The following is a 144,179-nucleotide window of genomic DNA, read 5'->3' on the forward strand; positions in this document are numbered from 1 at the left end:
ACTATTCCCACGGAAGCCAGGAGGAACCTGATTTTGCTTGTCCGCTGCACTCGATTTTTTAGGCAAGCTAACTGGGGGTATCACCGGGGGGACTTGTTCTTGAACTTTGGGAGTGGTCACATTTTTGCGCCGGGGATTCCCTTTGAAAATAAACGGTGTGCGTCCGCTAGCTGTGTCCGCTTCCATTTCATCAACTGGCAACGTGGAAAAGATATTGTGTGTTGAGATTGGTTGTTGTTGTTGTTGGGCCAGTGGAGAAGCGCCCTTTAAAATTTCCGCAAAATTGCGCTTCGAGCGTTCCTTTAAAGAGCGCTTCTGTTTCTCCCAGCGACTCTTGTAAGTTTCACAAGCTGAGAGCGCGTGTGGGGATCCTCCGCAATATGGACACTTATGCTCAGTCGCACTGCAGGATTTCCCCTCATGTTGCTCTCCGCAAGTGGCACAGCGCTCCTTGTTGGCACAATAATCTGAAGTGTGACCAACTGACTTGCATTTGTTGCAAGTCATGGGCTTTGGCACGAAGAGTCGCACAGGTAGTCTCAATTTGTCCACCATAACGTAGTCAGGGAGGGCGGCACCAGCAAAGGTGACTCGAAACGAGTCTGACGGCGTAAATTTAGTTTGGTCCCCATCATGGGAGAGTTTCCCGAGTTGGCGACAGTCCAAGATCTTTACTTCCATTGAGGGAAGCTTCTTGAACTTGCCTTTTCCTTCTTTTTTTATTTGTTCGCTCGTCAGACCCGTTTCAGTTATCACCCCCTCAATTTCTACGTTATGGGAGGGTATAAATGTTCTATATTCGAGAGTGAAGTGTTGGTCAGCAACAATCTCGTTTGCGTGTTTCCGTTCATTCACGACAACCCGCAATTTGTTCGGTCTAACCCTGCGAATTTCAGATACAGAAGTGTATCTGGCCAGATCTTTCATGATCTGAATCACGTTAAGGCTTTTTCCTTTTGGTTTTGGCCGGAGGAAAACAACCCACGGGCCAGTTCCAGGTGCATCTTCTGGATAAACTCTGACACGTGGAGCGGAGACAACAGAGGGAGAAGACGAGGACGAGGACGAGGATTGGGTTGGATCGGAAACATCAGAAGGGGGAAGCGAAATCGATGATGGGAGAGGGGGAGTGGAAGTAACAGTGGGTTCAGTAGGGAGGCTTGCTATTTTCTTAGAGGGGGGCTTGGAAGGATGAGCAGATTCGTCCCCAGAAGAATTATCTTCTTTTTGAGGGACTCGTTTATGTTTTTTCCCAGATCTTGAATGGGATTCATTATCGGAGATCTCCATTTCTGGAGATCCTCCACTATTCTCCATTTTACAAAAATTTTTGTCTTATTTCTAATCTATTATTGATTTTAACAATAATCTCAAAAAAAAAAATAACAAAACAAACAAACAAAAAATTATGATGATAATATTAAGCAATGAACATATGAGTTGAACAATAATATTAATATTAAATATGTGTACCTTAATATAAAAGTTGTTCCGATACTGCGCTCTACTGCCCTAACCAGGGAGAGACAGAGGCTACGCGCTATGGATCAACACAATAGCGCAAGAATAGCTCACACGGTCACGTGATGATAATTCTCGTTAATGACAGCCACACGATGGCGATCCCGTTATGCCAACAGCCGCCAAGGGCTGCAAGCTGCAAGAGCGCTGCTTCCTTTGTTCCACTTCACAAAAGGTCAATTCGAAAGCGGACAGCAATGACCTTCACTCGTACACTATACCAATCGCACAATAGTAAAAGTGGCAACGCACAATAACGACACTGAACTTTACTCGTCAAGAGTTGGATAGCGAATGACCGGCAACTTTGACGTCGGCAAAATAAGTCCAAGAGAATAGTTGACGAGACGGTGACGGTGACGCTGTATGTGTAGCGCACTTTAATCACCACAAATAACCGATTAATCGATTAATCGTCACACTGAGAGAAATAAATAGTTAGACTAATATTTCTCATTTGCTAGAAAGCCATATGGAATCAAAAAAGTGTTCATTCCGCCTGAAAATCAATTATTATCTTTTACGCTTCCCTAAAGTCGTAAACGAAGCTTAATTCGAGTTGACGCCATTGAGCATCGTTTACGAACTTAGGGGAGCATCAAAGATAATTATTGATTTTCAGGATAAAACTACAGCGGCCGTAGGTTTTTTTCTCTCTCTGGGTTTGGATCGATTAATCGACGTAAATTATTCGTTCGTTTCGATTATTGCCCACATTCCGTTTTGCCTGCCAAGATTGGGTCGATAAAATGTCAACAATCGACCTCAAATGCTGCCACCTTGCAATCGATTTATCGACCTTTTATATGCATTCATCGAACAACTTGACGCCACTTTTTTGCCAACATGTGCAAGGCGTCGACCTACTTACAGCGCTGCTTCCAGCACTGCCTGCTTCTTGTTTGCCTTGGTTTGTTATTGAGAAGAAATGAAGCATTAAAAGGAAAATACATTTATGAATAATTTTTGTAATTTTATTATTATCGAAAACGGAAATAAAAATACATGCACACTCAACCATTCTTGAACATACCTCGAAGAAGAATGTGGCCGGACAATACTGCATCGGCACTACGAACATGCGCTAACCACAATTCTCTTTCCTCATGTGGCACTCATTCCGGTAGAGTTTGTTGTTCGATCCACAAACATAGTATGTAAGAATCTTTTCACAATTAGATGTCTTAGCAGTTCCTCGGCAATATCAAAACAACACGAAGTTCGCAGGTCTTTTGCATCAGCTTGCACATGAATCGGTAGGTGTAGCCATCGGAGCCACGGATGGGAGTAGCCAACATCATTTATCCCAAAGGCAGATCTCTATCATCTTGGTGTGATAGTAACGCGTGTTCCCGCACCTAAATAATTGTAATATGATACATCTAAGAGGAACATGTGATATTTATTGGCCTACCGATAATATTCAGATTCTGATCGACAGTTCAGAAAATACGCGCAATATCTGCCACGAACAATCTTCATGCTACGTAATATCTAGAATGAGTATCAAGCGGCAATGAAAGGAAAAATATAGACAATTTTTTATCGTCAAGCTCGCCTATTTTTCAGTCCTTCCCCCATCGTTTTTAAATCCATCGGGTATTTGATATAATTATAATAATCAGGAATTTCAGCCGGTCGGACGGCCGAGAAATATGTTGAGTCTGAAACTGTGGTCTCCAATCAACTTCTTGCAAGCCTGGAATTAATTCGATGGGGATGTTTTTGAGCATTATGAAAATGTGATATACATACTCCTTCTCCGGAAAATATCAATCCAAAATTCACCTTTCGTATTTTCTTCAGGCGCTGACGCTGAAGGGGAATCAATTTTTCGAATAGTGTTCGCAGGCTGGAATTGACTTGCAGCGGATTCTCTTCTGCTTGCAACGATATGTAATAGATAGATAAATTTGCCAAAGACTATCTGAAATATAAATAAATAAATTATAAACTGAAAACATAAATAGTTTTCATACTCACCAGGTGTATGTTCCATTTGTTTTGTATAAGATGACAGTTTACCGTTGAAGAAAAAGCAACTACCAGTGATGCTGATTCGATTCGCTAATCATTCCGTATTTTCGATCAACGAACGATAGACAAGGGGAGGCAAGACGGGAATGTTGTTCCATGTTAGGTCGATGTTATTTACGTCGATTAGATTGTGGGTGGTTGTGCAGTATTCATTCGATTAATAATCGATTTCTGTAGGAACCCACAATCCAATCGACGAAAAAAACATCGACCTAACAACGACCGTAACGCTATTACCTATTTACGATGACGACGATTAGGTATCGACATCTGGATGTATCCTGGATGCATTAGTTCGTATGAGGCAAACTATTCTCGATCATATTAGTCGGCCCGAATCAGTTTATATTTGCTAAAATTTGTATGAAATTTTTTTCTTTGCATATTTTTTTCTACTTAAAGTACGTTGTCATGACCCTAATTTGAATTATTTTCTATAGACGTTCAGATATTCTCAAAAAAAACTTGTCATTATAATATAAAATTATCTCAAAACATATTTTTTATGACGTTTTTTCACCACTTGCAGGCAATGGTGATTTTCACTTACATAGAGTACTAATTTGATTAAGGAAAAATCATGTTCATTCATAATTTTCATTTTAAAAGTGTATTCATTCCCTCTGCAAATCCATACTGTCATGCCTATTCCCCAATATCGCCAACGCGGGTAGTTCGTTAGGCGAAAATACTGAATAATTAAACAAACCAAATGGCATCACTGGTGGTTCTTTTTTCCACTCCGCTAAACTGTCATCTCAAACAAAAACAAATGGATCATACAACTGGTGAGTATGAAATATATTTCGGCTTTTTAATTATTAATTATTTTATCTTGTCTTATCAGCTATGAATACATTCGACTCGTTTGCTTCCATCAATCGGTAAGTGAGAAAGATGATTTCTCCCATCACCACAGTGCGGATTTCCACTTCTATCACAGCAGCCAACAACATCCGTTTTCCTGCAGCAGTAACCTCCAACCCCTGTTGGCAATGCCGGGGGACAGCATTAACAGCAGCAGCAGCAGAATTTGACCATGGTATGGTATTGCGAAGAACTTTCCCCATTAGAGGTTCCGTGCTTCGCGCACATTCAAAAATCCTCTTCAGACACGAAAACTCAACGACAAGGAGGTATTTATCAACTTCTCAGCTTAATTACCACCCGGAGGAACCCGAATGCACTGATTCCGTTGTATAGTAGAATGAAAATAGGCGAGGTAAGCGAACGTAATCGCATGATATTTTAATGTTCGCATTTTTATCCGGATCATACAACTGGTGAGTAGGGAATTCATTTCTGCTTTTCACTTACTAATCATTTTATTTTGTTTCAGCTATGAATACATCCGACTCAATCAATCGGCGAATGAGAAAGATAATTTCCCTCATCACCACATTGCTTATTTCCACTTCTGTCACACCAGCCAACAGCATCAGCTTTCCCGCAGCAGTATCTTGGGTGCTATTCCGGGGAACAGCATCAACAGCAACAGCAGCAGGACCTGGCCATCGATAGTATTTCGAGCAATTTTCCCCATCGGAGATCCCGTGCTTCACACACATTGAAGAATCCTCCTCAGCCACATATCTGTGTCATCTAGGGCAAGGAGGTATTCATCAATGTACTCAGTCGGATTTGAATCGTCAATCCAGACAACCCGGATGCACCGATTCCATTATATACCTTATTTTTATTATACATAGATTTTTATTATTTTTTTTCAATAAAATGATTAAAATCGATCAATGTATTTCCTTTTCATTTTCAATAACAACCCACAATCCAATCGACGAAAAAAACATCGACCTAACAACGACCGTAACGCTGTTACCTATTCACGATGACGACGATGAGGTATCGACATCTGGATACGGCATTAGTTTGTATGAGGCAAACTATTCTCTATCATATTAGTCAGCCCGAATCAGTTTATATTTGCTAAAATTTGCATGAAATTTTTTTCTTGGCATAATTTTTTCTACTTAAAGTACGTTGTCATGACCCTAATTTGAATTATTTTCTATAGACGTTCAGATATTCTCAAAAAAACTTGTCATTATAATATAAAATTATCTCAAAACATATTTTTTATGACGTTTTTTACCACTTGCAGGCAATGGTGATTTTCACTTACATAGAGTACTAATTTGATTAAGTAAAAATCATGTTCATTCATAATTTTCATTTTAAAAGTGTATTCATTCCTTCTGCAAATTCATACTGTCATGCCTATTTCCCAATATCGTCAACGCGGATAGTTCGTTAGTCGAAAATACTGAATAATAAAACAAACCAAATGGCATCACTGGTGGTTCTTTTTTCCACTCCGCTAAACTGTCATCTCAAACAAAAACAAATGGATCATACAACTGGTGAGTATGAAATATATTTCGGCTTTTTAATTATTAATTATTTTATCTTGTCTTATCAGCTATGAATACATTCGACTCGTTTGCTTCCATCAATCGTTAAGTGAGAAAGATGATTTCTCCCATCACCACAGTGCGGATTTCCACTTCTATCACAGCAGCCAACAACATCAATTTTCCTGCAGCAGTAACCTCCAACCCCTGTTGGCAACGCCGGGGGACAGCATCAACAGCAGCAGCAGCAGAATTTGACCATGGTATGGTATTGCGAAGAACTTTCCCCATTAGAGGTTCCGTGCTTCGCGCACATTCAAAAATCCTCTTCAGACACGAAAACTCAACGACAAGGAGGTATTTATCAACTTGCTCAGCTGAATTACCACCCCGGAGGAACCCGAATGCACTGATTCCGTAGTATAGTAGAATGAAAATAGGCGAGGTAAGCGAACGTAATCGCATGAAATTTTAATTTTCGCATTTTTATCCGGATCATACAACTGGTGAGTAGGGAATTCATTTCTGCTTTTCACTTACTAATCATTTTATTTTGTTTCAGCTATGAATACATCCGACTCAATCAATCGGCGAGTGAGAAAGATGATTTCCCTCATCACCACATTGCTTATTTCCTCTTCTGTCACACCAGCCAACAGCATCAGCTTTCCCGCAGCAGTATCCTTTAAGTCCAGGGTGTTATTCCGGGGAACAGCATCAACAGCAACAGCAGCAGGACCTGGCCATCGATAGTATTTCGAGCAATTTTCCCCATCGGAGATCCCGTGCTTCACGCACATTGAAGAATCCTCCTCAGCCACATATCTGTGTCATCAAGGGCAAGGAGGTATTCATCAATGTACTCAGTCGGATTTGAATCGTCAATCCAGACAACCCGGATGCACCGATTCCATTATATACCTTATTTTTATTATACATGGTTTTTTATTATTTTTCTTCAATAAAATGATTAAAAACGATCAATGTATTTCCTTTTCATTTTCAATAACAAACCAATCCAAACAAGCGGCAAGCAGTGCTGGAAGCAGCGCTGCAAGCAGGTCGACGCCTTGCACATGTTGGCGAAAAAGTGGCGTCAAGTTGTTCGATGAATGCATATGAAAGGTCGATAACTCGATTGCAAGGTGGCAGCATTTGAGGTCGATTGTTGACATTTCATCGACCCGATCTTGGCAGGCAAAACGGAATGTGGGAAACCAATACAAACAAGCAGCAAGCAGTGCTGGAAGCAGCGCTGCAAGCAGGTCGACGCCTTGTACATGTTGGCGAAAAAGTGGCGTCAAGTTGTTCGATGAATGCATATGAAAGGTCGATAACTCGATTGCAAGGTGGCAGCATTTGAGGTCGATTGTTGACATTTCATCGACCCGATCTTGGCAGGCAAAACGGAATGTGGGTGGCAGCATTCGAGGTCGATTGTTGACATTTCATCGACCCGATCTTGGCAGGCAAAACGGAATGTGGGTGGTTGTGCAGTATTCGTTCGATTAATAATCGATTTCTGTAGGAAGTATTCGATTAATCGATTAATCGAACGATTATCGGAGATCACTAGTCAAAGCGAACACGTCCTAACGTGTACTTTTAACCTACAAATTGATAGTTTATTTCTAGTAAATGTGTGATTGACCAAAACCATTGTTGTCGGCGGGTTTTCCTCAAACCGCCTGAACAGATAGTGAAGGTGAACCGATCAGTCTCGTCCACAAAACTAAAAAGGTCAAGAGTCTTTCTCCCCTTTGAGTGTGATATAATAAGCTTCACCATATCAATCTTGAGCAGCGATAACATGATCCAACCGCTGTACAATTATAATTGAGTGGATTTGCAAACTGGCACCTATTTATACAGATTTTTGTGATTTCAATACCTTGCTTTCAAAGCCATTTTTGAGCTATTGAAACTAGTTTTTGGATCAATAACTAACACATAAAACGCGTAGACATTCTATCTTTCGAATTAAGCGGTTATCATACCATTTCTATCAACCAACAATGCTCGAAATCCTGTTTCTCTAATGTAACGCTCTCGTTCTTGAAGCTTTGAACTTACACCCCAGTATGTCGGTCGTGAACAGAAGCACTGGATTGGAATATTCTGGGCCCGATTACGAACGTCACTTCACGGTGAAAACGGAATGAAATGCATACAAATTGCATACAATTCGTTTCGTTTTCACCGTGAAGTGACGTTCGTGATTAGGCCCTTTTTCTCAAAGTTTTGTCACTTTCTTTTTTTGCTTGAGCAGCAGTTTTAATGTTTTGTCTATGGGCCCTATTCCAGAAAACGAGACGAGCAGACGAGCGTTCGTCTCGTTTGTTTTCATATTCCAGAAGCCGAGCTCGACTAAAAACAGACGAGTAGCTCGTCTGGCTCGACGACCGTTTGGCCGCGCTCGTCGATGAATCAGTCGAATCGTCTAGATTGTTTGATGTGTTTGTTCACCTTGTTGATTGAAAGCATTTGTATTCTTCTGCTCCGCCTTTATCTTCAAAAATTGTTTCACGGCTAAACTAGTATTGCATAAGCAATGTATGTTTTCAACTGCAACCATCAAATTCAATTCAGTAATTGCAAGATTTTACAGATTTTCAAATGGACCTCCCCCAAACAGCACAACCAAATGTAAACATTGAAATCATATCCAGGGATGCTAGATGACTGTTTAGAATATATGAACACGGCACGAAAAGGGTCTTCACATATTGAACGAAAATGAGTAATTCAAAACAACTACTTTATTGGAAATACGTATATATAGATTTAAAAATTTTCTTGATAAATCGTTGATTGGGTGAACAAACCTTGCCCCCAATAAATCCATATAATAATATAAATAACAAAACGTCTGAGTGATAAAACATATGGCTCGAGGAAAAATATCAATAAAACCAAAAGATATATGAAACTTATTCCTTTTTGTTATGTTTTTTTTAATATTTTGGCACTGAGAAAAGAGTATCGATTGGTCAATTTTAAAACTGTTTGTTTTTCTCAAAACAAAAACATGTCTTCTCATGTGACATTACTGATCATACCGAGAAAAACTGATTGAAGTCTCTCCAGTCTACCAAATAAAACATTTCAATGAAACTCGTGTACTGGAATGGGATATTTTGCTCGTCTCGACAGTGACTGAAGCCGAGACGAGACGAGACGAATTGCTCGTCTCGTTTTCTGCAATAGGGCCCTATATATCCATCATGAAATGACTAAGCGAAAAGCATTTGAAATTGGACATTTTTCACGATGCGATCGATTTTCGTTTATCAATTTGTACCCCTAATATACTTCCGAAAGCCTACGTCAAAAAATGTAAATTACAACTCTTATATGAAGCTATTCTTCATATGTTATGAATGACAATGCAACATGATCATTTTCTAACCTTTTCAGCGGTTTTGAACCCAATAAATTTGAAGAAAAATCCAAACGAATTTCAAACCAAATTCATCATTTCACTCGCTGCATCATCTGGACGTAAATCTAACGTAGATTCGTAAATTTCGACGGCAATAACATGAAGAACCATTTTCTGAACAAATAGTTAGAATATTTTCATATGCAGAACTCTCAAGCAAATGTGTTTGTAATGAAAATATGCAAAAGAAATAAGATGGTAATCGATTGAGCTTGATCTTTCGTTGTGTGTAATTGAATAAACATTTAGCTCATGCTTGTTTATTTCGTTTCGATTTTTCTCTATTGTAATAATGAAGAACAATGCATTTTGTGTAAGATTATATTATTAATTCACATGTTTCAAAATAAGTGATTTTTGGAGCACCGCCCTTCTAGAGATTTTTTCAGTTCAGTTCTAATAACTCAATATATTCTACGATCCCAGTAACATAATCTTTTGGAATAGTATTCTTTTAGCTGTTATTGTCAACTCAACAATCGGGCTCATCCGCGCGCCTGTTGACGATCGCCTCATTTTGACCATCTGTGTTCCTAGTCCTTTGAAGAAATGCCTGATGGAGACGATCATAGATTTGCGACACAAAAACATTATTGTACACACAAATGCCAAACAACAGTGCAGTAAAGCCGAAAATTTGTAGATAGTGAAACTTTTGCCAGCTTAATGCTAACGAAACACCCCAAATAACCACCGTTCGGACAGAGTCGAGCACCATACGAGTGGTTGCGGAGATTTCTTTGGTAACGCTAATCCCTGCAAAGTTGAAAAACGCAATCGACACAATGGTTCCAATAATGGCCAGCTGAAGTAGAGCGTTGTTGCTAATTTGAGCCATTGCGTCGGGAAAATCTTCGAGAACGCCATGAGCATTATTGTTGAATGGTGGAATCACATTGATGTGATACATAGGTAACAGGAGGAGTCCAAGAACACTGAATCCGAAAAAGCCTGGAAATTTGCAGCGTTACATATCAATCTTGACTATTTAGGAATAAAAACTCACCTTCCCAACCAACAGCTTGAAGAGCAGGAATGTCTAGCCCTGCAACATACCGTTCTTCGTAAACCATTTGAACCGCGGAAATAATCTGAGCCAGAATAATCAACAAATCTCCGGTAATTATATTGTTTCTGCTATACGATACACTATCGTTTGATAATATATCAGACAAGCCTACCACGGCGAGGCCACATATGATAAACAGGATGCCGATCCACTCTCTGGTAACTAATCTGCGATTCAGGAATGCTACACTGAGTATACCAACAAAAATGATGACCGATCCTGAAAAAAAATTAAATATATTCGGGTGGGGTTAACAAAGATATTGAATGTTCCCCACCTTTTCACATTATTATTGTTTTTTTTTACAAATTGGCTAAAGTGAAAGGAACATGAAATAACAATACTTACCACGCAACATTTGGAAACTAGAAGGGTATGTAAGATTGAGTCCTACATACATAATAGACGTCGCAGTCATATCACACATCGCTGGAACGAATAGGATGAACGGGCTAAATGTTCTGTTTCCTTTCACAAGGTCATTCCGATCTTCAGCACCGTCCTGCTCATTACAACATTTGTATGAAAAGAAGACTGAAAATATATCAATTACTCACATTCTTGCTTTTGAGGTGATAATATACGCCTTTGAAGGCTAACAAACAAAGGAATTCTCCTAGGAACATTGCACAAGCCTGAACGAAAGGATGATCAAAACTGCGTGTTTGTCCATCGGAACCCTCGGATTCTAGATTATCTGCCCATCTACGGATTTGTAATTTCAACAAATTATTTTATCGTTTGCACTTCTTTTTTTTATCAAGTAATACTTACTTTGTACTGAGTGTATTCAATGATCCACATATTACGAGGGTTAATGCCAGAAGGAATTGATATTTTGTCCAAGCCATTTTGGAATGTTAGCAATAATTCAACATAACAACACACACTACTGGAAATATAGTTGATGTATTACAAAATTTATATAATTTTACTTCTTTGCAGAACTCGGATTTGAAACAAAACAATTCTCAAATGATAACAACAGTGATTCAGACATAAATCTTCAAGCGCAAGAAGCATATATCAAAAGGAAGGCAAACGCGAAATCGACGATTGTATTTGTGAAAACAACACTGAAGTTAAGTTGGTGTCAGACAAGGCACCTAGAAGTATACCTGAGGTGAGGCCGTTTCGTCACTAATAGCGAATTCGTTTTTAAAACTGAGTCAGTGCCAAACTGACTCTGTAATAAAAAAAACGTTTTCAGTTTCACGAATGCTGTGTTTTGTTGGTGTGCGTTATATAGTCTGATTTGTTTATATTCGCGACGATAAATGTACAGTGTCGACGTCTAATGGCGATATTAATGCTTGGGTGGTAAATTATTCTCTATCAGATCAGCAGGGCCAAGTGCAGTGTAAAAATATAAAAGTTTGAATGAATGTTTTCACTTCATATTGTTTTATTACTTAAAACATGTAGTTCTGACACTTACTTAACCATTTGTCGATGCATTTCCTGGTTTTTCCACAAATAATTACTATTATAATATAAAATCATCATTAGCCACAGTTTTCGTTCAATATGTTTCTGTGATATCGAAAAAAAACCTCTCATTTCATCACATGAAATAAATATTCGATACGTTAAAGTAAATTTTCATTCATAATTTTGATTTTGAAAGCAGGTTTATTCCACCTGAATATCCATCATTATTTTCGCCTCCCAATGAAAGCACACGTAGCTTAATGCCGTCTGCTCGAATATACTTTCAAAATCAGAATCCGAATTGGATTACGATTCCAATAATACAAAAGCAAAAGCAGCAGGTTTTTCATCTTCATAGTTTTTATTTTTAGATTTTCCAAAATATACTCGGAACTTGACAGTTCGGTATAGTTGTATTGGTGAACCCGAGTGCCAACCCGTGAAACATCTCAGTACGAAACTAACAGCTTTCGGGGCGAACCAGTGCGACACTGAGTGCGAAACTGACTGAATAAAAAAACGTTTTGACAGCAGTTAGTGCGGCACTGAGGTTGAAACTGAACAAAAACGAATTCGCTATAAGTTGGGTAGGGGAGCGGAATATGAAAACAGTACGGAAGAAAGCAGAAGGGGATTAGCATGAAGCGTGAAAGAGACAGACTGATCACGAGCGAGCTTGGGCAAAAGCGTATTGTGTTTTGTTTACAAACAAAACACAGCAGACTTTCAAGACGGCTGAAGAGTGGTTTTAGCAAGTTGGCCCACCTTAGTATATACTTCTAGGCGCCTTGGTGTCGGAATGACGCATTGGGGATTTAAGGTGGAAACAGAATGCCGCGTTGTGCGTTGCTTCTCATCAGCTGTCATTGCTTGCGTTTTGTACTAAAACATTCGCGCGACGCAGTCTGTTGATTTGCAGTCACAAGGTCACAATCTAGCATTCGCGTCACCACTTTTCATGTAAACAAAAACAAAATAAAATTCGTATGAAAATCTTTTTCTTGTTTTGTCCACGGATCAGATGAATGTTTTTGAAAACAACACATTGATATATCCGCGTTGGCGGCATTGAGCTTCGTTTACTAGTTTAGGAAAGCGTGAAAGAATAGCTGATTTTCAGTCGGAATGAACACGTTTTCAAAATTAAAATTATGAATGAAAATTAGCTTTTCCATATCAAACTAGTATTCTATTTAAATGAAAAACATTTTTGTTTGCAGGTGGTGAAAAAGTTTCATATGAAAATTGTTTATAAAGCCAACTCTATATTATAATGAAAAAATTCAGCAACAATGTTGGAATTGTTTACCCATTTGGTTGAATTAAAGTCACAAACACGTGTTTCAAATAATCAAATTACATGATGTGAATATTTTCATTCAAATTTTAAAAACCGGCTTCGTGTCTTCTAATTTGATGGAGAATACACTAACGAGTTTGGGACCCAAATTATGGCCCTAATTTGAAGTTGCCACCATACATCGACACCATGCCACTGTCATCGCGAACTCGGCGCAAGCAGTTTAGAACAAATGTTAGCGTTTAGTACAACGATGCTAGTGCCGCAACGCATTATTGTGTTCAACTAAATGGAAATACACATATTTAAAATGAAGTGTCAAAACACAATTGTCGCAACGCGACGCATAGAGCGGCATTCTGGTTTCACCTTTATTTTGAATGTATCGTTGTAGGATAGCAATACGCGTCGCAAAGGGTTTGTTATTATTTGCTATGAACTAGAATTATATTGTAACTCTATTGCAAGCATTCAACCGAACAACTTTCGAAAACGAGAATGTTACGCTGGAGCAACAAGATTTTGAGCGTTAATATTACATAGTTACAATAAAGTTACTGGGATATACATTTGAACGAAATGGTATGACATACACTTCATTCGAAAAGTAAAATATCTACGCGTTATACACTTCCCAGCAAACATTAAATCGCATAACAAGCGTATATATATAACATCATATAGCCTAATAATCTCCTAACTGGCATATGCATGCAAAAGTGGAGGCCATATACATACATGGCAAATGCTTACCGAATTTGTTTGGATGAATATGCAACTTTGACCGGCTATAATAGCGATTATGTTGAAATTGAATTGCGATCTAATATATATTCATGAATTGTCAAAGCACCAAATACGGCTTTTGCCATACTCATATACGATTTATTACAGACATAGAAAAAAAAAAACAAATGGCGCAAAATATTTTCGTGAAATGTTTATTATAGCCTCACGAATCGCCATTTTTATATATGAGTATTTATGTTTGTAGAAATAATAATTGTTTGATTGACTTGTGTTGGGAGTGGAATATGAATGTTTAAAATGGCACAGATTGATGTTTGGTGAAAACTGCTCCGCCGTTGGTTTAGATCTCCAGTCGTCTGGATTATCATCCACCAGCTATCTCGCGCGGCTATCTGTAATTTAATTCAACAGCGGTTAAAACTTTCTAGTGCAACAGCATTTAATTGACATTTCAATATGATGTAATATGTTCTTCATTGGGATCTAATATGATTTACTGTTTCATGATTTTCTTCAGCATGCAACACGATTTACTACATCGATTTAAATTATACGCTTATACGACACACAAACTGCATCAGCTTAATATACGCATATGATGCGGATTAAATATATTTTACGACAATGTATATAATAAAATTGATGTTTATTAAACCGAATTGCGACTTAATTTGATAATGGTATATAAAATCGAGTTTTTACATTTTATGCGATTTCAAAGATACACGATACATACTTTGATTGATATTATATGCGATTATGATTTATTCGGATTTCTTGTCTTGGCACGTGCAAAATTATACGATTTAATGTTTGCTGGGATGACTCAGAATATGCCCAGTTATACGATTTAATGTTTGCTGGGTTGTTATTTCCCAGCAAACAATCACCATTTTTATCGCGTAATATGTGTGATACGCATACAGCGTACGTCAAAGTTACCGTTAATGGTGTATATGAGTGCTACCATACAATTTCCATGGGATAATATTTTTCATTTCTTTACGTTGACTTTACAGTCATGGGACGTTGTATTTGTAGCGCATTTAATTCGCCCGACAAAAAATGACTAAGGGCGATTACACATTATCCGGTTTCTGCCGGACCGGTTTCAAAAAGCGCCGCTGGGTTTGGACGGAAAACCGGACAACAATGTGAAAGAGACCTCGCGCAAAACCCGTACCAAGGCGCGTAGAAGTATATCCTAAGGTGGGCCAACTTGCTAAAACCACTCTTCAGCCATCTTGGAAGTCTACTGTGTTTTGTTTGTAAACAAAACACAATACGCTAGCGCCGAAGCTCGCTCCTGATCAGTCTGTCTCTTTCACGTTTAAGGAAATAATTCCCCTTCTGCTTTCTTCCGTACTGTTGTCATATACCGCTCCCCTAACCAACTTAGTGACGAAACTTCCTCACCTAGTACCATAGACCCGTCTTGACCCGTACATCTCTCACAAACACATACATGCATTTATTTATATGTGGATTTGACAGGTAAACATTGCTTCAAATATTCCGGTTCAGGCAGCTGATTGCAGATCGAAAATTTTAAAACCACAGTTGGTGCGGCAACCACGAGCTTTCTCATATTGTGTGGCACATCAGGAGCATGGTCAAAGTGAGAGCAGCCCTAAAGGACATTAGCGCATCCTGGATCATAACGATATTCTTGCCGCACCTATCGTAAATACTTTCGCCCCACTTTAGAATACGATTACGAAAACTAAATTTAGTCCAGTTGCGGTGTACAAATTCAATTATTTTGTTTCTAAACATACACAAATAGCATGATTTTTTTAACGTTCTGTTGCCACATATTGGTTCAACAGTCTCAGAAACACGGTTAGAGAAAAGTGTACAATTTTAAGAACCAATATTAATAACATTCCGTAACAAGCTAGGGGCACTATTTATATGTATAATGTGTTCATTTCCTGTGATTATCTTGGAATTTGTCTACGAGATAATATATACCCATCCATTCATTCTAGAGTGTTTTTTATTTCACCATTACAATCTGTACGATTAAAATAACATCATAATTCCTTCCTAAAAATAACATCATGATTCCTTCAAATGTTATCCCATTGATGCTTCCTCGTCCAGAAACGGGCTCAGCATATGCCGCAATTCCTCGAGCACGTACTTCTGGGGCAGCGGTAGCTACTCGAGCGCATTGCGAATCAACGCACAGCTATTTATACGCGGATCTTGGGCAAAGAATGTCTGACTCAGATATTTTGATTTGAGATTTGGGTGATTTTGTTCTGACAGAACCGATGCTTCGGTGTCGGGCATTTCGATCACCGATCACAGATCGGACATTTTGGGCTTGAGTTCCTCGAGCCGAGCCTCGGCCGTCTCGTCGTCGATCGCGTTCCGAGTCAGGACAAACTGTCTGAAATACCCAACAAGAATATTAGGAGAGAGCTATTTTTGATGTGCTCAAATTAACAAAAACTGACGTCCTCATAAAGTCTCGATAAAGTCGCTCAAAATATGCCCCTTGATGAACCAGTTTGAGATTTGTTTGACATCATCGAACTTGTCTAGTAACGAATCTGTGAACAATACAAAAAAGGAAGTTAATTTAAGAACTCGTTCAATTTGTCGAAAGATACCACCCACCGTTGATAGCACAGTCCACGGCAATATGCTTCATGATCTCGTGCGCCTGCGACCATTGCTTCCCTTCGTGCAGAAACTTGCATCACCGAATTTGTTCCACAACACAGGTCGTTGCAAAAGAAGCGGAATAAAAATTTCGGCATCCATATCACGTGCAAGTTCTGAATTGATTTCAAAATCAACAAACAAACGTCAATAGCACACACATACTAATTCATGGGGCTAAAATATGCCTGAATTGTACTAATACTAACAGGCATGACAAACAACTGTCAATTCGCGTTGATGGCATGGAGTTTCGTGCTCCGCTTTTGGGAAATGATAGTGATAATGGATTTTTAGGTGTAGTAAACACATGTTTTAAAAATAAAAATATGAATGAAAATTAACTTCTTCTTATGAAATATGTTCTTTATGCAATAGAGTAATACGTTCTTTTACAAGTGAGGAAACCGTCCCTGAACAAGAACTGTGTTTGATAGTGACTTTACATTACAATTATGAGTTTTAGTGAAAATGTCAAGAAAATTATACAAAAATGGTTAAGTAAGAATCAGTATTACGGGTTTTACGTGATTAAATAACATGAAGTAAAAATTTTCATTAGAAATTTGAACAACCCAAAACTGTCTAAAGGTCCGATAGTCTTATAGAGAATGATTTGCTTTTCCAAACCGATGTCGCCACCAGACGTCGACACTATTCTACTGTCATCGCGTATAATGCTTGTCCGGTCACCGGACATTGCAGTAGCAGTAGACGGCTGCATCACGGCGCCGTGAAAAGGTTGATACGGTCGAAATTTGCCATTTGGGTTTCAAACCGATCCGGCAGAAACCGGAGATGTGTAATCGGCCTAATAATTGGTAGTATTTATTAAAAGAAACCGTCATATATACAATTTTTCCTGAAAGTGTACGCTTTTCTGACCATTTTTTCGATTTTTTTCAGAGTGCACTTGTTCGACTTTATGCCCTTAGAAAAATCCTCGGTCGAAAACTACTAAATACTTTTGGTAATGCAAAATTAGTAGAATGTACAAATTTTTTGTACATATTGTCAACAAACCCGCATCCCTACCAGAGATTAGTATATTTTACTCGATAACATTATACCATGGACAGACATACAACTGTACTAGCGTTGTACGTGTACAGCGTTGTACAGGTACCACGATAGCATGACACACATACTTTGGTTGTACATTGTACCGCATGTCAAGCTGACAATCATAAATTTGAATATATTGCATTGTATTTTCACCAATATTTGAATGAAAAAGGTTTTTATTTAGCGTCTAAACTATCAAACACAACAAATATGTTTCCAATCTGAGTTATTAACTCAAGAGAAAGTCAATGAAAAGAATGTATACCAAGTGTTTTGATTCGGTTTGTTCATGCTACTCACCACTAACCGTCTATGGCGCTGCGCACAGCACAACTGTAGCCACGTACAGCGGTATAATAGGTCGGTACAGGTACAGCGATTGTACCGAGTTGCTTGCATGGTTCTAGCGCTGTACATGGTGACAGACATACAATTTTCGAAGTACAACGCAAGTACAGCTGTATGTCTGTCATAAGTATTAGTAAGCGTGGATATTGTCATATCTGAAAATTGGTGAGAAAAGCGCGTATTAACCATTTTCATTGTTCCCATAAGGCAATACGGAGGTATAATAAGGATATAATTCTGATACGTGCATTTTCGGCGAGAAAATGTAGCCGATATTGGGCTTCCGAATCATGGTTCTGCTTGACATATGTGTTTATTAGTACGGTCGAAAATGTCTATAGATTGGTAGTATTTACCAAAAAATTCGTTATATTTACTAATTATTTCTCTCAGTGTGGGTAACCTGTAAACGCAGAAGTGATCTGGCATCCTTGTACAACTGTCAAATCATGTTTACTTTTGATTGTGCATGTTTGCAATTTTGCTAACGCGTTTGGCTATGAACCATAATTTGATTTTTTGTACAGTAGAAGTTTAACTTACCTTTATTGTTGAATTGTGGATTCTATTTTAAATATTGAAAACGAAAATGAAGTTTTCATCAACTCATTCAAACCTTATTGAGGTTCTGAAGGATGATTTCAAACTGAATCAAAAACGTGATGAAGTTTGCAAGAGTACGATTGATTTTATTCTATGTTCGATTTAATAAGCATCATATTTTATAGATATCATCAACAATAGCTTGGATATTGCCGTGTTTGTGGAACAGTTAGGACCTGGTCTTACACACGATGAGCGTAGCATTCGGATGAATGCCACTATGCTCCTATCTAAAGTTCTAGGCAAATTACCTCCAGAACAACTGAATCAACAGCAGCTCGAGTTTATAGTCGCTTTTTATTGCGATCGCACCAAAGATCACCATTCCTTAATTCCTGCAATATTGGATGGAGTTTTGGCATTGGCAGCTATGAGAAACATACCCAGCGGGAGTGCATCTAAAGTTCTGAGCTCATTATTTCTGAATATTCCATGTCAAAGCCAGATGAAAACGGAACGCGCCAAGTATCTGCAGATAATTAAAGCATTTGCAAGCGGCAAAAAGGATGAACTATCCGCGATGGGAGCCGACTTCTTATACGGAGTCATTGGCGCAATCGATGGCGAACGAGATCCCCGTAATCTAATTTTTCTGTTTGATTACATGCCAACGTTTCTGCAGCAGTATCCGCTGCTGCAAGCGAGCGAGGAGATGTTCGAGATCTTTGCCTGCTACTTCCCCATTGATTTTCATCCCAATCAAAACGATCCGGAAGCTATCACCAGAGATGTGTTGGCGGAGAAACTGGAAGAATGCCTTTGTGGCTCGAATGAGTTTGCACCGTTCTGCATACCATTGTTGTTGGATAAAATAGAAAGCGATCTGATTGTGGCGAAGCAAGATTCTCTGCGATTATTGGTAAGTGGAAACCTTGGAATTAATTCATTTTTTATGTGGAATCTATTTCAGATCAAATGTGTGAGGAGTTTCAGTTTGAGCGATGTGGATCAACACCTCGACGACATATGGAAAGCTTTGAAGAGCGAGTTGTTACCCGGAACAGCGAATAAAGATATATTCGAGCTTGCTCTTGAAGCTACTAAGCATGTAGTGATCGCAATGTATGCTGACGAGAGAGTTGGAGAAGGATTTCTGACCACAATATTTGCCACAATCATCGGGTTCGTTGCCGATGTTCAATCGAAACGATTCGATAATTGCGTCCGGATAGCATTAACATGTGCAGATACCTGCACTGATGCAGCTATATACGTGTCGAACAAGCTGTTTCCCATAATTCTGCCTCAGATTTTAGTGGAGACTACGACGGAACAGCAAAACATTTGTCTTATCGATGTTCTTAGTCAGACACTTATAATATGTAAAAATAGAAATACACTGTGGCGCATCGAAAGCAGTCTGATTGATGCGTTCCAACGAAAACTTATTCAAGTTCTCTTCCAGATGAGCAACTCAAGTCAGTTGGAAAGAACTGCTCTGAAGAGTGTAACGAGTGCTCCGGAAATCGTATGTGATGAAAACAGACCTATTGTTTACACCACTATTGTTCGTATCCTCTCGGCACCATCGAATGACGATCATTCGAATGTTGAAGATTGTTTGGATCAATTTGCAAGCCATTTCCCGCAAGAAGTTGAGCAGACTGTGGTTGATGTACTGATGTCTAAAACATATGAATCATCAGCCCTTCCCACGGGACGAATCTTCAACGCTTTGGCTCGATTGCTTCCATTTGACACATTCCGAGATAGGATTTTGCAATTTTTCCTGGCCCTCGTTCTCAGTGGGACACCGCCTGAAGATGTGGCTGTATTAGCGTTGAAATCATTGAAAATGACAATCGAAAAATCAAATGGGACCGATTTAGCGGAAGTTCTACAGAAAAGGTATGAAATTGTAGATAAATTTGTTGAAAAGATCCGCGGAGGAGTTCTGTCCGGAAGTGATGATTTAATCTTTATGATGTCGGAGGTAATGAAAGAAATAATTAAACACTTGAATACAGAGCAGCAGCAATCAATACTGAACAAACATATTGGCTCAGTGGACTTGTCAAAAGCAAACGAGTTGTATATACTAGCCGGAGTTCTTGGAACCCTAGACGCAACGATAGACATCGAAGACCACGTAGAAAAGTTTGTTGCCGATTTAGCTCAACTGGCGATGAATACTGACAATGAAAGGGTGAAAGAAGTGAGTCAACATCTGTTGTGCAGTCTGTTTAATCGTTTGCCAGATCGGGTGCACCATCGAGAGCACTTCACGAATTTACTAGGAACGCTTCGCAAAGAACTCAGCAATGGCAACCATAAAGTGATTAGTGTGCTTTCATGGATTTGCAAGGGCTTGCTAGCGAAAGGTCACCCGGTAGCAACGGAGATCGTTGAGGACATAGTTAAACTCCTAGAGCACCCATCGCTAGGTAATGATGCAGTACTTGGATTTGACATCCTATCGGCTGAATGTCCCCAGTTGCATATTCCGTTCATTAAAAACTTGTTCAAACAGAAACTATTTGTATCTGTGATGAAAATGCTCGAGCGAAAAACAGAAGAATATGCCGAGACACATTTAAGGGCTCTGATGTATGTATTCAAAACGGTACCTCATTTGGTGCTAAAAATGAATATTGAAAAGGTAAGCAAAATTTAGGTGTGATTACATTTCGATTCACTATTTAACATTAATTTGTTTCAGGTCGGACCAATTCTGCTTAAGTGCTTATCGATTGGAGATAAATCCGAATTGCAAACAACGTTAGAAATTATCCTCCAATTCCTGAAGGAACGAGATGTTTTTTTCCGCGATCACCTACAAACATTGATCCCGCATTTACTGAAACTCTCTGTATATAAATCATCAATGGTAAGATATTTTTTTGTAATGGCGAAGATTGAAGATCGTTGCGGATTTTATCTAGAAAAAAAAAACTAAATAGTTTTGTGTGAAATCCAGTTTAAATTTATGATACGTCTTAATCAAAGAAAGCGCAATTGATTCTGCAAAAGATAAGTAAAAGTTGCTATCCCAACTGATATTTATTTTCTGCATTATCCGTGACAATAGCAGGAAGTGGCATAACCGCAAGCTGCTATTAATTGCTATTGATGGTACACAGGTTTGTTTGCGAAAGGCCGCCGCTCCCGACGGCGGGTCGGCGGCCGACTCGGATTGCGTCACCTAGACGGCTTGGGGCGCCTCTGTTCCTTATCTTCGATTGATGGGGACTACGTCCCCATTACGTTGACCTCAGAATAAATTTAATTAAGAAAAACCAATTCATAATGAAAATTGCGCTCCGGAGGCGTTTATACTTAAATACCTCAAATCCCAAATACGCATTTTCGTAGCACTAAGAATGACAAAATAGTGTATACAACAAGGCAACAATAATATAAATAATATTTGAATGCCAGTGCGAACAATAAAAATGCTATCTATTGTATTTCGACTCCGGTGACGCTAATACGAAAGTACCGAAAAAAGTTATGAAATTTTGGAAACGAACCTCAATACTGCTTGTGCTATTCATTATTGAATAGTAGTAGGCTTTGAGAGTTACACTTGAGTAATTCCAAATGAAATCGACAAATGACAAAACATGAATTTGTGTTCCGTTTGGGTTGGGCGGAATATGAGTTTCATACAGCAATTGGGAATTTTTCGTATTCAAGTGTAACTTTTGATGTATCGATTTCGATTTTCGCATCGATTTTAGTAAGAGAAATCTTTGTTAAGTTATATCCCAAAAACCAGTCGAAAAACACTTACACATGTCCGCGCGATGTTCAAATTGCATGTTTAAGATGAAGGTGGAAGCTAGCCACAAATGGCTGCCACAATGGCGCTCATTTCTTTCATCTCCCTCCCTCACCTTTCGCCCGAAAATCAATAATTTTGCGAAACAGTGTGAAGAAAATGATCGTTTTCGCACACTTCCCATCAAGTAATATCAATCAAACTCTAATCGATTACTCACAAGATATTAAATTTTCATCTGCTTTCGCACCGTATAGTGAAGAACGTCGGAAAACTCGAGCAAGTGCTCTGAAAGTTAAATTTTCGTTTTTCAATCTTCTGCAATGGTTTTGTTTGTATTGGTGGTAGCATCGTTATTTTTTCGACACTGATGCCAAACAACATCATCGAAACAGCTATAAAAACCACTCAATAAAATGTTATTCCGGGGTCATAGCGTCCCATGTCATGAAAATCAATAGAATAAAATTGTGTTGATATCAATACAATTATTATTTTTACGTTTAATGGGTCTATAATGTAAGTTTTAGCAACTTTAACATTGGGTAAGAAAATTGTATTGCAGAGCTCGGAACACTGCCACGGCTGCCTATGCTTTCAAAAACAGTAAACGGAAAAGTATTAAATTCAATCTAAATTCCTCGGCCAACGAAGAGAAGGGTTAAGGCTTTCCAACGTGAATATGTGAAAACAATACGATCAACGAAGGAAAATATTAAGGAATTATCAACATCGAGTTACTATGCGGAAGAACTTGTTAATACCAAAAGTGCCCCAATTCGCATGTGTTATAAATTTGCTCATGTTACGCTCGCGTATAATCAGAATCATATGCAAATGCACCTTCTATATATATTTATATTTGCAATTGTTCATCGGAACATATCGTTCATACATTTTACTTTAGTATTGAATTGTTATTTGTTTTTTTTTTTTCAAATGTATTCAAAGACTCATGTCAATGGAGCGCCACACAGTCTAATAAGTGAATTGATCTATTTACGTGTGCTTTGCTCTTCTCTCACAAACACTATTACCCCATTTTTACACGAGGGTTTACCTATACTACTACAATGGCTAGCTTCCACCTTCACCTTAAGCACGAACATACTTTTCGCTAGTGTTCCATGTTTATTTCAAACACGCCTAATGATGCACAAACACAAACATGTTTGTATCACACGCGTTTCTCACATCATAAGCAAATCAATACAATGGTTATAAATCAAACACATCATGTTCAAAACATACCACCCGTTGTCGCAGTATTTCATTGCTCTTCGTTTCTTTTCATGCACAAAAAAAAATAAACCCTCCTAAAACATTTCTTTGCAGAATACTTTTTCACAGAAACGAACTAGAAATTTATTTCGTATTGCAAAAAAATCATGAACCCAGAGGCTATGAGTTCATACACATTTTGCACGTATGATTAAATAGTTCATAGCTTTTTCCCGTGAAAAGAAAACATTCTCTGAACAGAAAGAAGCTTTCTATGAGATTTTTTTTCTCCGTTCTTGTTGTCAATTGAAGTCTGGGGAACCGAGTGCACAGCGGGGCGACGTCATACAAATACTGGCCAAATAAATAAATAAATACCCAAAAAATAGTTTCAGATGCATGTTTTCAGGAAAGTTTACACCTATTCTTTTGATGCGGGTAACTAAATATCTCCGCCACGCTCTACTCAATTTTAATACTTATTCAAAAAGTTAATAATAGCAGATGTGGCTTAAATTCAACACAAAATTGATGCGTGCACTAAATAATGATATCTATTGTGGAGTGCTCTGATATCAATTCACGTTCATTTTGTTCAGAACACATAAAGAGGTTTATTTTATTTTCCCAAAATTTTAGATGAAGCACCCATTGTCATTAAAAGGAAGTATTTTTTCCATGAGTGGTGCTGGTGTGGTGTCCAATTCGCTTCTTCTACTCTACGCACTGCCGGTGCTTGGGGTGAAAATGCAAGAGACCATGTACACCATGTCCGAACATTATGTGAAACATCATGATTAAACATCGTATATCCAAACATACTACGAATACACACATGTCACCTTTTAAGCGTAGGTACGAAAAAAACATGTTTGTGTTCAGTGGAGGCGATCTGGCGTAGTGGTAACATCCATGCCTCTCACGCTAAAGGTCACGAGTTCAATTCTCACTCCCGACATTCTTCCAAAAATGGAAGTAAAAGTGACGAACCTGCCTAATGAGTTGAAAATCACTATAATACAGATAAAAAAAAAATGTTTGTGTTCAAACACAAAACCAGTCTTCAGAAAACAAACGCAGCGCTGCGCTTGAGTTGAATTTTCATCAGCGCGCGCTCAAAGGCCACTCGTATTCTCTCTTGGTGCGAAGCGCACAAAATTCATAAGCACGATAGCGCAAAATGTACCCGGCGCAGAACTCAGATACTAAACATTTCTTCTCACTTGTGTGATGCGCGTCTCATTCTATACACACACACACATACACATCAAATTCTAGCGCCCGCTTTGTCTTCTTTCGTTCTAAGCAATATAAATAAAAAAATAAAAAAACGGGAAGTGGGTTATATCTATGGTATAACCGCAAGGGAGACGTAGGACTATCGTTGATTTAGAGATCATTTGTATGAAGTTGAATCTGAATTCATTCTGAATGAATGAATATTTGGAGAACTTCGAAAACGAGAGCGTTACGTTGGAGGCACAAAGTTTTATGCATCCAATATTGGATACGGAAATATGCTACTGATGGGGAAGAATAATCTTCAGAAGCTATCCTGTTGATTGCGATTGATTGAAAAACCCCAAAACCAAATGTATTTGGTCACAGTGTTACATGGATAGAAAACATTCAATTAAACTCTTTCACATGAATATATTTTGAAAATTCCCAAAGGAACTGGCAGATTATTTTCCAGCAATGATTAGATCTTTCCGGAACTTTCTCGATGCGGAATGGCATCCTAACGGAAAGAGTTCTGCGCGTGTATGTGTCGATCCTTCGCCGTCCACCTCCTCCAGCACGTTAGGCAACGATGTTGTCTTGTCGATGTCCTCACGAAAAATGAATGTGTCTCACCACCAGAATATCGCTTAAGTATGCTTTTTGTGTGTGATTGAATCGAGAGAAGGTGTGGTTTACAATGGCAATTTGGAAGGCAAACTAGAGGGGAATGAACTCTCTGAGCTCGGAACTTTCGGCGACTGAGCAATAATCGATTGCGGGCGCATACAATATTGGATACGGAAATATCCTACTGATGGGGAAGAATAATCTTCTGAAGCTATTCTGTTAATTGCGATTGATTGAAAAACCACAAAACCAAATGTATTTGGTCACAGTGTTACATGGATAGAAAACATTCAATTAAACTCTTTCACATGAATATATTTTGAAAATTCCCAAAGGAACTGGCAGATTATTTTCAGTAACGATTAGATATTTCCACATTTTCCTCGATACTGGAAGCCCACCAGTGGTTAATGCCAACTCGATAACCACCTGTTAATAGCACTTGATTGAAACATATTTGGTCACAGTGTTACATGGATAGAAAACATTCAATTAAACTCTTTCACATGAATATATTTTGAAAATTCCCAAAGGAACTGGCAGATTATTTTCAGTAACGATTAGATATTTCCACATTTTCCTCGATACTGGAAGCCCACCAGTGGTTAATGCCAACTCGATAACCACCTGTTAATAGCACTTGATTGAAACATATTTGGTCACAGTGTTACATGGATAGAAAACATTCAATTAAACTCTTTCACATGAATATATTTTGAAAATTCCCAAAGGAACTGGCAGATTATTTTCAGTAACGATTAGATATTTCCACATTTTCCTCGATACTGGAAGCCCACCAGTGGTTAATGCCAACTCGATAACCACCTGTTAATAGCACTTGATTGAAACATATTTGGTCACAGTGTTACATGGATAGAAAACATTAAATTAAACTCTTTCACATGAATATATTTTGAAAATTCCGAAAGGAACTGGCAGATTATTTTCCAGCAATGATTAGATCTTTCCGGAACTTTCTCGATGCTGAATGGCATCCTAACGGAAAGAGTTCTGCGCGTGTATGTGTCGATCCTTCGCCGTCCACCTCCTCCAGCACGTTAGGCAACGATGTTGTCTTGTCGATGTCCTCACGAAAAATGAATGTGTCTCACCACCAGAATATCGCTTAAGTATGCTTTTTGTGTGTGATTGAATCGAGAGAAGGTGTGGTTTACAATGGCAATTTGGAAGGCAAACTAGAGGGGAATGAACTCTCTGAGCTCGGAACTTTCGGCGACTGAGCAATAATCGATTGCAGGCGCATACAATATTGGATACGGAAATATCCTACTGATGGGGAAGAATAATCTTCTGAAGCTATCCTGTTAATTGCGATTGATTGAAAAACCACAAAACCAAATGTATTTGGTCACAGTGTTACATGAATAGAAAACATTCAATTAAACTCTTTCACATGAATATATTTTGAAAATTCCCAAAGGAACTGGCAGATTATTTTCAGAAACGATTAGATATTTCCACATTTTCCTCGATACTGGAAGCCCACCAGTGGTTAATGCCAACTCGATAACCACCTGTTAATAGCACTTGATTGAAACATATTTGGTCACAGTGTTACATGGATAGAAAACATTAAATTAAACTCTTTCACATGAATATATTTTGAAAATTCCCAAAGGAACTGGCAGATTATTTTCCAGCAATGATTAGATCTTTCCGGAACTTTCTCGATGCTGAATGGCATCCTAACGGAAAGAGTTCTGCGCGTGTATGTGTCGATCCTTCGCCGTCCACCTCCTCCAGCACGTTAGGCAACGATGTTGTCTTGTCGATGTCCTCACGAAAAATGAATGTGTCTCACCACCAGAATATCGCTTAAGTATGCTTTTTGTGTGTGATTGAACCGAGAGAAGGTGTGGTTTACGATGGCAATTTGGAAGGCAAACTAGAGGGGAATGAACTCTCTGAGCTCGGAACTTTCGGCGACTGAGCAATAATCGATTGCGGGCGCATACAATATTGGATACGGAAATATCCTACTGATGGGGAAGAATAATCTTCTGAAGCTATCCTGTTAATTGCGATTGATTGAAAAACCACAAAACCAAATGTATTTGGTCACAGTGTTACATGGATAGAAAACATTCAATTAAACTCTTTCACATGAATATATTTTGAAAATTCCCAAAGGAACTGGCAGATTATTTTCAGTAACGATTAGATATTTCCACATTTTCCTCGATACTGGAAGCCCACCAGTGGTTAATGCCAACTCGATAACCACCTGTTAATAGCACTTGATTGAAACATATTTGGTCACAGTGTTACATGGATAGAAAACATTCAATTAAACTCTTTCACATGAATATATTTTGAAAATTCCCAAAGGAACTGGCAGATTATTTTCAGTAACGATTAGATATTTCCACATTTTCCTCGATACTGGAAGCCCACCAGTGGTTAATGCCAACTCGATAACCACCTGTTAATAGCACTTGATTGAAACATATTTGGTCACAGTGTAACATGGATAGAAAACATTCAATTAAACTCTTTCACATGAATATATTTTGAAAATTCCCAAAGGAACTGGCAGATTATTTTCAGTAACGATTAGATATTTCCACATTTTCCTCGATACTGGAAGCCCACCAGTGGTTAATGCCAACTCGATAACCACCTGTTAATAGCCGCGCGTGTATGTGTGTGTAGCGATGTCTTCCCAGGGAACCGTTTGTGGCATCACTCTCCTCCTGATAGATTCCCTTCTGGCCTAGGGTGCACAAACAGGCTCTTGGTGACACCGTTCATCCGCGCTTTCATGATAAATAAAGAGCTTCACCGCAACAGCGACAACATGCTCCAATCGCTGTTCATTTAGAACTGAGTGGATTTCCGAGCGCCGCTCGCTTATATACCGATTGGTGATTTCAATAGCCTGTTTTAAAGCAATTTTAAGACTATTGAAACAAGTTTTTGGATCAAAAAGTAACAAGTATATAACGCGTAGACATTTTATCTTTCGAATGAAGTGTTTATCATACCATTTCGTTCAGTTGTTTAGGAGCTATTAACGCTCAAAATCTCGGTCTCCGGCGTAACGCTTTCGTTTTCGAAACTTTGATTTTACACCCCGGTATAGAAATGAAAGACGTAGTCCTACGTCAAAAAAACCCCCATTTGAACCGTATACGTTTGTGTGAAGAAACATATCTCAACAGAGAGAGCAATCCAGATTCAAGCGCGCAGCACGGCACGAATTTCAGCGTAAAACTTAGCTTAAAACTGGGCTTGCGCCCACGGCGCTGACAACCAAACATTCCATCTGTGTTTCGGAGCGTGCTCATTCGCCATAGCGCGTGTGTGCACAAGGAGTGGGAGCTCAACTGGGTACAAAAATCTTGTTGCACATCAGCACCGAGTTGCATTCTGAAGACTGCACAAAACTGCAAACAGCAGCAGAGTATTGATGTTCAAACGTGAAAAAAATATATACTGAGAAAAAAATTAGTACTCATTTTTTTATTTACAAAAAAGTCATGTAGAAAATTTAAAAAATTAGTCCAAGATGGTAAAAATATTTTTGACGAACTTGTTGTTTTCCATGTTATGTTTAGGAATTTGAACCCATATGTCTTCAAATGTTTTTCAACGTAACTCCCAAACATATATTCTTACTATAAGGACGTATTTTGAAAAGTTGTTGAAAATTATAATCAAATTCATAAAATTTCATGAACATGACGGTATAACACGACAAACATATTGAAAGAGCCAATTTACTATGAAAAAGACAATGAATTAGAACTATTTTTTTTTAAATACAGTGAAAGCTCTCTATAGCGACATCGCAAGGGCCCGTCGTTATAGAGAATTGTCGCTATAGAAGTTTGTCGCTATAGAGAGTTTAAATGGCGCTATAAGGAGAGAAACGCCCAAGCTCACGCAAAACAATAAAATTTTATTAGAAACAAAAACAATTGATGTTCAACCATCTTGAAACAAAAAAACATTAAACAATGAATATAAAATTCAGCCCTTCAGCTCAAGTTATTGCCTGAATTTGATATCAAAAGCCTTATCCATATAACAATTGCGCAAACCATACATTCATTTTTGAATTTATTGCAAATTTAATGCAATTTAATTCTAGGACGGGATTCTTGTACAACATTTCTTCGATTTTATTTGTTTCAATAAGCTTTTTTTCTTTTATGGTTTACATTTCTGTTTTTATAAGTGTCCGAAATTTAAATCAATTGGGGGTGAGCAGATGTTCAAAGTTGATTAAACCTTATAATACATAACATAGACTGTTTACGTTCGTAAGCACTGACATTGACACACACACTATGAGTAGAGTGAAATTGAAAATTGTCGCAATAGAGAATTTATGTTTTAGTAAATAGAAGCGATAATGTGTCGTTATAGAAAAAGCTCGTTATAGTGAAATGTCGCAATAAAAAAAAGAATTTCTATACGATTTTGAAGGGACCTTTAGACATGTCGGTACAGAGAGATTTGTCGCTATAAAGATTGTCGTTAAAGAGAGCTTTGATTGTATCTCAAGAATGGCTGTATTTAGAAGGAGATTGATAATGAGCTTTTTTATTTTAAATCACATCAGGATTCATAATTTGTGGCTAAAAATGATTATCAAAATTCATAAAAACTCGATGTTCCACAAAGTTCGTCAATAATAGTTTTACCATGTTGGACTCATTTTTTAAATTATCTACATGACTTCTATTTTATATGAAAAAGTTTAAAAAATTAAAATATATACATATATGAATTTAAAAAAAATAAATTAAAAAGACAATAAAAGAGAAATGTTTTTTTTTAATATCTCGAGAATGGCTTCATTTAGAAGGAGATTGATAAAGAGCCATTCCATTTTAAATCACATCAGGATTCATAATTTGTGGCTAAAAATCATTATTTGTTAATAATGATGAAAATTCGAAGCTTATAAAATTCATAGAAATTTGATGTTCCACAGAGTTCATCAAAAATAGTTTTACCATCTTGGACTCATTTTTAAATTTTTTTACATGACTTCTACTTTATATGAAAAAATGAAAAAAAAATATGCATATTTTAGATATTGCAAATTGAAGACTTTTTTTTTGTAAATAAAAAAAAAGAGTATCAATTTGTATTTTTTTCACATTTTAACATCAATACTCTATAACTATTTCTAAGACACTATTTCGGTACGGCTCATTGTTTTTGAGATATAAGTTATCAAAGATACCTCTTACTAAAATCGATACGCCCTTTTCAAAAGATACACTTGAGTAAAAAAATTCACAATTGCAGTGAAAAACTCATATTTCCCCCAACCCAAACGGAATACAAACTTTCATTCGAATCAAAAATACATACCGAATGACGCTTGGGACTAGCAAATCATTCTCGTTGTGCAATTTTCGGTGATTCGAGCTTTAAATGGTCAATAACGACGCCGACCACGCCCTTACAGTCACCAGGGGAAGAGAAGGAATGTTAGTATGATATTCGCCGCCCGAAGGCCAGAAGGGTCGCCTTTATAGCATGGTTCCCTAGCGAATATCATGGGAAGGATAGTTGTTAGTGGGATAAGGTAAGAATCAGGATTCACTGTGGTAAGTGATGTGATTATGTAAACACGAACTATCGACCACTCGACAAAATGTAATTCCGTATATCTTCTATGTTACAACACGCGGCAGATTATTTTTAGTCAACCTGAGAAGTTAAACCTGTAAATTAATTGGACCGGCTATATATTGTATTATTTAAGGTACACCGGGGTAAGTGGATACAATAAAATGAAAAGTCCTTCTTCAACTTAGTGTCACATTCTAAAAATTAGTATTTTACCGTCCACTCAACATGAAATAAATCTGAGGGTATTGTAAAGAAGACAGGTATGAAACTAGAATCTTGAGTTTGACTAGAACACTATAGAAGCGAATTGAAAAAAGAATACCAGGTGATCCACTTACCCCTATGTTAAGGGGCAAGTGGATCATGATTGTTCATATGGATAATAATACAGAATCATAGGAGAAAAAAAAAAGGCAAATATATCTTATTAACCTTTATTAGCTCAAATAGTGTATAGATTAAAAAGCAATTGAGAAAAAACACAAAGTGAGTCCATCATTAAAAAAAATATGATCACTTGGCAATTGGAACAGGTGGCTTGTGTGAGGTGGGAGTTTCAAAACCACGACTTGCTTCTCCATAGCTTTTTCAATCAGTTTCAGAATGATAAGCGATGAATGGCCGTCATATATCAGAACAACTGTCCGTGTCTGCGGAATCACTTTCAAAATTGGCGCTCTAAATAATTGGTGAATGGCTCAGTATCATTCCATCCGTTTGGAATAGCTGGGTAAGCTAATACGGCAATATTCTCTTTGGCATGTCCTGCTATTCACGGTGTGCTACTCTCCCTTTCTCTCCAACAACCTTCACACGAATAGGATCAAGGCAGAAACTAGATTCATCTACAGTGTAGATTCGATCAGGAGGAGCTCCATGAGTTACTTCTTCTAGGAATTGAAAATAATTAGCCATTATAAATGGATCGACATTTCTCTTTCGAGCAATCTCAATAGATTGAGTCTTCTTTTGAGATAAACCGTGACGTTTCTTGAAGTGATGAAAATATTCATCTCCGGGCAAAGGATGTTTGACAGGATTGGGATTATGGTTTTCAGTCAGATACCGTGCGATGGCCTGTAGAACCTCGGTCTTGGATAAGCCAAAACCCCATTTATCCATCGTTTCAATGCAAATGCTTCTCTGTCCATTAAATCTCTTTTGTAGAGTAAATCTAGGGATTTCATAGCATCGTGCAGTTTGGGACACTGTCATTCTTTTACCTTCTACAGCTTCAATGGCCGCATCTAAAGAAGATTTAGAATATGTCGGTGCTGACCTTTTCTTCACGTATGTCCAAGCCATTGCTGCTGGAATGATATAAGGAATAAATTGAATTTTCTATTGAACCAACAGGTAGAGGAATAAGTCAACTAATTATGCTGCACTCTAAGTAAACAAAAAAGATCCACTTCCCCCAGTTAAATTAAATAATTGGGGAAGTGTATCATGATGAACATATTAGCTTATAATGCTTGAATCATTTGTTATTCAGTCTAGACTTGTTTAATACTTTGTTATAGTTGCCTGAAAATCAAAAAAAATGTTTTAACCATTCCTTTTAGCACCTACTGAAGCTTACATCCACGTCGCAAACAAGCTTTTTCTAGAGATAAAAAAGACGTTTCGCGTATTGCGCTTCATAAATATGTGCATACACTAGATTTGTTCATAGTATTGGTGCTGGGGTGTTGTTAGGGATCGATTCGTTATAAGACGTTCATTTAGATCGAAACGAATGTACAGTAGATTTCATTAAAATCAATTGATCCACTTACCCCGAAGGTACACTTACCCCGGTGTACCTTATAGAGTGTCATTTTTATCGAACTTCAATCCTTACTTTGGGGAACCCAAGAAGGTAACCAAAACTTTGTTAATCATCGAGCGGACATGTAATCGAACTTCACTCGTGAAGTCGGAGAGATATATTTAGGAGATCTGAAGAAAGGTACCAAAATAATTCCTCTGAAAACAATTAAACTGGCGACATATTGATTTGATTATAGAGAAAACTCTTCATCGACCTCCAATCACGACGTCGGAGAGATATATTTAGGAAACGTAAGAATGCCAACTAGAGAATTCCTCTACAACCGCCACGAATATTATGAAATCGATCTGTGTGAACATTAAACTTTAAAACATCTCCTAATATCTAAAATCAACAAATCTAGGATCATAAATTCATTTAGACACATATACAGAACAACAAAAATGTGCGTGCGGTATGTCGTTTCAGAAGTACAAATTCAAAGATAATGAAAAACAATATGTGACGTATAAACATGAACAACCCTACACGTCTCAGGGAGCGGTGTTGTGCTCAGACAATAGCGCTAATATTCGAGCGGAGAGAACAAATTCACAACAAAACTCTCTCCTCACGCGCAAGCACAACACAAACATAAAGCGAGAAAAAAAAACATAATAAAACAATGACTATGAAGACGAATCGTACGAATGCAGCATGAAATCATGTTTTACTTGCTCTTCTGCATTTCACCTCTTCCACTTACAACCCTCGCTCGTTCTCACTTTATATCTATTTAAAAAAACCTTCACAGCCATAGATGCACCATTATAGCTACGACAATCCCTCTCGCTCTTCTAGCACACTGCTACTAATACTTCATCTTCTTTCCTATTCTATCTTCCATCTCTCTTATGGGAGAATCTATATTAATGGCGGCTTTTCATTTTTGTGCAAATAAAGCGTATAATTTTCCACTGGATGTTCACGACATTTCCCACTTGTACAAAAATAAATTGAATGAATCCAACCGTCACTAAAGCTTCACTTCACAAAATTGCGCAAAAAAAGAAAAAGACGGGTGGGTAATGTCGGGGACATAACCGGAGTGACGTAGGACTATACAAAGGGGACAGCTTTTGTTAAATATATATTTTAAATATATTGTTTTATTTTCTTCTCCTACGTGAATACCTACCTATCTACCTGAAAAATGGATTAGTTTACTGTTTACTCTTTATGAATATGTTGATGGTTCTGAAAAGAACCTTTGGTGTTGTGTTTTTGTTATCACTCGATATTCTCATCTTGTTCGGTTAAACCATCCTGTTTAGCTATTGCGTTTGCCACTCGCCACAGCTTTCACAGTTGGAAAATTTCTTCCCATCCAGCTTGTGACATATTGTTCAGTAAATTACATTTAATGCGACGTGCCGGAGAAACACTTTGCCACTCACTGAAACTAATTGTTGCCTTGATGAGCGCCGAACCGAAGCTGTTCTGTTCTTGATGCGGGTTTTCAAATTGTCGTGAGCAGCTTTGCAAGCCAACTCGAGCACTCCGACGGCCGAAACTCTATAATCCCTGTTAGGTATACTGGTGCTCCGGCACCAATCCGTTCGGCCGTTACCCTTGCGGAGCAATCAGTGAATGCGACCAACAGGGAACTGGACACTTGCACGGTTCGAGTGGGACTTTGCCTTTCCCTTAACTTGTCCTCCTTTGTTACGTCCACGATGCCGATACCGTACAACCACACGGGTTTACGGTTTGAAAGAAAATAAGATATTTTTTTGGGGTCCGCGTGTTTTATACTCTAGCGGTACACACTCACAGGATAGAGACAAATCGGCAGACTCAGCCAGAGGGGCGAGTCCAACGAATGAGCGTTAAAAGGGAGCGATGGCAAAAAAATACATTCATTACCATTTGTTCGCTCGTTGGATTCACATGCAGGCTAAAAAGGGTCCTTTTCAGGATCACAAAATTATCTTCAATCTAAAGAGTTTATTGTTTTGTTATTACTCGATATCCCCATCTTGTTCGGCTAAACCTTTCTGTTTAGCGATTGCATTTGCCACTCGCCACAGCTTTCACAGTTGGAAAATTTCTTCCCATCCAGCTTTGTGACATGTTGTACAATAAATTACATTCAATGCGACGTGCCGAAGCGCCACTCAGTGTCGCATTGGAGGCGATTTTAACCTGTAATTGAACATTTGCGATGACAGTGGTACAGTGTCGACTTTCAATGTGGGGTCATAATTTGGATCTCTATGTTTACAAAAATGTCCAACTAAATAAGTCGCATTACATGTCCGTTCAATTAGCTAAATGTCGAACTAATTGTAAATTACTGTACTTTCAATCTGGAAACAATTTAAGAATTGGTGAAAATTGAATAATCAGGAAAGTCCCCAACTATCAATAAGCTCAGAACAACTGTCAAATTCACATACTCATCTGGCAAACAAATTATGAAAAAATCAATTTGTGTTTTATTATTATTTTGGATAATGTTTTAGAAAGCATTGAACTGTATTTCCTAAACTCTTTTTTGGAAGGTTTAATGGCCCTGAAAAGCGCCTTGTTTTATGGAATGGTTCCAATTTAGAAAACTTTGTACTCGTGGTTTTGAAAAAAAACATTTCGAACGCCCTCGATGCCGCCTTGTTCTGGATTTGCCACCAAAGCAGTTTGTATAAAGAACAAACTTTGTTCTTCTGCTACCTGCTGCCGTTTTGCAATTGCGTTTGCCACTCGCCACTCGCTGCAACTGCCTGTTGTTGTCTTGATGTCCACCGAACTGAATGTGTTCTGTTCCGAATGCGGGTTTTCTTATCGCCGCGAGCAGCTTTGCCAGCTTACTCGATCACTTCGGCGGCTGAAACTATATAGCGCCGGCTAGGTGGACTGGTGTACTGGTACTAACGCGCTCGGCCTAGCTACCCTTGCGAGGAACTCCAGATCAACACGGTTCGAGCGGGATTTTGCCTTTCCCTTCACTTTTCCTCCTTTATCATGTCCAGACATGGCTGCTTGGGTTGGTTTGTTGATGTGTTGTGATGCGAAGCGATGTGGTGTACGGTTTGAATGAGAATGATCGTTACGGCAGCGGAGCGGGGATTTTTAAGCTGACTGGCAGGCTCGAGAATTACGCATGTGTGAGACTGCGACCAATGTTTCGTTCATTGTTTTCTTTTTCCTTTCCAATCGTGCTTCATTCTATTTCGCTGCTGCTCTGGTTGCCCGTTTTTGTCGGTACGATTTGAGGAGCACAAAATGGACCAATCAAAAATGGGCACATAGTGCATTTTGACAATGCTTGATATTTCACAATTATTCAATTATTTATCTCATGAAAAATGAAATGTTATTCGTTATGATAGATGCGTAGATATATTTCCTATCGATTGATGCAAAAACCTTTGCGATCTATTGAGAAATGCTCGAGTTATAAGCGTTCCAAATCTTGCATTTTTTCCTACTTGTTCAGTACCTAGATTTCCATTTCACCCCCTATATCTTCCGGTTAGACGTAGTCCTACGTCAAAACTTTCGAAAACACGCCATTGCAAGAGAAATAAGTAGAAACACGGAACGATCGAAAAACGCGTCCACACACGATGACTGCTCTCTCCTCTCTCCATGAAAACCTCAAAAACCTGTTGAGTACACCAACTCGAATTTCGAAATATAACTTCCCAGTTAGTGTCAATCTATCCCTTCAAGTGTCCGTCTTTCACAACTCTTTCTTTTGTTTTCTAAGATGCCGGACACAAAATTTCTGCCTCAGAAATATTTTTGTTTAACAGAGACTTAGACTATCGGTCGTTCGGTATATGTTTTTTTTTTGTGAAATTCAGGAAAAAAAATCAACTTTTACTTAAGGTGTCCGTTTTTACCGCCCTTCCCTTATTTCAATTCGATGCCTAGGAACATTAAAAGGGCAACCATATTAGCGGATTTTAAACTGCAATGCATTTTACATGTCAAAAATCAAATTTGAATGAATGAGATGTGATCGACATCGTAATTGAAGACATTTGACAAAAAAAAAAATTTAAAACCCTAATTTTCGGCGATTTTTCGGTTTTCATAAAACTCATATTTTAACGTTTGCGACACTAGTTCTTGCGGCGCTCACTGTGCTTCGCGACGCATGAGTGAATCCACTGGTGCAATGACAGACTGGATGGCGGAGAAAAAACTCGAGGGGTTGTATCTGAGACACGACCGCTTAGGACGTAGGACTACGCAATATTTTTTTCGAAATTTCATAAATAACTCTTTAGTAAAAAGTTCCGAGGACCCTGAAAAGGTTTAATGGCTTACGTGGTTTTGTAAAATCATTTCGAGAAGCAACGATTCTTTCTTGCCTTTGCGAGAGCAATACACTAATTAATCATATGTCGCAATTTGTTTCTTTATATCAATGCACGCATTGCACTGAGTATTTAACGAGAGGCATCATCCGTGCATCGCCATTCAACAAGCATCAAACACGTATCTAACAGATACACACAGTTCTAAGTTTCGCGCAACGAAAGCCTCACACACAAAGCCAAACACTTATGGCCAGAAGCGATCTATAATCATTTGCACTCTTCTTTTTTTTCGCCTGCTTTGTCATGGCTCGGATGGTTGTGTTTATTGCCAGATGCACTTCAAGTGAAATATTCGCTATCGTTCAGAGCTCGAGGGTAGAGGTGGGCAAAACGATTCACTTTAATGAACCGTTCAGTGACCAACCGTTCACTTATGTGAACTAGTTCTTTTGAGCAGCTCACTCACTCTTTTGTACAGTGGAGGGATATGCAAGTATAAAAAGTGTGGGATGTTATGTAAGACTGTTCATTCATAAAATGCCGTTTTTATCATTATTCGTCCGATATTGGTTAGAAATAAGTTAACACAATAGAAAATCAAACTTTGATTTTGAAATTTTGATTTTGTTTGAGTCGTTATTCATAATTTTCAGCATAAACTAGCATTATGATGCTTTGCTTACGATGTATTGCAATAAATGCTATAGCAAAACTGTACCCAAACCGCGAACGTCCATCTCAAAATTATCGAGCACAATATGATATAATATAAAACAAGACTGTTTGAATCTTTCCGCTTTCAACTATATTTTCTAAGTGAGGTAGATTTGCATATCAACTTGCTGAAATATTTACCGTGAACTCCAAAATATGAAATTAAAATTTTATTCGATAAATAATTTAAAATTTAACAATCCAATTTAAAACCATCGTATCCTGAAATTTTGCGTTTTTTATGAAAGCGACAATACCGACATATTATTTTTGTTATTTCATGGGGCTATCGTTTGTTTCCATTCGTTATTTTAAGAACTATTTACCTTGCAGCACCATTCATCTATCACTCGTTCGTTTTCTTTCCTCTTATGCACCGCTTACCGTACACAGTTCGTTCTGAACTGCATACACAGTTCAGCCAGCGGTCAGTTCGGTCTGAACTGCATACACAGTTCATTCGGCGGTCATCGCACACAGTTCGTTCTGAACTGCATACGCAATTCGTTCTGAACTGTATACACAGTTCAGTCAGCGGTCAGTTCGTTCTGAACTGTATTATCAGTCCATCGTTCACTGTACACAGTTCGTTCTGAACTGGGTATACAGTTCATATGAACTGTTGCCCAGCAAAAAAGAACGGCAGTTCGTTCACTCTTTTTGGTGAACTAGTTCTTTTGATCAGTTCATGAACGGTTTGCCCATCTCTACTCGAGGGGAAACATGAAACACAAAACGAGCAGAATAAGCGACCTTTGTTGTTTCGGACACAGAAAAATTCTGAGAATTTTACTCAGTGGAGATGCAATACTTATACGCTAGCGACAGATTACTTACTATGCAAAGGTGGATTTTACTTTGCAAATATTTTATTTTCGTTATTCCCCTTCGCTGTTTCTATTCTAGCGGCTGCAGAAGTTGCCCGTTATTGACAGCTCTGTTCGGGAAAGCACACAAATGAACAGAATAAATGTATGGGAAAATGGGAATGCTTCCAATTTTTATCAATTTAAACCATATATAGACTATGGGATCGTAATGTATAGCATATAAAACAAATCTTAGAAAATTTCCGATTCGATTGGTATCCGAATCGTTTAAATCGGTTCGCAGAAAAATAGTTATTAAAGTTAACTTTATTTCATAAAAACGTGACCTGTTTCCTGATTTGGCACCCTTAATGTAAGACGTAGTCCTACGTCAAAAGTGACGTTTGAATTCATGTTTGTGAGAGAATCTTCTCAAGTGGTTGTGTTGAGTTATAAGTTTGAATATTCAAAAATTGCTATAAATAATTGTTTGCCTCCCGTCGTTGTGCACCTGTGGTCGAGTGATTAGCGTCTCACATTATCATGCCGGGTGTTCGGGTTCGATTCTCGTTCTGGCCGGGGGATTTTTCGTCAGAGAAACTTCCTTCGACTTGCACTGTGGTCACGCGTATTCTAGAGCTTGCTCCTCGGGATACATTCAAGGCGTGTTATTTGGCTTAAGATGCATACGTTGAGACGGCAAAAGTTCCACATTGAACGTTAACGCCATTCAAAAAAAAAAAAATTGTTTGCCTCCATCCCTGCAGTAATCGGAATAGGAAACATCTACACATTTTAGTGCTAATCCACTATGATATGTAAGAATCTACTTTTAAAAATTTCCTGCATAATCACTCAATTAACTAATAAAATTACAGCTTTGTAGCTGCTAAGTAGGAAACTAAAAGAGTGTTTTTCTCGCTTCGGATCGCTACTTTGTAACACGAGTAAATGAAGTCAGAATGAGCTAATTGTCCGAGATTCAGGTGCAGGGAAAGATTCTTCTAGAGGAAATAAGATGTCTAGTCGAGTTGACGGTTGAACTATTACTGAAAAATCTTTATTCTCTAGTTTACTTTATTCTCTACAGTGGTAAATACATACCAACGGAACGATGTTGTATATGCGCTGGTTGCCTTGATGCTTCAACACTAATATTCTGCATAGGGTATATTATCGTGCAAATCAACATTTCGCAGCAAGCACGGAATATATAAATCGAGATATATATTTTTATTGGCACCCAAAACCGTACTTCTCGTCTCGTATTCCGAAAAAAAAACTTAGTCCTAGAGTGTCCATTTTTGAAAAAAAAAATTTTTCGAGATGACAGTAGATCTCGATGTTTTATGAAATTTTAAGACAATTGGTACAATTTTTTTTTCGAAAACCCCGATTACCTTTACTCTCCTCTTATGTGATTTTTCGATTTTCATGAAATTTTAAGACATTTGGTATACATTTCTTTTTTCGAAAACCCCGATTTCCTTTACTCTCCCCTTAGGTGAATTTTCGATTTTTCTCAAACTTTGACCGCTTTGTGCCACTCTCCCTTAAGTCCGATTGAGCTGAAATTTTGATTAGGGTGTTTTTTCGAGGTGGTGAACATTTTGTATATGGTAACTTTTTGAAATTTGAAGGTCGTTTTTTTTCTCATACATTCATTGGCACCCTATTGTATGTGCATGTGTATGGAAGAATGAACTGCCATCTTCGTTTCGATGATTATCAAGGATTTTTGTATGATCATAGAAATTAAAAGAAAAAAAAAAGAAACATGGAAAATAGTCTACATAAGTTTGAGCACGCGCGCGTTAATGCAGCCATGAGAAATCTGAATTGTGATAGCGATTGGAACATAATAGAGTTTGTTCTTATTGTGGAATTAGATATGCAAGTCTTGATAAAAAAGGACTCACAGCTATGATTGAGGTTTGGTTGAAGCTCGAGATAGCGAATGTTGTCGAGCGAAGAAGGCCCTTGATCGATTTATGAAGGATCAAGCAGACAACCATCGGAATGAACAGATAGGTTACAATCTGAAATTCATTCAACGGGTCAAATGCAGTCTTCAGAATTCAACTCGGTGCTGATGCGCAACAAGATTTTTGTACCCAGTTGAGCTCCCACTCCGTGTGCGCACTAGCTCTCTGGCAGATGAGCACACGCCGAAACACAGATGAAATGTTTGGCTGTCAGCACCGTTTTTGCGCTGTCCTCGCGCCGTACTTATTTTGAGCTGTAATGTGCACCGGTTTTCGCGCCGAGATTAGCATCGTGTTTCTGCACCTACCTGCTCTACACCACGCTTGAATTTGGTTTGCTTTCTCTGTTGATTCATATTTCTGTACCCAAGCGCATACGGTTGATAATGGCATGGATGCAGCGCTGTTGATTTTTTTTGCTTTGCTTAAGGTGGCCGTACACTGTTTGCCCGGAGGTCAAATATTTGATATATTTTGACAGATAAAGTTTGATTTGATATTTGTACAAACACTATTTTGTTTGTCACTCTTAAATATTCAACAGTGTTAAACAATGTCAAACACCGAACATGGATAAAATCGATGAAATATTCAAGGTAACCTAACCATGTACCGACAGGTTCGAAGAACAGACTAAAAAAGTATTCGAGGCATCCAAAAATTGAATATTTGCTTGTTGTGTTTTGTGTAGCATATATTTGATCAGTACACGTCGACCAAATTTTATCTGTCAAAAAGAGTCAAATATTTGGCTTCGGTCAAACAGTGTATGAGCACTCTTAGGACGACGGAAAGCAAAATGGGGCGCTAGAATTTGATGTGTATGGAATTGAGCGCGCGTTTTAGAATGGGCCCACATTATTTATAATGTTCACTATAAAGGGAAAAATCCATCAAAATAATGTAGTTCTAGTCTCGTTCATGCCACAGGTGGTTTTTTCGTAGGTACTATTATTAATTTTTATTTTATGCCCGATGGATCTAAATGAGCGGATCATAACTAAGTCTCATATTACAAATTAAACAATGAGCCAAAAGAAAATTTAACGTGTTTGTTAAATTTGCTTACGATAGCTGACAAAAAATCACGATTGAAGTTTATGGTATCGTCATATCGTCGGGCATTTCAGACGATATTCACGACTGATGTTTGTTCTTCAATGTGATAGCTGAGAAGCACCGCTCTACGGACACTGCGTAACAGATGCAATTTTTAAATAAATTTCGACACGCGAGACAAATATTCTATATAGCTATAGATATTTTTTGTCGAGTGTTTTTATTCTATTTCATTTTTTAAAAATTTATTGATTTTTATTTAATATTTTAATTTATACAGGAACATATGTTAAAAGTGAGAAATATTTTGATAACATTAAAACCAAATCAACCTGAGGCTCAGAGTAATCCAACATCTCAACAACAGCCAAATATTTCAACAGAGGACGACAGACAGAGGACCCTTGCTCGAAGAAGAATGCCAGAAAGCTTCATCTTCCAAGCTTTATCCTTGGCAGGTAGATCTGAAGTTGAAACTTTTGGAATTGGCTAACACCAAAACACGACTTCCGGTCAATACAGATGTGGTGAAATACTGGGAATCCCAACAATTCGAAGATCCACAATTGTATGAGTTGGCGATGGTTGCTTTATCTGCACCAGCAACGCAAGTGTCAGTTGAGCGATGCTTCTCAGTGATTAAACTTTTATTAGAGCAACATCGGTTACGAATGTCCCCTAATATGCTCGACGATTTGATGATCATCAGCTGCAACCGCGACTTATTGTCAACTGCCGTAAGCAATTTTCAACAAAATTCCTAAACGTTTTTGTTTATTTATGTGATGTAATATTTTTTAATAATTGACGATTTCATAATACAGGACCTTAAACATTTGTTTCTTTTTCATTGCTTGGCAAAATAAAAAAAACCGTACTAAACCATCGAAACAACTGAAAATGAACATACTCCAGGTACATGTACTTTGATATTCAGCGTAGAGGATGGTATAAATCTCGAGTTTGCATTCTAAAGTGCGTGCATAATTTTCCAAATTCATCCATTACATTTTTCAAATGTTAGCGTCCCGTCTGCCCATCAAATTGTGTTTTCAGTCAATCTGAGCAAAGCTTCAGACTGCAAACGTAATGACGAAAAGAAAAAAAACAAAGCGTCCATGGGAAACGCTTGCGCTGGGGCGAAGAAAAAGACAAAACAAAAGAGACACTGACGCTCTCGGATCTACACACGAGTCGCAACGGGCTCAAAATCAGTGCCCTCATGTTCAAAGATTTTGGTGCACTTGGTTCAAAGAGAGAACAGATGTTTTTCATGAACGGCCGCTGATGGTTTTCTGAAGACTGGTCAAATGTTTGATTAATTTGGAGATTAGAGCAGTTTGTCTGATAAATTTGGTAGTCAGGTTACAGTGAGATCAGAAGATGCTATGGAATAGCTAGGCGGGACAGCAAGCGTTTCTCTTGTGACTTGACTAAACTGAAAGATTTGCTGTTTACTTTTTACAGGCATCTCCAATAAAACTTTTGAGTAGATGAAGTTTAGTGAAATGTCGGTGCCATAAAGAGTTAATTTCATTAGATTAAGTAGATTAAATCAGTTCAGTTTTTTTTTGTAAAATTGGTTATGTATTAATTAATTATCAACTAGATAATCAATCAACTCAAACATATGAAGGGGAATGAGGCGGGACCTTCATCATCATTATTATCATTAAGTCGGTTGAAGTATTCTTTGTATATATCCGCTAAATATTTTCAACATTTTTCTTACAGAAAGTACGAATTGATGCGCTTGAATGTTTGCTCCATGTTACCAAATATCCCCCGTTTTTGCTGTTACCTTTGAAAATGGAGGTAGTGTTAAAGTTGCAAGATGCATTGAATGATCACAAACGTTTGGTGAGGAGCGCTGCCGCAACTGCGAGACTCAGATGGTTTCTGATAGGAACCGACGAAACTAGCTCTCAAAATGAGCAAACATAGTTTGATCAGTTACCAGACAATAAGTAAAATCATGTTGTGAAATGCAAACATTTTATCAAATAAACAATCAACGACCAAGAAAAATGAATGTTTTTTTCGACTTTCAGTTTTTTTTATTTGTTCAGTTTCCTTGATCACATTGGGCCCTAGCCATCAGAGCTACTTTTTGAGCGCGTTGTATCACTTCCATGCATCGTTTTTTTCGCATTAATCGGCAATCTTGGAAGAAACCTTCGTTACGTGGAAATCCATGACTCTGATCACTAAATGTAATCAGCCCGAGGCCCCAGATACGCCCTCCGCGGAATTCGCCCTCATACTTCATGCCATCAGATCGCCAAAAAACTCCATGTCCATGGAACCAGCCTTGCATGAATTCTCCTTCGTATCTGTTGATAGTTTTTAAGAATTATATGCTTTATTATGGAAACATGATTTGCATCTCTTACTTGGCACCATCAGGGAAACACTGCAAAGCGAAGAATAAGACCATTGAGCTTAGCAAATAACGAACAGGTTTCATTTTCTTACCATGACTCCCAGTCCCGAGCACACCCCATTGCTGAATGCACCATCGTACCGTGTTCCATCGGAGAACATGATTGATCCCATGCCGTGTTTCTGGCCCCGTTGGTTCCAATCTCCGATATAGCGCGTTCCATCATCGTAACGATATCCGCCGCATTTAACTACTCCACTCTGTACACTTTCCATCATCTGTTAAGGAGAAACACTGAATGTCACACAAATCGCGTTCCAGTGGTACCGAGAGATACTATCGTTCTGGCTGACGACTACCGACGTGATACCGCGGTAGCAACGCGGTGTCAGGTTCTACATTGTACTACCTTTGGGCGGGGAAAGAGATAACTTAATTAGTATCGATCGAGCTTTGCTCTTTAATCAGATTATAAGGATGGCTGTGTTGCTTCCGCGACCGAGTGGTTGGCGTCGATGAAGAAAACTATTCCGAAATGCATTGCTACACGTGTGTCCTTTAATTACAAAAATTTATTTAAATACAAAAAAAAAAAGTAACAATCAGGAGGCTGATCCATCACTCCAATCAAAGATGGAATACTTCTCATTATTTATAGTTGACCAATAGTAGGGGAATTTGTATCTTTAGACACTAATGTTTTCCAAAACTTAAAAGTTCAATATACTGGTTTTCGAAATAATTGGCCAAATTTTTATAAAAAAGTGTTTTTCTATTTTTTTTGCTGAAATTAAAACAAGCCGGAAAGTAGGACATTTTAAACGATGCGGGTATAATGGACATGTAGTGGGGCGAATATGGACAGGTTCGAAAATTACATCCATATGCGGAATCATGTTTAATTTTCGGTTTTTGTTCCCCTATTCCGCTTTCGATCAGTATTTATTGTCATAGGATGGTTTAAATATTACATAATAGCATGTAGAATGAGTTCCCATCAACAGAAATTTGAAATTCATAATGCAACTATACAAATCAACCACCTGTCCATTACACCCCCACTGTCCGTTATACCCGCACCTCTCCTATGTATTCGTTATGCTTGTGTTTTGTAGTACCCGATTGTTTAAGTTGATTAACCTTCCTATACTCGCGCATAGGTCTGACAGACCGAGAATGGATGAGGTGGCTGAATTAAATGACTATTAAGACTGAATGAAGTTAAAGAAAATATATTTTTTCGAATTTTTTCATTTAATTATATCTTTTCCTTCGAGTAAATACCAATAACGCTTAAAAATACTCTGTGAGTACACGAGTTACGATTTTTCGCGCGAGTACATGAGTATTAAGTACGTGTTGTTTATTCGATATACTGTATAATCTTATTTTTCATTTATTATTCATATCAGGGCTTACACATATTTGAGATTGCACCTCTCCTTCGCATATATGAAACAAAGATTCTCCCACGTAGGGTAAATGATGTTGGTTTGTCCGTTTTAGGGTGTTTCCACGCAACTGGTGAGAATGAAAATGATCATCTCGATTTTTCATATGCAACTTCGTGCGAAATGTTGATTTACACGATAAAATACTTAATGCACACTATTAGCTCAATCGGACTTCATTTGCTAATATCGCAGACGTTGAAATTAGAGTTTTTTAAAAACAGAAAAATCATCGGAAATCGGGGTTTTCAATTTTTTTATGTTAAATGTCTTAAAATTACGTGACACGTCGAGATTTACAGATATCTCAAAAAAAAAAATTTTGTCGAAAATCGACTTTTCGTATGGAAAAACAACCATTCGGTTATTCAAAATTTGTATTCGAGATAACAGAAAATATCGACGTTTCAGAAAAAAAGACCCAGAGTGTGGATTTTGTGAAAAAAAAATAAAAATCTTCGAGATGACAGTAGTCTCGACGTTTCATGCAATTTTAAGACATTTGGCATATTTTTTTTTTTCGAAAACCCCGATTTCCTTTACTTTCCCCTTGGGTGATTATTCGATTTTCAAAAAACTCAAACATTGACAGCTTTACGCCACTCGCCCTTAAGTCCAATTGAGCTGATATTTTGCATAGGGTGTTTTTTCGAGGTGGTGGAAATTTATGCGGTTACTTTAAATTCGAGATAAACAGCCCTCAACACATTCGCCTAGCGGCTGCCATAGTAATCATGTGCACAAACCATGATATGAATTGCGATCATTGAGATGCATTAATTACATGATTTAGATATATAAATCTGATACAAATGGTATGCAAGCATGATGTCTACAATATTTGTAAGCGTTATATTGGGTTGTACTTATCGCATCGGGTTATACTATACGGCTATTTTAAGACGACAATCTTTGCTACAAGTGTCGTTTTGACAGTGTTGTGATTGTCCTTCTCAGTCTCAAGTTATAGCGCGTCAAAGATGGAGTCCACCAAGCAAGAAATTCGCCATATTTTACGTTTTTACTACCTGCGAGGTAAAACTACAACGAAGGCGGCCGAAAAAAATCGTGTAGTTTATGGACCCGTTTATGAGCAGCTTGACCGTTTGAAGCAGGCGATTGACCAAAAGCGACCAGAAATGATCAATAGAAATGGTGTTGTTTTCCAGCAGGACAACGCTCGGCCTCACACATCTTTGATGACCCGCCAGAAGCTACGGGAGCTCGGATGGAATGTCCTATTGCTCCCACTGTATAGTCCGGACCTGGCTCCAAATGATTATCATCTCTTCCCTTCCGGTCCATGCAAAACGCTCTTGGTGATACTAAGTTGGCCTGAAAAGAGACTTGCGAAAACTGGCTGTCTGAGTTTTTTGCACATAAGGAGGGGGTGGGGGTTATAAGGTGGGGATAATGAAGTTGCCTTCTAAATGGCAACAAGTTTGCAAACAAAACGGCGCATATTTGACTTAAATTGGATAATTTTAAGCATGTTAAATAAAGCGTCAAATTTCGATCAGAAATACGACATTTCTTTTTCCCCCACCCTGTAATTCAGAAAAGATCTAAGTACGTACCAAATAATCATCTGGTGGTTGATTAAAAGTTAGCTCAAATGAGGGGCGCATTGACATCAATAGCAGGCGGACTTCATACAAATGAAACCCAAATTTCTGCATTACACGAGAATTAATTATGCAAATGAAACCAAATTAGGCATGTGGATATTTTAGGGTGCGATAAATGTTTCTATGGTGGTTAGACACTCCACCCCTCTCTCTAAGGGAGGGCTGCCATACAAATGAAACACAAATTTCTGCATTACTCGAGAATTAATCAAGTAAATGAAACCAAATTAGGCATATGAAGGTTTCAAGATACAATAAATGTTTCAATGGTGGTTAGACACTCCTTCCCCCTCTCTAAGGGGGAGCTGCCGTACAAATAAGAGACAAATTTCTGCATAACTCGAAAACTAATCAAGCAAACGGAGCCAAATTTGACATGCGAAGGTTTTAGGGGAAACGAAACGTTTCTATGGTTAATCTACACTCCTCAACTCTCTCTGAGGACATGGGGCTGCCATACAAATGAAACACAAACTTCTGCATAACTCGAGAACTAATCAAGTAAATGGAGCCAACTTTGGGATGTGAGGGTTTTTGGGTACGAGAATTGTTTCTATGATGGTATGACACCCCTTCCTCCTCTGGAAAGGAGCCAAACATATTCCAGCCAATTGAAAATTTTCGGAAGCTCTGAAAATTTCGGAAAATTCAATTCAATTACATATTGACAAGCGTTTTTAGTCCATTTGATGTTTGTGCTAACGAAATTGATCTTCGTTTGAAAATGGAAATGGATTTTAATGTGATAAAACGTACTCCTATATCATCTTCTATCTATATAAATAAAAATGGATCGCCGAATGTGTTGATAAGAGCAAAACTCGAGAAAAGAATTGTCCGATTTAGGCCTTTCTTCATTCTATCATATCTTCTGTATCAAACATTTATTCCATGTAACGGGGAAAAGTCTGAAAATAATCTGACTCGCAAATAATATGTTTCTCCGTTACATGGAATACATGTTTGATACAAAAAATATAATAAAATAAAACAACTCAAATCGGACGATTCCTTGCTCGAGTTAAGCGTTAAAGAGGGTGAAGAGTGTCGAACCACCATAGAAACATCTTTTGCTCTCTAAAACCTCCACATGTCAAATTCGACTCCATTAGCTTGATTAGTTCTCGAGTTATGAAAGAATGTGTGTTTCATTTGTATGGCAGCCTCTCTTAGAGAGGAAAGAGGATTGTCGAACCACCATAGAAACATTTCTTGCCCTCTGAAACCTCCACATGCCAAATTTGGGTCCATCAGCTTCATTAGTCTCGAGTTGTGTAGAAATTTCTGTTTCAGGAAACAGTTTGGTCGTCGAGGATGAAATAGATTGCTAATCTTTTGTATTGAACATGTGATGATGATGGCTTTAGTGTTTGATTTCCGGTTTGACGCCGGTTTTATGACGAACTGCTTAACCTTCATCTTTTTTCCCGCTGCAACGTGCATCATGACACGGAACGCGGTATGACGAAAAACTGGCGCAGAAGCTCTATCCGTTTTATCCGTCTTATATCGTTGGCTGAATGTGCGTGCGGCATCCATATCCCTTACCTGACCAGTTCCACAAAAATTGTTGCCCCTCGAGTAAACCGCGAGTAATCGGTCGAATCCTAAATCTTGAATTGTGGTTTCGAATAGGCCAGGAGGGAATAAACTTAAGAAATCCGCGATGTACTTCGAAAAGAATTTATTCTATGAAAAACGTGTTTCTACACTTTTGTCTGTTTGTTTATACTAATGATTTGACATTTACGTAGAGACGTAGAAATGTGGGGGCAACCATGGGTACTTTGATTACACTCTTTACACACACCCCTGCTTAACCACGGTAGCCTGCTGCCGCTCCAATCCCAACTTACCGCAAAATCCTCTGAAGGTAGCAACCGGCAAACTCTCTGTCATGATGTCTGCTAGCTGGTCCGACGATCGTACGAAGCAGATATCGATCACTCCTTGCTGCACCAGATCACGTACGAAATGAAATTTTGTGTCCACATGTTTGAGTCTACTATAATCTTTCGAATCTCCGACGATGCGGATGATGGACTGATTGTCCTCGAATACGGGTACCGCTTGCTCTAAACGTTTCCCCAAATCGCTAAGCAATCTTCTCATCCAGACGACGTGACAAGTGACCAAGCAGAGCGCTGCCAGCTTGGCCTCCGTAGATGATAGCGCAACAGTGTGTTGCTTTCGGGTCATCCAACTCACGCTGCACCCATATACCCTACAGACACATTCGCTCACAGAACGCCGATCCACACTGCTGTTCGCACAATCGGCATCTGAAAACACCTCCAGCAATCGAGAGCTCTGCTGCTTCCGATACACAAGCCCTACATCTAGCGTTCCTTGCACGTACCGCAGTACTTTTCAAATAGTTCCATAGTTTAGTGTGTGTTCTTCGCCAGGCCAAGCCTGAAGCTGGCTAAAAAAGTTTATCGCTGCCGACAGATCCGGTCGAGTGATGCGTACATTAGACAGCCTACGAGTTCACGATACGGTTTATCGGTTCTCTGCTTCTCATCCGCCTTACCCAACTTCAGACGATTCTCAATGACTTGTGACTTGTGCGATGTTCGCAATTCAGTCGAACACATCGTCTGTGTTTGCCCAAAGTACGAGAACCTCCGGAACTTACACGGGATCAGCGGGAGCATTCGTGATGTGCTTGGCGACGACCCTTCACGAACTGCTGCACTGCTCCGTTTTTTGAAAGATGCCGATCTGTTTTTTTAAAATTTAAACAAAAACTTATGATCAAATCGAAGATCCTTGTTCCTTTCCCTTCACGATAAGGGGAACAAGAACAGTCGACATCTTCGCGCGGCGCGGATTCCCCACCTGTGGCCTGGGGCCATGGTAAACGGACATTCTCGTTAAACGAAAAGGGAAAAAAAAGCTCAAACGCGTGGAACTTCTCGTGACGAAATCTGTTTTTTGTTTATTGTTTTATTTTTAATTGCTTATCCGTATGTGCATGTAAAATGAATTATAGTAAGCGCACATCGCGGCATGGTTTCGGCCGTTTTTGCTGAGACGAACTAGCCCAGGAGGCTGAAAATCTCTAAAAAACAAGAAGTGGGTTATATCTATGGTATAACCGCAAGAGTGACGTAGGACTATTGTTGATTTAGAGATCATTTGTTTGAAGTTGAATCTGAATTCATTCTGAATGAATGAATATTTGGGGGACTTCGAAAACGAGAGCGTTACGTTGGAGGCACAAGGTTTTATGCATCCAATATTGGATACGGAAATATCCTACTGATGGGGAAGAATAATTTTCAGAAGCTTTCCTGTTAATTGCGATTGATTGAAAAATCACAAAACCAAATGTATTTGATTGCAGTGTTATATGGATAGAAAACATTAGAATAAACTATTTCGCATCAATGTATTTTTCAATTACCAGGGGAACTGGCAGAGTATTTTTCAGCAACGATTAATTCTTTTCAGATTTTCCTCGATACTCGAAGCCCACCAGTGGTTAATACTAACTCGATAACCACCTGTTAGTAACATTTGATTCAAAAATATTTGGTCGCAGTGTAACATGGATAGAAAACATTAAAATAAACTCATTCACATGAATGTATTTTTCGATTCCCAGAGGAACTGGCAGATTATTTTTCAGCAATGATTAGTTCTTTCCAGCTCTCCAGTGGTTATTGCTAACTCGATAACCACCTGTTAATAGCACTTGATTGAAAAATATTTGGTCGCTGTGTTATATGGTTAGTAAACATTAAAATAAACTCTTTCGCATGAATGTATTTGTCAATTCCCAGGGAACTGGCAGATTATTTTTCAGCAACGATTAGATCTTTCCGAAATTTTCTCGATGCTGAATGGCGTCCAAACGAAAATATTCCTTTCAGTTTGTCTGTAAAAAACTTTTCTGAACTCTTATCCATCAAATTTGGAGCCCTGAAAAGGGCAGTTGATTTTATGCTAAGCTAATAGCACGCTCTCCTCGGATACGATGGGCCAGCTGGATGTCCTTGGGCATAATGTGACGCGCTTTGCGTGGATAGCACACAAATTGTTATTTTCGAATAGGCCTCCTGCAGCATCATAACCGCGGAACTTTGGAAGCGCAAATCGGTTTTGAAGTCCTGAGCAATTCCACGAATCAAATGCTGCAAAAATAGATTGCGGATCAGCAATTCGGTCGACTTCTGATAGCGACGAATTTCACGCAAAGTTCCCAGTCGATAGCGATGTGGTCACACTCCCCACGGCTGGTGCACTTATCCGAGCTGCTTTCGTGGTGCCTTACCACCGAAAGACTAACGAGCTGTTAATTGCGATTGATTGAAAACTCGTTTGTGTGGAACCAAGCACACAGCTCGTTAGTCTTTCGGTGGTAAAGCACCACGAAAGCAGCTCGGATAAGTGCACCAGCAGCGGGGAGTGTGACCACATCGCTATCGACCGGGAACTTTGCGTGAAATTCGTCGCTATCAGAAGTCGACCGAATTGCTGATCCGCGGTTATGACGCTGCAGGAGGCCTATTCGAAGATACCAATTTGTGTGCTATCCATGCAAAACGCGTCACATCATGCCCAAGGACATCCAGCTGGCCCATCGTATCCGAGGAGAGCTTAGCATAAAATCAACGGCCCTTTTCAGGGCTCCAAATTTGATGGATAAGAGTTCAGAAAAGTTTTTTGCAGGCCGAACTGAAGAAGCATTTAACGAAAATCGTTGTGTTGATGATAATTCGATACCGATAGGAGCCATGGATATGAATTTGATAATGAAGAATATGAAATACATGACATGATGTAGTGAATGTATCCCCATATCGAAGAAATCACTTTTTTTTAATCCCATTTATTTATTTAAGGCTCATTAGCATTTTAGCTGTAACAGAGCCGAATTTTAATCGTGTACATGTCACATGGTTATCATATCTATAATTAGCACATTACACAGTTGCCGTTCGCCAGTATTCCTTCTATACCATTACATATGGTACATTCACACAGTAGCCATTTAAGCGTAAGAGCATTCTTTCTGTTCTTACATTATCCAGTTGGACCACCGGACAACGGAGACAGTTGATTGATCATTATTGAGTTATTTATAGAACAGCAGCCCGATGTGTCTTGCAGAGCAGAGCAGTTGTATGGATGAATCGATCTTATTTCGACCGTGGATCGATCTCCATCGCTGATGATTGTTGCGTGGACCTAGCTATTCTGTAACAACACAAAGATGGTCAAGTTTTGAACTGAGTTTTGAACTCACGATCGATCGCTTACTAAGAAGAAATCACTTTGATGAAACTGTTGGCCGTTTGTCGTTTTTAATTGTTGGGACGAGGGGATTATTTTTGCTGAGTGAATTCCAAGAAAAAATCCATCCCTTCTTTAAGCGTGATTCATTTTGCTTCGGATCATTTCATACAAATTTCATACAAAAGATAAAGTGTCCAAGAGTTATATGATTGCTAGCTATTGACTTGAAAAATTGTTTCAATAGCTTAATAATAGCTTCGAAAACAGGTTATTGAAATCATTCGTATCCGTATGTAGCGCGCCCTCTTGGAAACCCATTAATCTTATTGGAATGTAAGATGGGGAAGCTCATACTCACGTCTATGCATTATGCTGTACTCTTCCAATTAATTTCGTTTTTGCAGGCCGAACTGAAAAATTTTCAGTCGAGTTAACTCTCTTTTACAGTAATGTTTTTGAATCCGGAAACTTTGCATTACATTCAATATCATACCACAGCCATAACATTTTTTTCATGTTGAATTTATGCGATTAATAGTTACTAATATAGTTACTGATAGTTACTTGATAGTTACTTATCAATCGTATTAATTCAACATGCACAAAATGTTGTGGCTGCAGTATGATATTAAATGTAACGCAAAGTGTCCGGATTCAAATACATTACTGTATACTTACTTCGATGATATTCGTTTCTCTCTCAGGCTAAGCTACGAATATAATAAAGAGGGTGGAGTTTACATTTTATACTTTTATGGTTTATAATATGATGCTTCCTTTGCTTTCGTTCATTTCTTACTCTACTATCGCACCGTGAGGACTCGTTTCATCGGGACCAAGCACACAGCTCGTTAGTCTTTCGGTGGTAAAGGACCACAAAAGCAGCTCGGATAAATGCAGCAGCTGCGGGAAGTGTGACCACATCGCTATCGACCGGGAACTTTGCGTGAAATTCGTCGCTATCAGAAGTCGACCGAATTGCTGATCTGCAATCTACCTTTGCAGCATTTGATTCGTGGAATTGCTCAGGACTTCAAAACCGATTTGCGCTTCCAAAGTTCCGCGGTTATGACACTGCAGGAGGCCTATTCGAAGATACCAATTTGTGTGCTATCCATGCAAAACGCGTCACATCATGCCCAAGGACATCCAGCTGGCCCATCGTATCCGTGGAGAGCGTGCTATATTAGCTTAGCATATAATCAACGGCTCTTTTCAGGGCTCCAAATTTGATGGATAAGAGTTCAGAAAAGTTTTTTACAGGCCGAACTGAAGAAGCATTTAACGAAAATCGTTGTGTCGATGATAATTCGATACCGATAGGAGCCATGGATATGGATTTGATAACGAAGAATATGAAATACATGACATTATGTAATGAATATTTCCCCATATCGAAGAAATAAAATTATTTGTGTACGAATGCCGCAATCGATAGTCGACTCTAATTTGCGCTGGGTAATTTCCTCGGAGGACTCGATTCCTCCTTTGAGCAATAATAATCTCTTTCTGGCAAAACGAAGTGGTATGAATCAAATTATTCGAAAGATAAAATGAAGATGTTTTCTGCCAATTTTCTTCAACCTCCAAACATCTCTTTCTTCCGTTTGTCGTTTTTGCGCTCGCTAATCCTTTCGCACAACACACATTTCTCATTTGAGAAATTGTTGAGTAAACATCGTTTGCCAGTGCGCGTAGAGCGGGAATTCCTCAAGATTCATTGCACCTCTAATAAATTGCCGAAAGACGTGGTCTTACTTTGATTGCACTTGATTGAAAAATCCAAAACGAAAAGTATTTGGTCGCAGCATTATATGAGTAGGAAGCAGATAATTACTCGAAAATTACATGATTTTGGCGATGTGAAAATTTTACCGTTTTTCATGTTATGCATCCAATATTGGATACGAAAATTATCTACTGATGGGGAAAAATAATAGAAGCTTTCCTGTCAATTGCGATTGATTGAAAATCCACAAAACCAAATGTATTTGGTTGCAGTGTTGTATGGATAGAAAACATTAAAATAAACTCTTTCGCATGAATGTATTTTTCAATTCCCAGGGGAACTGATATGCAACGAGAGTTCCGCGCGTGTGTGTGTGTGTGTGGCGGCTGCTCCGAAGTTTCAAGCGGAACCGTGGCATCACTCTCCTCCTGATGGATTCCCTTCTGGCCTAAAGTGTACAAACAGGCTCTTGGTAACACCGTTCATCAGCGCTTTCATGATAAACGAAGTTAGCTTCATCACAACAGCGACAACATACTCCAGTCGCTGTTCAATTATAACTGAGTGGGTTTACGAGCGGCGCTCGCTTATATACAGATTGGTGGTTTCAATAGCCTGTTTTGAAAGCAATTTTAAGGCTATTGAAACAAGTTTTTGTATGAAAATGTAACAAGTATATAACGCGTAGACATTTTATCTTTCGAATAAAGTGTTTATCATACCATTTCGTTCAGTTGTTTAGGAGCTATTAACGCTCAAAATCTCGGTCTGCGGCGTAACGCTTTCGTTTTCGAAACTTTGATTTTACACCCCGGTATAGAAATGAAAGACGTAGTCCTACGTCAATAAAGAATTAAAAAAAATCAATCGTCGTCGACCTCGGTTTGCTCTCGCTCATGTCAAAGCGTTTGAGTAACTCTTCCAGATAGTTGGCTTATTTTCAGCACTCAAGCTTCGAAATCACGCTCGATTCTCATACCCAGGAACTGCTTTACTTCGCCTACATCCGTCATTTCAAACTGCTCCGATAGTCTCCGCTTGTTATCCTGCAGAACTTTCAACGACGGACTTGCTATAAGGGTGTCGTCAGCTTATAGCACTAGGATTACCTGATCCCGATCCAAGCGTGTAGAGATACAGGTCGCTTGCGCTTCGCCGGAATCCCATTCCGCAAACCGATGGAACTTCTCATTCCATGCTCGTAACGCTTGCTTTAGGCTGTACGATGCACGATTCAGCCGGCATACAAGTCCTCTCCCCTGCTTAAACCCGTCTGGTTGAGCCATAAAGATTTCTTCGGCCAGTTCACCGTTCAAAAAGGCGGTTTTGACATCCATTTGATGGATGTGCCTTTAGCTCTGGTTAGCCAACGCTAACACCGTCCGCGGCATCTTCAGCATTGCCGTCTTCAACTTCCTCAGCATCGCATCGATTTGGCCTACCAACTTCCGACGAATCCTTGCCTTCAACAGAGACCACGTCACGCGCTACCATGATCAGCTGCTCCGCCGGATTCCATACTGTGTATGCGTTGTTGCTGTACCCCAAAAAGATGCCGCTCCAGGCTTTCTGATCCAACTTCCGTCTCAATTCACCCGGAACATGAACGAAGAGCCGAACACTCGAACATGAGATACATTCGGCTTCCGAGATTCCCAACGCTCAAACGGAGTTTGCTTCGTATCCAATGCGTTCGTAGGACTACGATTTGTGAGATAAGCTGCCGTCAGCACAGCCTGTCCCCAAAACCGCTTGTCATTGTTTTGGTCTTCCAACATCGCTCTCGCCTTCTAGACAAGCGTCTGATTGAGTCGCTCGCTCTGTCCGTTCTGTTGTGGAGTGTACGGGACGGTCCATTCGACTTGAACTCCCTTACTACGACATAATTTCAGGAACCGCTTGTTCTTATATTCTGTCTCGTTACCGCATCTCAGGCGGTAGATTTTCTGACCGAACTTCGCTGTGACCCAGGCCTCGTACTCTTCGAAATACTACTTTACCCGGTCCTTGGTCTGCATCAGGTAGACGACCGTAAAGTGGCTATAGCCGTCCGTGGAGGTGACGAAATACCTCACTCCAAACAGCCCAACCGGTGTCACAGGTCCACAGACGTCCGTGTGCACGAGTTCCAGTACACGCGACGATCGCTTGGCAACATAAGTGGAGAACGGTTGTCTCGTTTGCTTACTTACGAAGCACGATTCACATACAATAACGTCCCGATTGTCACTTGTGGAGTTCATGTTCATTCCCGACACCATTTCGCACTGCACCAGTTGCTTCAGACTGTTGTCGTTCAGGTGGCCGAAACGTCGGTGCCACAACTCTGAGTTCTTCCTGATCCGGCCACATGACAATAAAGCATCGATAACAACTTTCTTGTTCGAATAAAAGTCCAGGTCATACAGTTTCTCATGTCGAATCGCATTCGCGACGATTTCGGAACCGTGGTACACTTTCGCTTTTCCAGACTCGAACACAACACGCATCCGGCTTTCTCCACCTTCATCACAGAAAATAAGTTGCACCGTTATTTTGTTCCCAAAGCACAAAGCACCTTCGATTGTACAAGTCAATCTTTTTACCGTTCACCATCGATATAATCTTCACAGTGCCGGCGTGTTCCGCCACAATCGTCCTTCGCCACTGCAATCTCAATCGGATTCTTCAATCGATGCAGCTAGCTGAACAATGCCTTGTTCCGCACGAGATGATCCTCCGCGCCGGAATCAATGTACCATCGAGTACGCTGGTCTTTTGGCAGAACCTGGCAGCTTGCTTGTGACCATCCTTCTTGCAGTGAAAACAGATAAACTTTTTCTTCTTCAACTGCTTCGTTCCGCTGAATGTGGCTTCTCCGCTCGGCGAGGGTGACAATTCCATACCTTGCCGCTTGGTTTTGACGTAGGACTACGTTTTTCATTTCTATACCGGGGTGTAAAATCAAAGTTTCGAAAACGAATGCGTTACGCTGGAGACCGAGATTTTGAGCGTTAATAGCTCCCAAACAACTGAAAGAAATGGCATGATAAACACTTCATTTGGAAGATAGAATGTCTACGCGTTATATACATGTTACTTTTTGATCCAAAAACTTGTTGATTTCAAAACAGGCTATTGAAATCACCAATCGGTATATAAGCGAGCGCCGCTCTGAAATACACTCGTTTTCGAGTACCCCCAAATATTCATTTATTCATTCATTCAGAATGGATTCAGATTTAACTTCAAACAAATGATCACCAAATCAACGATATTCCTACGTCAATTTTGCGGTTATACCACAGATATAACCCACCTCCTGTTTTTTCATCCAGTAAGCGACATTTGACGAATTCGAGTGTCAGGTTTTCTTCCGAGATCGTTTCGAGTGCCGTCACGACCCCGGCGTACGCAGTGCCAAGCGTCAGTAGAAGATGGCAAACTACGTCCAGATCGCCCAGATCTGCACCCGTCGAACGATACTCACGTACTAGCTTATCGAAGCGAAGAAAATGTTGCTGTAGGCTTCCCCTTTCGAATCGCAGCTGCAGCATCTCCCGCTTCAAATGCATCCTGCTAGCGATGCTGTGGCGCTCGAATACGCGGTTCAAAGCATCCCAGATGTCCTTGGGAAACTTCTTCCGCTGGATATATTCGAGTGTCGTGTCGTGGATCCTAGAAACCAACAGCGATTTGCACCTGCGATCTTTCTTCATGCGCTTTTCAGTTTCCTCGCCTTCGCAGTTTTCTCCTCGTTCGAGTCGCCCTCCTTCACAATCAACTTCTCCACCGCCTCGGCATATGTCTCGACGCACTCTACGAGCTCGTGCTTTTCCAAGAGTATCTGCTTCCTGAACTTCCAGGCAGCGAAGTTCGAGCCATCGAACAATGGCAACAACACACGATCGAATTTTTCCTCCTTCATTCCGAAAACGCAAAAACGGTACTTCCGACTATTTTTCCGACACAGTGCGACCTGGGCCCATAACCTGAAGTGGTTTCGGATAGGCCAGGAGGAAATAAATAGAAGAAATCCGCGATTTACTTCGAAAAGAATTTAGAATTTGCTGCAATCGATCGTCGTTATTGGGAAGTTGGAATTGTTGGGAAGGGGGTCTTATTTTTGCTGTGGAATTTCGAGGAGGAATCCATTCCTTCTCAAGTGTAAATAATCCTGCTCCGGATCAACGATGATTCTAATTGTCGGGGCTAGGGGAGTGGATACTATTTGCGCTTGGTATTTCCGAGGAGGAATCCATTCCCCCTTTAAGCGTTAATAATTCTTTTCCGGCTAAACGAAGTGGTATGATAATCATTTTATTCGAAAGATGAAATGTCTAAAATTTATATGCTTGTTACTTATTTATTGCTAAGTCAACATTAGCCCTACGTACATCTTGCGGTTATATCAAAGATATAACCCACTTTTAGTTTTTTATTTATTTATTTATTTCATCAAACCAGCGTAGACTAAACATACTGCCCAAAATTACAGTGAAATTTAACTATATCTTATTCTATTCAGATAGTCTTGAAGCATTGACCATGACATGGTGACATCAATTATTTCACTGTTTTCGTTACAGAGGCTCATCATACGTTTAATAAGACTATATTTGGTACAATTCGTTCTTCGGTAATCTATGTAGAAAATGTTAGGGTTACTCAGGTGTCTAATGGGTGCATAAAAATTTAGGTTTCCTAATATTTCTTCTTCTTTCTTCTTCCACTCGTTGTGATATGTTGTCAATAAAAATAGAATCATGGCATAGTTCCGAAGTTCTTTTAAGGTTTACATATTGATTATCACGCAACGTGCCTCATATGGAGGGAGATGATATGAAGACCAGCCTAGTTTACGAAGTGCAAATAATAAAAATTGTTTTTGTACAGATTCAATTCTGTCTTTGTGTGAAGTTATGTAGGGGAACCATACAATACTACAATATTCGAGAATTGATCTGACGTATGTAACGTACAATGTTTTTTTTTGTTTATGCATCCTGGAAATGGTAGCTAAAGCGTTTGATGAAGCTCAACATATTATCGTATTATAATGATCAACGAAGGTTAGTTTCGAATCTAAGACCACGCCTAAGTCTCTTACTCGTTAACATTTATTGATGGGCTATTTGCATGCGGTCAGTCAAATAATATTCTAGCCATTTCAATAGCTTAACTTCTTTCCCTATTTTTTTAAGTTTAAGAAGGAATAAGGGTATATCAACACGATCGAAAGCCTTACTAAAGTCAGTGTATAGAGCTTCAACTTGATTACCATTATCCACTGAATTCAAATTGAATGTGACAAATTCCAGCAAATTTGTTGTTGTTACCGTGTTGCTTATTCGTAATTCGTGTCTTTAGTTGTTGAATTAGTTTTTGGTTTATTATGGCTTCAAAGAGTTTTGGAATGCAAGAAATAATTGCTACTACACGATATTTTCTTACATCGACTCTATTACGCAATTTGAATATTGGTTTTTCCATATTTTTAGTTATCTTTCTGATTCCAATGACTTATTGAAAAGCCATAAAAGTTGATGGGTTAATTCAGATGCCAAATTTAAAAAAAACCGTGGAATTCCGTCAGGACCTGGTCCTTTTGAGACGTCAAGCTTATTCAATACGTCAAAAATTTCAATGTAAGTTAGTTGACTGACGCCAACATCACATGGAAATTCTGTAAGAAATGCAAAGAAATCACAATCTCGGTCCTCCTCTGCTGTTTCAATAGAAACTTCTTGAAAAAATGGGGCAAAGAGATTGCAAAGTTTTACCGGGTCATTTCCCACGGTATCGTCAATTTTCACAGGCTTTTTTAAAGGGTGTGTCACATCAAATTGCATCATGGAAAAAACGCTGTAGAAATTCGCCCAGTAGACCGATCCTTTTGAAAATTTTAGACAGTAAAATAAAAACTATTAAACAACTTTTGGCATTTTCTTTTTATTCATACTTCGAGCCCAAGCCCGTATGCTCGCACCTTCCTCTTTACCCCGTCCATAAGGTTCTGTACAACGTCAGGTTGTAGTTTTTTTTGAACAGAAATCCATTTTCTCTTGAAGTCCGCCTCCGATTTGACAACTTTTGGGTTCTTCCGGAGGGCCTGCTTCATAATCGCCCAATATTTCTCTACTGGGCGAGGCTCTGGCGCGTTGGGCGGGTTCATTTCCTTTGGCACGAAGGTGACCCCGTTGGCTTCGTACCACTCCAACACGTCCTTTGAATAGTGGCACGAAGCGAGATCCGGCCAGAAGATGGTCGGGCCCTCGTGCTGCTTCAATAGTGGTAGTAAGCGCTTCTGTAGGCACCCCTTAAGGTAAACCTGCCCGTTTACCGTGCCGGTCATCACGAAGGCGGCGCTCCGCTTTCCGCAAGAGCAGATCGCTTGCCACACCATGTACTTTTTGGCAAACTTGGATAGTTTCTGCTTGCGAATCTCCTCCCGAACGCTGAATTTGTCCTCTGAGGAGAAGAACAACAGGCCCGGCAGCTGACGAAAGTCCGCTTTGACGTAGTTTTCGTCGTCCATTACCATGCAATGCGGCTTCGTCAGCATTTCGGTGTACAGCTTCCGGGCTCGCGTCTTCCCCACCATGTTTTGACTTTCGTCGCGGTTAGGAGCCTTCTGAACCTTGTATGTACGCAGGCCCTCCAGCTGCTTGGCCCGCTGGACGAATGAACTTGACAAATTCAGCTTATTGGCGACATCCCGGACCGAACTTCTCGGATCACGTCTAAACTGCTTAACTACGCGCTTGTGATCTTTTTCACTGACGGAGAATCCATTTTTGCCGTTCTTCACCTTCCGGTCGATGGTTAGGTTCTCGAAGTATCGTTTTAGTACTCTGCTGACCGTGGATTGGACGATTCCCAACATCTTACCGATGTCCCGATGTGACAACTCCGGATTCTCGAAATGAGTGCACAGGATTAATTCACGACGCTCTTTTTCGTTCGACGACATTTTTCCAAATTTACGAAAAATTGACAGTGAAGCATGGCCAACGTGATCTATACACTCTTATCTGATTATAAGCGAAAGCTGAAGATATAATTCCTAAAAATTAAATTTCTACAGCGTTTTTTCCGTGATGCAATTTGATGTGACACACCCTTTAGCAGTTGAGTTGAGCTGTTCGCAAATGTTCAGATATGTTTCGAGATTAGCGTCAGGTTTGCAGTTTTTATAAATTTCATTTGTCTTCTGTTTTCTTTAGATTCTTTATGTTTTTATTAAACCAATTCGAATATTTTGTGTTTAAGTTTCTCCTTCTTCGTCTTGTTGGTGTCTCCTCCTCTATAATTTTAATGATCATCGAGTAAAAAGTCGTCGCTGCAACTTCAAAGTTTTCTACACTTCTAAATAAATCCTGCCAAGTTAAGCTTACATCGATTTGATTGGTAATTTTCTTCGATGTAATCAGAGACTTCCTCTAATTCATAATCAAATGGTTTTTGGGTGTTATCTATATATATAGAACATTCGATAGCTGTGCTTCATTTTACCAAAAAAAAAGCTTCATTTGACCAAATGTTTCCAAATTTACCTATTATTTATTCTCGAATTCTGCTGCATCTCCCCTGAGGGAGGGGAGGAGTGTCTATCTAACATAGAAATTATATTACACCCATTCCTCGTTATACGGCCGCGCTTTATACAGCATTTCGCTACAACGGCCCTCTTCAATTAGGGCACGTTTTCGATTTACGGCTTAAAATGTTTCGCTATAACGGCAAAAAAAAAAGTTTTCGATGTTGATATATCTAGGTAGGTTTATATTTGAGTCCCAATGAAAATTGCCATCTCGAATTTTCAAACGGAACTTTCCTAAAAACGAATGAAACACAAATTTCTGTATAACTCGAGAATTAGAATTAATCAAGTAAACGAAATCAAATTTGTCATGTGAAGGTTTTAGAGAGCACGATGGGTTTCTATGGTATTTCGAAAACAAAGACTCGAGAACTAATCAAGCAAATGGAACCAAATTTGGCATGTGATGGTGTTTCTATGGTGGTTCGACATTCCGCCCCCTCTCTGAAGTTGAGGGGGCTGCCATACAAATGAAATTCTGAAATTAATTTGATATAACAATGACGAGTTTTGGTAGAATTACTAAGAAATTTATAGTAAAAGAAAATTATAAAGGGTCAAATAGAAGATCAATTGGACCCATGAACGTTCGCTTATCAAGGAAACGTGAATGTTTGAAGGTATTGATAACAAAAAAAAATCCATTTTGGGCGGAACGAAGTTTGCCGGGTCAGCTAATATTGTATGAAAACCGAACATTTCATCTAATTTACCTTCACAAGAAACCTAGATGAACGTATATTTTTTCGATTAGTTGAAAACCATAAGATGAGCTGAATTTCACCGTTTCTTTCTGCTAGAATTCTTACTTTATATCATCGTTAATAGTGTTCACTTTCAGGACCTCAGCATGTTACTTCTCTTTTCATTCCAACCTTCCAAATCCTCTATATCTACTTAACACATCACTTTGTGTTTGGTTTAAAAGCCAATACAAGATAACGTGCCAAAGATACATTATTCGGCAAGATACATTGTATAGCAGTGCAAATCGGAATAATTATCTAGTCGAAGAAATATAAAAGGAAATTCAACCGGAGGCTGATACCACAGTTTGCATTATTATCACTACTAACACCAGAGATCACTAGGTCACTGAAGCCACAGCAATTCACTTACTTCTACTGATAACCAGCTTTGGGTCGTAGTATATTTTCACATATTTTCACAGAAATGGGGCATGCTGGAAGTAATTTTCTGAAAATGGCTCTATCAAACAAGCATTGCCTGTCGACTGACGATGGGCTTATGCAAGCAGGTCGGCTCGATCAAAAGTAATATGCGTTATACAGTGCGAGACGGGGAACTATGTAACATACGCGTGCTACACGTGCATTACATGTCTGACCAGCAAACTATTCAATATTTAACTGGTAGAGAGGGAAAATACGACCCCGGTCGATGTCTATTACACAATCATTGATGGAGAAAGACCCCGTTTGTTAGTTTTGACGTAGGATTACGTCTTTCGGGAACATATTGGGGGTACAAATTGAAAAACGAAAATTGATCGCCTCGTGAAAAATGACTAATCTAAATAATGGATTGATAAGATTTTTGCGTCAATCGATTCCGGCATTCCATAATTTTTTACAATGAAGAAAATAATATATTTCAAGATTGGTTCTGATTGGTCGAAATTGAAGACACAAGCTTCCTCTTGTACTCACAGTTATTACTCAGTCATTTGCTGTCATTTACGAGATTCGCACATTAATCGATTTGGGCACTCCAATGAAGCTGTGGTGACTCTTTTACTCACAATATCATGTCGCATACGTTTGTATAGCTCGGTAGGTATTCCCAAACACAGACTACACAATCGGATACCCTACGATACGTTTTAGAAATCGTGGTGGAGACGAATGAATCGTCAAATTTAATGTCTACGCTGATAAAAATAAAATAAAATAGAGAAAGCAATTTTAAAAATCAAGCGGAGAAAATAATTTATCGTACAATTGTGTATCCCGCTATGTGTTCCCTGAAAATTAGATAACAAAATGGAATTGTTTAGACAACAAGGTGATTCCAGAACAAAGACTATTGTTCAAAAAGAGCATCAATAACGGACAAAAATTATTTCTCTTAAAATCCCAACAGACATGAACTGCTGCTGTTTTTGGTTGTTCGATAAAATTTAACGCGAGTGAATATGTCACAATATAAACGCCGCTCCCGTAAGCGTGCATCGGAGCTGGAACAACTGTCTAATGTGGCCCTTACACTATCAGTAGCATCGACATTATCAGTAATGGCAATACTAGCAAGACACACTCCATTCGGCATCATCATTATTCTTCAACCCTATACGATCATTTTTATTGCTTCGAGGAATGCAGCAACTCTAGCCTTCATAGTCGTGAGAGAAATATACACATTTTCGAAATAAAAACTATCAATGAAAATCAATTTTATTGTATCAAATAAAGATCCACATCAATATTTTGAAAGGTTTTCTTATGTAATTATGTAATAAAGCAACAGGTTTTCTGTAAATGATGAAAAAATCTTGAGCTAAAACTTATTCTGGTGGTAATTTTATTTTATACTAATGAGTTTTAGTAGGGATTTCAGAAAAAAAATAGGAAATTGATCAAGTAAGGTTCAGTGTTACGTGTTTTATGCATTTAAGTAACAGCAAATAATAACTTTCATTAAAATTTTAAGAATTTTAAATTCCTTTGGGCCCACTAATCTGATAGAGAGTGAATTGGCTCACAAACATAGATTTTGACACAAGATGTCGCACAGTATACTAGACACCTCGAATGATAGTGTCCCTGCTTTATTACAGTAATGATGGAGCGAGATCAGAAAATCCGGATTTGCATCATTATTGCCCTTCATATCAATTTTGTCAACCTTACACGATCATTGTTATTGTCATTCTGATGAAGTAATGTCATTATTATTTATCGTGTAAAGGACCCTTAACACTGATGTCGAAAGAACTAAATGTCAACAAGTCTAAGTTGATTAAAACATTTTCATAATCAAAGGATAAAGCGGCCCTTACACGATCAGTAGCATCGACATTATCAGTAATGACAATACTAGCAAGACACACTCCTTTCGTTATCATCATTATTCTTCAACCCTACACGATCATTTTTATTGCTTCGAGGAATGCAGCAACTCTAGCCTTCATAGTGGTAAGAGAAAAATACACATTTTCGAATCGATAACTATCAATGAAAATCAATTTTATTGTATCAAATAAAGATCCACATCAATAATTTGAAAGGTTTTCTGCAAACAATGAAAAAATCTAGAACGAAAGTTGTTCCTAATAATGGTTTCTAATTATGATTTCAACAATTTGACCTGTTAATATAATGTCTTTCAGTGATGGATGAAGAAGATTCAAAACAATATGTTATGAGCATTCGAAAACCATTTTGAATTTTTTTTCATTATTATTATTATTATTATTATTATTTGTTTTATTTCATCCAACGTTATATAGTCTAAATGAAGGGTACTTAATTCTAATTTCTTCGTAGCCTTGTGCGAAACTGAGCTGAGTTCTAGTTAAAATCAAATTGCATTAAAATGACGCATGATTGCTCGTATTGGTTCATTACCACTGTAGTCCTGTCTCCATCGTGGCAGGCAAAAGAATTCGAAGGTCCTAAGTGCGTAGCCAGGAACGTTTATGTCTACTAGTGCCAGGAGGTTAGGAGCGTCGAGTTCGGCGTTCAGCAGCTTAGCGACAAAAACAGCCTTCGCATTCTTCCTCCTTTGTTCTAATGTTTCCAGTCCTAGTAACTGGCATCTGTCCTGGTAGGGCGGCAGATTGGCCGGATCGTTCCACGGCAAGTTGCGAAGGGCAAATCTCACAAATTTACGCTGAATGGCCTCTATGCGATCGGTTACGGTACTGTGAAACGGATCCCAGATTATCGAACCCGTCTCAAGAATGGGACGAACCAGACTGACATACAGCGATTTCAGTGTGTAGGGATCTTTGAACTTCTTCGTTACCTTTCCAATAAAACCAAGCTGTCGTCGTGCCTTCGAAATTACTTCTGAATGATGGTTTTTGAATGTTAAGCTCGAGTCCAAAGTAATTCCGAGATCGCGCACCGTCTGCACGCGCGATAAGGGTGTTCCATTGATAGTGTATTCGAATTGCAGGGGGACTTTCTTACGATGGAAGCTGATAATGTTGCTGAGGGTCATGTTGTTGGCACGGCACCATAATGCAAACTTGTCCAGTATCTCCTGAAGCCGACGACAATCATCTTCGTTATCAACGATCACGAAAATTCGTCAGCGTATATCAGATAGCAAAAGTCGTCAGCGTATATCAGATAGCACCCGTTCTCCAGAAGTAAAGTTGCGTCATTCATGTAGAGCGAGAATAACAGAGGGCCAAGATTGCTTCCCTGAGGCACTCCTGAGAGATTACAGAACCAGTCTGACGTTGATGATCCAACCTTGACCGCAAGAGCTCTATTACAGAGATACGACTCCAGTCATTGAACAAAATTTTCAGACGGGCCCATTTTACACAGTTTACGTAGAAGAATTGAGTGGTCAACCCGATCAAAAGCTGCTTTCAAGTCGGTGTAGATTGTGTCCACTTGTTTGCGCTGACCAATATTTCTGAGACAGATCGAGGTAAACTCAGTAACATTTGTGGTTACACTCCTTCCGGAATAGAAACCATGCTGGTTTGTAGAAATGTGTCCTTTTATTCTGTTAAACATAAAGTTGGAAACAATGATCTCCAGCAATTTTGAACATGCACAAAGAGACGTGATTCCACGGTAGCATCTGACATCCGTTTTGCTTCCCTTCTAGTGGGCAGGAAACATGTAAGATGATTTCCAGTCAGTCGGGAATTTAGCCAACGACATGGACAAGTTGAATATGCGCAGCAGTGGTTTCATAAGTTGGACAGAGCATTTTTTAATAACACATGCTGGTATTCCATCTGGGCCGGGACTATTCGATGATTTTAGTTTCTTTACAGCTTTTACGAATTCTTCAGTTGAGACCTCAAACGTATCCAGCTGAATCACGTCATATGGAGTGAAGTGGAGTGGGTCTGCGGAATCTTCATTCGCTGGCGAACTTCAAAAATAGAGCGGAAGAATTCGGCGAAAAGTTCACACTTCTCAGAACTAGTGTTTGCAACTTTTTGATTCAGAGATAAGGAGATTGGAAGTCCAGTCTCCCTTCGTTATGAATTTACAAAATTCCAGAATGATTTTGGATTTCGTTTAAGGTTCCTTTCGATTGATCTAGAGTATTTGCGGTAGAGTTGGTCGTTCAAATGCCTGTAACGGCGGCTAGCTATATGAAATAAAGGGTGTGTCACATCAAATTGCATCACGGAAAAAACGCTGTAGAAATTTATTTTTAGGAATTATATCTTCAGCTTTCGCTTATAATTAGATAAGAGTGTATAGATCACGTTGGCCATGCTTCAATGTCAATTTTTCGTAAATTTGGAAAAATGTCGTCGAACGAAAAAGAGCGTCGTGAATTAATCCTGCGCACTCATTTCTAGAATCCGGAGTTGTCACATCGGGACATCGGTAAGATGCTGGGAATCGTCCAATCCACGGTCAGCAGAGTACTAAAACGATACTTCGAGAACCTAACCATCGACCGGAAGGTGAAGAACGGCAAAAATGGATACTCCGTCAGTGAAAAAGATCACAAGCGCGTAGTTAAGCAGTTTAGACATGATCCAAGAAGTTCGGTCCGGGATGTCGCCAATAAGCTGAATTTGTCAAGTTCATTCGTCCAGCGGACCAAGTAGCGGGAGGGCCTGCGTAGATACAAGGTTCAGAAGGCTCCTAACCGCGACGAAAGGCAAAACATGATGAGGAAGACGCGAGCCCGGAAGCTGTACACCGAAATGCTGACGAAGCCGCATTGCCTAGTAATGGACGACGAAACCTACGTCAAAGCGGACTTTCGTCAGCTGCCGGGCCTGTTGTTCTTCTCCGCAGAGGACAAATTCAGCGTTCAAGAGGAGATTCGCAAGCAGAAACTATCCAAGTTTGCCAAAAAGTACATGGTGTGGCAAGCGATCTGCTCTTGCGGAAAGTGGAGCGCCCCCTTCGTGATGACCGGCACGGTAAACGGGCAGGTTTACCTTAAGGAGTGCCTACAGAAGCGCTTACTACCACTATTGAAGCAGCACGAGGGCCCGACCATCTTCTGGCCGGATCTCGCTTCGTGCCACTATTCAAAGGACGTGTTGGAGTGGTACGAAGCCAACGGGGTCACCTTCGTGCCAAAGGAAATGAACCCGCCCAACGCGCCGGAGCTTCGCCCAATAGAGAAATATTGGGCGATTATGAAGCAGGCCCTCCGGACGAACCCAAAAGTTGTCAAATCGGAGGCGGACTTCAAGAGAAAATGGATTTCTATTCAAAAAAAAACTACAGCCTGACGTTGTACAGAACCTTATGGACGGGGTAAAGAGGAAGGTGCGAGCATACGGGCTTGGGCTCAAAGTATGAATAAAAAGAAAATGCCAAAAGTTGTTTAATAGTTTTTATTTTACTGTCTAAAATTTTCAAAAGGATCGGTCTACTGGGCGAATTTCTACAGCGTTTTTTCCATGATGCAATTTGATGTGACACACCCTTTACAATTTTATTTGGAAGAGAGCGAGATCTGCGGAAGGTCCTATGAGCGAGTTTACTGCGTCTCTTCATTCTACGTAGTTCTTCGTTCGACCACGGCGGTTTCTGGGGTGGCCGGTTCAACGGAACACATTGAGCAATTGCTAGCCGAACAGATGTGGTGAATGTGTGGACCGCAGTATCAATATCGAGGCAGTTCAGGACAGAGGACCAGTCGATTTGATTTAATATGATAGACAACTGTGTGAAATCGGTTTTTGCGAAGTTATACTCCTGAAGGTCGAAGACATCATTAGTATAACGCGTGGGAGAGCTGCAGTTTAAGGTGACCATGAACGACGGGTGGCATTCATCGATTGCAATGAGAGCATTCATCGATTGCAATTACTTCACTGACTAGTGAAAGGTCCAAAATGTTTCCGTATCGGTTAGGAAGACTATTAATTTGCCGCATATTGCAAGAATTAATACCATCGAGTAGCACTGCTCCTGATCGACTAATTATCGAGATAGCAACGTCTAGTGTGCAAAATGCGAACTGATCCATTTTAACCTCTTATAGTCACCAAAAACAATTATTATATCGTCTGCGATAGTCCTGGATGCGACTGACTCCAAACAATCAGTATGATGCCTCATAACCTGCACGTCGCTCGATTTATCCGGGGGGATGTATATGACACCAACAACAATTTTGCGATTTCCTGTGGAAATACAAACCCACGCATGTTCAAGTAGAAGTTCGTTTACCGCGAAGGATGATGAAGGAATGTTCTTCCTGACTGCGATGAGAGTTCCACCGTGTTGTGTCCACTTTGGATACAGTGTGTACAAACGCTTAACGTTAAACGTCATTAATAGAGTGACATTAAGAAACGCTTGATAACGCATAGGAGGTGTTTTATAAATAAACATTGAACGAGTCAGACAGAACGTTCTCGACCATAGTGATAACAACTAGTGTTTTCTCTCCATCTACTCTGTGTCCTTTTTCATACAAGTTCGTTGACCCGAGCCAGAGTTCAGTGAACTCTTTTTATAGAACATAGTCCGAACATTGTATATTTTAGTGGCGACGAGGAAAAAGAAGAGCCACTACGCGAGTGCAAAAGTGCTAGTGGTAATAAAAAAGCATAGTGTTGTATGCTGTGTGCATTGTGCGAGCCTCTGATAGCTTGCTAATCTGTGCCGAAACAAGGAGTTTTTTTTCTCCGGCGGTGGTAGTTTCGCTATTGTTGTGGCCGCTTTAAGTGCGATTCACATACAACATACACGTCACGTTCACGTCCCGTCACGTCACGATACGTCAATGATTCTACCATGCAATTCTCATGAAAACATTCACATACACCAGCAACGTAACGACCCGTCAGCATACGTTCAACGAAAACGACCGGCAGGGTTTGTAGAAAAGAATAATTGACGGTGACGGACGGCTCGTTTGGTTTTTGTCTGGGCTTTGTGTCTCGGCTTTTGTTTTGATTTGGTTGTACAGTAATTTACATCTACATCGACATTAGGCTGATTGAACAGATCTGTGATGCAACACGTTTAATTAGACATTTTTACCTCTAGTTGGACATTTTTGTAAACATTGAGTTCGAGACCCAAATTATGGCCCCACATTGAAAGTCGCCACCAGTCGCAAATGTCCAATTACTGGTCAAAACCGACTCCAATGCGACACTGAGTGGTGCCTCAGCATATCGCTTTATAAGCAACTTACTGTACTTTTCATGCCAACATATCTCTTAGCTCCAAATTTCGGAGTGAAAATCATTCGCGACTAGTTGAAAGAATTATTCTATTTATTATTATTGTTGCATGAGGGTCGGACTACGGGGTTTAAGCATTAAAATAATTGAATTCAATGATTCTCATTGATTTTTTCAAAATTTAGAACTGATTCTAGGCATGCTGATTTGAAAGAGGACATTGCAATTTAAAATTGTTGTAGGTGGCGACACCATGAATAAAATTAAATAAATCATTCGTTTGGCATTTGACGGGACGGTGCTGGTGGAAGCATTGACTGCATGTGTGAATTGGTGGAGACGTTGACGGAACGTAGACGTTCTTCTCCGTAACGTGCTATGTGAATCGCACATTAGTTGTTTCGTCGGCGGGACGCGTCCATACATTCCGTGACGCTGTCATTTGCAATCGCTGAGGGAGGACATTTTTCCTGGTGAATTTTCCTCGCTGGCGCGGAGGCCAAAGCGAATCGGTCTATGCTGGTACGCTGGGAGCTCCTGAATCCGCATTAATACCGTCGAACGTGTATAGCACGTTGATTGGACGTAAAGGGTGAGCAGTTGAACAGTTCTGGTAAGCCCATTTTAGCTATTCCTTTTTTTTTGGTAAATTGATTGTGCGAAAATATATTGTCATTTTTTTCCTTGTTACATTTTCATTATTTCTTGATTGGATAATACATAAGAATCCATAGTAGTTTTTTACAAAATGGCTCAAGCGCAAAATACAATGGCCGCAACAATTGAACCTTATAAAAGGAACAAATCCTTTTCAAATTGGGTGGAGCGCCTTGGATATTATTTCACGGTGAGCAGCATCCCGGAAGACTCAAAAAAAGCCTTTTTGATCACGCTCGGTGGAGATGATATCTTCAACGAGTTAAAGCTTCTCTATCCAAACGGGGCTTTATCAACGGTTGCGTTTGGAGACATGGTAAAAAAGCTGAAAGGTAGATTTGAAAAAACTGAATCAGATATGATTCAGCGTTTCAAATTCAACAATCGGGTTCAACAACCTGATGAGTCTGTCGAGGATTTTGTTCTCAGTGTTAAACTTCAAGCAGAGTTTTGTGGATTTGAAAATTTCAAGGAAATGGCAATACGTGACCGCATTGTAGCGGGTGTCAGGGATCCTGCTTTGCAGCAACGCTTCCTGAATGAGGAAAATATTTCACTGGAGGTTGTTGAGAAGATTGTGGCCACATGGGAGCTCGCTAGAGCTAGTGCCAGATCATTAGGAGTATCGACTGCCGGAAATACCTTTCATAGATTACCTTCGAGCTTTGAGTTGGCGAATGTCAGTCAAGGTTTCGGTCAAATTGCTGCAGTTCGTGGGCCAGTGAAAAATCGTTTAGGCTTTCAGCCCTATGATAAGAATCATCAAAAGAAAAATGGCAGACAAGACAAGGACTGGCAAGGCAGACAAAGGCGGCGCCCGGATTGCTCCAACATTGTGTTTGATTTTTGTGGCGTGAAGGGACATGTGAAGCGCAAGTGCTACAAGCTGAAGAACCTCAAGAAAGATGCAGTCAACCTGGTGGATTCCTATAAGCCTGGACCCTCAGCCGATAGGCATCTCAGCGAGTTGTTGAGCCGGATGCAGACAAACGAACCAAATGACAGTGAGGATGACGATAATTCAGGTGTATTTGAATGTATGCATATGTCATCCGTGAACAGAGTATGCGAGCCGTGTCTAATTGAGTTGTCGATGGAAGGTAAACTTATAAAAATGGAGGTTGATTGTGGTTCGTCTGTGTCTGTAATGGGAAAACAACAGTATTCTCTAAATTTTACAAACCCCTTAAAGAAATCTAGCAAAGAATTGATAGTTGTCAATGGAGCCAAATTAAAAATTGAGGGAGAGGCGCTTGTCTTGGTAAAATTTAAGGGAACTGAACAAAAATTGAAACTGTTAGTGTTGAATACTTCACATGACTTTATTCCATTGTTTGGGCGTACATGGTTGGACATTTTCTTTTTAGATTGGAGAAATTTCTTCATGAATTCTTTACAAGTTAATAACATGGTTGTCAAAAGCAGTGATGCTGTAGTTGCAGATATTAAACAACGTTTTTCTGCAGTTTTTGTGAAAGATTTTTCTTCGCCAATTGTCGGGTATGAAGCCGATTTGGTTTTGAAGGACGAGATTCCTATTTTTAAGAAATGTTATGACGTACCGTACCGGTTAAAAGTTAAATTTTTTTATTTGACGAAGTTGGAAAAACAAAAAGTAATTACACCAATTAAAACAAGCGAATGGGCTTCTCCTGTGATAGTTGTCATGAAGAAAAATAACGACATTCGACTTGTAATTGATTGTAAAGTTTCAATCAACAAGTTAATTATCCCTAATACTTACCCATTACCAGTTGCGCAGGACATTTTTGCACAGCTTTCTGGCTGCAAAGTTTATTGTTCTTTGGATTTGGAAGGGGCATACACGCAGTTACAACTGACGGAAAGATCTAAGAAATTTATGGTCATCAATACGATCAAAGGTCTTTTTATTTACAATCGTTTACCACAGGGAGCTTCTTCTAGTGCTGCAATTTTTCAGCAAGTAATGGATAAAGTATTAGAGGGGCTTGAATTTGTATCGTGTTATTTAGACGACGTGCTTATTGCCGGTAAAGACTTAGAAGAGTGTAGACGAAGACTTTATTTGGTGCTAGAAAGATTAGAAAAGGCTAACATTAAAATTAGCTTAGAAAAATGTAAATTTTTCGTCACAGAACTGCCTTATTTGGGTCATATTATCAGTGGTAAAGGTTTAATGCCTAGTCCTGACAAGGTTTTGACAATTCAAAATGCAAAAATTCCACGAAATGTGACGGAACTTACATCCTTTTTAGGGTTGATCAACTATTACCACAGATTTATTCCACATTTGTCCTCAAAATTATATTACTTGTATAATTTGTTGAGGAACAATGTGCAGTTTAAGTGGGATGAAAATTGTAGTAGGGCGTTCAACGAGGCAAAAAACTCTCTTTTGGATACTGACTTTTTGGAGTTCTATGATCCAAAGAAATCATTAGTTGTGATTTCTGATGCTTCTAGTTACGGCTTAGGTGGAGTTATTGCTCATTTAGTTGATGGAATTGAAAAGCCAATCTGTTTCACGTCTTTTTCGTTAAATGATGCACAGAAAAATTATCCTATAATTCATTTGGAAGCATTGGCTTTGGTCTGTACTATTAAGAAATTCCATAAATACCTTTTTGGACAAAAGTTCATAGTTTACACTGACCATAAGCCACTTGTAGGGATCTTCGGTAAAGCTGGGAAAAATTCCATATTTGTGACTAGACTTCAACGTTTTATTTTGGAACTCAATATTTACGATTTTGAAATCAGGTATAGGCCTTCTGCTAAAATGGGAAACGCGGATTTTTGTTCTAGGTTCCCATTGCAGGAAATGGTTCCTAGTGAGCTCGATAGGGAGATGGTCAGAAGTATCAATTTTTCAAAGGAACTTCCTTTAGATTATCGGTAAGTTGCCAGGCAATCTAAGGAGGATGATTTTCTCCATAAAATAATTTCGTTTATGCGAGGCGGTTGGCCGAAAAAGATTGATAAACAGTTTGTAAATGTTTTCGCAAATCAGCAAGACTTGGAAATTGTTGATGATTGCATGTTATATCAAGACAGAGTTGTGATTCCATTGGTTTTACAAAGAAAAATTCTTAAACTTTTGCATGCCAACCATGCCGGTATTGTTAAAATGAAACAATTGGCGAGAAGGTCCGTTTACTGGTTCGGGATAAACAGTGATATTGAAAAATTTGTACTTGGTTGTGACATTTGCAACAGTATGGCCATAGTTCCAAAGCCGAAGATCACGTCTGAATGGACACCTACAACTAGACCTTTCAGTAGGATTCACATAGATTTTTTTCATTTTGAGCAGCGTACTTTTCTATTGATTGTAGATAGTTTCTCAAAGTGGGTAGAGGTTGTGTGGATGAAGCGAGGAACAGATTGCAATCAAGTTTTGAAGCAATTGGTGGAATTCTTTAGCAGGTTTGGATTTCCAGACGTTTTAGTGTCTGATGGTGGCCCTCCATTCAACTCATATAATTTTGTAAACTTTCTACAACGACAAGGAATTAATGTTCTGAAAAGCCCGCCATATAACCCTCCCAGTAATGGGCAGGCTGAGCGTTTTGTACGTACTGTTAAAGAAGTTCTGAAAAAGTTCTTATTAGAACCAGAATTTTCTGACTTAGATTTAGACGATCAATTTATTTTTGATTAATTATCGCAATAATTGCTTAAAAGGTGTTGGAGAATTTCCATCAGAAAAGATTTTTTCATTTAAACCAAAAACATTGATCGATTTGCTTAATCCTAAGAAACAGTACAAACGCCAACTTTTAGTACCACAAAATCCATCCAATGATGTGATTGAGCCAAGGATTGAGTCAAAGCCTTCGTTTGACCCTTTGGATAAGCTGATGGAAGGGGATTCTGTGTGGTACAAGAATCATAACCCTCATCACAAGCTTCGCTGGTTAAAAGCTGTATTACTAAAACACATTTCCAAAAATGTTTTCCAGGTACTCGTTGGAAGCGTACAGGTGGCCGCTCATCGCACGCAGCTACGGAAAACCAATGACGAGAGACCACAGAGGCCGAACGTGTTTGTCGTTAGTCGGGATGTGGAACCCGAGCAGGAAGTTCAGAACATCGAGAGGAAAGTCAACGATGACGATAATGAGGGATTCAGAGGATTCCCTAAGGAAGCCATCAGACTCGAACGAAAACGTAATTTTTTTCCTGATGACTCGGATGCACCTGCAGATCAAGTACCGCGGCGTTCGAAACGAGCCCGGAAGGCAAAAGTTTCCAAGGATTTCGTTTACCAAAAGTGAACTCGAATTTTGAAGCATGAATTAAATTCAATCTCGTGAATTTTGTAAATATTTACGTACTGAATTTTGTAAATACTAGGATAAGATTTAAACTTTGATTAAGGATTGTACTGTAATTGAATTTCAGTGAACTTTGGTTTCATGTTCAGTTTTATGAATTAGATGTTAGATTTTCATTCATAAAGCCTTCTTTTCAAAGGGGGAAGAGCTGTTGTGTCCACTTTGGATACAGTGTGTACAAACGCTTAACGTTAAACGTCATTAATAGAGTGACATTAAGAAACGCTTGATAACGCACAGGAGGTGTTTTATAAATAAACATTGAACGAGTCAGACAGAACGTTCTCGACCATAGTGATAACAACTAGTGTTTTCTCTCCATCTACTCTGTGCCCTTTTTCATACAAGTTCGTTGACCCGAGCCAGAGTTCAGTGAACTCTTTTTATAGAACATAGTCCGAACATTGTATATTTTACACCGGAACGTTTCTTATCGCTAGTGAGCGTAGTACGGTCCCCTCGATATACGACGAAGTTGTCGCCAAACAACATCCGGGATGGAATGACATCGTCGAGCCATGTTTCGGTGATTACAATAACGTCATATGGGGAAGCAGTAACGGCAGTCGTGAAGTCCTCGATTTTGCTACGTAGTCCGTGAGCGTTATGATAATAGAACGTCAGCCCAGGTTTATCCGAATTGTTAACGACGTTAATTGTTGCAGGAGTAGATCTGGAAACGTTGAAAAGATCAGGAGACGAAGTATTCCTATTGCATGCATATTTGCCTGAGAAGGATTGATGGGAGATCCCGTCACCAACCACGACCGAAGGGCCAGGACGACTTTGAAAGCAGGAACTATGAGGAGAAGAACTACCTGGAAGCTTGGACTTGGTCGGGTGGCTCAGGGACTCCCTTAGAGCTGTAGACAATGCGTCCTGGATAAACATGACTACTGCTAGCAATAACGTCGTCTCCATCATGATTACCGTCGTGAAACTCAGTGTGAGCAATTTGCACGTTGGCGATGTCGTCGAGATTTGGTGGATAGTCGGAATTTTTGTCTGTTTGGAGTTCAACGTCGAATGGTACCATTTTTGCACTGCAAGACGAAGAGGGGTCAAGCAGATGGATGTTACAGGAATATGCATACTTGCCTGAGAGAGGTTGGAAGGAGATCCCTTCATCCACCACGACCGAAGGGCCAGGACGACTTTGAAAGCAGAAATTTTGATGGTGAGAACTACCTGGAAGCACGACTTGGTCGGGTGGTTCAGAGAGTCCCTTAGTGCTATGGGCAATGCATCCTGGGTTTAACCGATGACAGCTGATAGTGGTTCACAGTTGACAGCCTCCGAAATTTTTGGGGGCCATAATCTTCGAGCTGACCGAACATTATTCCCTCAGGCCACGTCGTCGCATCAAGCGCCTTGCTTTTCAAAGTAGGATCGAGACCAACTTTAAAAGAGACGAAAGACATGTTGCTGGTATCCGTCCCTCTGGCTACCAACTTCATCACGACAGGATCGCTGTCCATCTCCAAATTTGCTTTCACCATAGCAGAAATCGCGTCATTAGTGACTACCGGTCGGATGCACGACAAATAAAGCCAGAACTTGCTAGTCGGTTTTTCGCTGACAGGTACGGATATAATATTCGAGGTTAGCTGCTTCGAACCGGATTGGCACACAGATGATGGACGTACTGATTCAAATTCGCGGGGTCGTTTGGTAGTACGCACCGATTCACTAGCGGACGGCCATCTATTGTACTGTGGGACTGCACCGCCAGTGCGGGCTTAGAAGAAATTTTCTTTATTTCCATTTGCAAATTGTTGATGGACTCCGAGAGCATAATCAGTGGTGATTTTTCATCACACACTGCACCGTCGCTATCGCGAATTACCATTTTAAGCTTCGTGCTCCATCGTTGTGAAGCGAAAATGATAACGGGTTTTCAGGTAGAAGAAAGAAACTTTTAAAATCAAAAAGTATAAATGAAAATCTTTTTTTTTCGCATCAAATATGTTGCTCTTCTAGGAGTTTTCTAGGAGCTAAAACTAATTCTGGTGGTTATTTAATTTTATACTAATGGGTTTTAGTAGGGATTTCAGAAAAGCAAAATAATAACTTTCATTCAAATTTCAAGAATTTTAAATTGCTTTGGGCCTACGAATCTGATAGAGAGTAAATTGGCTCACAAACATAGATTTTGACACAAGATGTCTAGACACCTCGAATGATAGTGTCCCTGCTTTATTACAGTAATGATGGAGCGAGATCAGAAAATCCGGATTTGCATCATTATTGCCCTTCATATCAATTTTGTCAACCTCACATGATCATTGTTATTGTCATTCTGATGAAGTAATGTCATTATTATTTATCGTGTAAGGGACCCTTAACGATAGCACTGCACCGTGCAGCATTTGTAACAACGAATATTGCATCAATATTCAATTGATTAAAAAGATAAATCTGAAATATATATGACCTTCCTAAAAAAAGGGGTTTCGTTTGGTCCTCCATCTACATTAATAAAGGGTGTTCAATAAAAAATGAGAATTTCTTCAGTGATATAGTAAAAAAAAATATTAAGGAATTCAATATTTTTTATTAAAAACATAACAGTTGTCCTTCGAAAAAAAAAGACGGGTGGGTAATGTCGGGGACATAACCGGAGTGACGTAGGACTATACAAAGGGGACAGCTTTTGTTAAATATATATTTTAAATATATTGTTTTATTTTCTTCTCCTACGTGAATACCTACCTATCTACCTTAAAAATGGATTAGTTTACTGTTTACTCTTCATGAATATGTTGATGGTTCTGAAAAGAACCTTTGGTGTTTTTTGTTATCACTCGATATTCCCATCTTGTTCGGTTAAACCTTCCTGTTTAGCTATTGCGTTTGCCACTCGCCACAGCTTTCACAGTTGGAAAATTTCTTCCCATCCAGCTTGTGACATGTTGTTCAGTAAATTACATTTGATGCGACGTGCCGGAGAAACACTTTGCCACCCACTGAAACTAATTGTTGCCTTGATGAGCGCCGAACCGAAGCTGCTCTGTTCTTGATGCGGGTTTTCTGATTGTCGTGAGCAGCTTTGCAAGCCAACTCGAGCACTCCGACGGCCGAAACTCTATAATCGCTGTTAGGTATACTGGTGCTCCGGCACCAATCCGTTCGGCCTAGTTACCCTTGCGGAGCAATCAGTGAATGCGACCAACAGGGAACTGGAGACTTGCACGGTTCGAGTGAGACTTTGCCTTTCCCTTAACTTGTCCTCCTTTGTTACGTCCACGATGCCGATGCCGTACAACCACACGGGTTTACGGTTTGAAAGAAAATAAGATATTTTTTTGGGGTCCGCGTGTTTTATACTGTAGCGGTACACACTCACAGGATAGAGACAAATCGGCAAACTCAGCCAGAGGGGCGAGTCCAACGAGACGAACGAATGAGCGTTAAAAGGGAGCGATGGCAAAAAAATACATTCACTACGATTTGTTCGCTCGTTGGATTCACATGCAGGCTAAAAAGGGTCCTTTTCAGGATCACAAAATTATCTTCAATCTAAAGAGTTTATTGTTTTGTTATCACTCGATATCCCCATCTTGTTCGGCTAAACCTTGCTGTTTAGCGATTGCATTTGCCACTCGCCACAGCTTTCACAGTTGGAAAAATTCTTCCCATCCAGCTTGTGACATATTTTACAGTAAATTACATTCAATGGCACGTCGCATTACCACCACTCAGTATCGGATTGGAGGTAATTTTAACCTGTAATTGAACATTTGCGATGACAGTGGTACAGTGTCGACCTTCAATGTGGGGTCATAATTTGGACCCCGAACTCTATGTTTACAAAAATGTCCAACTAAATATGTCGCATTACTGGTCCGACCAATTAGCTAAATGTCGAGATAAGTGTAAATTACTGTACTTTCAATCTAGAAGCAATTTAAGAATTGGTGAAAATCAATAAGCTCAGAACAACTGCCAAATTCACATACTCATCATATCCTGGCAAACAAATTATGAAAAAATCAATTTGTGTTTTATTATTATTTTGGATATTGTTTTAGAAAGCATTGAACTGTATTTCCTAAACTCTTTTTTGGAAGGTTTAATGGCCCTGAAAAGCGCCTTGTTTTATGGAATGGTTCAAATTTAGAAAACTTAGTACTCGTGGTTTTGAAAAAAACCATTTCGAACGCCCTCGATGCCGCCTTGTGCTGGATTTGCCACCAAAGCAGTGTGTATAAAGAACAAACTTTTTTCTTCTGCTACCTGATGCCGTTTTGCGATTGCGTTTGCCACTCGCCACTCGCTGCAACTGCCTGTTGTCTTGATGTCCACAGAACCGAATGTGTTCTGTTCCGAATGCGGGTTTTCTTATCGTCGCGAGCAGCTTTACCAGCTAACTCGATCACTTCGGCGGCCGAAACTATATAACGCCGGCTAGGTGGACGGGTGCACTGGTACTAACGCGCTCGGCCTAGCTACCCTTGCGGGGAACTCAACACGGTTCGAGCCGGATTTTGCCTTTCCCTTCACTTTTCCTCCTTTACCATGTCCAGACATGGCTGCTTGGGTTGGTTTGTTGATGTGTTGTGATGCGAACCGATGTGGTGTACGGTTTGAATGAGAATGATCGTTACGGCAGCGGAACGGGGATTTTTAAGCTGACTGGCTGGCTCGAGAATTACGCATGTGTGAGACTGCGACCAATGTTTCGTTCATTTTTTTCTTTTTCCTTTCCAATCGTGCTTCATTCTATTTCGGTGCTGCTCTGGTTGCCCATTTTGGTCGGTTCGATTTGAGGAGCACAAAATGGACCAATCAAAAATGGGCACATAGTGCATTTTGACAATGCTTGATATTTCACAATTATTCAATTATTTATCTCAAGAAAAATGAAATGTTATTCGTTATGATAGATGCGTAGATATATTTCCTATCAATTGATCAATTCAATTGATCAATTGACCCCAAATTTTCAATTTTAGAAACCGTTATTTCGTCAAACTCTGCTGTCAGGTCAAAATATATCGCATCGGTTTGTTTGGCGCTATTGAAACCTTCCGTTATATAAGCCGTGAAAGACAACAGATTGGTTACAGTAGGAATAAATCCATGTTGGTCTTTTACAATGTAATGCTGGCAGAAACTGAAGATCGGTTCCAAAACAACGAGCTCAAGCAGTTTGGCGACCGAGCTTAGGGTGGAAATTCCTCGGTAGTTGTCGACTTGAGTCTTGGCACTCCACTCTTTTTATGTACCGGAAAAAAACATCGACTTCCAGGAAGTTAGCAATTTTCCCCTAATCAACGATAAGCGGAAAATGCGACAAAGAGAAATCATCAGATTAGCGGCGCATTTCTTCAACAGAATCGACGGAATTCCATCAGGACCAACGGAGCAAGACGCCTTGAGTTTGTTCATAGCAGATTGAACCATTGGCTCGTCAACCTCGATATGAGAGCAAGACTGACCGAGAAAAGATACGTTTTCAGCAGCATATTAAATTGCTCGGGTGTTATCGACTCATCCGAGAACACGATTCCAAATTTATCAGCAAATAGGTCACATATCGTTTGTGTGTCAGAACTCCAGCGCCCATTGTGCTCCATCGTAGAAGGTAGACCAGACTCATTCCTTTGCTCGTTTACGAACTTCCAAAAAGACTTAGGATTTGATTTCCGTTTCAGCTGCATGTTAGTAAGGTAACTACGATAACACAATTGAGTCATTCGCCTATATGCCTATATACAAGTTTTGAAAGAAAATGGTAATCCTAAGGGATTAAATATAAGTGGCCTGCGAAACGAAAAAAATGGCGTTGTTGTTGTATTTGCTACGGATAAAAACTCAATAGAGTTATTGAAGGATAATTTTGAGAAAAAGTTGGGTCAGGACTACGAGGTTAAAATACCAGAAGCACTGAAACCGACCATTAAAATAATCGGATTTAGCGAGGAATAAAATGAAAATTATTTAAAAATAACGTTGATGAAGCAAAACCCTTTGTTGCATAAAAATAAGCATTTTCAAGTGAGAAAAATTTACTGTAATAACGCTATAGAAGTCATAGCGATACAAATGATAAAAATATGGAAGCCAAATCAGTATTTTGTGGTTTCGAAAAATGTCGGGTAGTTGATGGGTTGATGGTTCTTAGATGTTTCAAGTGTTGCGAATATAGCCACAAGATTGTCGATTGCAAATCAGAGCTTAGTGTATGCCCAAAATGAGGTAAGAATCATCAATTCAAAGATTATAAATCCGAAGAAATTCAATGTTCAATTGCACTCAAATTAAAAATGAGCGAAGATTAGACATAGATACAAAGCATTTTGCTTGGAGTACTAACTGCCCTATGTTCCTTCGTAACTACCAAAGGAAAAAGGGACAGGTGGATTTCTCCGCCTAGCCATCCAAGAAAGGAGCATATCGAAGATATGATATTCTTTACCTGAATGTGGCGGATTACGCACACATTTCGACGAAATTGAAATCTTGGTATCCAACAAAAAACCGAAAATACTAATATTGGTTGAAACACACTTGACGGTGTCAACCGATTTAAATGAATTCAATGGTAAATTATTTGTCGAGGTCTGTACATACTGGAGGTGTATCGATGTACGAATCTAATAGGGAGACTGTGCACGTCAAAACTGTTGAATGATTGGCATCCGGGTACAGAAATCCTAATCTCGAAGGTGTCCATTTGATTCCATTCCAAAATCCCCGATTATCGCAATTTCATCCATCGGTTTGAGTCTAGAGTGCCCATTGTGCGATCGAGTCCGTGTGAACGGTCATCAAAGCTACATCGCGGACGCGGTCTGGTGGTTCATAAACTGAACACAGGAATAGTGAGTGATCAACCCTAATTTCAACCCACACTTGTTCGATGCTTAGCCAAGAGTTATTTGGAACGACGCGGGGTTATAGCTCACGACGGATGGCAAGCAGTAAACTTAAATATCATTAGGGCATAGATTGCACCTGTTGATTATCTATATATTAGACTGTCAAAAAAGTCCTGCGGTATTTCCGCGAGGTGTCGTTGTAAGCGCATAGTTCTAGTTGTATTCATTGTATCGAGTCATACTATAGCTTATTGGAAAGGTATTTTTGCGCTATAATATAGTCCTTGACAGTGTTTTGTTTGGTTAAGTCATTCGTGAGTTATAGTGTCGCAAATATGGAGCAAAATAAAGAGAAAATCCGACATATTTTACAGTACTACTATGACAAAGGCAAAAATGCATCTCAAGCTGCCAATAAAATTTGTGCAGTTTATGGACCCGATACAGTTTCCATTTCCACCGCACAACGATGGTTTCAACGTTTTCGTTCTGGTGTAGAGGTCGTCGAAGATGCGCCACGATCCGGAAGGCCTGTCGTCGAATATTGCGACAAAATCGCTGAATTAGCCGAGAAAGAGCGGCATAGTAGCAGCCGTAGCATCGGCCAAGAGCTGGGGATAAGTCATCAAACCGTTGTTAACCATTTGAAGAAGCTTGGATTCACAAAGAAGCTCGATGTATGGGTGCCACACACGTTGACGCAAAAAAACATCTTTGACCGTATCGTCGCATGTGAATCGCTGCTGAATCGCAACAAAATCGACCCGTTTCTGAAGCGGATGGTGACTGGCGATGAAAAGTGGGTCACTTACGACAACGTGAAGCGCAAACGGTCGTGGTCGAAGCCCGCTGAAGCGGCTCAGACGGTGGCCAAGCCCTCATTAACGGCCAGGAAGGTTCTGCTGTGTGTTTGGTGGGATTGTCAAGGGATAATCTATTATGAGCTGCTTCCCTATGGCCAAACGCTCAATTCGGACCTGTACTGCCAACAACTGGACCGCTTGAAGGTAGCACTCATGAAGAAGAGGCCATCTTTGATAAACAGAGGCCGCATTGCCTTCCATTAGGACAACGCCAGGCCACAAACTTCTTTGGTGACGCGCCAGAAGCTCCGGGAGCTCGGATGGGAGGTTCTTTTGCATCCGCCGTATAGTCCGGACCTTGCACCAAGTGACTACCACCTGTTTTTGTCCATGGCGAACGAGCAAGGTAGTCAGAAGTTAGCTACAAAAGAAGCCTGTGAAAATTGGCTATCCGAGTTTTTTGCCAATAAGGAAACGAGCTTCTATAACAGGGGTATTATGAAGTTGGCATCTCGTTGGGAACAAGTCATAGAACAAAACGGCGCATATTTGATTTAAAACAGATAATTGCAACTAATTTTATGAGCAAATGAAAATTCAAAAAAAATACCGCAGGACTTTTTTGACAGCCTAATATATAAAAATGGATTTCTGTCTGCCATACAAATGAAACACAAATTTCTGCCATACTCGAGAATTAATCGAGCAAATGAAACCAAATTAGGCATATTGAGGTATCAGGCTGCACTAAATGTTTCTATAGTGATTAGACTCTCCACCCCGCTCTGTAAGGGGGGGCTGCCATGCAAATGAAACACAAATATCTGCAATACTCGAGAATTAATCAAGCAAATGAAACCAAATTAGGCATATGGAGGTTCTAGGATGCAATAAATGTTTCTATGGTGGTTAGACTTGCGAAGATTTGTCATGCGAGGGTTTTAGGGGACACGAAACGTTTCCATGGCAAATAGACACCCCTTTCTCTGAGGGGGATGGGGGACTGCCATACAAATGAAACATACATTTCTGCACAATTCAAGAACTAATGAAGCAAACTGAACCAAATTTGACTTGTGGAGGTTTTAGGGGACAAGAAACATTTCTAAAGTGGTTCAACACTTCTCTCACCTTTATGAGGGGGGTCGGGGGTTACCATAGAAATGAAACATAAATTTCTGCATGACGCGAGAACTAATCAAGCAAATGGAACCAAATTAAGCATATAACGAAAAGAGCTGCACGCGTGTGTGTGTGTGTGGCGGTTGTCTTCAATGCCTCAAGCCATTTCGATGTTGGTGCTTCCTTGGTCGCCTTCTTCCGATGGATTCCCATTTGGCCTTAGGGGGAATCTTTAATGAACCCGACGCATGATGCTGTTTATGTTTGCGATCGCTATCTTCTCGCCCGCCGGTGGAGCGTTTTCTTCGGCCCTCCAGAGCTCCCTCACAGTTCGAAACATACTGAATATTTTTCGCCAGTAGACCGTCGCCTAAATATGTATCTTGTTGATTAATGACTCAAGAAGAGGTGTGACTGACTATGGAAATTTGAAAGACAAACTAGAAGCGAATGAACTCTCTGAACTCTCCAGCGACTGAGCAATAATAGCTGGAAAATTATATCATTTTCGCGATGCGGAAGATTTTCCGTTTCTTATTCTATATACCCAATAAGTACGTAATCTCACGTTTGAAAAATAGTTTGTTGCAATATAAGCAAAACTGGCGGATTATTTGTTAGCAGCGATGACATCTTTTCGGTTTCTTCTCCTCGATGCTCGACGCCCGTCGGCAATCGATGCTTACTCGATGACCACCAAACGTTTTCATTTTGCGCGCGTGTTTGTGTGTGGCGTCTGTCTTCGATGCCTTTTCGATGCTGATGGTTTCTTGGACGCCTACTTAGTGTTACCATTCTTCTCTCCGGTGGATTCCCCTTTGGCATTAGGGAGAATTTTTAACGAACCTGACGTACCTGCCGTTTGTGTGTACAAATATGCTCTTGGTGACACCGCTTTCATGAGGTACGAAGCTAGCTTCGCCACAACAGCGATAACATGCTCCAATGGCTATACAATTACAACTGAATGGATTACAAAACGGGCACTCTCTTATATACAGATTTGTGTGATTATTATAGTGCGTAGACATTTTATTTTTCGAATGAAGTGTTTATCATACCATACCGTCCAGTTGCTAAGGAGTTATTAACGCTTGAAAAAACTTTTTGGTCCAGCGTAAACCTCTCGTTTTCAAAGCTTTGAACTTACACCCCCGCATAAAAATGAAATTTATCATATGAGTTCTATATGATGAAGTAACATGTTTTTCGTGGAGAGAAAAATTGATAATTGTGTTCGTTAAATGCGAAAAACATGGTATTTACATAATTTCGAGATGCGGAACACAAATTTGGCATCCATTTTTTATTTGGGGTCGTCCATAAGCACGATATCCAATATTTGGGATTTTATGGCACTCTCTTTTATGCAGTATTTTTAGCATATTTTTCTATATAATTTTATGATCTTTACTTGTAGCAAACTCACTAGGCGTTGAAAAAGATCACGTAGTTTATGGAACACCCCTCAAATCAAACAAATTCTGCTATAATTATAAAATATTTGTTCAGATCACAAATTCATACAATACAGTTAATGCAAAAGAAATAACAAATCAAAACAATAATCTTCTTCTTCTTCTTCTTCTTCTTCTTCATAACTGCCATTTTGTTACAATTACTTTTCTCCTTTTCAAAATATTTGTTTACTATTGGATCTGTGAAGGTGAGAAGATGATTCACTATTCCATGATTAGAATTTTCTTAACTATTTTTATGAGTGAAATTTGGCATTCATTATGGTTATCAGCAAAAAAAAACCCTTTCGCTGCTATTTTCATTCCGTCTGGTGATTTTCAATACTTCATTGTTTCTTAGATTTGTTGTCTTTCTAATCAGGTTCCTTTGGTTAAAAGAGGATGTTAAAATACATGTAAAATGCATGAATAAACATCATCGTCGACGTTCAATTGAATAGTACCGTTGAAGTTGAACGCTCCATAATAAAACTCAGCGAAATTATTAATTTGATTACTGGAATCACACAACGTCGCGAACGAAACTGAAGAGATGCGGTATTGCCACGAATGTTCTTTTTGTTTTTTTTTACTCATACAACGAACTGAGTGCTTTACTTCCGTTTGCAAAGGAGTGCAAAGTAAAATCAACCTGCAAACGGACTATTGTTCAATAAGTTTGTGTCTTGTTCAACAGTTGAAAAGGACTGAGTGTTTTCAACAGATACTGTTTTTAATATGCTCTGAGTGATAACTTTTTAATGATAACTTTTGTGATGTTTAGCTCGATTATATGAGCGTCTTAGAATGCAAGGGGTGTAAGTAACTTGATCGATTTCTCTTCATCAATTTTTTCTTTAGTTAATAACTCAACTGCAAAAAATTTCCAATTTAAGTTTGCTATAAAATCCGATAGATGAGGCTCTGACCTATCTTCCACATTGTCAAATACTAATGGGAAGGAAGGAAGGAAGGTCTTGAATTATAGAGACTTTAAACTTTTGCAGTTCATTCGTCTCTAGCCTTGAGAAAGGCCCTTTGAAAACTCTACTCTATTCTACTCCAGCGCTACCACCTCCGCCCTCTTGCCTTGAGAAAGGCACTCGATCCCTCGCCGTCCAGCCCGTCCAGCAACGATGTTGTCCAGTCGGTGTCCACACAAAGAATGCTAATGGGAATGTATTTGCAGCTAAGTTATGACCAAAAGAGAGTGTCGTTGTAGAGAAATCGATCAAATCACTTACATCCCTTTCGTTCTAAGCCCCTCATATACAGTTTGAAAAAAAAAGAAATTTTTATTTCAAATACGTCTAATTTCAAGAAAAAACGTTACCTTTCAAGGTTAAGGTAAAATTTAAGTGGCTATTACATATACAGTGGGGTAAAAATCGTGATTTTTTAAGTCACGATGAAGTGATTTTTGGTGTCAAAGAACAAATTGTAGAGCGGTTAGAGATCTTCAATTAAATTGATAGAAAAAACAAGTTTAATATAAATTTTTGGGATAAAATTAACCCTCTACAGCCCAAGCCCGCCTTTAGACGAATTCTTTTTTCAAATTATTCAGGCATTATTTTTATATGATGATGATGATGATGGTCCCGCCTCCTTCCCCTACAGAGGTTTGAGCAAGACGAGTTATCTAAAAGATAATTTATTTTTTTCAACATTGAAATCAGTTTAGCAAACATGAAAAACGAACTGATTTTATTTACAGATATAATTTCAAAAAATTGCAATGTCCAAAAAAGCCAATACTCAGTCATGTCCGCCACAGAGCCGATACGGTCCCGACGAGGCCCTTGCAGCCAAGTGGTCCACCAGAGCACAAGTCCTACCGCCAGCCTTGTTTTAGATTGACTGTGAATACCCTCATTCAGAGAAATCGAGAAAATTTCCTTTACGAAAAATTCCTAGACCGGCACTTAAAAAAACTTATCAATTTAATATCCTTCATATCTGTGTCTCGCGCGCGACGCTCAAACTTTTGTAGACTACTTTTATTTTTTTTTTAAACTAATACAACTATAAGAACGACAAAATAAAAATAGTCCATCATCACCAAGATCATGACAGACATAATAGAGATCAATACAAATTTAAAAAAAGATGATTTAAAAAAAATTAAATAATCTACATAATATAATCCGTTCAAAAAAAACTTCGTCAGATTCATTGAAAATATTGAAAACAAACTGCAAAACAAATTGTCCACAATAAATTATCCGTTCGTATAAAACTTTGTCAGTAAAGATCTTCGTCATAAAAATAAACAAAAACTCGTTCAGCTGTTAAGAGAACACAGCTTTTACATGTGAAATACAGTGCCTCTTAAATTCTGTAAGTGTTGTTGCGCATTTAATATGTCTTGGCATCGAGTTGAACACATTTATTCCTTTGAAGTACAACGAATTTTGTGAAGCACATGACAAGAAATTAGGTGTTCTTATTTCATTCGCGTTTCTAGTGTTATAACTATGAAAGTCACTTCCTCTTTCAACTCGATCACACAAATATCGAGGCAGCAAACCTTTAACTACTTTGAAAATGAACACCATAGTTAAATAAACAATCCTTTGCTTCACGGATAACCATTGCAGAGCGTCCAACATTAAAGATGAGGAAGTGAATCTGTTACATTTTAGTATCAACCGCATTATTTTGTTTTGCAAGCGCTGTAATCTCGATATTTGTGTGTCATTGGCTAAAAATAAAATGGAAGAGCAAAAGTCTAAATGAGGAGAGATGATTGATTTGTATAGCTGTATTTTGCTGCAAATAGTTAAATCGTTTTTCAATCGACATAAGATTCCATACTTCTTGGCAATTTTCTTGATGACATTGTCAATGTGAGTGTTGAACTTGAGTTTGTCATCAATAATCACGCCAAGATATTTAATGTCCCGAACTCGATCAATAGTCTCATTATCAATAACGATGGAGACGTTTTCATTTAAACGATTTCGCGAGATTACCATATATTTAGTTTTACTTATGTTCAATTTCAATTGCTTATACTTCAACCATCTACTTAAAGAATGTAAATCTCCATTCAAATGTAAAACGACCTGATCTAAATCATTAGCTGCAATGAATAACACAGTATCATCTGCAAAAAGATTGATATCACAAAATCGTAAAACTCTTCGCATGTCATTGATATACATAATAAATAAAAGGGGCCCTAATACACTTCCCTGAGGTACTCCAAGATTATTCCCTAGGGGATTCGAAATTGTATCATTAAAAATAGTCCGTTGAGTTCTGTCATTTAAATAGCTTTCGAACCATTTATATGCAGTACTCGTAAATCCAAAGCGCTTAATCGTGTTCAACAACAAGGGCCTAGAAATTGTTTCGAAAGCGCGTTTTAGATCCAAAAAAACAGCAATGATATTCTCTTTGCACTCTAGTTTCTCTTTCCATTTTGCTAATACCAAGTTCAATGCGGTTTCACAGGAATGACCTTCCCGATATCCCGATTGTTCTGGTATTAGCAAAGCATTGCAATTTAAATATTCCAGCAGCTGGCCTTTAACGACTACTTCTAATATTTTCTCTAGCGTGTGCAACATATTGATGGGACGAAACTCTTCGGCTTTAATCGTTCCAGCAACCTTTTGAATTGGAACTATTAAAGATTCCTTCCACACCTTAGGCACATGCCCAGTTAGCAAAGATTTATTAATAAGGTCCAGCAAGATGTGATCGATGACATGAAAGCAATCTTGAATAACTCTAGCATTGACATTATCCACTCCAGCCGTTTTTCCTAAAGAAAAGCAAATAGTTCTAAGTTCATTTAATGTAATTGGGTGAAAACTTTCAAATCTACAACTACTGTTAACCGGCTGTTTTATTTCATCAGGTTCATCAACCAATTCAATGGACTGATTGATCAATGAAACACTATTGACAAAATAATCCTTAAACTTAGATGCTATAGCCTGTTCAGACTGTTCAAGTGTGCCATTAAAAGTTATGGACCGCGGTTTGCTATTACTAGGTTTTAATAAAGATTTCAAAATTTTCCATAACTCCTTGCTGTTGCAGATCAATCTTCCTCTGAATATATTCACAACGAGTTTTCTTAATCGATTGAGAATATATATTGCGCGCGTTTGTGTACATATTCCAATGATTTCCATCATTTGTTCTACAAAATTTCTTGTACCATCTGTCTCTCTCACGTTTAAGGCGTAAAAGATCCAAATTGTACCAGCTGTTCGAGTTTTTCATAGGAACAAATTTTTGCGTAACAAGCCGATTTGTACACTCTTTCAAGGTATTAGTTAGAACAGCTGATGATTCATCTAAATTACCGACCTCGAATGGAAAATCCAGGCTTCTCACTACGAGATTCGAAACAGCATGCTTCGAATATTTCCTCCAGCACTTTAATTTCACAACATCTTCATTTACCACGAGATTATCTACAATATTGATAATTAAAGTCTCATGATCGGTTATTTTCAAATTGGTATCCGTGACTGTGTAAATAGTATCAAAGTTGGAATAAACATGATCAATTAAAGTTTTACTGTGCCTGGAAATGCGCGAAAATTCATGTACTGTTTGTTTCAAATTGAAGAAATCGGATACACGCTTCAAATGGTTCGAATTGTAGTCATCACGCCAATTAATATTGAAATCACCAGCTAATATATTCAATTTGCTAGAGTCAAGGAACATTTCAAGCCAGTTTTCTAAAATTTCAACAAAACGCAAGTCGCTTGAGCTGGGACTATGATACAAAACACCAAAATTACCCATCTTCATGCCATGTTCAACTGTAATGCCCAAGAACCAGTTACCATCAAACACTTCGTTGAGGCGAAGATTGAATTGAACTGATTCTCTGACATAAATGGCAACACCGCCAGTGTGCCTAGAATGTGATAAACACGCAGCAACATTATATCCCGGAATACTATACTGATCAAATGATTCTATTTCAACAATGTGTGTTTCAGACAAAAGGACTAGAAATGGACGCTTTTCCTCAACAATCTGACGTAACGCTACGTAGTTTGTTGACAGTCCCGCAATATTCAAATACAAAATATAATATTGGTTCACAATTCTTCTGGAACCTGGTTGCTATTTATTGAAATGCAAGCTGCTTTTTTTCAAATCAAAAAGTCTCTGATATACTAAACATTCAGAGCTAAATGCGGCATGATTGACGTCCAAATTCAATTTCCGTTCTTTATTCATTTTCAAACAATTAACACATTTCAACACAGTTGACTTGCATTCAGATGTCTTGTGTTTCTGACTACACCTTGAGCACGTTTCAAAATTTTGTTTGCAATCCGTGCTCTTGTGTCCAAATTCTCCACATTTGAAGCATCTTAATACATTAATCGCAGGAACTACGGAGCACCGATCGAACCCCACATTTACTTTTTTCGCGTTCAATAAACAAATATATGTGTCAACATCTACTTCAATTACAGCAGTAAACTTATTGTAGGTGAAGCGTGGATTTTCGTACACATTTAAAACCTTTACATCTTTTATTTCGATGCCTTCATTCTGACTTCGGAGGTAATCAATGAAAACATCGGAGGAATGCTGATCGCTCATGCCCACGATTTTTAATCTGGGCACCGATATGGGAATAACAGCACTATACTTCTCACCCAAATTGCTTTCGATGTCATCTTTCACATTATCTATATTAGCTCCAGTTGCACACTCAACAATGATGGAGCCATTTCTTCCATTTCTGAAATTACTAATTTTGTGTGTTCTTGGATCTAATTTTGTCTTCAAATGCTTCCGAGTATCCTCGCAAGCTTGTTTGGACTCTTTAGGCTTGATTACAATAACCGGATGAGTCTTACGATTACTTTGCATGATACTAGTACTATTACTATAACCCATTATCTTATTGTTGTTAGAAGTGTTCGCACTTTTAACAACATCCGCAAAACTTATTTTATTTTGATGTACATTATCATCATCATTATTTTGAAATTTTCGATTCTTACGTTTCGGAATATTTTGGTGCGATCCAGAATGAACTGTACCAGGTTCAATGAGCAAGTCATTCTTTGCAGCTAAATTATTTTGCGCGTTAATTGTTAAAATAGAACTAGTCATAGATTCCAATTTCTCACAAATCAATTTTTCAAGAGACCCATTTACATCTTGTCTCAATTCTTCCATACCGCACTTTAACGCGCTGTCTATCTGAGCAGCGATCTGATCTCGCATGCCCGTAAGCGAGTCAGAGAGTGAAGATAATTTCATCACCTCATTTTTCACATCCGAAATAACATCGCTCTGCTCACCACAACCCTGGTCCGATAGACAATAGGGCGCTTGCAGCGTGCATATGTATTAGTGATCTGTTGGGCAGGCAAAAGTGATCGCTCCATAGGAATTATATGGAGCGACAAGATTGAGCTTTGTTTAAATAATTATTTTAGCGAAATAGTTATAAAGATTACGCGCTAATCTATATGAATAACATGCGAATATATGTTTCTTCACATAAAAATATTTACTTTTAGCGTCAAAGCCATACACACGGGGAAAAATAGAAATTTCTGTTTTGGCCATGATTCATATCAATGGAAGCAGATTGATTATTCAAAAATTTTCACAGAAATAGTGCAAACTGCACATTGCGATTGTATAGCCGGATTAGGTGAAGTGTGCTCCCATTTAGGTTTTAAGCTTTTTGCTGGTCTCGTGAAAGAATAAACTATAATGAATATTCGTGTGCAGATATCCTTAATCGGCGGCTAGTTCCGCCAAAAAAGCAGTTGATTATGTTGAAATTAAGGACATTTTCAGCCTGAAATATCAACCAACTCTCAGATATGATTTCCGAGTACCCGAATGCTCTGCGGAGAAGCTAAATACGTTTATAAGAAAATTTATCGGAAACGGAAAAAATCCATCGATTGACCAATTCATGGAAATACAAGGAAGCATTCAAACGTGAGCTCGAGACTCTGTGACTTTGATCTAGGTGCGAAAATGTTGATAATCCTTTTTCTGCCAATTTTTCGATTCCAATCTAATGGGAGAGTCGCTCAATGAACATCGCGAAATAGGTGCTAGTAAACTAAATAATATGCGTTACACAAAAACTCTTGTTCATAAAATAGCTTGCCTAACTGTTTCACAAAGTTCATGTTAGCTCTATGCACTATTAGAATGACCGTAACTCTATTTAAATCATCTACAAGAACGCCGATTGATAAAAATCCGCTTCTGCTGCATAGACACTACGAATGTAAACAAGCGAATGTGTGCCCAACACATGCTCTGCATGTATGTGTAGCAAGAGCCCTATCATTGCATTTGAACAATACATTTACATTCTCCGTGATAAGCTTTGCCGTTGCTTTAAGTGCGATTCACATACAACATACACGTCACGTTCACGTCCCGTCACGTCACGATACGTCAATGATTCTACCATGCAATTCTCATGAAAACATTCACATACACCAGCAACGTAACGACCCGTCAGCATACGTTCAACGAAAACGACCGGCAGGGTTTGTAGAAAAGAATAATTGACGGTGACGGACGGCTCGTTTGGTTTTTGTCTGGGCTTTGTGTCTCGGCTTTTGTTTTGATTTGGTTGCACAGTAATTTACATCTATATCGACATTAAGCTAATTGAACAGATCTGTGATGCAACACGTTTAATTAGACATTTTTACCTCTAGTTGGACATTTTTGTAAACATTGAGTTCGGGGCCCAAATTATGGCCCCACATTGAAAGTCGCCAACAGTCGCAAATGTCCAATTACTGGTCGAAACTGACTCCAATGCGACACTGAGTGGTGCCTCAGCATATCGCATTATAAGTAACTTACTGTACTTTTTATGCCAACATATCTCTTTGGAGCTAAGTCATTCGGAGTGAAAATCATTCGCGACTAGTTGAAAGAATTATTCTATTTATTATTATTGTTGCATAAGGGTCGGACTACGGGGTTTAAGCATTTAAATAATTGAATTCAATGATTCTCATTGATTTTTTCTAAATTTAGAACTGATTCTAGGCATGCTGATTTTAAAGAGGGCATTGCAATTTAAAATTGTTGTAGGTGGCGACACCATGAATAAAATTAAATAAATCATTCGTTTGGCATTTGACGTGACGGTGCTGGTGGAAGCATTGACTGCATGTGTGAATTGGTGGAGACGTTGACGGAACGTAGACGTTCTTCTCCGTAACGTGCTATGTGAATCGCACATTAGTAAGAGAAGTACAGCGGTAGTGGAACACACCGCTACACTTCCCGATACAGCAAACCGGCAAATCGCTTATTACAATCCCCAATTTACACAGAGAACATTCCATCGCCAATTCCAATACAGATTAAAGCGGGACGCTTTAAGTGTTGTGTAATACAACACAACGAACACCATACAGAAAAGAGAAATAAAAACAATACCGCCACAGCTGCTATATGAGAAAAATAGCACGCTGGGGCGAACGAGAAAAATTGAAATAAACAAGAATCAGCTGATGTGCCAGCTGTTCCTCTAGCTGTTATATTGAAAGTCGGAAATTCGAGATAAAAGTGGAATAGGTTTTTTTAGATAAATAAAAAACTTGGGTCTTAGAGGGTTAATAATAACACGTTAAAAATGATTAACTTTTAAGTTTTTCACTTCCAAAATGTTATTAAAATCCACTAGTTCAGATGTTCCACTATTATATCCTGTACTAATTTTTTTGACGTAGGATTACGTCTTTCGGGAACATATTGGGGTACAAATTGAAAAACGAATATCGATCGCATCGTGAAAAATGTCCAATTTCAAACGCTTATTGCTCAGTCATTTCATGACGGATTGATGAGATTTTTACATCAAAACATTGCGGCACTCTATAACAATTTTCCACCTGGAATAAAATAATATATATCATGTAATTAACTATCGAACAATTGAAAAATCTCAACCCCTATCCAAACGGTACTGATTGGTCGAAATTGACGTCATTTCTTTTTCGCCTGCTTCGCTTCTTTCGTTCCCCGATAAGTCAAATATTTGCATGGCGAGCGAGTGGGGGGCGCCTATTTCTCACATACCAACTGATATAAAAGGACGGTAGCATTTTTGGATCTCATTCTCGTTCAACGCTCAGATCGGCAAACATCTGGGCTTCTAGTGTGCAGTGTTCTACAAATCAACCAACACCATACGGTGCGGCAAAGGAGAGGAAGCCATCGGCAACCAGCGATGGATGCGGTGCGGCAAAGGGAGCAAAGAAGAGGAAGCAGCGGAGAGCATCGAATTAAATCTAGTGTGCATTGCTGGTGCGCTCCTCTTCACATCAACAATTGGATGCGGCAAAGGAGGCAGAGGAGCGAAGTGCATTGCATCGCATCGTGTCACACCCGCTATCCGTCGTTTAGCTCGTCATGGTGGTGCCAATCAAACCCTCGCAAATCGACGCCCAGAAGCCGATGGCGCCAAAGTCAAGGAAAGCATCAGCGAATCCGTAAAAGCTTCCGCTCCCAGAACTAAACTGCTACATCCGACTGAAACGCAGCAGATTCCGTACAACCCATTAAACCATTCCAGTCCTTCTCAGGACTATCAATTTGTTTTGAAACAAACGAGTTTATTTTACTGTTTTCCACTTACCACAAAAACTATATAATACCGATCAAAAATACTGTTTATTTTTACATTTTCTACTAACAACTAACATGGAACGTATCACGTCAAAAACATACGTTTCATCAACCACCTTTTACTGGATTTGGCAAAAGAAGCGAAGGACATATGCATGCATGTATATAATGGAACGCTCCAGTCATACACAGCCCGTTAGGGACGAATGACCTTTGGGTTAAAGTCCCTTCAAAAACAAGAACGAACGATACACAGCCCGTATCAGACAAATGCATGAAGGAATTCTATAAAATAATATTTTTGCGGTGCCTTTGCGCCAACTACACGGGCGAGTAGCACCATAGTAGAAAAAAATGTCGAAGTTCGTGACATCTGGTAGCAATATTTTTCTTCTTTTGAATTATAGAGACTTTAAACTTTACGTTCATTCGTCTCTAGCACTGAGAAGGGCCCTTGCGAAGAAAACTAGTTCATACTCTTTCTCGACCTATCTTTAGAAAGACATTTTCATTGTCGCTCAGCACTCCTCAGCAAACGAGTCTGCTTTCGGTGGCACCAAGCGACGCCATAAGCAATATTCTTTTAGGGAGGCAGATTAATCTCCCATCGAACTAGAAGGCCCGAAGGCATATTGCCTGATGTTTCTACCAAAACACATCATTCAAACACATTTTTTTTCATGTGCAATTTTCATATAAGATTTTTTGACGTTGGATTACGTCTTTCGGGAACATATTGGGGTACAAATTGAAAATCGAAAATCGATTACATCGTGAAAATTGTCCAATTTCAAACGCTTATTGCTCAGTCATTTCATGAATGGTGACATTTTTGCGTCAATCGATTTCGGTACACCATTACAATTTTTTATATTGAAGAAAATAATCTCATCCCTTATCCTAACGGAAATACCCACCTCTGATTGGCCGAAATTGACGACACATGCGGCGAGTCCCTAACAGAGACATCAAAACCAAGCTGCCTGGGGGAAATCGGTATTGCAAATATATTAAAGTAGGGGGATCTTTTGTTCCTATCGAAATGTGTTCCCTAACAGAGACATCAAAATCAAGGTGCTCGGGGAAATCGGCATTGCAAATATATGCAAGTCGGGGGTTGCTCCATGAAATTTCATATCAATGACCGATCGTTTATTGTGAAAAATTTAGCACAAGTGTAAGTGTAAAATTGTATATGGTAGCAGTTGTGCTAAGAATGACTTGATATATGAAACGATTTATTTTAAGTTCCTAAAATTAAAAACCAAGGTGCGTTCCCGTTCGAGAACGGGTCGTTTAGTTTAAGCTGTCTGTTTTTTTTGTTCATTTTCACCCGAGGGAGGTTTATACGGCGAGAAAAATTGGAAAAGTGAAGAAATATTCGAAAAAGTGATTTCCCATATCCTATTAGATGTTGTTAGTCCAATTAAAATTGAATTGGGTTGAATAAACACTCAGAAAATAAAAATTATAAGAAAAGAATACCTTTTCCATTTCAAATATGTTTTCTCTATATTAAAGTAACATGTTTTTACTGATGAGGAAAAACTATAATTGTGTTCGGTATTGGTAATTGTCTTATGTTACATTGGTGAGTTTTTTTCTTTATTTCATGCATACATATCACAGGAGGCATCTCGTCTAGGATCACAGAGGGCGGTTTTCATCATATATCGTTCCACTTCGGTATCTTTCATCTGATACGCACCATCCAACGACTGTTTACCATCCTTCTGCCATCATCACTCGATAAACACTGGTGGAGTTAACATAAAATACTCAACAACCAAAAAAAAACGGCCCTTTTCAGGGCCACCATATCATTATCAAAGAGTTTAACGATGTAATTCTTCAAACATATCCAAAATCAACAGATAGTCTAACGGAATCCTACGTCAACTATGCGGTCGTGTCTCGGACACAACCCTCCTGTGACTTTTCATCTTTCAAATGAAAGCAACAGAATCGTCTTCCGTAGCGTACTTTTTAATGTAGAGCCAGTTTGAGGGAACAGAGTGCGAAACAAAAAAACTTCTATAACTCTGTCATTGTTGTAATTCGAACATATGTGTAGAAGGATTTTTGTCATCAAATATGATCGTCTATCACCTCCTGAGAGAATCCAGATAAATTTATTTTTTCATGAGAGAAAGATTTTTGCTGACTCTAAGGGAATTAATTAAAAAAACAAATTCTTCTTTTATATTCAAAAAACAAAAAACATGCATAAAAAACAATAAAAAAATGTTTTGGCAGTATTATATACAGGATTCGATTATATACAATGAAAACAAATCATAGACTGTATATAGTCGAGTCCGCCCTGTATATCCAAAATCAGCAAGCCTAGTGGAATCGTACATCAACAATGCGGTCGTGTCTCGTACACATTCTTGAGACTTTTTTCCTCGAATTTTTTCGGCGCGTCACAGTGTTTTTTATCTTTGACTTTATAAACATTTTTTTAAAGCAGAAGATCAAACACTCTTGTTTTTGAAAACTCGACATGTTATCAACGTTCATCACCATTCTTCATCGATTCATTTCCCTACCTAGGGACCAATCGTTTTCACTTCTACAGAACAGAGGTCGAATACAACTTTGTTCTTCCTTTCCCAAAGTAATTTATGACAACAGCATTACAAGTTGATTTCGGATCTCGAAAAATCATGTGAACTATTCTACAAAACCATATATTCTGCACCTACCGTGGCAAATTTAGTATAATTTACATGCGTATTCCAATAGTATCTATCTTACATTCTCGTTTTGTGCTGTCCACAAATATGCTAGTACATGACTATACCGGCGCACATATAAATCGATAACGGGAGTATGTGTGTGTGTAATGTAAAAGTTGCTGATGTTTTTCAAATTTATTTAGTGATTATTATTTGAAAACTGGACTTATATAGATACAACTAAAGAGCTAGGAATTTGGACTATGTGCAAACTTGTGTCGTAATGGCAATGATTTTCAATATAAAATATATTATGTCATATAAGGTTGATGTTTTAGTTTTGATGGCAATTGGAACAACTCAAACGATTATACTTACACGATCCTCACGATGTTTACCTATTTAATCAATTTGAAGGCACAAATAAAAGTTTTGAGTAACTATGCAATACTGAGATAGTATATCTGTACATCTTAGAACTAAAAAGAGATTCCTTCTAATGCTTCTAACACGAAATTTTAGAAATGATCCACCTTGACAGAGACGGTATGCGCCGCCGCATTGGTTGGCAGATCAATGTTGTCCCAGTCTGTCTGTAAGGTTTTCTCACTATCCGTCGCCTTCAGTGAAAGTCCAAGCGATGCAGTGCGACTGGCACAGTGCGGAATGTTGAGTGTCACCGGCTGCAGGAATTCCGTCCCCTGTGGGCCGCACATAACTAGTGGCGAAAGCATTGTTTCACCTGTGTGTGAGAATAAGGATGGAGTTATGAACATATTTAATTGACAAAAAAAATTAAACACTACTAAAACATGCAGTTTATCATAATACGTGATACAACATCATAGAAAATTGTTGTGAAACTTTTATATTTTCAAAATGGTCAATTTCTGGAAAATTCTTACGGGCGTATGAATTTTTCTACGCACCAATTTCACAAATTTTTTTTTGTTGGTATTGTGCTGGCTTCTAGAAATCGTTGATTTTTACTGAATCTAAATGTTCTCAAAACGTTTCAGCGAATGACAGACTGTCGTTTAGATGATTTACAGTACACGTTGTAAAAGAATCTTCAATAGAACCCTTTCGAAAGCTTTCAAGTTGTTTTGAGTACGCTGAACCGATCAAGAACCTGAATTTATGGTCTAAGGTCTGAATTCGCAATAAACTGGGCACTCAAAAAAATAAAAAATAAGCCATAAAGCTTTAAAATTAAAATATGATCTTTCTGCATTCATATAATAATCTCGAACATTGCGCTTCACTTCAGCCATAAGAGATTGTACAGACTCCTCAGTGACGTTTTCGGCCAGATTTGTTTCAATGTTCACATGATTACTAACCGCATCCGGAAGCTACGAATCTAGCGATGTAAGGAATCCTTAAATTTCCTCAAGCGAAAAAATCCGGTAATCCTGTTCTTCGAAGAGTATGTTTATGTTTCTCATCGATATCGTATCAATTTTCAGAACCAATCGCAAAACAACACAATTAGAACAGAATAAAGAAATTACAAAACTGAACAAAATACAGAAATTAGAAAAATCTTCATTCTAACGACATTATTCAAGTGATCCTCAACCCTAAAACTTGCGGCGTAGATTGTGCTATTACAAACACCGAAGAATCATGGTCCGGATCCTGGAAATTGAGACAATTTCGGCAATTTCGGTTTCATAACCTATCTCTATTCTATCTGGACCACCTGGTCTTTCCTATCTCTATACAGTTATTTACATTTAATGCGACATGCCGAGGCACACGTCAGCGTCGCATTGGAGGCGATTTTGACATGTAATTGGACATTGGCGATGAGAGCGGAACAGTGTCGACGTCTGGTGGCGATTTTCAATGCGGGGCCATAATTTAGGCCCCGAACTCGATGTTTACAAAAATGTCCAATTAGAGGTAAAAATGTCCAATTGAACGTGTCGCATTACAGGTCTGTCCAATTAGCTAAATGTCGCATTAAATGTAACTTACTGTACGATGAAACTCTGGTCTACTAATAATAATCTCTACAACGAGTTTAGTGCCCTGCAAACCATAACAAACCGATCGTTGCGGCCAATCACGTGCTTCTGTCGCGTCTTCACAACAACTGAAATCACTCGAACCTTTAGAAATTTAGTTTAAGGAAAGAAAAATGTTAATTGAACTAGTCAGGCCAACATAAGATGGCTGGAATGATGGAGTATGTCATGAATTTTCATTTTTATTATAACTGCAAGTAGGCTATGCGAATATGTTCGGATTAGAAAAACCACAAAAGTCAGACATCTTTTCTTTCTCGTAAAGAAACGTCCAAAACAAAAAAATATGAAAAAATCTTTGTTGACGATATTATCTAATTGATTCGAAGCCCATCCAACGGGCCGCCATCAAATCCTTATATGTCTCCCCTACTCGTACTAACTGAACTGAGGAGCCTGTGAAATGTCTCCCCTACTCGTACTAACTGAACTGAGGAGCCTGTGAAAATCGTCATTTCAGATACTAGAGGCGAATGAACTTTCAAGTTTAAAGCCTCTATAGTATAAAAAGTAGAAATTGAAGTTGTTGATTCATGCAAGTTGGGGGTATTTCTGTACCCGCATGCATTTTTTATACTCCGGAATGTGTTGTCCTAAAAGCGGGTACGAACACAACGATTTGGCTCGGTTATTCAAGACTGCATTGGAAGATGTGCCTTCATACCAGTTGCTCGCTGAATTTCTACGCATACCGTTTGATGATTAGGCAACCATTATGCATAACCATTTGCTGCGATAACATCGATTGATTCAACAACGATGAACGTGCATGTTAAAGTCGAAACTGAGTGCCTGAAGTTCATCAAATCAAGCAAATTCGCGGTTCGAGAAGTACGTACACATGAGAGATGCAATAATCTCAGAGGCAAATGTAAAATACAATGATCGTTTCACAACTCTTCCGTTCACATATTTTGGTAAGTCTAGGCATCATATCAAACGTAAAAGGACGGTCTAGGCATCATATAGGCCTTGCTATCAAAGATATAACCCACCTATTTCTTTGTATCGAATCTTCACCAGGGAAGAACGATGGATTTAATACGACAATCCAAAACGCAGATCCAAAAAGATTATGCGACCAGACACGAGCTGATAGCACTCGATCATGACAACGTTCGACCTCATGTTGCTGTTCGAGTTAAAAACTATTTGGAAAACAGCGGATACGAAATGCTGGTTCGCCCGCTTTATGGCCCAGACCGTGCTTTTTCGGTAAAGAATTTGTATCGATCGATGCAGGAAGGAATACTCTTTAGTTCAGAACAAGGTATCAATAAACTGGTTGGATTTATTCTTGGCTTCAAAAGATGAACGTTTCTTTGGCATCGTGCACAAATTACGTAACGTGGCAAGAGAGGTGGTAGTTGAGTCGAGATTGTGTTACTTAAGGCTGATTTAGACGATGCCAGTCAGCGCTCTAGTTGAAGTATCCAGTGAATAGAGAACAGACACTCTGTTCAAGTTAGAGGCCAATTACTTGTTCGATACTGGTACAAGTAACTTGGACAGAGTGTCTGTTCTCTGTTCACTGGATACCTCAACTAGAGCGCTGACTGGCATCGTCTAAATCAGCCTTTAATGTGATGTAGGGGGGAAGGGGTAGCCGTAATCGTTATGTAACAAACTTAATTTCTTAAATTAAATTTCCTGAATAAATTCACGCGTTACTATATGCTTGAGCAGTTAGTTTCGATTCTGGGACCGAATGAGGTGTTTCCTGAGCCAATCTTTACACTGACGCGAAATTATCAAATCGTCAAATGAAAATGATTTATATTTAAATTTTTATATCGTTAACCTTCCAAGTGTAACATTTGGATTAAAATTTCAATAGAGCTCGATGCCCTCATACAGTTATTCCATGCCAAACCGATATTGTGGTTCTCTGATTTTCGTGAAAAATGGTAGATTAGGTAAGTTAGACCCAAATGATTTTTTTTCGTTAGGTGACCATTTCCGTTTCAGGGTGGTCCGAAAAATACCTTTTCTTCGTTTTTTTCCTAAAATTACTTTTTTCAAAAATTCATAACTTTTGAACTACTGGACCGATTCTAATGATCGACATATCAGAAGAAAGCCAATCACTTCGTATTCAGTTTTTATTATTATTGATTGTATTGGCTTTTTATGGTTTTAATGGTCTCGGGATCAAGGGTGCTATATTTTTCTATATTTTTTCTAGAAAGAATCCTCAGCTTTCTAGAAAAAATATAGAAAAATTTTACATAAAGTATCTCAAAATCAGAGGTGTGTTCTTCTTTGTTTTATGTTATGATTTTTCGAATTTAACCGATGATTCAAATAATCTTTTTTACCTTTATCCTAAAAATGACTTTTTTCAAAAATTCATTACTTTTGAACTACTGTACCGAGTCAGATGACTACCAAATTAAGGCACTTTAAACTGTTTCCTTTGAAAAAATACCACACTAGCGATTAAATTGGATTCTAGTTGGACCTATGCAGTGTAGTCGCATAGAAGAATTGAACGATGACTAAAAACATGTTAACTTTGAAAAATCAACTTAAAAACGAAAAAGAACACATTTCTGATTGGATATGTTTTTTACCTCAGCTTTTAAGTAAATATATAAAAAAAAATGAGCGCCCTTGGTCCCGAAACCATGTAAACTATAAAAAACAGATGCAATCGATAATCACAAAAACAAAATTCATTTTGTTCGCAAATATATTTTTCCAAAGAAGTTCAGTTTATTGGATTTAATTTGATATATCGATCATCTAAAAAAAAAATTAAAAATTCGAAAAATCAAAACTAAAAAGCAAAAAAGAACACACCTCTGATTTTGAGATAAAATAAAATTTGATCAACGTGTAGGGTATCTCGCTAATTATTGAGCTTTCCAAATGTTGAACAGTCTGAGGAATTCTAGCTAGAAATTAATTTCAATTGCTGTTTTCCAAACACTGTCTTCATAAACATCTGCGTTTGAAAGTTACTCATGTTATGTTGCTCAATTGATAACATTTACATAACCCTTACCTTTGAAAAATGCGATTAAAAATATTGTTTAATCAATGATCATTTGGCACTGCAATTTTCAATAAATAGAAATAAGAAAGTGCATCCTCAAAATAAGCATTATAATAAAAATAGCTGCGAATTTTTCACTGCCACTATTTTTTCACAACGCCTGATAGAATGCTTTTACAGTTCAATTCAATTATCCGGGGTCCTGTTACACTAAAACATTATATGAAAAATACATTTTTAGATTCTGTCATTTTTCATCCATTCCATTTGTCGAACACTCCCATAACCTCAAATTGTCTTTTCCATTAGAAGGAGAGCCAGAAATTTTTGAAGAACATGATATATCGTTTTTGTTCAAAAATGTGTAAATGTAAAGTGTGAATAAAACTGCAGTTGAAATTCAATAAAATTGGTGTTTTCTAGTGTGCAAATCAACAAAAGAAAAAATATACCAAAGACAACAGTCCGATGTACCCGAAACGTTCACTTTTGTAAACAATTTAATATATGTGACCATACTCAATTTTATCCTTTTATTATTTTGAATATGCGACTATAGTCATTTTTTCTCTTCTTACTTAATTCTTGCAAATTGAAAAACTTCGAAGAAAATAATAAAACGAAATGTTATTCAATTTACCCATATCTGGCTTCCCTGCTTTCGTCATTCGGTTTATTTACATTACCGGTTAGTCTCACGCAAGGCGGGTATATAATACTAGGTGAGGCCGTCTAAGTTGGTTAGGGGAGCGGTATATGAAAACAGTACGAAAGAAAGCAGAAGGGAAATCATTTACCTGAAGAGTGAAAGAGACAGACTGATCACAAGCGATGTTTCGCACAATCGTATTGTGTTTTGTTTTGTTGCTTGTGATATACTTCTAATGGCGGGTTTACATTAGGGAGATCTATAGCTATAGATGGATTTATTCACGTAAAAACAGGTGTAAGCGGGTGAGAATAAATATGATACACTTATAACTTGAATAAATTCAGCATATGTAAACGCTTGTGAATTTCTCACTGGTGAGAAATCACTAAAGTTGGATGCAGTTCTACTTCAGGTGATTAAATTCACCGAAAATATGAATATATTCATTATAAAAGTTCACGCTAGTGTTAACGGGTGATGCGATATCTATAAATCTCATCATATTTCTTCACATGAATATATTCCTAGTCTAAACCCAACCTAAGTGCCTTGGTCTCACGAACGAACGCTATTGAGGAGAGAAACTAACTATTCAACATCTAGCGAGGATCGTTCAACATTTGGTTGAATGGATGAATATGTGTTCAACATTTGGGTGCCAGAACACCATTGAAAAAATATGTTTTCTTGAACAATGCAAATGGTCTAATACAATAAATATAATAAAAAATGACGCTTAATGGTTGCTATAGAGTGATGCTGGGGAGTTTTCAGTAATGTCATGTGTTATCACGAAGAAATCAAGAATATATGAATATACCTAGCTTAGGCGTTCAACATTCGGCGATTTACCCTAATGATCAAATATATTCGACACAAAACACGACAAGCAAATCTTTTATTATTGGATACCGAAAATATGTTATCGGTCCATTCGTCAATCCTGTCGGTACATGATTAGGTTACCTTACTTAATTACGATTTTTTCCATGGTCGATGTTTGACATTGTTTGCCACTGTTGATTATTGAAGAGTGGCAAACAAAATAGTGTTTGTACAAATTTCAGACCAAACTTCATCTGTCAAAAAGTGTCAAATATTTGACCTTCGGACAGTGTACGGCAAGGGTACGTTTATGACAAGATAATCTGGACTCGAGGGTATAACGACACGATTCACTTATACACTCTCAACTATGACATCTTAGCTTTGACGGAAAGCAGCGTTCGCAAAGCAATTCATAACAAGTGTTTTTTTTTGTTGCGAATATTACGTGTTTTGTTACTTTTTTTGAAAATACGTCACGGAACTAGTACCCAGGATGTGTTGTTTCTGTGCTCCTTTATGAAACAGGTCTTTTTACGGCGGCTCTACTACGAGGGAATATATAAAATATTTCCATTTTCAGACAACTCTATGGCTCGATGTGTGGCACCCGGATGCGTGAGTGCTCGAACATTGATGAACGAGCTCGAGTCCAACTCGAATTATGAAAACATATCCCGGAAATTATCTTTTCACCGATTCCCGAGGGATGTGATCATTCGGAAGAAATGCCTTCGATTCTTCGGACAGAACCTAAACAGCAATACTGAAAACATGTACATTTGTTCGCTTCACTTTAAACGTTGCGATTCTTTAAAATTCGAAAAATTTGCAAAAACGTTCGCCATTTGCTTTTTTTTCAACAAAAATCACTATTCAAAAAATAATGAAATATTGAAAAAAATGAGATATCAAAATACGGATACCAAACAATTTAGATAATTCATTTTTACATGCTGAAAAAATCCACCGGATCAGTCCACTAGATTGGAAAGTCGCGAAAGGGGGGACCCTTTAAATTGTGCGCCAAATATTATAAATAAATAATGAATTTCTTCAAATGATTCCCCATGAAATAAGAAGGTGAAACGTAAAGGGGTGTGCCAAAGTGATTCACGCAACTCAAATGGATCTTTTTTATATCTCGAGAGATCGGAGCTGTTTTTAATGGTTTGATAATCAATAAACTGAACTTGTCAACGATACAGTATTATGGAAGAAGTGTATTTTGGTTCGTCCCGGTTACGCTGCATTCGAATAGGATTTCTAAATGAAAAGATACGCTATAAAAATTACAACCTCAACCATGAATAACTACATAACACATGAAAGATCACTAACCAACTACCATTAGCTTAGACAAATATACATAGCATGCAAACTACATGTATTTACGTTCCACACAAACACGTACTCACACACACGCTGTTCTTAACAATGTTTTCTGATACACTACACATAGAGTAATGGAGGTTAAAATACAGTAAAGCTACTGATACCTAATAATAGAAAATAAATATCATAGGTATTGTTTATGCATACTGCGGGATAGCCAACAACAAAACATTATCTAGGTTTGAATTTGCTTCCGTTGAATATACATTTCAAGAGATATTTCAAAATAAAATAAAAATCAAAAGCAATTTTGCAATATACATAAACGCGTTTGGCCTCAGAATAAAACATCGGGAAAACATCGAGCTACTGTATACATCTAAAAACAAAAAAACAATCGTACAATCATAGAGGAACCAACCGTTTTCCATGTCCAACGGTGGGCCACCAACACTTTCACTCAATCGTGGGTCCGTTACGGTGAAATAGATTTCCTGTTTGACGCCGGTCGGAATGGCACCCGGAGGGATTTGCAGCGATACGTTCCAGATGTGGTCCGCCAGGGTACCCCCCGATGAATCGAACACTCCCCGTCTGGTGATCGGTTGTCGCGGCGGTGGTAAGCCAATTGACATTTCACTGGCAAACGGTGTGCTGTGAGCATTCGGGGGTCCAATCGGAAGACTCATCTGTGAGGTATACTGAGTTTCGATTGATGTTCTACTCGTGTACATATCTTGCACCGGGGGGCTACTAAGCGCCGGTGTGGTGCTAATTGGTGATGCTTTGGATACCGCTGGCGCCGGCGGCGGCGGTGGCGGTTGGAATGCTGGAGGCGGTGGTGCCGTGCGTTTCAGGAAGTTGGAAATGTGTGTAGATCGCGAACTGAGTGGAGTAGTTACTTTCATTTGACTCGAAACGACAGCAGCTTCCTTCTGTAGATCGGATTCGTTTGCGTTCGATCTGGTAAGAGTCTCATCTTCATCGTCATCCTCCGAAACGGCAAGAGGAGCAGCTTTGCAAAAATCCCCATCCCCTTTTAGATCGTTCTCATTGCTAGCGCGTGTGTCATCTTCCCTCGTAATGTAATCGATGCTTGTTCTATTCATTGGGTCATCTTCTCTTATATTCAGTTCTAGAATATTCTCACTTATCTGCAACTTACTAAGGTTCAAAGATGACGTCGTTTCAATCTCATTTTTAGATTCATAGATTGGTTCGTGTTTCAATTCCCGTTTCAAAACGATATCAGGTTCAGCCATAGATTCCATTGCTTCGCGTCTCGACTGATTGATCTGATCTCTGAATTGAGTGCGAGGTTTTATCCCCTTTTCCTTCATTTCTTTACGAGAAGAGTATATAGAGTTTCCGGGGGAATGAGTCGAACTCGAACTTGATTCAGCGGAATCTCTCATCCGATTCAAACTACACGAAGAGTCACTCGGCTCCTGTTGCTGATTCTGTTGAATCTCCAGCCGACTTTGCTGTATTCGATCTTGCATCTGTTTCTTACTTTGATAGAGATGATCTCTATGCATCTCCTTCCTGGACTGATACACAGGTTCGTTTAGTGCACGTTGCGATGAATCGTGCGCATCGTTGTACAGGTACGAACCGCTTCTGCTCTGGTAGATAGATTCACCCTTTAGGGAAGTATTAATTTCCACGCGGTGGTTTCCCGAACCCATCATTCGTCGATTCATATGACTAAAGCTAGGTGATGCAGCGTGTCTATCGGCCATGCTATGGCGGCGAACTATTCTTCGTCCGGTTGTGCTTGGCCCCGTGGCTGGCGGACGGGAACGTTCCAGTTCAATCAGTGCTCTATTCGCGTACAGGTTTTCTTGGTCATAATATGAAGGGCCAGCATAATTGCCATATATCGATTCAGTTTCTAGATTTTGATAGGTGCTATTAGGGTCATTGGGATTATACGGTTCGTGTCTTTGATAACCTTGCATAGGAATTGGAGGTGGCGCCACCATATGCCTGGCGTCGCCATAGTAGTGCTGCTGGGTGTAATACTGACGGGGATCATATAGAGGCTCTTGGAATCGTGTGTCCATCATTCGTGTCGATCGTGGTTCCATCATCGAATGCTGTCGCTTCAAGATGGGTCGCAATTTTTTATCCGCCTCTGCAAGGCTTACCTGTCTACGAAGTGGTCTCGTTGACCGCATGAACACGTTTTTGATCGCTTTCAATGGAGATTTCAGCATGCTTCTTTTGGGGGGCTTCGCGGGGAGTTCTGGTGGAACGTTGGAATACCCGGATGTTCCCGGGATAAAAGGCAGTGGCTGCCTCTGCCGCTGTCGAATGTTTTCTTGGTACATTAGATTCTGTTGGTGCTGATTAAATTCGTGTATCGACATCATTGGCTCCATTTCGCTGCGAAAGTATTTGTGAGGTGATGGAATAAATATATTTTATTGTGAGTAAAATTTTTCTAAGTGAAATTAATGCATGACATGCACTAACTTTTCCCCCATTTCGATGAATAATTTCATTGAGTTTACATCGATTGTATTCGCGACAAGTGTTAAATTCATTGTTGCTAAAGATCTTATAACATAGTTGACTATCAGGGTAATATCTGAGTTATACTTCTGAAAGTGTTGTGTTGTACTCATGATACTCATTCACACAGACCCACATATCTCATACCAACACCATATTCTCTCACATACGTTATTTTCTAACTATAACTATTCGCAACATGGAAAAAATAGCAAGTTGAAAGCAGGGGAAAGACGATAGAACGGGGTTAATATTAAGGCGACCGATCAACGAAAATAATTTCTATATCTAGTTTATACTCAAGAGACGAGTGCACTTAACGTGGGTAAGTAACTATCTACCAATAAGGATTTGGTCGGAGAAACAATTTCCCAGTCAGTTTTTTCTCAGTCAAATGTTTATTGTTAAGCTGTATTTTCTGAAACTGTATCTCATTATTATTGATAGAAATCATACTTTTGAAAAAAGTGACTACTTCTATCCGCACTAGAACGCGTTCAGATTTAATCAGAATGTAGGTATTTAATTAAGCAGATGTCGCGTTTCCCATCATTTCGAAAAGCCCATGCAGAGAAGGGAATGTTATGAAGCCTATCATCAAATATATAATCTTTAATAAACGACAATTGTAAGATTATTAATGGTGAACGCATACCCATTTGGGTTATTTCGGTACGAAACCCGCCAGGGGCTTGTTGCATAATCGAAATATCACTAACAACATTAGTCTTGTAACTTGTAGATTCCTGTTGCCTAATGAATATAGAATTACAAATCTACAAGTCTAATATTACAAGTTGTTTACATTAATATTCAGTATAGTATTTTTGAAAAAATACTATACCTGCAGAAAATTGGAATCCTGCTCTCGTTATTATTGATTGTATTCGTTTTTATTGTTTTCATATTCTCGGGACCAAAGGCGCTATATTTTTTATATTTTTTCTGGAATGCTGAATGAGGATTTTTTACATAACATATGTCGAAACCAGAGAGGCGTTTTTTTTCTCGTTTTTGAGTTATGTATTTCAAAGTTAACCGTTGGTTCGAAAAATCAATTTTTTCCACAAAAATTCATAACTTTTGATCTACTGGACCCATTCAGATGATCGATACATAAAATTAAAGCCAAGGCTTTTGGACTTGCGAAAAAAAAAATGGATTTTGACTTCGTAATTATTTATTGTATTAGTATTTTATAGTTCACATGATTTCGGGACCAAGGATGCTATATGTTTTTATATTTTTTCTTGAAAGCTAAGGTTTTTTTTACATAACATATCCAAAAATCAGAGATGTGTTATTTATCGTTTTCAAGTCATGATTTTTTAAAGTTAACATGTTTTCAGTCTTCGTTCAATATTTCTATTCGACTAGACTGGATGTATGCAACTAGAATTCAATTAATTGGCGCATGTGTTATTTTTTTCAAAAAAGGCCTGCTAATTGACTTTAATTTGATATGTCGATCATCTGAATCGGTCAAGTAATTCAAAAATTATGAATTTTTGAAGGAAGTCACTTTTGGAAAAAAGAAGAAAAAGTTGACTTTTCGGACAACCCTAAAATGGAAATGGTCACCCTACTGAAAAAATAAAAAAAATACGGGTCTAATGAACAACAAAACCACTATATCGGAACAAAACCACTATATCGGAACAAAACCACTATATCGGTTTGGCATGGAATAGCTGTATTATTAGTTCAATTCACAAGTGAATGTTGCATAAACAAAATACAACAGAAAATTATTAGTTTTGACTTGTACTTTTTTCTACAACTTCGAGTGAACATGTAGTTTTATTTACAAGTTTTTTCAAAGTTCGATTTTTCGTTTCAATCCAGTACCATGGTACCGGACTATGTTATGGAATGCACCAATCAACAGTGGGAAAATCCATAATATCCATAAACAAACATAACTGTGCCACAATGGATTTTTCTAATACAGATATATGAAATGATGAGCTCAGAAGGAAAGTGGTGCAAGTTACATGTTCGATTTTCTCTTCATCGACTCTCTCTTTTGGTCATAACATAAAGGGCGTTACGGACCCAGCTTATATATAGCAGGGTCAATAATAAAATAAAAAAATATTTAAAATTGAAGCGCAACGAGTGCATTTGAAAGCAATAAAAAGAATCAATATAAAGTAATCAATGCCAGCGGGAACAAACCACGTATTTTTTCCCTTTCCTTCAGTTTCTGACAGAGCGCTGAGCGAATGAAAGGCATAGATAGAAACAATCGTGTAAACATGCATATGTCTGTTTGATAAGAAACACGCATGGAAAAAATCCGTAGTCAGGTAGATAACCGATGTGGTTTCGGTTATCTGAGTAGACAAGAGGGATCTTTTTCTCTCCCTTATAGACTAGACATGGGAAAGAATTTCGTGCACATATAGTCAGGATTCTTGCCTTGTAAAGCAACAGGATCGCCTGCTAGCGACCCGATAAAGTTACACCCAATAATCAATCAACGCATAAGTTCTAAATCCGAAATCACCATCGCCAGAAGAACTCCTTACAGGGAAGGAGTTCAAGGTAATTATAGAGATAAGTAAATCCCAAACAGAAAAGCAGACCTTCGCATCGGACGGATCATTCTGGAGCCGTCGAATCACGAAGTGTTATTGGCTGCCCTAGTCGGGATTGGCTACAGTTTAGGGGCTTTAGTTCATAAGACAGCCGAAAGGCAAGATTGCACAAATCCAGGGAAAAGGATCCCTCGGATAACATTTAGTGGCTCCAGTGAGGAGAAGCCAGACCAAATATTTTCAAAATCCAAAATCCAGTGAAAATTAGTTTAACTGATTAACAAAGGGTGGTCCACATCAAATTACATCAAGAAAAAACGCTGTAGAAAATTACTCTTTGGGTATTTTCTCTTGAAAACTTGGGTAGAAGTAGTTTAGAGTGTATTGCTTACACTGTTTTTTATCAGTCAGTTTTTCGAAAATTGGGAAAAATGGCATCAACAACATTTCCAAGTTGAACTCGCATATATAACGAAATGGTTGGGCGGATGTAAACATCATTTTGGCTCTAGGCATTTGTTTATCCGAGGTACGTGAAAAGTCGTGTTGTCGTAAAGTTGTCCCGATTTACGCAACATATCAACTAAAACACGTTTAATCTACTGAGTCAACAATGCAGCGACTTCCAACGGCATAGTAAAAAGAATCGCGATGTTCATCTCCATTGGACAATAGTTAATTTTGATCTCACCCCGGTCTGAGATTCTCCACAAAATACTGACATGTTTCGATATGTTTTGATTGACTCGAATGTCGTTCCGAGCTAAAACTTATGCACCGAAGGTTAGCTTCAATTCACACGTAGAATATTGATTTTTAAAAAGGCGTTTAGCAGCAGCCAAGTCCTCAATGATCGGACAAATGACGCATTGATCAAGGATGGACATATTAGCTGCAATATCCGGGCGGCAGTTCCCTACAACGTACAACGGTACTTCTCCGACCAAACTTCGGTATTTTCTTTCTTTCTCAAGCGATTTGTTTTGTCCAGCATCCTTCACGCATTCAGGATCAAATGGAGTTCTTGCTGTCTTCGCGTTCTGTAGATCGTATTTCTCAGGCAGATTTTCGATGTGACAACGAAGGCTAATGCAATATTTTCCATGAATTACATTGATTTCCATTCCCAAGAAGTTTCGAAGAACGCCAAATTCTGTTATCTCGAAGTGTTTCCTCAGCTCCGTGTGGACTTCCGGAATCAACGCCCCGCGTTTTCACCAGCAACCAAAATATCGTCTACGTAAATAAAGATATAGACATTCTTCTCACCAGGATTTTTATAAATAAACACAAATCAGCTTTTTTTTGTTGGTACCCCAGCTTTAGCCTGTGGAGGCTTTTATCAAACGACACACTGAGCTTCGCTTCTCTAAAGTTTCGAATTCTGGCGGTTTGACGCATAAAAAAATTATACGCGGTTTTAACATCCAAATGCTTCAGCAACATACTATAACGACTGGCCACAGCTAGGATGGTGCGAAGCGTTGAGTGTCTTACTACCGGTGCAAAAATTCCACCATTGTCAAGATCATACCGCTGACTATGACCCTTGATCCACCAATCTTGCTTTGTATTTTACAATCTCACCTGATACATTGCGCTTTACTTTTTAAACCCATCTACAACCGATGATACGTCTGTTCAAAGGTGATTGAACCAATTTCCACGTTCGATTCATATACTGGGATTCGATTTCATCATTCATAGCTGCAATTCAAAACTCTTTATTAGGCTTGCTCATTCACTGTAGTGTCCGCTTCCGGTAATTCATCACTGAAACATCCTCAAACGATATCTCCGGTTCTGACTACTTTTTCCCAATGGTTACCTTAATTCCCGGAGAAAGGGGAAATTATATCTTGGACAATTATTTTTGGTTTCTTCAGATCACCCACTATAACATCATGGTTTAAAGTTATTGTGTCATAATCTGTGTTTTTCCCGTTTCTCGAAGACCAATTTCACAGCTTTCGTTTCGCATTTCTAGGATTTCTCCTTGAGAACGTATATCAATGCCTCACTCCCAAAAACCTGCATATCTCAAACAGCGTTCTTTAAACAGTTGTTGATGGCAGAATGTTTTGTAGTAGTCATCACTGCCTCCTCCCAGAATCTTTTCTTCAACCCGGATTTCGCTAGTAAGCAGCACAACATTTCCGAGAGACTACGGTTCTCTTGCTATACATTCCACAAGATAGGCGCGATCTTGATTCCGAGTTTTCGATGGTAGAATTCTCTCTTGCTATCCTCTCATGTAACAATTCCCCTTCAGGATCGGATAGAATTAAGTTCAACTTGCTGAAAAACGTCCCTGATGTGGCGAATAATCGCTTGTTGAATTTATTTAATCAGTTTCTGGAGCATTCTAGTAATCGGAAATTGTTGGAGAAAATGATCTTGTTTCGTCTTGATCGATGGGTAGAAAAACAAATGGTCTCTTGCCATGTCATTCAACTATCTTGGGGGTTGGTCCGATTCCAAATGTACTTGGGGGACATATTAGGTAGCTGAGTAAAAAATGTCAACAAAGAATAAACTTTCTCCGTACAATTACCGGCACCTGGTGGGGAGCCCATTCAGAAGATCTTATGATGTTGTATCGAACAACTATTCTCTCAGTGATGGAGTATGGCGATTTCTGTTTTCATTCAGCTGCCAAAACACACCTCAATAAACTCGAGATAATTCAGTATCTTTGTCTTGAGGTTTTGGCAGGCGTACTCCCACTAAAAGATCGCTTCAACTCATTATATCTTCGGTACCTCATCTGGTGTAAGGTTATGAACTCTTTTGGGGATCGCAAATAATGAGTTGCTGATCGAGCTAAATTGTCACTCTGGATTTATGAGTTCATATCATGAATTCATGTCCAAGCAGGTTGATCATTCTTCGTATATTCCCAACCGTGTTTGTTTTCCTGACTACATCAATTCCTCTGTACATTTTGATCTGTCCATGAAGCAGGATATCCATGGAATTCCAGATTATCATCGATCGGAGTTCGTTCCAACGATCTTCGATGCAAAGTATGGAGGTATCAATTATTATAATGTATACTTCACCGATGGGTCCTCTATAAATGAGTCCTCAGGATTTGGAGTGTTCAACGAATTCTTTAGCACCTCCCACATTCTTCAGTATCCTTTCTCAGTGTATATTGCTGAATTGGCGGCGATTCACTGAGCGCTGAACGGCGTCGCCTCACGACCTGTCGAACAGTATCACATTGTAACGGATAGTTTTAGCTCTGTCGAAGCTATCCATTCAGTGAGGCTGAAAAAGCACTCGCCGTACTTCCTTGAGAGAAATTTTGGGTGCTTTATCCAGACGTAGTTATGTCATTACCTTTGTCTGGGTCCCTTCACATTGCTCGATTTCGGGTAATGATAGGGCTGACTCATTAGCAAAGGTGGGTGCGATTGAAGGCGACATTTATCAGCGTCAAATCGCCTTCAATGAATTTAATTCTTTAGTTCGTAAAATACCATCGCTAACTGGCAACGCAAGTGGAACGAAGATGAATTGGGCCGATGGTTTCACTCGATTTTTCCTAAGATTAACCTCAAACCGTGGTTCGAAAGTCTGGACTTGAGTCGAGACTTTATTCGCACCTTTTCCAGACTCATGTCCAATCACCGTTCGTTAGACGCGTTGTTATTTCGTATAAATCTTGTCAGCAACAATCTCTGCGTTTCTGTTAAGGTTATCACGACATCGAGCATGTGGTTTGGTCGTGCGAGATGTATCTTGTAGCCGGATCGAATTTAGAAAACAGTGCGCTATTATAAAGGAGCGTGATAATATTACACCTCATCATAAAATGAACTTGGAAGGTGTTTTCTATACGATAAAGAAGAACATGAACGAGAATATATCTTTCTCTGTCTGGGCCGTGTATTTGGCAAACTATACGAAAAGCTTTCATATGCTTTCATTTAAATGTGTCTCCTGTTGCGCTCCCTCATATTGGCTCTAGCATATATATATATTATACAAATGATATACATGTATTGGGGAGTAGAACATTTTATGTTATCTTTCAGCTCATTTAATGTAATAAATCGGGATGCCAGAACATGTGCTAAAAGTTAACTTTGGGTGTACTAACCTAGACCTAAAATTAGATATAGAATTTGGCTCCTCTTAACTTATGTAATTGAGCCTGTACAAACAAACGATTCATATAAAAAAAATAACTCTCCCGCGATCCAACTCAGCAATGGAACAGAAAGAATTCTCTTACCATATGTAAATTGCTCACACATTCTTGTATTGATGTGAGTTCCCACATATTTGCAACATGAGCAAACCCTTCTCATAGTCTTAAGAATATGCAATGTGAAGAAAGCTTAAAATATAAATTATGATCCACGTGTTCAAAGAGAACGATAATGCTACGATGCATTTAATGGATCTTCCATAATTATCAAAAGTGAGTCGAATATAAAAGTTGAAAATATAATTTATATTTTCTAATCGAAATCTTCATTGACTCCACCAAACAACTCCACAGGAGCCAATTATCATACATCATTGATCATAATTTTTCATCCGTTGTTATGTAAGTTGACGCATGCCAATTAGTGGGGTGAAAGCACAAATCCTCAACTAAGTTGAACATAAAAGAGTATACCTTGGTGATATTTATGACATCCAGAAATTTTCTGCTTGTCTTACACATTATCTTTTACAACTATAGAACCACTTTTTTAAATGTCCAGATATATAAAAGCTTACTTCAGCTATACTCAACCTGCGGCCCACCGGGCTCTTCCGGTTGGCCCGCCTGGCTCGTTACCATTTTGTATGTGTAACAATCAGGGCTTGACAATTTCGAAGCCAAAAGATGAAAATGACTTTTTTACCCCTGCTTTTCTCTTCAGTCAATTTCAATTTCAATTGTGTGTATCCACTACGCATACTAGAACATCGATTCTTCAATATCGTTTTCATTCTGCTGTCGTTTCCTTTGAATTTGATAGCAGACGCCCTATGTTTGAAAGTTCCCTATCCATTATCATTCGAATGGACTTTGTGCCGCTTTCAGTTTCACATGTGAAAGGACGACTGCTTCCAATTGAGAGTTTCATTTGATTTCATTTCTCCAAACTGGATTTTCCCGGACCGTCTTTCAAAAAAAAAATTGAAATAAAAGAGGCATATTAGTCTTACAACCAGCGCCGACAACTGATTACGCCTGCTAGTATACTGCACATTCTTTCACATCGTCATTTTCATTAGTTTCAGTGAATACAGCTCGAGCTCCAACAAAATTTTCATTCGAAATAAGACACTCTCATTCGATATAAAAACCTTCAATTTTCATTTGACGATCTGATAATTTCGCTTCGGTGTGAAATAGACTGTATGACAAGTTAACAGGTCAAAAAACAGTTTTTTTATGAAATAGTTTTAACGTTAGTAATTATTTTAAATCTGAATTGATTTCAATGTTTCCAATCGAACCGGAAATTCTTTAAAATTTTTCGGTACGTGATAATTACGGTTGCTGAACCTATGAATGATTTAAATTAAGCGACATTGGAAGAATACACATTTTCCTATCGTGTTCATTTGTATCAAAGAGGTAGAATATTTAAATATCACTGTTAATCAGACGAGCGTAAATCTGTCGCTTGAAATGCAAACGCAGCATTCAATGTGGATAAAGAAAATATTGCAATCTTAGCTCTGCAGTATTCTATTCATTGAGCGTAAACAAGTCACTCGCGATTTCAAATTACAGTATTCACAATTCATCAGTTACCTAACTATAGAGCAGACGACAGCAAGGCTTTCAAAATGACCTTTTCAAGGCCGAGTGTTTAGTTTAGTTTTCCAAATTAATCTTTTTCAAGGCTAGAGGCGAATGAACTGATGAATTTTAAAGTCTCTATAATTCAAAACATCATCATCATCATAATTCAAGTCATCTCGCTCCAGTTATCAGACAGTCTTTTCGAATGCTGAGGTCACAAACACACTGTAGCTTTGCTCGATTCTAAAGAAGATTGAAAGATATATAAGAAATCTTAAATCTCAAATAAGTATTAATAAATGACGCTAGTTATTGCATACGTTGAGACGGCAAAAGTTCCACAGGAAACGTTAACGCAATTCAAGAAGGTGTTGTTTTGAATTATAGAGGTTTTATACTCTCTCAGTTCATTCGCGTCTAGCCTTGAAAAAGACCAATTCCAAAAATCCAAAAATCAAACTAAACAATTCGGCCTAGAGAAATACCATTTGAAAAGCTGTACTGCCATCATGTCGCTAGCTGTATGGCTGATAAATCGGGAATGACTTATTTGTGATTTTTTTTTCTACCGATCGTTCAATTATCGTGATATCAAATTTTGTTTCCGAGTTGAAAAAGACACGAGGTATTTTACAACGTTGAGAGTTGTGTTTTCCGATGGAAAACTGAAGCTGAAAATTTGTTTCGATGCTATTGCTTTCGCCTCCGAAACCACCACACAATAGATTTGGTTTGGATTTTCTGTTGCCGATCTGCGTTTTCTGATATGTTTCGTTCAACGTTGGAGATGTAATTTTGCTAAGGTATAGTGAAAAATTTATTATATATTCAAGAAGATCAATATTTCAATTTCAGTGCTAGAGACAGCAAGCAATCAACAGTACATGTTAATGCCTAGAATTAATTTGACAATCTACCCAAATTGCTTCGCGAAACGTTCGCGCTACTCACTCAGTGAAAGCATTCATTTATCGGCCCTTGTCATTGCTATCAAATTTCTTTAATATTTGTTCTCGCCGGCAATAATTTCGTAGTTCTATGTTTGCGATCGTGCGATCGTGTCTTGGAAATCACCCTTCTTTATTTTTTTTTGCGGCCCACGACACCATGACTAACCCATGTTTGTGACCCCTTTGGAAAAAAAAGTTGAGTACCACTGGCTTAGTTGGTTGTATATATGGTAAGAAATAATTTCGTTTATAGGACTAGCATCATAAACTTTGTTGTTTTAATCAAACGTGAAACATTAAAAACAAACAATAAAAACCTCGGTGTTACGTAACCTCAGAACCTAATGGAAATTTATTAATCCTTTCCTAAAATCAATTTAGCTTGAACTACAACAATTTTATAATGCGTAGGTCCTCATTAGGTCCCAATCAGTACAAACAAGCTATTCTGCGTGCTATCAACCAAGCTAGTTGAAATATATACCTCATTCTAAGCAGAATAAAATATATTCTTTATGCTAGGCAGAATAGCCGACGAATATTGTTTTCACTATTTTGACATCCAACATATTTCGTTTTGCTAGGGTGAGTAACGGTGTGCGGTGTTTATCCCTTCGTCCGCGTAGAACTTCCGCAGTGTCTTGCTTGCAGTGTTTGCGAACTGTTTCTTTACTAACCGGATGATCCGTGTTTTAATAAGCGTTATATTTCGATCATTTTTGCATCAGACCCAGCGTGACGATTGCACCAGCAGAATATCGCACCAGTTCATGGAAGTCGGGCGATCAAGGCGTGGTTCATTGATCTCAGGTATCCCGATTCTGGACTGGTTAGCCTGCTCACAAGACCAAAGCCCAATCAAAAACTTACGAGGAGAGCAGTATGAAAGTGTTGAATAGCTTAAATGATTGATTTCATCTGCGTGGAAAGAGATACACACCGAAAAGTTTGTTTGAACTGATTGAGCACTGGAGATAACCTACGAACGGACTTGTTGAAACTCATGCGAAATTGACATTCGTTCTGGAAGGAAGTAATGCATTTCCATCTGGTTCTATAGTTATGAACTACCGGCGTTTTCAAGTTTGACCATAACAATAAAGCTTATGAGGCTAGTCCTAGAAACGAAGATGGTTATTATATCTTACCCTATATACATCATTTCAACCGAGCTCTTATATATCGCCGGAAACTCGAAAAAGAGTGGATCTATAGTTACGAAACATAGTGCATGTAGAAGTTAGTCTCATCTCTGCTCCTTAATCACATAACTCTTATCAAAATTTCGATTAAAACGCATTCGAGGTGAATAACCACAAATAGAAGTAATGTAAGAAATCATATCCACACAAATATGAGGGTAAAGTTAGTGCGAATTGTCCTGCCCTGTTCCAAAGGTTGCAAACATGTTTTATTAATAATTTGAAATGAATAATGTTTGCGAAACTTGTTACGAAATGTTAAATAATGAACGAATCAACTGACAATCGTTAGTAATATGTGACGCGATTAAAAACTCTTTTTTTTTTCTTTCGCAAAGCTTACAGTGTACGTATTGAGGCATATGGAAGCAGTACTTGAGAACGAGAGAACAAAAACAGTGTTACCTACCGTAAATTGTGATGATGCCCTGCGGTACCAAGCTGAGGTTTTCGATACAACTCAAACGCCGATCCACGCTGCTCTCGACTACCAGCTAAATCCAGAGGATGTCGTTCTGATGAGTGCATTGACGGCATGTTTCCTGGCACATGTAGTGAATGTTCTAGATCAAACTCGCCTTGGCCAGACGTAAATACGTTTATGGAAACACATTACCTGTTACATGATTGGGCACCCCGCCACCTCGATGTAGATAATTATTCCCATAAGGATTTCCGTAAGGGCCCATTCCGGCATCTTGGTTGGGATTCCTGATATAATGCGGCTGACCACCGTTACTATTCCCATTGTAACCTCCACTATATGCATTTCCGCTAAATTGATTATACGCATGCATTTGTGAAGGATGATTGCCGCTAGTGTTCATATGATTACTATTGGGTGAACTTGGAACGTTATGGGCAATGCCCTGATGGTAATGCGATGACATAGGTGGATAGTAGAATCCATTAGGTGATCGAGGGGAGACTGGTTCCTACAATAGGCGAATTAATGTGTTATGCAATCGATCCATTTATTTCGCTCAACCTACCCCATTATCCCATTGACCAGAGCCCATATGACCGCCGTTTCCAGATGCAGCATTGTTTCCGCCTATCGGGGGTCTGTAGTTTTTCGGCTTAGGTGGCGGAACTGGTTTGAACGGCACCCCGCCGTTGGTTCCATTAACTGGAGGCGTTCCTAACAGTGGCGGCGGCACTTTATTTGTTTTGGAGTAATCTGCTTGCGACGCTGAGTTGTTACGGCTATATTTGTGTGTAGTGTTGGGCGATTGTATTTGTATGAATGAGAACACATACTTCGTAAATATATGGGTAATAAAAATAACAGTGCAAGGTGACAACTAATGAAATGAGGGAACACAGTGAATATAGTGGGTAAACGTGAATGGAAAACAAGTGATGATGCATCACAAGAGAACACATATGAGTGATTTTTCTTAGATAACAAAATACGCAAAACGTTTATATTCTACGTTAGCACCAGGGGTAACATTTATTTCTGCTACAGAGAATGCGTAGGCACTTCAAACAAGGGTATCGTATTTAGAGTAAGTTAGACTACGATTATGGTAACATAAACTATAGTGATGCAGGTTTGGTTGCGATTTGTTACTGAACAAGTTATTTTTGAACTGTTGTCGCATTCTGCAGCGTGAAAAAGATAGAAGTATTTTTTTAACCAAAACTGTTTCCTCCATGACCTTAGATTAAATATTAAACTTATTCAAAATTTCCAATGGATTGCATACCTGTATTTCCCATAGTCGGTTTTCGTTTCCATGATGTGCTTTCTCGGGCTGTCGAGGGCTAAATTCATAGGCCGCTGTGGGACCATCGTCCGATCTCCAGAGTTTTTATTCATTGCCACATCATGCGTACCTTTGTTGTATGAAATACACATTACCTTTAAAAATTAATAATATTGCACAAGACTCACCATTGGAATTCGTTCTTTCGGAGTGCACATGACCGCTCCGTGGTGGGGTCATCAGCAAATCGTTGTTGGGTAAATTGCGAGTATAATCTGATACAGACGTTGGATTCGGTGGTAAGTTTGCGCCATTTCGTCCGCTACAAATAAGTTGGGTGAAATGAATATATCTCAATAAAAAAATCGAAGCTGAAATTCTTTGTTATAGTCAATCAAACATCCACGTATGCAGGGTGAACCAAATCTCGGGTAATACCTCAAAGAAAGCCGAGTATACAAAATTTTCAAAAATACATAGGCTAAACAAAAATATTTCAAGGATGTGTAGCTTCAGCCACAACTACCTCTAACAGAGAATTGCGTCGTTTTTGACGTAAGAATAAGTCTTTCATTTCTGTACTAGGATATGAAGTCAAAGTTTGGAAAACGAGAGCCTATTGATGTTTACCAAATTAAGCATACTGAGGTTTTAGGGTGCAATAAATGTTTCTATGGTGGTTAGATACTCCACCCCCTCCCCGCCTCTCAAAGGGGGGGCTGCAATACAAATGAAACACAAATTTCTGCATTACTAGAGAATTTTTCAAGCAAATGAAACCAAATTAGACATATTGAGGTTTTAGGGTGCAATAAATGTTAATATGGTAGTTAGACTCTCCACCCCCCTCTATAAGGGGGTGGTGTGCGGGTGGGTGGGAGGTACTGCCACACAAATGAAACACAAATTTCTGCATTACTCGGGAATTAATCAAGCAAATGAAACGAAATTTGGGTTTTAGGGTGCAATTAATGTTTTTAAGGTGGTTAAATACTCTTCCCCCCTTTCTTAGGAGGAGGGCTGCCATACAAATGATACACAAATTCCTACATTACTCGAGAATAAATCAAGCAAATGAAACCAAATTTAGCATGTTGAGGTTTGGTTTTTCTGCATGACTCGAAAACTAATCAAGCAAATGGAGCCATTTCTGGCATGTAAAGGTTTTACGGGGCACGAAACGCTTCTATGGTGAATACACTCCTCCCCTTCTCTGAGGGGGGCTGCCATACAAACGAAACACAAACTTCTGCATAACTCGAGAACTAATTAAGCACAATTTGGGATGTGAGAGTTTTTGGGTATGAGAAATGTTTCTATAATGGTATGACACCCCTCCCTCCTCTGGGTGGTTGAAATATGTGTAATATTTTTATGGGGGGTCCCATAAAAATATTACACATATTTCAACCAAAAATATTCCAATCAAACATGACAATTGAAAATTTTCGGAAAACTCTGAAGGAAAAAGTGAAAATTCGGAAAATTTAATTTCCATATGTTCTACAATTACAAAGTGACAAGTGCTGTTAGTTCATTTGATGTTTGCGCTAGCGAAATTGATCTTTTTTCGAAACTGCAAATGGATTATAATGTAATGAAACGCACTCCTATATTTTCTTCTATCTATACAAAATAAGGATCGCCGGATGTGTTGATAAGAGCAGAACTCGAAGAAGGAATTGTCCGATTTAGGGCTGTCTTTATTCTATTATATTTTCTGTATAAAACATTTATTCCATGTAACGGAGAAACATGTTATTTGCAAGTGGTTGTAAAATTTTGAACGAGAATTGTGTCTGAAAATAATCTGATATTATAATGATGAGTTTTGTTAGAAATACTAGGAATTTAATAGAAAAAGGTAAATTCAACGGGGTCGAATAGAAAATCAATCAATGAACAGTTCTGCGATAGGACCCATGATCTTGCTCATAGTAAGAAAACGTGAATGTTTGAAGGTATTGATAAAATAAAACAAATGTTGGGCGGGACGAATTTTGCCGGGTCAGCTATAAAGGACATCCTTTTATACGTAGTTTGATATCAAGATAATATAATAATAATAAGATACCGGTCGGACTCGATTATATATAGTCGATCATTTTTTTTCAACAATTATTTTCAAATCCTATACATAATCGAATCTCAAGAAAAAAAAATTTTCATTAATGTACGAATGTCAAACATTAATAGAAAAATAGCATTTTGTGATTCGATTATGTATTGGATTCGAAAATTAAAGTTGAAAGTGAAGTTGCGATTATATATAATCGAGTCCGACCTGTAATAAGAATAACCTTGGAAATTCACTTAGTTATGATTGTGCAGTGAATGAAGAATGTTCTCGCTCGCTCGTCATAGCATTATGCTTTCCCTTTCCCAACCCCGTTTTTATTTTGTTATCGGTCTAAACGGAGCCCCTATCGAAAAACAAAGTATCGACGATAATTCGATCCACATTGCCTACAAATGTTGCCATTGGCGAAGATTCAACAGCGCAGAATACGAGATCTTGATATGCGGTAGAGAATATTTCGCCATGTAAGAAAAATCTCTTTGTTTGATAAAAGCAACAGTGTTGAATGTTAACGAAAGCTCTGAGTAGATTGGAGCGTAAACCAGTATGTGTTGATGATGATGATGATGTTGAATTAAAGAGGCTTTAAACTTTTCAGTTCATTCGCCTCTAGATGAAGTATGTGTTCTCTATATCGTTGGTTTTATACCATTATGTGTAGAGTGTTTAGTGTACTGAATCGACAAGGTTGGGAAAAAGAAGATCCATTATTGTGGGTGAAATTTAAAAAATGTTAACATTCGGATTGTCGGATTTGGGTCAAATATGCACCATTTTGCTGGAAAACTTGTTACCATTCTGAAGGTAGGTTGTTAATGCCACTCTCATAGAAGTCTTGGTCCTTACTGGAAAAAATTCTAGCAATAGAGTTTTACAATCTTCTCTTGATCCCAATCATTCAGGAAGTTTAACATTTTTTTTTAGTTTTATTTTAGTGCAACATAATAAATTGAAAACTCTACTGTCAACAAATGGACCGTTTGAAGCTAGCGATTAACCAAAAACGTTCAAAACTGGCTGACAGAAGTTTTGTGTTCCCTCAGGACAACGTAAGGTCACACATCTCCGAGAGCTTGATTGGGATATTTTAATGCATCCACCATATAGTCCGGACCGGCACCAAGCGATTATCACCTTTTCGTCGCATTGCAAAATTTCCAGAGTTGCAAAAAATTGGGATAAAGAGAATATTGTAAAAATCTATTGCTACCGCCAATAAGGACCAAGTTCTCGATGAAAATACATAATGAAGCTACCTTTAGATTGACATCAAAATTTTGCAACAAAACGGTGCACATTTGACCCAAACCCGACAATCCGAAACATATTAAGAATAGTTTTGAATTTTACCCAAAAATAATGGATAACTTTTTCTCCAACCTAATAGAATGGACCACCAATCAGTTCAAATGAATCGAGTTTTATGTATTTCACTGTCCCAATTATAATTTAATACTTATACTCATCCACTCACACACTTACAAGAAAAATGATCAGTAAATTCTCTAAACAACGATTCGATGGGAAAAAGTTACCAATAAGTCCGAACACACTCTTCAATTAACACAAGCTCTCTCTCTCTCTCTCTCTCTCTCTCTCTCTCTCTGTGCACAAAATAAAAATCAATTCGCTTTTTATTACTTCGGATATTGGTATAGAACAGGGATTCTGAAACTATTTTAGGCAAGAGACCACTATAGTTTATTTCTAGTATTTTCCTTATTCATACTAAATATTTACCATTTTAAAAAACTTCTCAGTAGCCGTTTTATAGAAGCAGCTGAAGTTGGATAATCTATGATTCCTTCAGTCTTAATCTCGCATGAACAATACACAAGCTGGCATTGTGTTGAGGTTTGTGTTTTTATGTTGACCAACATATTGCATTGAACATTCATTCGTACCTCTCATGCTTAGCACGAGTTTAATTCTCTCTCCCGACATTCTTCCTTCGGTCCGAGTGACGAACTGGCCAAAAGGTTAAGAGTCACTATAATACAGAAAGAAAAGAAGAGAACCTTTTCAATTGTACTTTGACAACGCATAAAAATAACAATGTGTGCGTGTGATGCAAAAATACAGCAAACACCAGACAGATACACCAGATGGCATAAATACCGACGCGAACCGAACCGAACAAACGTGTACTATTTTGTAAACAGCAGTTGCATTTCAAGTGCACGCAATTATCACACTAATGAATGTATTGAAGGAAACACAAACCCACACTGCATTCATCGGGCGAAGATCACCTGTTTATCAGTCGTCAGTGCCCTAAGCAGGCGGAATTTATTGAGAAGCGGACGTACAAAGAATACAGAATGCTTCCAATTTTCTTTGATTTACACCGTTCACGTATTATGGAAAAGTAATGTATGTATCCATATATATAAAATAGATTTCTGTCTGTCTGTCTGATTCTTATGGACTCGGAACTACTGAACCGATCGACATGAAAATTGGTATGTAGGGATTTTTAGGGCCGGGGAAGGTTCTTATGATACTTCGAGACCCCTCTCCCCTCTCTAAGGGGAGCTGCCATACACATGAAATATAAATCTCTGCATTACTCGTGAGTTAATCAAGCAAATGGAGCCAAATTTGGGATTTGAGGGTTTTTGGGTACAAAAAATGTTTTTATGGTGGAATGACAAGACCCCCTCTCCTTTCCATAAAAATAATACACACATTTCAACCAAAAATGACAATTGAAAATTTTCGGAAAACTCTGAAGGAAAATGGGAAAATTCGTAAAATTCAATTCGCATATGTTCTACAATTACATATTGACAAGCGTTGTGAGTCCATTTTATGTTTGCGCTAACGAAATTGATCTTCGCTCGAAAGTGGAAATGTATTTTAATGTGGAAAAACGCACTCTTCTTCTATCCATATGTGTTGATAAGAGCAAAACTCGAGAAAGGAATTGTCCGATTTAGGGCTGTCTTTATATTATCTTGCACGAGAATTGTTTCTGAAAATAATCTGATAATATAATGTCGATGGTAGAAGTACTGAAATTTTATGGTAAAAAATAATTTTAAAGAGTAGATTAGAAGATTAATCAATGAACAGTTCTGCGATTGGACCGATGAACGTGCGCTTAGTAAGAAAACGTGGATGGGATAACGAAAAATAAATTTTGGGCGGGACGAAGCTTGCCGGGTCAGCTAGTAGTAAATAAAAAATAGAGAATTCCCGATTCGATTGCTATGCATGTCATCAAAATCAGTTTGTAGTGAAGAATTTATTAACATTCTTTTTTTATTCTACGCGGCGAATGACATGAGATGGCACAAGTCACGGTGTTCCCGGAGGCGAATGGCGTTACTAAAGTTCGTCACTAAGTGAGATTTGAAGTCGTGTCCTCTTTTGTAATCGGCTTGGGTGCCCTCCAGTCGCCTCACGCACGTTTCACTCAATGTCGATCGTTTGCACCAACATATTACTGAAAAATTGTATGTTGGTATCCTGATGCGCAAATTTCTGCATAACTCGAGAACTAATCAAGCAAATGGAACCAAATTTGACATGTGGAGGTTTTAGGGGACAATATTTTTTTTCGACACTCCTCCCCTCTCTAAGGCTGCCATATAAATTAAATACAACTGCATAATTCGAGAACTAATCAAGCAAATGGAGCCAAACTTGGCACTTGGAGGTTTCAGGGGGCAATGAATATTTCTATGGTGGTTCGACACACCTCCCCCCTCTCTAAGGGGAAGGTGGGGGGTCATGACTAGAGAACTAATCAAGCAAATGGAACCAAATTTGGCAAATGGAAGTTTTAGAGGGTAAGAAATATTTCTATGGTGGTTCGATACTTCTCACCTCTCTCTGAGGTGGGGGAGGGTGCATAACTCGAGAACTCTTCAAGCAAATGGAACCAAATTTTTGCATGTGGAGTTTCTGGGGTCATTAATTGTTTCTACGATGGTTCGATGGATACGAGAAATGTTTCATTGGTGGTTTGACACACCTTCCTCCTCTAAAGGGGGATATATTGGATCTTATGCCTTCGACTCTATTACCATTTGATATATGGAATCACCCTGCAAAACATTCAAACGCTCACAAGCGTTTATGTTGATGACAGTTACGATCGTTACGATTCTGCTAAACATATAACTAATCGAATGTCCACGGAAAACACACGAAACAAAAGTTCCATCGGTGTCATTACAAAATAGAACTTACTTCGGCACCGATTTAAGATCATCGGGCGCATTGGGTCCTAACCTCATATTCTGCGCCGTCAGCTGCGACGTGTTGTACGTGTCGTAGCTCGATACACTATCGTACGATCCATTGGTTTTACTCGTCGTGTTTGGATTGGCCGAGGGGACCGGCGGTCCGGAGCCCAGCCGTGCCCGTTCTACCGACGAACTTTGTATTCGCTCGAGCGAATTGATTCCATTGCTGACGGCTTCCCGCTTATCCGCGGCAGCAACAGCACCTCCAAGTAATTGGCTCCGAGTGGCGTAGTCGTCTTCCGTAAGATCTAGATTATCCGTAGAGGTTTTAGCACCAAAAAGTCGCTCCTGAGCCGAACGACCAAGGGTGCCTCCGGTGCTAGAATTTCGCGATGGCAGAGACGAAGCAGGAGTACTGGAGGTGGTGTTATTGGATGGCTTCGATGCTCGATCTATCCGGGGTGGTAAATCTGGAACTAATGTTGAGAAATGATCAGTGGAAATGGAATTGTCTGATGGAAAAACACAAAAACCTACCAAAGTGACTTGACCCCGAGTTAGGATGTTGTATTGGTGGCGGAGGTCTTGAGGAACCATAGATGGCATCCTCAGGTTGTAACTGTGCTCCTATATTACCCTTAGAAGAAAACCCGTACTTGTTGTCAACAGTCATACGCCGAGGATGGCCCGAATGCTCGTATGGATTCTTTACACATAACGAATGGGAGAATAATCAGAAAAATCTTCGTTACAATAGTGCTAGAGTACCCATATATTGTGATGTTAAATTATGAAGCACGTAAATTAGCTGTTTAATAATTGAATGAATTTGAGAACGGAACATAACTGGATTAAGCGAAGATGTTGTAATTGTGGCCTTCATCTGTTTGGCTTCTTTGCAATAAAAACCGTAAACTGTTTTAACCAAGGTCGATCTTTAACTATAATGTTTTAAGCGTCTTTGTGTATGAATTAATGCATGAATTTACATAGCTATCAATCTTTGTGGGATGTCGCCTGTTCGGTTTATATAATTTTATATAAAAAAATATATATATATGGATGCTGTTAGCTTACCGTATATGGTGGTGGCATTCCATCACCGAGTTCTCTATCCCTATCCAAGTTATCCTGATTAGTGGCGATCGAAGGATCAGAGCTTGACTTCACCAATTGCGGTAAGTTGCCCAATGATAATGAGGCCGATGGTCCCGGGCTAAGTTCCAGATCCGATTCCGGACTTGAGGCGTAGGAGAGTCGGGAAGTGGTCATAGGGAACAGAAAATCGTCGGACAAGGACTCTACTGGCTGCTCAGAAGCGAATAAATATACGCGTTGAGGTTTGAGGAGGAATGCGGAATATGATGAATGAATAGATGTGAAATATCAAGAGCGAGAAGACCACGTTTGAGGGCGGGGAAGATGAGGTCGTGAGGTCGATGATATATGAATTGTGTAGTTTTGTTTCATTATTATTAGTGTTGGTTTTGTTTGTTGAAGCGGGACGAGTATATGAAAATAAAACAAAGAAAAATCACACTGTTAGATTATCTGGACAAACATTATTGATGGGGGAAATGTGTTACACTTCTAATAACATTCAAATTGGTTGTTAGTACGACATTTACATGCAACAAAAAGTTAAGTTCAACATGACTAACCCTTTGGGTGCATATGTAATGATTAGGCTGACCAAACGTACCGTTTTTAACGGGACAGTACCAATTTTCGTCCATTTTTGGTTGCCCCGTCTTTTTATCAATCTGTACCGTATTTTAAGCTTGGGTAGACTGTACATTAGTTGCATAGTTGCTCTCCGTGATTGATTTGGACCATCGAAATTGCACAAAGAACACACCGAATTACGCTTGGGAGTAGCAAACCATTCTAATTGTACAAGTTTCGGTGATTCGTACTTTAAATAGTCAATAACGACGCCGACCACGTCCTTACAGTCACCAGCGGAAGGGAAGGAATGTTAGTATGATATTCATCGCCCGAAGGCCAGATGGCTCGCCTTTATAGCGTGGTTCCCTAGCGATTATTCTGGGAGGGATAGTTGTTAATGGGAAGAGGTATAAATCAGGATTCACTGAGGTAACTGATGTGATTATGTAAACGCGAGCTATCGACCACGAGACGAAAATTTTCAAGTATCCTGAGAAGGAAAACCTGTAACATTAATTGGACCTGCTATACATCCAATTATCTCGCTTCAATTTTATGTTTGTAGAATTCCAATTGCAACGGCAGAGAGATAATCAATGGAAAACATGAGAAAGTAATCGAGAAAACTCCTCTGAATCTGATCGGACCGTCGATATATTCCCTTAATCATTGAGCGTACTCTGTATCGAACTCCAATTGTGTCCGCCGTCACAGTTAGCTTTGGGAAACCTGAGAAGGTAACTGAGAGAACTCCTCTAGAACCAATTGTACCGTCGATGTAATATTCCGTTATTCGTCGTGATTATGCCTTATAAGTCTACCAAATCTCGTCTAGAGCGAAAAAAACATCTTTAGTTTCCCTAACAAACCGAACAGAATCACAAACGCGACTAGTTCGCTCCTTCGCTCAACTCGAACCCACTATTTCAGCCATATCAGTAAATTTAAAAACTAGGGAACCGTTATAAATCAATAGTAAATCTTGTGCAGTGCTCAAAATATTGATACAGAAACGTTCGAACATGTCTGACGAAAAAGAAATAACCGAACGAGGAGTAAAGAAAAAACACATCCTCTCACGACAGCTGCCCGATCAAAACTTGGGTTTTTACGGTTCCATTCACTCAATAAAATTGGGAGTGCTATAAATAGTCGACGGTGACAGATGATTTTTACTGAATCGTGAAGTGTCGACATCTTTCAACCAATATTAAGCTATATATATATATATAGAGACGACCCTTCTAACTAACAGTCCTTCCCTTCCCCTGGTGACTGTAAATACATGGCCGGTGTCGTTATTGACTATTTAAAGCTCGATTCACCGAAACTTGCATAATGAGAATTCAGTATGTTCTTTGCGCAAATTCGCTGGTTCAGGTCAAACACGGAGAGCAACTACGAAGTGTACAATCTACCCAAGCTCAAACTCAAGCTCAAAAACGCTGTTTCTCTTACAACAAAAGGGAACGAATTAGGTTGAACATCCTGTATTATGATGTAAAAGTTTGTGTGTCCCGTTTCTATTCCTGAACTATTTGGTCAGCCTAGTAATGATATTTACATGCTGCTGGTACATGCAAACTGTATGTTAACACTTGTTTCCAATTCAATTAGTCGAGTAATAGTTACAGCGAGACATTTAGTATGAATATGAATATATACTATTTTGCGCAAATTTAGATTGATACAATCAATTTTTCCTAACGTTATTTAGTTGTGATTGGGTATTATAAAAAGGTGACGCATGTTCAATGCGAATAGTATTGTCAATTTCCGAAAGTCGTTCCTCGCTGGGTACCGAAGATTTTCCGAATGATGTGTGTAAACTTAGTGACGATTGTGGTCTTACTGAGTTCATGAGTCCAGGCACTGAACTTGAATGATTGGATTGGCTCTGAATGGGTATTAGGGGATAGTTATTGTTTTGGGTCACGTAGTTACTGCCTTGGAATTCATGGAGAGGCTGAGATTCCGAACCCAGCCGGTAAGATTGCAATCTGGTTTGGTTTGGGATGGGCACTGAATACAATTGATAATGCGGATTTTGATGGTATGATGGCATCCAACCAACTGGCATCGAATAGCGCACAGGAAATCTAGGGTTGTCATTATATCTACAATGAGCTGGCACAGAGCTGCAGCACGATAGCGGACAGGGTGGTTGAAGAAAAGGCAGAAAAATGTCCGATGTAAACTCCACCCGCTGAATGTGATATGAGTGAAATAAATATTATTAATATTTTTCCATCACCAGTGTCTACGATAGAAACTAACGAACTATAGCTCTTTACAGTTGCAGTGACTGCATTTTCTTCGATAAGGTCACCAAAATAAATTGCAGTCACTGCAACATATGCGCACATCAAAAGCTACCGAATAACATACACATTTCTGATGCTACAAATGCTTGAAAATAAACCATACCTTTGTCTCGGACATCCAAACAGCACCGCTTTGCTGCTGATCGATGGAATCCCGCAGTTTTCTATACCATGAATCCGGATCATTCAAGTTGATAGTCGCACTAAATATATGTGACCAGACGCGTTCTAGTTTTTGGCACTGTTCGAAAAGTTTCTTACTACTTTTGTGTTGTGATTTTGGCAAACCGTGTCGCAGTTGTTTTATGTTATGTTTAGTATCAGCTTTCAGGAAGATGACGATCGGATAAAACTGCGCATAGTTTAGACGGTCAACAGCGTTAGGTGTGATATCTAGCAGAGCATGTTTGCCACGATCCATTATATCGCGGATGTTGGATAACCGCACTATACCAGCACTTTTCGATGAACCTTTATCATCATCTTGTAACGGAGCAGTGTATTTATCGGGAAAATCTTTTATAAGTCTTTCACGAGCGATATCAGCGGCCGGTCCAAATAAGACAACTGGACGTACGTAGCCAGGATGCCGTAGGACCACTCTTTCATATGCTGGAAATTTGGAAATGGAATCCGAGAAGACAACGTCGTCCCAATTTTCCCGCGACAAAGATTTCGAGCGTCTATGTGTAGACCTTCGTCTGCGAAAGAAACTGACTCTTGACTCTGAAGCGTTCATCTCCTTCTTCGTGGCGTTGAACTGAGCCGTCGCAAGTTCTTCTGCTCGTGCTTTATTGGGTATTACACCCCGTTGTAACTCTTGATGACCATGGCCGATCCGTAAGACTTGCCATGCACCTACGACACCATTATACAGCGTGTCTATCACCCGAAATACATCCCCTGCTTTGAAGGACAATTCGCCTTTCGATGGATTTTCGCAATGGAAATGGGTTTTGATATGAAACGAATCTCCTCTTTGTTGCGCAGTTATATTATCGTATTCCTCTTTACAGTACTGCACAATTAGATCGATGCGATCTTGTAGACTGAGCAAAAACAGCACCGCTTCTTCTCTGGTTACCCCATTCATGTCCATATCGTTCACCTTCAGTATATTATCGCCGGGAACAAGTCCTTGCGCAGCAGCTGGACTGTTCTGCTGAACGGCCGTTACAAAAATACCAACTTCATTGCCGCCAGTTAATCGGATACCAACGGAGCCCTCTTTCTGGAATGTGATGTAACGTGGCTCCGAAGTAGTTTTGTCATCGTGCAACGGACGTCTCGTGCTGTAAAAATCTTCCCCTCTAGGAGGAGGTGGTCGTGGCGGTTCATCGATTATGCTCCGTGACCGTGTATGTCCACCACTATTGGATGGTCCTTCGGTTCCTCTGCTGCTGGTCGCTCCCGGTGGCGTACTGGGTCTGTCTAGTTGTTGTAAAGAAATATCTGTTAGTGGACCACGTGATCTACCCCGTGGCGTGAGGTTGCTTTTATCATCAACTAGTAACGTACTCATAGTTGAAGGTCGCGTCGGTGGTTGAACGTATAAATTTTGTCCCGAATACGAGCCCCCACCATTTCCATTCAAATAGCTTTCATCCATATTGCTGCAGTTTGATACTTGCGCCGTATGGGAATACACGGGCGATTGCATGCCCGAACTGTTTCCTCCGCCCATACCGGTGTTCAACGTTGCAGTGGTAGAATCGCGTAAAACGGCCAGCGTCAGCTTTTCTTTACAGCCATCCATGATTTTTTTCGCCTCCTTCAGGCTCATTGAGTCGTTACAGTTGGTATTGTGTATCCTTGTTACAAGGTCTCCTTCGTGTAGAGTATAACCATTCGCAACCAGTTGGTCTTTCGTCTTGGACGAAATTTCCTGCAAGCAATTAGCTACGTTAATATATGTGTATTTGAATAAATATCATGAAGTGAAGGTTCATCATAGATGTAAATTCATATAATATTCATCTTTTGAGACAATTAGATCATGTCATGTCACTTTCGTTCTACTCAGTCCAACAGAGAAACACTAAAGTACAAAGTCCGACAAGGCCTTAGCATATTTCAAGTTTGGTAAACTAACTTCAATTTCAGGATGAAGAATCTCTTGAACACATAATCGCAATAGTTTATATACCCAGTTCTGTATATATAAAAAATCTAGAACTGTGAGATTGTGTTCTGTTGTCTGCCACTATCCAGTAATATTTCAGCTCACTCATTTCGAACAGATTATTCAAAAAGTTACATAATCGATCTATCATTCGATATTCGATATCATTCTATCACGAAAAAACCAAGCATGAAAATCATGTTGTTATCGTCGATATTGAACTAAGGAAAATTCTATTGCTGTTTCTGTTTCTATTTCTATTTCTATTCCCATTTCTATTTCCATTTCTGTTTCTATTCTTCTATTTCTATTTCTAAAGTTTCGAACAAAACATCAAGAGCACTGTACATAAAAAAAAGAAAGTGACAAACAGAAAAAAAACAAATCAGTGATTTAATCATTTATAATAATTTATTTTCTTTGTTTGATGTCTTTTAGAACATCTGTAGTTAAAACAATAGTCATTCATTAAAAAAATGCGTTTTAAACATACTTAACAACTAAAATGACGCGACAAAATATAGTACCAGTTTCTCGATTCGGCTGTTTCGAGTGTTGTTTCGACCGATTTTTGAAGAAAAAAATTGGTTTTTCGGTGGTACTTTGTGTTTTGTGTCATGTAAACAAGAAGTATGTGAGATTTTAATTCTCGAATTCTAGTTGCAGTCAACGAAAAATGGGTCGCGCTCAGAATTGCACGAAGACGAAGCGGATGGTCATCCGAAAAATATTCAAGACAGGCAGCAGCCAACGCGAGATCACAGAGTACTTGGGACGATCCAAAACTGTCGTGTGTATTGCCCTTCACGACCGCAAAAAAACCGAAACGACTGGACGCCCAAGGAAAATGACCGCGAAAAATGACTCTGCCATAAAGCGAGCCTCCAAGAAAGATCCCGCTAAGGCCACAAGAAAGATTCGGGACGAACTGAACTTGTCCGTGACTTCCCGGACAGTTCAACGGTGGCTGGTGGAGCAGGGGCTAGGCGGTAAAAACCTCAGGAAAGTCCCGATGCTCACGCCGAAGCATCTGAAGGTGCGGTTGAAGTTCGCCAAAGACCACTTCGATTGGAGCGGTCCGGAGAAGGAAAAGCCGTGGCGAACTATACTGTGGTCGGGTGAGACGAAGGTAAACCTCATCAACTCGGACGGAAAAAAACTTGGGATCACCGCTCAATAGGCTGCGCTTACATGTCACAGTATACCACAGTGTTTGGATATCTGCCAATATTGAATGATACACAAGGTGACATGCAAGAAACCATTCACGAATATATAACCTAACATGGATGGATGATTCAAATACATGACCGAATGACAGTATTCACTTTTGTTGCACCAAATCAATATACGAAGCGATGAACAAAACCTGTTGTTTGCATATCCGAGAGGTACTGATTCATGATCTTACCCACCCAGTACAGAGGCCAACCCCGTACCAAGAGAACCACCTCACACCATAATGTTCCCTCCCCCATGCGCACACCACTTTCGATGCCTTTCTACAAGTTTAAAGCGTATATATCGTCCCGTTCTAGCTACAGCGAATAACCGCTGCACAGACAAGTGTAGAACGATAAATGATACATGAAAAATTACATCATCATTCGGTCTCCATTTGCGGAGAACGGCGAATGAAAGAAGAGTTAGTTGTAGGGTTAGCTGTGAATAAAATTATCAATTTTCTCAGATTCATCCTTCAATTTCTGAGATTCATCCTTCTTCTGTTTCTGTATTCAATTTCTTGAAAAAAATCCGATTTTATTAGGATCTCCGAATCGAATTATTAACGGTTTAGAAAATTTATTCCATATTAATCATTTTTTGTAGGTAAACCACCATCGACGTGCTTCGCCTGAAAACAAAATGTACGCTTGATCCAGGGAACAATCTTTTGGAATTCTTTCGGCAGCTATCCGTTCAGTTACTTGGACGACGAAGTCCAAATTTTTATGTCCATTTCCTGAGGATCTCCACTAAACTGGATTCCTCATCTATCCAAACGGAAATGGTGAAGTTTACGATCTCAACGATGAGAATTTTGGTTCTTGTCCCAAATGCTGTCTAACGAGGACGTTTAGGATCTCTCTGAATCCGATGACAAACTCCGAGGTAATTTCTTCTTCTTATGTTCCAAACTGTAAACATTGATCCAAAGACGTAATTTTTTCTTCTGTCCGCATTTTCCTCGCCAGCGATTCAAACTCTTCGCTTTTCTTTATATCACTCAAACTCATCAATCTCCTTGCCAACCTTTTATAAGACTCTGTTAATTTCGAAATTCGTATTAGTTTTCGTTCTGTTAATTCTATCTCGTCAATGACGCAATTGCGAATTATTAAGCACATACATTCTCTTTCAGACCTGCTTCTATCTTCTTTAATTCACTACTTGTCAAAATTAATGCATCTCCCATATTGTCTAGTGGTTAGGATATCCGATTCTGAGCCAGAAGGCCCAGCAAGCTCAGTCGGCACAGTATCTGACTGTTAATCTCAGGGTCGTGGGTTCGCGTGGGTTTCCAGTCTGGTGCAAGCCGCATCTAAGAAAAAAAAGGCTTCTGGTTGACATCCACGAAGATTAAACTTCAGGGCTTCTTTCTTTTTCTGCTACCTTCGTTCTTCCGATCGGTCCATCTGAAAAATCTGAGCTTCATGTCCGACGGGCTAATCACTGCATCCGGATTCACTTTTCGCGAATCTTTTAAGCTTTTTTAGTTTACACTAGCCCCCGTGTCCGCTTGACATTCTAGTTTCTCGGCGCACCGGGGATCAAAATATTCTCGCCTTTTCGGATTTTGCATCCTTTTCTATACTCAAAATGTCCACAAAGTTCGAATATTCCGTCCGAATCACTTGGTTCATTAGATGTGATTTGCTCGTTCACTCAATGCACTGCACTGTTTCTTTTCTTTTTTTATTTCCTGTCATTATTACGGGACACTATTCGAAGATGGTTCATTTTGCGACAACCGTTGCACTTTTTACTAAACGCCGGACAGTCCTCCTTACGACGCAACTGCAATCCACCACACGCAAAACGCATCTCATCCTTCTTTTTAGCTGCACTTCCAATACTGTTCCTGATGATCCTTCATCTACATCAAATCCTGCATGCGGACGATCGCGAGCAAGGGCAAAATCTCCAATCTTCTTCTCTTCCTTGCATTTTCCCACCTTCCGGTTCAGACCAATGCTAGATTGGCAGCGTGTATGATGTGTCTGGATTTTTTTTGTGTTCAACCTTCGACAACAGAGTTTTAGAACATATGATCATTAGTTCGTTAGATCATTCCAATAATCACAACTCAATCTCTTCTTGGATGGCACTAGCGTTCCCAGTGGGACTTTTGCCTTCTCAACGTGGGTATTACTTGCGTCATATTTATTAGTAATACTAAGTTGAGATTGTCTTGCTGTACGATATTTTTTGGTTAACTTTGGTTCACTTATATCGGTGTTTTATTTGTGTTAATTTTTTTCTTTACTGTCTACCGAAAATTCAAAATTGAAATGACCTATTACATCATCGTTTAACAAATGCCCATCATTTATCTCATAGTATTTTTGGGACATTCAGATTGGGCTATAAGCTAAAAAACTGCGTTGAACATATTTAAAAAAACTATCGCATATAACTTTTCAAATACCATCAAAATACTTACCTTAATAAATAGTCTACATCCTAAAACGATGCCGAAATCATCCTTTTTGCTTGCTTTAGTAACAATCACTTTGATTTGCTGCTGAGATCCATTGTTGCCTAACGAGCCTAAGACGATACCGGTCGAGCTTAGGCTGTGCTGATGCTGGTGAGAAGTTCCCCCTGGAATGGCGCTGCTGCCGCCCGTGGGTTGCATCAGACTATGGTTTGGTACGCGTCTCTTCACCACCAGCGTGACAGTATTGCCGCTATCACGCAGCACCTGCACGGCCGTTGCATACTCTACATTTTCTAACGATATTCCATTGACCGATATGATTCGATCATTAACCCTGTGTTGTAAGGTAATTGTTAGAATGATCACTACAATGTCAAGACATTAAAATATTTACTGTAGCTGTCCCTCAGCAGGCCCATGCTTGAGTACATCACTCACGGCTATTGATGGATCACCGTTTGCAAAATGCGGATTGTCGCGACCACCGGAAACAGCAATGCCGAATCCATACCCGGGTACTCGTGACAGTGTAACAGTGCTATAATCCCATGAAGTACGTTCGCTCTGGAAGTGGAAGAGAGAAAAATACGGAGGTTATCATTTGGAGTACTTTTAATCGAACTAGAATTAAATGCCACGCCATTTAATTGCCATGAATTATTTTACTGTTTAATTCTATATGAGGACGTGTGGCTGTGAAGTTTTCAGAGTTTTGTCGTGAATCTGTGTAAAACTGCTATTAAAACATATAATTCACTAAATTAAAGTGGTTGACCCGTTTTCGAGATTTTTCTTGTAACCGATTGAATACGTGAAAGAATAAGGGGAGAACATCCCCAATTATGGGAGAACAAGTCATGAGTTTTCCACCAAAAGTATTGTAGAAAAACTTCCCAAACATTTCCCAAAAGTCCAGGAGAAACCAGGAAAAATCTTGATTCTTTCAATTATTAACTTCTCCCAATCGTGTCAAATCATCACAGCAGGGATTTATTGTGGCGTTCTTGCTTAACCACTATAATCCCCAGACCCTTCGACTTTTAATTAGCATCTGGAGTACGTAATACATGTCGACCCACAGTAACGTGCTTTCTTCAAATTACTCAGAACAGGTTTGCCATCGACTGCTGTCGAGCTGAACAATTCTGGTATCAATTTAGTTACTATGAAGATATTCGCCGGGCAATAACGGGGCTGTGTTCATGCCTTTTATCGAAACAGTCGTTCTTACACCATTATTCGTCTTTGTTCTGTTCAAAGTAAATCTGTACTAGCAATAGAGGCTATTCCATTGTCAATTTCCTCATAATTTATAGGAAAGTGCCAGGACAAATCATTATTGCACGTTAGCAAATCTTAACTAAATTTGTTATAGCCAAACTCTTAGATCTTTCGTTTCAACCTAAAATAAGGACTATTCTCTATTTTTAAACAATTGACAAAGCAAATCTTCGCCATTTTGAAATTTGTGTAAACTACTTGATCTATATCCCTTCAACTTCAAAACATAATATCTTATACTGAACCAATTTGAACAAATATTAAAGGGGCTAGTACACTGTGGAAACTTGACAAAATAAAAAGAATAATTTCTGACCTAAAATGTTCTCTGGGATGTCTACTTTACTGTATTTTTTGTCCCAGGTTTGTTCCGTTCCAAAGTTACAAGCCAATTAGTGGACCTGAGTCTTTGCTCAGGTGGGAGTACTACCTCCGGGACGTCCATCCGATTTTGATGAAATAGTTTTCCCCAGATTTTCCACTAAATTTCCTTTCATCGTACGTTGGATTTTTTTAAAATTTTGAAAAATAAAATTTTGGTGAATATTTTTGTCTCGATTTTTTGGGCAAAAACGTAATTTTGACGTAGGACTACGTCTTTCATTTCTGTACCGGGGTGTAAGTTCAAAGTTTCGAAAACGAGAGAGTGACGCTGGACTGCAAGGTTTTGAACGTTAATACCTCTTTTCCGGCTGAACGGAGTGGTATTATATTCATTTCATTCGAAAGACAAAATGTCCACGAGTTATATGATTGTTTCAATAGCTTTAAAATAGCTTAGAAAACAGGTTATTGAAACCGTATACAAACTCGCATACGTTCTGGAAATCCATTCAGTTGATGCGAGATGAGGACGGTCGCACTCAGACGCCTATGTATTATGGTCTTCTTTTCCAATTCCATTTCTTTTCTGCAGTTGAACCGAAAGGATGGGTATATTTTTTTTTCTTTTCTGTATTATAGTGACTTTCAACTCATTTGGCTGGTTCGTCACTTTTACTTCCATTTTTGGTAGAATGTCGGGAGTGAGAATTGAACTCGCGACCTTTAGCGTGAGAGGAAGGGATGTTACTACTACGCCAGATCGCCTCCTTTGCTTTCGTTCCATTCTTTGTGTGGACACCGACTGGACACCATCGTTGCTGGACGAGCTGAACGACGAGGGATCGAGTGCCTTTCTCAAGGCAATGAGGGTGGAGATGTAGTGCAGGAGTAGGGTAAAGTTTTCCAAGGGTCTATCTCAAGGCTAGAGACGAATGAACTGAAGGAGTTTAAAGTCTCTATAATACAAAACCTGACCTGACCTGCTTTTGTTCATTTCTACCTCTACTACTACTATGGATTTGATAATGAAGAATACGAAATACATGACATGATGTAGTGGATATTTCCCCATATCGAAGAAATCACTTTGATGAAAAAAAGATGCATTATAAAATTATTCGTGTGAGAATGCCGCAACCATTTGTCGTTTCTAATTGTTGGGAAAGGGCATTATTTTGACGTAGGACTACGTCTTTCATTTCTATACCGGGGTGTAAAATCAAAGTTTCGAAAACGAAAGCGTTACGCCGGAGACCGAGATTTTGAGTGTTAATAGCTCTTAAACAACTGAACGAAATGGTACGATAAACACTTCATTCGAAAGATAAAATGTCTACGCGTTCTATACTTGTTACTTTCTGATCCAAAAACTTGTTTCAATAGTCTTAAATTTGCTTTCAAAACAGGCTATTGAAATCACCAATCGGTATATAAGCGAGCGCCGCTCGGAAATCCACTCAGTTCTAATTGAACAGCGATTGGAGCATGTTATCGCTGTTGTGGTGAAGCTCTTCATTTATCATAAGCGCGGATGAACGGTGTCACCAAGAGCCTGTTTGTGCACCTTAGGCCAGAAGAGAATCCATCAGGAGGAGAGTGATGCCACAAACGGTTCCCCGGGAAGATCTCGAAGCAGCCGCTACACACACACACACACACACACACACGCGCGGAATTCTTTCCGTTTGGATGCCATTCAGCATCGAGAAAGATTCGGAAAATAATCTGCCAGTTCCTCTAGGAATTTAAAAATACATTCATGTAAAAGAGTTTATTTGAATGTTTTCTATCCATGTAACACTGTGACCAAATATGTTTCAATCAAGTGCTATTAACAGGTGGTTATCGAGTTAGCATAACCCACTGATGGGCTTCCAGTATCGAGGAAAATGTGGAAATATCCAATCGTTACTGAAAATAATCTGCCAGTTCCTCTGGGAATTTAAAAATACATTCATGTGAAAGAGTTTATTTTAATGTTTTCTATCCATGTAACACTGTGACCAAATACATTTGGTTTTATGATTTTTCAATCAAGCGCAATTAACAGAATAGCTTCTGAAGATTATTCTTCCCCATCAGTAGGATATTTCCGTATCCAATATTGTATGCGCCCGCAATCGATTATTGCTCAGTCGCCGAAAGTTCCGAGCTCAGAGAGTTCATTCCCCTCTAGTTTGCCTTCCAAATTGTCATCGTAAACCACGCCTTCTCTCGATTCAATCACACACAAAAAGCATACTTAAGCGATATTCTGGTGATGAGACGCATTCATTTTTCGTGAGGACATCGACAAGACAACATCGTTGCTGAGGGTGCTGGACGGCGAAGCATCGAGATCTGCCCTGAAACGCAAGCAGTTTGTTTGAAACTGTGAGGAGCACAGAGAAGCCGATCCTTCAGGAGAACAGAAGGTGACCATCGAAGCAGCCGCTGCACACATACATACACGCACGGAATTCTTTCCGTTTGGATGCCATTCAGCATCGAGAAAGATCCGGAAAATAATCTGCCAGTTCCTCTAGGAATTTAAAAATACATTCATGTGAAAGAGTTTATTTGAATATTTTCTATCCATGTGACCAAATATGTTTCAATCAAGTGCTATTAACAGTAGGTTATCGAGTTAGCATAAACCACTGGTGGACTTCCAGTATCGAGGAAAATGTGGAAATATCTAATCGTTACTGAATATAATCTGCCAGTTCCTCTGGGAATTTAAAAATACATTCATGTGAAAGAGTTTATTTTAATGTTTTCTATCCATGTAACACTGTGACCAAATACATTTGGTTTTGTGATTTTTCAATCGATCGCAATTAACAGGATAGCTTCTGAAGATTATTCTTCCCCATCAGTAGGATATTTCCGTATCCAATATTGGATGCATAAAACCTTGTGCCTACAACGTAACGCTCTCGTTTTCGAAGTTCCCCAAATATTCATTCATTCAGAATGAATTCAGATTCAACTTCAAACAAATGATCTCTAAATCAACGATAGTCCTACGTCACCCTTGCGGTTATACCATAGATATAACCCACTTCCTGTTTTTGCTGATTAACTCCAAGGAGGAATCCATTCCTTTTTTAAGCGTTAATCATTCTGCTTCGGACCAACGGAACGGTATGATAATCATTTCATACAAAACATAAAAATTCCAAGAGTTATATGATTGTTATTTATTGACTCAAAAAATTGTTTCAATAGTTTAAAAATAGTTTGAAAACAAGTTATTGAAATCATCCGTGTCCGTATGTAGCGCGCCCACTTGGAAACCCATTAATCATATTGGAATGTGAGATGGGGATGCTCACACTCACACGTCTATACATTATGCTGTTCTCTCCCAATTCATTTCGTTTCTACAGGCCGAACTGAAAAAATTTCAGTCAAATCAACTCTCTTTTACAGTAATGTATTTGAATCCGGGCGCGTTTTAATCCGGACACTTTGCATTACATTCAATATCATACCACAGCCGTAACATTTTATGCATGTTGAATCTATGCGATTGATAGTTACTAATGTAGTTAGTGATAGTTACTCATCAATCGCATTAATTCAACATGCACAAAATGTTATGGCTGCTGTATGATATTGAATGTAATGCAAAGTGTCCGGATTAAAAAGCGTCCGGATTCAAATACATTACTGTATACTTATTTCGATGTTATTCATTTCTCTCTCAGGCTATGCGTCCGGATTCAAATACATTACTGTATACTTATTTCGATGTTATTCATTTCTCTCTCAGGCTACGAAAATAATCGGGTTTACATTCCATACTGTTATGGTAAAAAATATTACGCTTCCTTTGCTTTCGTTCATTCCTACCTCTACTCTCATATGGTGATCCCCGATTTTTGAAATTAATCGTTCATCAGCTAATCGAAGACTTTTCAGCAATTTGTTGTTCGATACGATCAATCGCCTCAAATAATCGATTAATCGATTAATCGTTACACTGAGAGCATTAATTAGTTAGACTAATATTTCTCATTTGCTGGAAAGCTATCTGGAATCAAAAAAAATTGATTTTCAAGCGGATGGAACACTATTTTAATTTTTGATTTGGAATGAAAGATAATTTTTCTCTGGGATTGGATCGATTAATCGACGTAAATTATTCTTTCGCTTCGATTATTGGTTGCGCAGTATTCGTTCGATTAATAATCGATTTCTGTAGTCGAAATCGATTATTAATACTTATTCGATCAATCGATTAATAGAACGATTATTGGGGATCATTACTCTCGTACCGTGACGACTCGTTTCATTGGGACCAAGCCGACAGCTCGTGATTCTACCGGTGGTAAGGCACCACAAAAGCAGCTCGGAAAAGCGCACCAGCCGCGTGGCATATTTAGTCGGCCTATTCGAAGATACCAATTTGTGTGCTATGCACACAAAGCGCGTCACACCATGCCCAAGGGCATCCAGCTGACCCGTCGTATCCGAGGAGAGCGTGCTTAAACAACCACGCCTCCACCTTCGTCATTATTACCTTAGCATATAATCAAGGCCCTTTTCAGGGACACCAAATTTGATGGATTAGAGTTCAGAAAAGCTTTGCAAGACGAACTGAAAGGAGCATTTAGCGAAAATTTCGGTGTCGATGATAATTCGATACCGATGAGTGCCATCGACTATGGATTTGATGATGTAGAATTCGAAATATATGACATGATGTAGTGAATATTTCACCATATCGAAGAAATCACTTTGATGAAAGCTGCGTTACAAAATTATTTGTGTACGAATGCCGCAATCGATAGTCGATTCTTGCTGCGCTGAGTATTTCCTCGAAGAACTAGATTCCTCCTTTCAGCACTAATAATCTCTTTCTGGAGAAACATTATTCAAAGGATAAAATGCAGAAGTTTTCTGTCAATCCCCTTTTCAGCCTCCTACATCTTTTTCTCCCGTTTGTCGTTTTTCAATTCCGTTTCTCTTCTGCTGTCGGACTGAACGGAGCATTTAGCGAAACCGAGATATCGATGATAATTCGATACCGAAGGGTGCCATTGACTATGGATTTTATAGTGGAGAATACAATATGATATGGTGTAGTGGATATTATCGATGTTGATATTATTGTATGATATATCGAAGAAATCACATATATGAGAGCAGTTTTATAACATTATTTGTTGACGAATGCTGCCATGATCGTCGTTATTGGGAAGTTTGAACTGTTGGGAAGGGGGTCTTATTTTTGCTGCGTAATTCCGAGCAGGAATCCATTCCTTCTCAAGTGTTAATAATCCTGCTCCGGATCAACGATGATTCCAATTGTCGGGGCTTGGGGAGTGGGTGTTTTTTGCGCTGTGTATTTCCAAGGAGGAATCAATTTCCCCTTTGAGCGTTAATAATTCTTTTCCGGCTAAACGAAGTGGTATGATAATCACTTTATTCGAAAGATTAAATGCCTAAGATTTCTATGCTTATTACTTATTTATTGCAAAGTCAACGTTAGTCCTGCGTCCACTTTGCGGTTATATCAAAGATATAACCCACTTCTAGTTTTTTTGCCAAAAATGTCGCCATTTCGTCAAAAATCAATATTTTGAAAAAATCCTTCGTGCGATGACAGAAAATGTATACAAGATTACGTAAAACATCATCATTGGTTGAAATCGGTCCACTAGAAAATCTTGTAAAACTCCCACCGTTTTTGTTAAGTAATATATACCTAATATAACTGAAACTGATTAATCATAGTAATTTAGAAATCACAACCATTGAGGAATGGAACACAAAAAATACATGCGATTCTGCATGAAAAACTATATGTATATAAAGTTTTATCCAAGGACTAGCTGTTTTCGAAATATAATCAATTTGTTAGAATTAAAATCATTGTGTTGCAAACAAAATTTCTTGTGTCAAAACTTTGAAAATGTGGCAGAATACATTTAGTGACTTACCTATGTCGAAAACACGATTGTATGAGCAATATAAAATATTCAAAGACGGCAGAAAAGACTGATTTGCCACGTCAAGGACGACCATCCACCTCTTCAACTGATGAAAACATCGAGAGAGAGAGAACTATCCCGTGAAATAATTATCTCTCATGAGACCGTTCGTCATATTTTGGTTGATGTTTTGGGAATGAGAAAAGTCACAGCACGACTAGTGCCAAAAGAGCTCAATTTCCTTCAAAAATTTCATCGTAAATAAGTGGCTGAAGATGTCATTGAACTATTAAATTCTTCACAAATTCAAATTCATGGCATAATTACTAGCGTCGAGACAATGGATTTCATGGGATTCGTTTTGGCAGCATTGAAAATGCAAAAACAATTTCGCTGCGTGAACTGGAGAAAATTCCTGAATACAATTAATTCTTTTTTTACGCGACTGATGCATGCGCGATAATTTATTTTGCGAATAATTTAATTTCATTCACATAGATCTAGTCTAGTCAAATAGGAATATTGAACGAAGACATAAAACATATTTTTAATCAATTTGTTAAATTTGCAAAATGATAACTCAAAAACGAAAAA

The 144,179-nt window shown here is 38.9% G+C and overlaps 4 protein-coding genes and 5 long non-coding RNA genes across 24 annotated transcripts in view; 4 read left to right on the top strand and 5 right to left on the bottom strand.

Annotated features, from left to right (window-relative positions):
• Positions 1-2,559: 2,559 nt before the first annotated feature.
• On the bottom strand, positions 2,560-3,608 carry LOC129779921 (uncharacterized). Its single transcript, XR_008743802.1, has 4 exons — positions 3,505-3,608; positions 3,277-3,448; positions 2,936-3,220; positions 2,560-2,879 (listed from the first exon to the last, which is right to left on the bottom strand). It is a non-coding gene; the product is annotated as an uncharacterized LOC129779921 (long non-coding RNA).
• Positions 3,609-4,226: 618 nt separating this feature from the next.
• On the top strand, positions 4,227-5,306 carry LOC129778198 (uncharacterized). Its single transcript, XR_008743397.1, has 3 exons — positions 4,227-4,346; positions 4,406-4,841; positions 4,898-5,306. It is a non-coding gene; the product is annotated as an uncharacterized LOC129778198 (long non-coding RNA).
• A 508-nt stretch (positions 5,307-5,814) lies between these two features.
• LOC129778151 (uncharacterized) lies at positions 5,815-6,907 on the top strand. The gene is made up of 3 exons (XR_008743382.1): positions 5,815-5,936; positions 5,996-6,433; positions 6,490-6,907. It is a non-coding gene; the product is annotated as an uncharacterized LOC129778151 (long non-coding RNA).
• A 2,769-nt stretch (positions 6,908-9,676) lies between these two features.
• Positions 9,677-11,469, bottom strand: LOC129776563 (solute carrier family 35 member F6). Its single transcript, XM_055782279.1, has 5 exons — positions 11,213-11,469; positions 10,996-11,143; positions 10,787-10,940; positions 10,376-10,657; positions 9,677-10,320 (listed from the first exon to the last, which is right to left on the bottom strand). The coding sequence occupies exons 1-5, from the start codon at positions 11,287-11,289 to the stop codon at positions 9,842-9,844; spliced, it is 1,140 nt and encodes a 379-aa protein (XP_055638254.1). The 5' UTR covers positions 11,290-11,469; the 3' UTR covers positions 9,677-9,841.
• Positions 11,470-15,968: 4,499 nt separating this feature from the next.
• LOC129776729 (uncharacterized) lies at positions 15,969-16,708 on the bottom strand. Its single transcript, XR_008743155.1, has 3 exons — positions 16,548-16,708; positions 16,385-16,480; positions 15,969-16,317 (listed from the first exon to the last, which is right to left on the bottom strand). It is a non-coding gene; the product is annotated as an uncharacterized LOC129776729 (long non-coding RNA).
• A 1,758-nt stretch (positions 16,709-18,466) lies between these two features.
• LOC129776726 (MMS19 nucleotide excision repair protein) lies at positions 18,467-75,132 on the top strand. Of its 2 annotated transcripts, none has more exons than XM_055782543.1 (5): positions 18,467-18,682; positions 18,734-19,467; positions 19,519-21,207; positions 21,268-21,435; positions 74,607-75,132. In XM_055782543.1, exons 1-5 carry the CDS (start codon positions 18,595-18,597, stop codon positions 74,919-74,921), a joined length of 2,994 nt encoding a protein of 997 aa, XP_055638518.1. In that variant the 5' UTR covers positions 18,467-18,594; the 3' UTR covers positions 74,922-75,132. The 2 variants fall into 2 exon arrangements, with proteins under 2 accessions (XP_055638518.1, XP_055638519.1); XM_055782544.1 differs by lacking the exon at positions 74,607-75,132 and adding an exon at positions 43,397-43,680.
• LOC129776727 (MORN repeat-containing protein 4 homolog) lies at positions 43,697-62,946 on the bottom strand. The gene is made up of 4 exons (XM_055782545.1): positions 62,799-62,946; positions 44,138-44,454; positions 44,056-44,075; positions 43,697-43,995 (listed from the first exon to the last, which is right to left on the bottom strand). The coding sequence occupies exons 2-4, from the start codon at positions 44,321-44,323 to the stop codon at positions 43,728-43,730; spliced, it is 474 nt and encodes a 157-aa protein (XP_055638520.1). The 5' UTR covers positions 44,324-44,454; positions 62,799-62,946; the 3' UTR covers positions 43,697-43,727.
• Positions 75,133-97,485: 22,353 nt separating the features above from the next.
• Positions 97,486-144,179, bottom strand: part of LOC129776724 (tight junction protein ZO-2) — a 139,953-nt gene continuing 93,259 nt past the window's right edge. For 7 of the 14 annotated variants that reach the window (XM_055782534.1, XM_055782533.1, XM_055782528.1 and 4 more), the window contains 13 exons: positions 136,454-136,623; positions 136,063-136,393; positions 130,380-132,161; positions 127,362-127,592; positions 126,822-126,990; positions 126,289-126,760; positions 120,200-120,333; positions 120,012-120,141; positions 119,292-119,505; positions 118,916-119,234; positions 118,709-118,841; positions 105,754-107,720; positions 97,486-98,231 (listed from right to left, as the gene is read on the bottom strand). In XM_055782534.1, the coding sequence (XP_055638509.1) occupies positions 98,008-98,231; positions 105,754-107,720; positions 118,709-118,841; positions 118,916-119,234; positions 119,292-119,505; positions 120,012-120,141; positions 120,200-120,333; positions 126,289-126,760; positions 126,822-126,990; positions 127,362-127,592; positions 130,380-132,161; positions 136,063-136,393; positions 136,454-136,623 (6,276 nt within the window). In that variant the 3' untranslated portion in view covers positions 97,486-98,007. The other 7 variants (XM_055782535.1, XM_055782531.1, XM_055782536.1 and 4 more) reach the window with 7 other exon arrangements.
• LOC129776728 (uncharacterized) lies at positions 122,383-123,358 on the top strand. 2 transcript variants are annotated; one of them, XR_008743154.1, is made up of 3 exons: positions 122,391-122,555; positions 122,690-122,895; positions 123,016-123,358. It is a non-coding gene; the product is annotated as an uncharacterized LOC129776728 (long non-coding RNA). The 2 variants fall into 2 exon arrangements; XR_008743153.1 differs by having other exon boundaries at positions 122,383-122,895.

This window comes from Toxorhynchites rutilus, chromosome 3, assembly GCF_029784135.1.
Source record: "Toxorhynchites rutilus septentrionalis strain SRP chromosome 3, ASM2978413v1, whole genome shotgun sequence".
NCBI classification, from domain to species: Eukaryota; Metazoa; Arthropoda; class Insecta; order Diptera; family Culicidae; genus Toxorhynchites; species Toxorhynchites rutilus.

Excerpts from the sequence above, each read along its gene's own strand:
- LOC129776727 (XM_055782545.1), bottom strand. The coding sequence starts at position 44,323 with ATGATGGAAAGTGTACAGAGTGGAGTAGTTAAATGCGGCGGATATCGT. Across the intron at positions 44,076-44,137 it reads GCTCGGGACTGGGAGTCATG|TGTTTCCCTGATGGTGCCAA; the intron begins GTAAGAAAATGA and ends TTCGCTTTGCAG. Across the intron at positions 43,996-44,055 it reads TGTTTCCCTGATGGTGCCAA|ATACGAAGGAGAATTCATGC; the intron begins GTAAGAGATGCA and ends AACTATCAACAG.
- LOC129776563 (XM_055782279.1), bottom strand. The coding sequence starts at position 11,289 with ATGGCTTGGACAAAATATCAATTCCTTCTGGCATTAACCCTCGTAATA. Across the intron at positions 11,144-11,212 it reads TTGAATACACTCAGTACAAA|ATGGGCAGATAATCTAGAAT; the intron begins GTAAGTATTACT and ends ACAAATCCGTAG. Across the intron at positions 10,941-10,995 it reads ATCACCTCAAAAGCAAGAAT|GACGGTGCTGAAGATCGGAA; the intron begins GTGAGTAATTGA and ends TGTAATGAGCAG.
- LOC129776726 (XM_055782543.1), top strand. The coding sequence starts at position 18,595 with ATGAAGTTTTCATCAACTCATTCAAACCTTATTGAGGTTCTGAAGGAT. Across the intron at positions 18,683-18,733 it reads ACGTGATGAAGTTTGCAAGA|ATATCATCAACAATAGCTTG; the intron begins GTACGATTGATT and ends CATATTTTATAG. Across the intron at positions 21,208-21,267 it reads TAAAAATGAATATTGAAAAG|GTCGGACCAATTCTGCTTAA; the intron begins GTAAGCAAAATT and ends AATTTGTTTCAG.